General features: G+C 47.0%; 1 protein-coding gene and 1 pseudogene across 1 annotated transcript; one reads left to right on the forward strand and one right to left on the reverse strand.

Annotated features, from left to right (window-relative positions):
- Window positions 1-26,045: 26,045 nt before the first annotated feature.
- PRKX (protein kinase cAMP-dependent X-linked catalytic subunit) lies at window positions 26,046-115,466 on the reverse strand. Its single transcript, XM_064277993.1, has 11 exons — window positions 115,391-115,466; window positions 109,295-109,876; window positions 69,574-69,742; window positions 58,179-58,442; window positions 50,869-50,901; window positions 50,048-50,167; window positions 43,876-43,971; window positions 41,539-41,596; window positions 36,586-36,663; window positions 34,085-34,233; window positions 26,046-32,199 (listed from the first exon to the last, which is right to left on the reverse strand). Exons 1-10 carry the CDS (start codon window positions 115,464-115,466, stop codon window positions 34,108-34,110), a joined length of 1,602 nt encoding a protein of 533 aa, XP_064134063.1. The 3' UTR covers window positions 26,046-32,199; window positions 34,085-34,107.
- Window positions 45,831-45,937, forward strand: LOC111748945 (U6atac minor spliceosomal RNA; annotated as a pseudogene).
- Window positions 115,467-121,896: the final 6,430 nt, after the last annotated feature.

The following is a 121,896-nucleotide window of genomic DNA, read 5'->3' on the forward strand; positions in this document are numbered from 1 at the left end:
AGGGATGCTGCTCAACACCCTACAGTGCACAGGACGGCCCCCACCTCAGAGAGTGACTAGTGGGTGGAGACCAGGGATGCTGCTCAACACCCTACAGTGCACAGGACGGCCCCACTACAGAGAATGACTAGGGGGTGGAGACCAGGGATGCTGCTAACACCCTACAGTGCACAGGACGGCCCCACCACAGAGAGTGACTAGGGGGTGGGGACCAGGGATGCTGGTCAACACCCTACAGTGCACAGGACGGCCCCACCACAGAGAGTGACTAGGGGGTGGGGACCAGGGATGCTGCTCAACACCCTACAGTGCACAGGACGGCCCCCACCACAGAGAATGACTAATGGATGGAGACCAAGGATGCTGGTCAACACCCTACAGTGCACAGGACGGCCCCACCACAGAGAGTGACTAGGGGGTGGGGACCAGGGATGCTGCTCAACACCCTACAGTGCACAGGATGGCCCCCACCACAGAGAATGACTAATGGATGGAGACCAGGGATGCTGGTCAACACCCTACAGTGCACAGGACGGCCCCACCACAGAGAGTGACTAGGGGGTGGGGACCAGGGATGCTGCTCAACACCCTACAGTGCACAGGACGGCCCCCACCACAGAGAATGACTAGGGGGTGGGGACCAGGGATGCTGCTCAACACCCTACAGTGCACAGGACGGCCCCACCACAGAGAGTGACTAGGGGGTGGGGACCAGGGATGCTGCTCAACACCCTACAGTGCACAGGACGGCCCCACCACAGAGAGTGACTAGGGGGTGGGGACCAGGGATGCTGCTCAACACCCTACAGTGCACAGGACGGCCCCACCACAGAGAGTGACTAGGGGGTGGGGACTAGGGATGCTGCTCAACACCCTACAGTGCACAGGATGGCCCCACCACAGAGAATGACTAGGGGGTGGGGACCAGGGATGCTGCTCAACACCCTACAGTGCACAGGATGGCCCCCACCACAGAGAATGACTAGGGGGTGGAGACCAGGGATGCTGCTAACACCCTACAGTGCACAGGATGGCCCCACCACAGAGAATGACTAGGGGATGGAGACCAGGGATGCTGCTCAACACCCTACAGTGCACAGGACGGCCCCACCACAGAGAGTGACTAGGGGGTGGGGACCAGGGATGCTGCTCAACACCCTACAGGTCACAGGACGGCCCCACCACAGAGAGTGACTAGGGGGTGGGGACCAGGGATGCTGCTCAACACCCTACAGTGCACAGGATGGCCCCACCACAGAGAATGACTAGGGGATGGAGACCAGGGATGCTGCTCAACACCCTACAGTGCACAGGACGGCCCCACCACAGAGAGTGACTAGGGGGTGGGGACCAGGGATGCTGCTCAACACCCTACAGTGCACAGGACGGCCCCACCACAGAGAGTGACTAGGGGGTGGGGACCAGGGATGCTGCTCAACACCCTACAGGTCACAGGACGGCCCCACCACAGAGAGTGACTAGGGGGTGGGGACCAGGGATGCTGCTCAACACCCGACAGTGCACAGGATGGCCCCACCACAGAGAATGACTAGGGGATGGAGACCAGGGATGCTGCTCAACACCCTACAGTGCACAGGATGGCCCCACCACAGAGAGTGACTAGGGGGTGGGGACCAGGGATGCTGCTCAACACCCTACAGGTCACAGGACGGCCCCACCACAGAGAGTGACTAGGGGGTGGATACCAGGGATGCTGCTCAACACCCGACAGTGCGCAGGACGGCCCCCACCACAGAGAATGACTAGGGGTTGGGGACCAGGGATGCTGCTCAACACCCGACAGAGCACAGGACGGCCCCCACCACAGAGAATGACTAGGGGGTGGGGACCAGGGATGCTGCTCAACACCCTACAGTGCACAGGACGGCCCCCACCACAGAGAATGACTAGGGGGTGGGGACCAGGGATGCTGCTCAACACCCTACAGTGCACAGGACGGCCCCCACCACAGAGAATGACTAGGGGGTGGGGACCAGGGATGCTGCTCAACACCCGACAGAGCACAGGACGGCCCCCACCACAGAGAATGACTAGGGGGTGGGGACCAGGGATGCTGCTCAACACCCGACAGAGCACAGGACGGCCCCCACCACAGAGAATGACTAGGGGGTGGGGACCAGGGATGCTGCTCAACACCCTACAGTGCACAGGACGGCCCCCACCACAGAGAATGACTAGGGGGTGGGGACCAGGGATGCTGCTCAACACCCTACAGTGCACAGGAAGGCCCCACCACAGAGAATGACCAGGGGGTGGGGACCAGGGATGGTGCTCAACACCCTACGGTGCACAGGACGGCCCCACCACAGAGAATGACTAGGGGGTGGGGACCAGGGATGCTGCTCAACACCCTACAGTGCACAGGACGGCCCCCACCACAGAGAATGACTAGGGGGTGGGGACCAGGGATGCTGCTCAACACCCTACAGTGCACAGGAAGGCCCCACCACAGAGAATGACCAGGGGGTGGGGACCAGGGATGCTGCTAACACCCTACAGTGCACAGGACGGCCCCCACCACAGAGGATGATTCAGTCCAGGTGTCAACATGCCATGGTTGAGAAACCCTGCTCCAAACACAACATGTTGTCTTAACCTCTGATGTTTGCTTGGTTTGGCCTTCCTTCCCCAGCCCTGTTTGTGTCCCTGGCTAAATTCTAGTTATTCATCTATTTTTGTTGTTCTTATGCAGGCATCAGTACCCAGGATTGAGGCCAGTGTGCTTCTTACTGACAACCACCCATGGCAAGACTCTTCTCGTTAATTTCTTTCCTTCCTGTCATGGATTGAATCGTGTCCCCCCAAAAATACATGTCAAATTGGTTAGACCCTGATTCCCAGTATTGTATGGTTGTCCTCCATTTTGTGATTGTAATTTTATGCTGAGAGGATTAGGGTGGGATTGTAACACCACCCTTGCTCAAGTCACCTCCCTGATCCAAGGTAAAGGCCGTATCCCTGGGGTATGGCCTGCACCACCTTTTATCTCTCAAGAGATAAAAGGAAAGGGAAGCAAGCAGAGAGTTGGGGACTCATACCACCACCAAGAAAGTAGCACCAGGAGCAGAGCGTGTCCTTTGGACCCAGGGTTCCTGCTCGGACAAGCTCCTCGACCAGGGGAAGATTGATGACAAGGACCTTCTTCCAGAGCCAACAGAGGAAGAAAGTCTTCCCCTGGAGGTGACACCCTGAATTTGGACTTGTAACCTACTAGACTGTTAGAGAATAAACTTCTCTTTGTTAAATCCGTCCACTTGTGGTATTTCTGTTAGGGCGGCACTAGATAAGGAAGACACTCCCCCTTCACCCCATCCCCTACTCTCATTCCAAACAACCCCACAACCCCACAGTGCCATCTGCTGGACACGTGTTGTTCAGTAGGCCTGTAGCTCGTAAAATATGTCCTGCTGCTTTGTGTGTGTTTTATATAAATACCCTTGTGCTAGAAATAGCATTCTGTTACTTAATTTTTTTTTTTTTTCACTCAACAAGATGTTTTTAAGACCGAATCACATTGCTGGAGATCTAGTTATGTGGCTCACTGTAAGGTTGTATGTCTGTACACAGTGTATATCCACCACGTTCTGTCATCGTTGTTAGGTGCTGTCCAGTGGGTTCCAACTCATAGCAACCCCACGTACAACGGAAGGAAACACTGCCTGGTCCTGCGTCATCCTCACAATCGTTGTTATGCTTGAGCCCATTGTCCCAGCCACTGTGTCCAGCCCATCTTGTTGAGGATGAGCGTACATAGTGATGGCTGTTGACCTTATTTGACCCAAAGCTATGAAGAACGTCCTGTATGTATCTCCTTCACTTACCCTTCTGTGGGACTTTCTCTGGAATTTCTCCGTTACATGTTTCAAAAAATGGTAGAGATATAATATTATCCTATTTTTTCTGCAAAAGAGGCTTTTGGTAGGCATATATTAGAGAGGGAAACCCTGGTGGCATAGTAGTTAAGTGCTACGGCTGCTAACTAAAGGCTCAACGGTTCGAATCCACCAGGCGCTCTTTGGAAACTATGGGGCAGTTCTACTCTGTTCTATAGGGTCGCCATGAGTAGGAATTGACTTGATGGCACTGGGTTTGGTTTTGGTTTTTGGTATATTTGAGATAGGGCCTGAAATCCAATGGAGCCATCTAAGATCAAAACAAGGAGCTTGGCTGCTATCTGAAAGGCTGGCAATTCAAGCTCGCTCAGCAGCTCCATGGAAGAAAGGGCTGGCGATCTGCTCCGGTAAAGATTATAGGCTAGGAAACCCTATGGGGCAATTCTACTCTGTCACGTGGGGTCACTATGAGTTGGAATTGACTCGAAGGTATCTAGCAACAACAAGATCAGAACAAGAGAAGAAAGAAAAAGATCACAGTAGGAGGTGGAATCCAGCAAATTTTTGTAAGTCAACCCTGGAACACGTATACCTCATGTGGTCCCCGTTTTGTGACTAGCTCCTTCTGCCTATTTTTTCTTGTGCTTGTATCCCATCTCCAACACAAAGCCCTCCCTTTCTCTGTAATTGTTACCTGCCGCAAATTCAGCCCCCGATTCCTGGCAACCCCATGCACAATTGAGCAAAACACTGCCTGGTCCTGCATCATCCCCATGACGGGCTGGGGCTCAGACCGTTGTGATCCATAAGGTTTTCATTGGCTGATTTTCAGAAGTGGATCACCAGGCCTTTTTTCCTAGTCTCTCTTAGAGAAACTCCGTTGAAACCTGTTCACCATCACAGCAATACACAGGCCTCTGCTGATAGATGGGTGGTGGCTGCGTGTGAGATGCGTTAGCTGGGAATCGAACCGGGGGCTCCAGCATCGAAGGCAAGAGCATCACCACTGAACCACCATGACCCCTATGCACTAGATTAAACCAAACCCACTGCTGTTGAGTCAATTCCAATTCATAGTCAGGCCCCATGTGACAGAGTAAAACTACCCCCATAGGTTTTCCAAAGCTGTAATCTTTTTTTTTTCTATTCTTTTTGTGTATGTGTGTGTGTGCTTTAAGTGAAAGTTTACAAATCAAATCAGTCTCTCATACAAAAATTTGTATACACCTTGCTATGTCCTCCTAGCTGCTCTCCCCCTAGTGAGACAGCACACTCCTCCTCTCCACCCTGTATCCCTGTGTCCATTCACCCAGCTCCTGTCCCCCTCTGCCTTCTCATCTCCCCTCCAGACAGGAGCTGCCCACACAGTCTCATGTGTCTACTTGATCCAAGAAGCTCGCTCCTCACCAGTATCATTTTCTATCCCATAGTCCAGTCCAAATCCTGTCTGAAAAGTTGGCTTTGGGAATGGGTCCAGTCTTGGGCTAACAGACAATCCAGGGGCGATGGCCAGTCTCAGTCAGACCATTAAGTCTGGTCTCTTTATGAGAATTTGCCGCCTGTGTCCCACTGTTCTCCTGCTCCCTCAGGGGTTCTCTGTTGTGTTCCCTGTCAGGGCAGTCATCGGTTGTAGCCAGGTACCATCTAGTTCTTCTGGTCCCAGGCTGATGGAGTCTCTGGTTTATGTGGCCCTTCCTGTCACTTGGGCTCATATTTACCTTATGTCTTTGGTGTTCCTCATTCTCCTTTGCTCCAGGTGGCTAGAGACCAATTGATGTAACTTAGATGGCCTCTTGGAAGGCTGTAGTGTTTATGGGAGCAGATGGGCAGGTCTTTCTCCCATGGAGCTACTGGGTGGGTTCAAACTATGATCTCTCGGTTAGCAGCCGAGTGTATAACGGGTATGGCACACTGGCTATGTAAATTATAGCTCCTATGCCGCTGGGCACCTATTCATTTCTCCACTGATTTTTTTGCCTCAATGTTTTAAAGAGCTTTTACATTCAGGATTCTGCCTTTTACACAGACTACATAGATTCCATTCAAATTTCGTGGATTAAGAAATAGCAAGAGTTAAAAAAAATAAATAAAAGATTTTCAGATTAGCATCCCATTTCTCTCTCTTAGGAAGTATTTGCTCTGGTGAACTGTCTGACCTTTCATTTACTCCTGGGGCCTGGCCCTTTGAGTCTGAGATTAGAAAATTAACAGAAAAAAAAAAATGTGAATTGTATCCAATCAGAAAGGTCTATTTTGCACACATTTTCTAATTTGTTGTTCCCTGGAGTGAGTCCCTATTCACAGAAATCCCATGTACAACAAGATCGGACTGTTGTGATGCCCAGGTTTCCATTGGCTGAATTTTGGACATCAGTTGCCAGGGCTTTCTTCCTAGTCTCTCAGCCTGGAAGCGCCACTGAAACCCGTTCAGCATCACAGCAACATGCAAGCTTCCACTGACAGACAGGTGGTGCCTGCGCGTGAGGTGCGTTGGCCGGGAATCGAAGCCGGGTCTCTTGCATGGAAGGTGAGGATTCTACCACTGAAGGACCCTCACCCTGTCTCTAATGCCCCTAAGCCATCTGATCTTCCTTCCTTCCATCTCCTTCCTCCCTCCCTCCCTTCCTTCCTTTCTTCCCTCCTTCCTTTTCTTCTTTCCTTCCTTCTTGACCCATGTTGACTGACCCCATAACATCCTCTGCCTCTGTGGTTCATTGCCAGGCTTGTAAATAAAACATTGTAACATAAATATTCTAAAACTTGCTGTTCTCTGGCCCAGAAAGAGCTTAAGTCTAAGGCAGCCAGAAAGAGGATTCATGCTGTTATCGTGACTTCAAACTTCCTCTTATTTAATTAAAACCATTTCTGTGTGTCAGAGCTTGAATGCCAGATGTCTTGACGGTACAGGGCCTACATCATGTAAGACACAGAAAGGACAGATTCATTCAACCCCACATTCACCACACCAACAGGGGATAAGGGTGTGCCAATCACCACAGAAAATTAACACAGGGTTATCACCCAGTGAAAGCAGGTCTCCAGGCCTTTCTTCCTAGTCTATCGATATAATCCAGAAGCTCTGCTGAAACCTGTCCACTAAGGGTGACCCTGCTGGTATTTGACATCCTGGTGGCATAGCTTCCAGCATCCCAGTAACACACAAGCTACCACGGTACGACAAACTGACCAAGATGTTACTTTGAGGACTATGGTGCGCCTGACCCAAGCCATGATCTTTTCAGTCACCTCATTCATCGAAAGCTGAACGATAAAATAGGAAGACCAAAGAATTGAGGCCTTTGAATTGTGGTGTTGGAGAAGAATATCGAATATACTGTGGACTGCCCGAAGAACAAATCTGTCTCGGAAGAAATACAGCCAAAATGTTCCTCAGAAGCGAGGATGGTCAGACTCCAGCTCCCTTTGGACGGGTCATCAGGAAACACCAATTGGTAGAGAAGGACATCATGCTTGGTGAAGTAGAGGCTCAGCGAAAAACACTCAGACCTCCATGAGATGAATTGGCACAGTCGCCGTTAACAACAGACTCAAACATATCAGGGGTGGTGACGATGGCACACGACTGGGCAACGTTTCGCTCTGTTGTGCGTAAGTTCTCCAAGAGTCGGAGCGGACTCAGCTACAGCTGACAGAGGCAATGAGCGTCATCGAGGCTACTGTGCTACGCATTCATTTCTGGGAATAAATGTTACTGAAATCTTTTATACCTTCCTCGTATGGCTACGCGTCTAAATTTAGGACTTTGCTTTCTAGTTCATTTTTCTCCCAGAATAAAATGTTCCCCCAGAAAACTGAAAGCCACTGAATTTATTACTTCAAAATGCTTTCCTCTGCCCAGAGAAATAAACTCCACCTGAATAAATATTAGATTAGCAGGAAAGAACAATTTACTTATTATGACCAAGCCTAGAAGACCCAGGGAAATGAATTTTGTGCTTATTTTTCAAAGCAAAATGACATTTAAAGCCACTGCAGCTGCAAGATGAGATACGAAAATCTCAATTAATAGGAATATAGACGTTTTCTAAAGTTGCACAGCCATGCTTTCCAGTGGGAACTCTATATATTACTGAAACTACCTTGGATCTCATGCATAGTATTATATATTTGTAGTGAATGGGCTCAAAGAAAAAAAAAGTATTCAATTTGTACTCAGCAATTATTTGGTGCCTGGTGTTTGCAGGATTCTATACTAATGTGAGAATCCCTGGGTGGAACAAATGGTGAACAAGCTCAGCCGCTCACCCAAAGGTTGGAGGTTTGAGCCGAACCAGAGGTGCCTTGGAAGAAAGGCCTGGCGATCTGCTTCTGAAAAATCAGCCATTGAAAACCCTGCAGAGCACAGCTCTTCTCCGACACACACGAGGTCGCCGTGAGTCGGAGTTGACCCCATGGCAACTTGTTACTCTAATCTAGGTGGAAAAAAAATGAAGACATCATTGCAACCTCATTCACTTTGAATTCATACAGCCCTAAAACAAATAGTCGTAGGATGTATTTTTTGTGCGTCCAACACGAAGACTTTTGCCAACTCTGGGATAAAGTCCAACCTAGAGAAGAATATCACATTGTTAGCAGAGAACCACTTGTGGAATGACTTACGTTGTCCTTGGTCGGGCTATTTTTAAATATATTTTCTCTTTCTGACTATAGCCCTCTTTAATGAACAGGATGCTTGTCCTCTTGTGGGTTAAGGTTTGTTCTCTTTAAGCCGATCCTACTTAGACTTCCTTTTTAGTAAAAACATATCGAACACTAGGCGACGCTTCCTCTGTCGTGAACAATTTACAGCACTGAGTTTTAGGTGCCAATGTCAACTTGGCAAATAAAAGTCCAGGATGTCCACTGGTATAGTATATCCCAATTCTGCACGGGATATACTCACACCAAGAAAAATCGTCTGTTGCCTATCCGAAATTGAAGTTCAACTGTATCTCATCTGGTAGCCCTGCCTTCAAGAGCTGAAACTTTGGCCGTTCTCCTGACTTTCTGAAGAAGTAGCCTAGCGTATTCTGATAACGCCATCCATTTTTGCCTCGGGGAAATATTTAATCCTTGGCAACCTGGAGGCACTTTCAGAAGTTTGATACTATATTGCTTTCTGTTGGTATAGAATTCTAGCAGATCGCTGGTGGTACAAGTGGTTTGCTGTCAGGCTAAAGGTTGGTGATTCTAACCTACCCAGCAGTGTGGCAAAAGAAAGGTGTAGAGATCTGCTTCTATAAAGATTACAGCCAAGAAAACCCTACAATGCATAGTTCTACACTGTAACACACAGGGTCACTGTGAGTTGGACTAGGCTTGATGGCAACTATCAACAACAACACTAACTTAAACATTGGAGCTTCAAACCCACCCACCGGCACCATGGAAGAAAGGCCTGGCAATCTTCTTGCAAGATTACAGCAAAAAAAACCCTATGGGACACAATTCTGTTCTCTAACGTGTGGGGTCACCATGAGTTGGAATCAACTCAACAACAATAGGCTTGGTTTGTTTTTTAGAGTTCTATATCCACTTGCCAACATAATCGTATGATACTGGGGCACCTGCTGTATTAAAAATCGTGCTCAGACTTGCTGGCCTGACGGAGACTGGAGAAACCCCAAGAGTATGGCCCCCGGATACCCCTTCAGCTCAGGAATGAAGTCACTCCTGAGGTTCACCCTTCACCCAAAGATTGAACAGGCCCATGGAACAAAACAAGACTAAAGGGGCACACCCGCCCTGGGGCAGGGACTGGAAGGCAGGAGGGAACAGGACAGCTGGTAATAGAGAATCCAGGGTTGAGAAGGGAGAGTGTTGACATGTCGTGGGGTTGTTAACCAATGTCCTAGAACAATGTGTGTACTAACTGTTTGATGAGAAACTAGTTTGTTCTGTAAACCTTCATCTAAAGTACAATAAATATACATATTTCTTATGGGGAAGAAAAAAAAAATCCACGCTGATCCTGAATGGGACCAAACTGACAACAGCAACTTGAAAGGTTAGATAGGAACCTTAGGGAGCAGTGGGTTGATGTGAATGGGGGAAAACAACTCACAAAAGGAGGGTGAGAATGGCTGCACAACTTGAAGGATGTCATCAAGGTCACTGAATTTTCCACATAGAAACTGTTGAATGGTGTATGCTCTGCTGTGTATATTCTCAGCAACAACAAAAATAACATAATTTTTTTTTTTAAGTCCATGCCAATTACTTGCTACTAAACATCCGACCTTCCCGTTTTGAAATATGTCTTTCAGCAATTTACATCCCCAGCCATAGAATCGACATAAAGAGAACAAGCGACAAGATCATATTCCAAGGCCTGGAATGGCCATTCCAGGGGTCTGCGTTGACTTCATTCCATGGGTTTGCATGGATGGCATGCCCTCCACACCTCACACCTTCCTTGTCAAGATAACCACTGTTTCCAAGTCAGCCTGTGACATTTCAGCTCTTCTAAGCTGGTGGAGCCCTGGTGGTGCAGTGGCTAAGAGCACAGCTGCTAACCAAAAGGTCAGCAGTTCAAATCCACCAGCCGCTTCTTGGAAACCCTGTGGGGCCATTGTACTGTGTCCTCTAGGGTCACTAGGAGTCTGGATCAACTCAATGGCAATGGGTTTGTTTTTTGTTTTGTTTTCTAGGCTGGCGCCCAGGCAAGAGCGGGCTTAAAGCACCACCATGTTCTATCCTATAATCATAACATGACATTGGGATCCAACGTTCTTCAAGTAAGTCGGTGAAGACCTGCTGTGGAATTTAAATGCAATTCTAGCCATAAAAGTTATCTTCAACTGCCAGGACTCTCTGAAATAAATTAAAACCTTTAAATTTGCCAAATGCCACAGGAAACACTTTACAACACTAAAGCAGATTCTAAAACACCCCTGACCCGAGGCATTAAAGAAATAACAAACAGAACTGACATCTAAGAAGTCCTATTAAAAAAGAAAAGAAATCCCAGAGACACGGTAATGATTGCGCCTTCAGTGAGCTAAAGCTCGGTGTAACTGCCCTGTAGACCTATAATCAGTTCATTATAGAACAAAAGGCGTCAAATCGTGCTTTCTTCTTCAACGTGGAATCCATAATGACTTGATATCAATTCCTCAAATGATGATATTTTGATATTCTGATTCAAGAAGAACCCAGTGCTTATTTCAAAGCATTGTGTAATCTGTCCTGTTCTCACTCATTTCCTCTAGCAAACGTGAGGACCGTGCCTGGCGCTGTTTCAATGTGTCCAGCGACTGTTAATGGACCATAAAAAGTAGGTATTCAGACTAATTCTGCGATAATTGGATAAAATGAATCACCAAAGTGAATTCGTATGTGAGATACCCATCCACAGATGAATGGATAAACAAACTGTGGTGTATATAAACACACAAAGGAATAACAGAGCCAAAAAGAGAAATGAAGGACCCCTGGTGGTGCAAACAGTTAAGCGCTCAGCTGCTAACTGAGAGGCTGGTAGTTTGAACCCACACCCAGTGGTTCCATGGGAAAAAGACCTGGAGATCTGCTTCCATAAAGATTACAGCTTAGAAAACCTATGGGGCAGTTCTGCTCTGTTACAAGGGGTGGCTATGAGTTGAAATTGACTGAACAGCACCCAGCAACAACCCAGAGAAATGAAGTCCTGATGCTTGCCAGAACGTGCATGAACCTTGAAAACATCATGCTGAGTGAAATAAGTTAGTCACGAAAGGACACATGCTGTATGATCTCACTTATATGAAATAAGGAAATATATAGAAGCCAAAAGGACCCCTGGGGTGCGGTGGTTAACTGTTAACTGAAAGGTGGGCAGTGCGTCCCCAACAGCTGCTCCGCAGGAGAAAGATGTGGCAGCCTGGGAACCCTATGGGTCATTTCTACTCTGTCCTACAGGGTCCCTTTGAGTTGGTATAGAAGCCAAAGATCACTAGAGGTTACTGGGGTTGCAGGGAGGGGGAAAAGGAGAGTTTTTGCTTAAGGGACGTTGTCGTCTTTATGTTAATGAAAGTGGAAAGATTTAGAAAAAGATGGCAAGAATGGTTGCACAGCCTAAAGAATGTGATTAATGTCACTGAACTGTACGTGACAAACGGGTGAGATGGCATAGGTTGTCTTGTGTATGTTTTCACCAGAATTTTTAACAAAAAAAGAGGAATTCATACAATATTTATAGAACTCACGATTGTACTAAGTAGGGACCACAAAGCTTTGAAAAGCCTCCACATCTTGCCTCAAGGAGTTTTCAGTCTAACAAGGGAAGACGATAAAGACACATTTGACCCCGTCGTGAGGGAGCCAGGGAAGAGGGTAGCAAGGCTGGTGCTGTTATGAGGTGAATTGTGTCCCCCAGAAAGGTGTATTGATGTCCTACCCTTTACCTGTGGGTGTGAACTTGTGAATAGGGTTTGTTTTTGTTATCAGTTGGGTCAAACAAGGTCATACCAGAGTAGGGTGGGTCCTTGTCCTAATCCCTTGAGAGGGTATTTTATAAAAAAAGGAGCCCAAACCCATTGCCATCAAGTTAATTCTAACTCATAGTGACCCTATAGGATGGAGTAGCACTGCCCCATAGAGTTTCCAAGGAGTGCCTGGTAGATTCGAACTGCTGGCCTTTTGGTTAGCAGCCATAGCTCTTAACCATTATGCCACCAGGGTTTCCATAAAAAGTAGGAATCTGGTCTAATTCTGCTATAGGTGAATAAATGAACCCTTAACGTTAATTCATATGAAATGTCCATCAGCAGATGAACAGATAAACACAACGTGGTGGCTTGATTATTTTCACCTTTGGAGCTCTGGTGTCCTGTCCCCAGCTGGCTAGAGCTGTTATCAGGTATATCAGTCTAGGAGTCCAGTCAGTTTTCTTGTATGAATTCAGCTCAGGTTTCCAGGTAGCTGATATCAAGTGTGTGGTACAGGCTCTGTCCTACAGACTTAGAGGGGCAGGGGTGATTGGCGTATATACCAGTATCTGATTGCAGCAGGGGGTCACGCTCTGAACAAGGCAGAGGGCTGAGAACCGACCCCCAAGTGTCTCTGAGGAAAACGTGTCTCTGTTCCCTAGAGCGTGCTGGTGGGTGGGTTCTGCAGAGGGACCATGGGCACCCAAAGTTTTTGTTGTAAGGACTGGGAGGTACCAGTTATCCCTGGACCCCTGTCGAGAGTGGCTGGGCGACCTGAGTGGAGCCACCAGTCCTTAGGTCCCTGTTGTGGGTAGGTGAGGACCTTGTTTAATAGGCAAAGCAATGTCAAACGTCAAACACCCACCTCTCCACCGCACCGCTGAAATGGTTGGAGTCTGCCAACAAGGGCCTATTCTCCCGAAATAGGCCCACTCAGGTCCATGCAGAAGGGAAAGGTGCTCAAGGTCCACGGACGGTTTATGCCTGGACAGGAGCCGCTTCTGTCCTGAGCCCCCCCAGTTAACGGAGCTGGCAAATTATCTTTTCCCCCCAGTTGCAAGTTTTTTCCTTCCCCAAGGCCGGGAGGACGGCTCCAGGTGCTCACCAGGGTCCATCTCAGGCCAGGGGATTCAGCCGCTGAAGCCGGCTTGGGGGTGGGGGGGGGCACACAGTAAAATATGGGCAAGGACTTAGCTTTTGCCGAGAGCGCCCTTCTGCTCGGGTCCCGGAGGTGTGAGCAGGCTGTGGGGCTGCTGCTTCTCCCCCAGGACTCTGAGTTCTCCTCAGGTCCGGGAGGTGTGAGCAGGCTGTGGGGCTGCTGCTTCTCCCCCAGGAAGCTGCGTTCTCCTCAGGTCCGGGAGGTGTGAGTGGGCTGTGGGGCTGCTGCTTCTCCCCCAGGAAGCTGAGTTCTCCTCAGGTCCGGGAGGTGTGAGTGGGCTGTGGGGCTGCTGCTTCTCCCCCAGGAAGCTGAGTTCTCCTCAGGTCCGGGAGGTGTGAGTGGGCTGTGGGGCTGCGGCTTCTCCCCCAGGAAGCTGCGTTCTCCTCAGGTCCGGGAGGTGTGAGTGGGCTGTGGGGCTGCTGCTTCTCCCCCAGGAAGCTGCGTTCTCCTCAGGTCCGGGAGGTGTGAGTGGGCTGTGGGGCTGCTGCTTCTCCCCCAGGAAGCTGAGTTCTCCTCAGGTCCGGGAGGTGTGAGTGGGCTGTGGGGCTGCGGCTTCTCCCTGAGGAAACTGCGGCCCGGCGCTAGGACCAGCCTGCTGCTGCCGCTCCAGGAATGGGGCCTGAGGGCTCCCTGCGATTCAGGTCCGGCAACTCCTCTCCGCTTCTGACGGCCTCCTCCTTCCCCTGCCCCTCAGTTCAATGTCTAAGCTTGCCTTTGGCGCTCAGGGCTCCCAGCTGGTCACAAATATACTCATTTCCCTTGTTTTCCCAGGTCTTTGTTGTAAATAGCGGCTGTCCATTCCGCCATCTCGGCCCCGCCCCCACGATGCGGTGTCTACAACAATGGAATCCTGCTCAGCCACAAAGACGGGGCAGATAGACGCCACGTGAAGACGGAACCAGATGTATCTACAAGCAGCAAAGTAACTCCAAGGAACCCCGCAATCACCAGAAACTAGGAGAGATGCTCCGACTTAGTCACCTACTGCTGGCTATAACAGAAATACCACAGCGGATGGTGTCTCGGTCACCTAGTGCTGCTATAACAGAAATACCACAGTGGATGGTGTCTCAGTCACCTGGTGCTGCTGTAACAGAAATACCACAGTGGATGGTGTCTCAGTCACCTAGTGCTGCCGTAACAGAAATACCACAGTGGATGGTGTCTTAGTCACCTAGTGCTGCTGTAACAGAAATACCACAGTGGATGGTGTCTCACTCACCTAGTGCTGCTGTAACAGAAATACCACAGTGGATGGTGTCTCAGTCACCTGGTGCTGCTGTAACAGAAATACCACAGTGGATGGTGTCTCAGTCACCTAGTGCTGCTGTAACAGAAATACCACAGTGGATGGTGTCTCAGTCACCTGGTGCTGCCGTAACAGAAATACCACAGTGGATGGTGTCTCAGTCACCTGGTGCTGCCGTAACAGAAATACCACAGTGGATGGTGTCTCAGTCACCTGGTGCTGCCGTAACAGAAATACCACAGTGGATGGTGTCTCAGTCACCTAGTGCTGCTGTAACAGAAATACCACAGTGGATGGTGTCTCAGTCACCTAGTGCTGCTGTAACAGAAATACCACAGTGGATGGTGCCTCAGTCACCTAGTGCTGCTGTAACAGAAATACCACAGTGGATGGTGCCTCAGTCACCTAGTGCTGCTGTAACAGAAATACCACAGTGGATGGTGTCTCAGTCACCTAGTGCTGCTGTAACAGAAACACCACAGTGGATGGTGTCTCAGTCACCTAGTGCTGCTGTAACAGAAACACCACAGTGGATGGTGTCTCAGTCACCTAGTGCTGCTGTAACAGAAACACCACAGCGGATGGTGTCTCAGTCACCTAGTGCTGCTGTAACAGAAACACCACAGCGGATGGTGTCTCAGTCACCTAGTGCTGCTGTAACAGAAACACCACAGCGGATGGTGTCTCAGTCACCTAGTGCTGCTGTAACAGAAATACCACAGCGGATGGTGTCTCAGTCACCTAGTGCTGCTGTAACAGAAATACCACAGCGGATGGTGTCTCAGACACCTAGTGCTGCTGTAACAGAAATACCACAGCGGATGGTGTCTCACTCACCTAGTGCTGCTGTAACAGAAATACCACAGCGGATGGTGTCTCACTCACCTAGTGCTGCCGTAACAGAAATACCACAGTGGATGGTGTCTCAGTCACCTAGTGCTGCCGTAACAGAAATACCACAGTGGATGGTGCCTCAGTCACCTAGTGCTGCCGTAACAGAAATACCACAGTGGATGGTGCCTCAGTCACCTAGTGCTGCTGTAACAGAAATACCACAGTGGATGGTGTCTCAGTCACCTGGTGCTGCTGTAACAGAAATACCACAGTGGATGGTGTCTCAGTCACCTGGTGCTGCTGTAACAGAAATACCACAGTGGATGGTGTCTCAGTCACCTGGTGCTGCTGTAACAGAAATACCACAGTGGATGGTGTCTCAGTCACCTGGTGCTGCTGTAACAGAAATAGCACAGTGGATGGTGTCTCAGTCACCTGGTGCTGCTGTAACAGAAATAGCACAGTGGATGGTGTCTCAGTCACCTGGTGCTGCTGTAACAGAAATAGCACAGTGGATGGTGTCTCAGTCACCTGGTGCTGCTGTAACAGAAATAGCACAGTGGATGGTGTCTCAGTCACCTGGTGCTGCTGTAACAGAAATAGCACAGTGGATGGTGTCTCAGTCACCTGGTGCTGCTGTAACAGAAATAGCACAGTGGATGGTGTCTCAGTCACCTGGTGCTGCTGTAACAGAAATAGCACAGTGGATGGTGTCTCAGTCACCTGGTGCTGCTGTAACAGAAATAGCACAGTGGATGGTGTCTCAGTCACCTGGTGCTGCTGTAACAGAAATAGCACAGTGGATGGTGTCTCAGTCACCTGGTGCTGCTGTAACAGAAATAGCACAGTGGATGGTGTCTCAGTCACCTGGTGCTGCTGTAACAGAAATAGCACAGTGGATGGTGTCTCAGTCACCTGGTGCTGCTGTAACAGAAATAGCACAGTGGATGGTGTCTCAGTCACCTGGTGCTGCTGTAACAGAAATACCACAGTGGATGGTGTCTCAGTCACCTGGTGCTGCTGTAACAGAAATACCACAGTGGATGGTGTCTCAGTCACCTGGTGCTGCTGTAACAGAAATAGCACAGTGGATGGTGTCTCAGTCACCTGGTGCTGCTGTAACAGAAATACCACAGTGGATGGTGTCTCAGTCACCTGGTGCTGCTGTAACAGAAATAGCACAGTGGATGGTGTCTCAGTCACCTGGTGCTGCTGTAACAGAAATAGCACAGTGGATGGTGTCTCAGTCACCTGGTGCTGCTGTAACAGAAATACCACAGTGGATGGTGTCTCAGTCACCTGGTGCTGCTGTAACAGAAATACCACAGTGGATGGTGTCTCAGTCACCTGGTGCTGCTGTAACAGAAATACCACAGTGGATGGTGTCTCAGTCACCTGGTGCTGCTGTAACAGAAATACCACAGTAGATGGTGTCTTAGTCACCTAGTGCTGCTATAACAGAAGGACCCCATGTGGATGGTGTCTTAGTCACCTAGTGCTGCTATAACAGAAGGACCACATGTGGATGGCTTTAACAAAGAGACGTTTATTCTCTCACAGTCTAGCAGGCTACAAGTCCAAATTCAGGGCAGCAGCTCTTGGCGAAGGCTCTCTCTCTCTGTTGGCTCTGGGGCAATGTCCTTGTCATCAATCTTCCCCTGGTCTAGGAGCTTCTCAGTGCAGGGACCTCAGGTCCAAAGGATCCGCTCTACTCCCAGCTCTTCTTTCTTGGTGGTAGAAGGTCCCTGCTTCTCTGTTTGCTTCTTTCTCCTTTTATCTCTTATAAGAGGTGATGTAGGCCACACCCCAGGGAAACTCCCCTTAAATCAGATCAGGGCTGTGACCTGGGTAAGGGTGTTGCATCCTACCCTAATATTCTTTAACATAACCTAAACTTACCTCATTAACCACAGGCAGAGATTAGGATTTACAACACAGAGGACAATCATAGCAGATCACAAAATGGAGGACGACCACACAAGACTTGGAATTATGACCTAGCCAAGCTGACGCACATTTTGGGGGACACAAGTCAATTCATGACAGGCTCACAGAAGGAATCCACATGGCCAAGCTCCGGATGTCAACTTCTAGTCTCCAGAAACTACAAGAAAATACATTTCTGCTCTTCAAAGCCCCCAACTTGTGGTCTAGAAAACTAAGACAGGCGCTTAGCTCCAGCTGGCCACGTATGGGCAGAGCCACAAGTAGGATTCCTAGATACTTAGTAAAAGAGGAAGGCACATGGTAAAACATTTAAAAAATCAAACCCACTGCCGTCGAGTCAATTCCCACTCATAGTGACCCTGTAGGACACAGTAGAGCTTCCCCACAGGGTTTTCAAGGCTGTAATCAACTCGACAGCACTGGTTTGGTTTTTGTTCTTGTTTTTTTTTTTTGAATCTTTACAGAAGCAGACTGCCACATCTTTCTCCCATAGAGCATCTGCTGGGTTCAGACTACAGACCTTGTGGTTAGCAGCCGAGTGCTTAACCACTGCGCCCCCAGGGCTCCTAAGCACTACCAATATGGGCTCAAATTGACCATGGCGGCTCGACAGATTAGGTAGGAAAGTCGGGGGCGGTGAGTTTATGTTAACGGGGGAGGAACAGCTCAGGAAAGAGGGTTAGGATGGTTGTAAAACTAGAAGAATGTCATCAAGGTCGCTGATTGCTCTTGTAGAAGTTGTTGAATTACTGCACGTTCTGCTGTGCCTACTCTCAATAAGAAAAGCAATATATATATATGTATTTAAAAAAGAGATGTATACAATATTTTTCATCATGCAATATCTTTGTCAACTTGGCTGGGCTATGAGGCCCATTCGTTTGGTCAAATACTTGTCTAGATGTTGTCCTGAAGGTGTTTTATGGATGTGGCTGACATTTATAATCAGTTGACTGTCACGTGCTCAGTTGCTCACTGAAAGTTTGGAGGTTCGAGTCCACCCAGACGCGCCTTGAAAGAAAGACCTGATGATCTACTTCCCCAAAATCATCCATTGAAACCCCTGTGGAGCACGGTTCTACTCTGACGCACACAGGGTCACCACCTGTCGGAATTGACTTTACAGAAACTGAGTTTAGTGGTTACATTTTTTAAGTTGCAAGATGGCTTTTAAGGAGCAGGAGGGTATCCGCGATGGTGGTGCTAGTGATTCCGATGGTGGATCAAAAAGTAAACATGGAGAGAAAGTGCAGAACGTCTCTAGGAAAAACCTTGAGCTGCTGAAATTTTCTGAAAGTAGAGGACTCAGTAGCCTAAGTATAAACTTTTAAAATATTTTATTATATTTTTGGTGAAAGTATACACAAAAGAGGAGCCCTGGTGGCACACTGGTTAAGCCCTCGGCTGCTAACCAAAAGGTTGACAGTTTGAATCCACTGGCCACTCCTTGGAAACCCTATGGGGCAGTCTACTCTGTCCTGTAGGGTTGTTATGAGTCGGAATCGACTTGACGGTGGTGGGTCATTCTCAATAACAACAATAAATAAATAAATTATGTTAAAAAACAAACAATAGTTTGGCTGAACCAGGAAAGAATGTCTGCCCTGAGCATTTTACTCTGCTAAAAACTATCTATATGGAATCAAATTGACACAACAACTTGAAAGATCAGATAGGAAGCTCAGGGGGCAGTGAGTTTAGGTTAACGGAAGAGGAGCAATTTGGAAAAGGAGGGTGAGAAGGGCTGCACAACTCAAAGACTGTCATCAATCGTACTTGTAGACACTGTTCAATCTGTGTGTGTTCTGCTGTGTATATTCTAAACAACAACAAAATAAGTCATTTAAAAAATACAACATTCAGATGTGAAAGAGTTAAGTTACGTGCATGGAATCCCATCTGCATCTCTTTCCCCTCTGAAAAGAGAACAGAAAAACCTCTCAAGAACTCCGATTTCTATCCAAACCGCCCCCACCGGAGTTGCAAAAGGCTTCCACGGTTCGGGGTGGTTGCAGGCTCTGTGTGCCAGCAGCTGACACAGATATTCCACAACTGTTGGGAAGGAGAAATCCATCCAAATGGCATCCCGAAGTCGGTTGTAAAAAATAATGGCAGCGTACAATGGCAATTTTGACGCAAGAGTTATAAAAAAAAAGAAAGAAAGAAATAGCTGGACCACCTTTTTGTCAAAGTACAAATTTACAGAGTCTGGGAACAGCAGCTGGAGAGAAGAAAATATTACTCTCTTGACGGCAGTGGGTTTGGTTTGTTTTTTTTTTTTTAATGAAGGAACATTAATAAAGTGTACTGTAAAAGGTGTAGACTGGCCAGCGGGTTGGGCTGTGCTTGGCTGAGCAGTACGGAGCCAGGAAAGAAAACAAGGGCTGTTGCAGGAGACAGAGCAGCAGGTTACTCCGAGACCCCAGCTGGCGTTTTCTTCCTTGTTAAAACACCAATATGGGTCTCAGATTTAATATGGAAAAGCCAAGGAACTTGGATCAGTCGGCTACAAGTTTTTAGATAACTGTTTTTTGAACACTAAGAAGACCCAATAGTGGGCCATGCGTTCGACTTTGTATTTAAAAAACGAGTTGAAATCAAACAGTGCTGTGTTTAAATGTTACTAAACACATTGGGGAAACCCTAGTGGTGCAGTAGTAAGGTCAGCAGTTCAAATCCACCAGGCACTCCTTGGAAACTCTATGGGGATGTTCTACTCTGACCTATAGGGTCACTATAAGTTGGAATCGACTCGATGGCAACGGGTTTTTTTTTTTTTCTTCCAGTTTAGAGGCATTGGAAGGAGCCCTGGTGGTGCAGCGGTTAAGAGCTCAGCTGCTAATCAAAAGGTCGGCAGTACGAATCCACCAGCCACTCCTTAGAAACCCTATGGGGCAGTCTTACTCTGTCCAATAGGGTCGGCATGAGTCGGAATGAACTTGATGGCAGTGAAAAAAAAAAAGTAATTGGAAGGAGCTCTGCTGGTGCAGTGGTTAAGCACTTGGCTGCTAACCAGTAGGTTGGGGTTAGGATCTACAAGCCGTCCCGTGGGAGAAAGATGTTGTACTCTGCTTGCGTGAAGGTTACAGCCTTGGAAGCCATATGGGACAATTCTACTCTGTCTTACAGGGTCACTGTCAGAATCAACCAACTCAACATCAAGGGGCTAGAGGCGTTGGTGGTTCAGTGGTGGAGCTCTTGCCTTCCATGTACCCGTCTGTCAGTGGGGGCCTGCATGTTGCTGTGATGCTAAACAGGTTTCAGTGGAGCTTTCAGACTAAGATGAGGAAGAAAGGCCTGGTGATCTGCTTCCAATCATCAGCCAACGAAATCCTATGGATCCCAACGGTCCAATCCCCAACCAATCACGGGAATGGTGTAGGACTGGGCAGTGTTTCTTTCCATTGTATGTGGGGTCATCATGAGTTGTGGCCAACTCAATGGCAGTTAACAACAACAGCAAAGACATGTTTGCTAACAGCTGTATTTCTACACTATCAGTATTGCAAGGCTGGGATCGCCTTGTTAAACTTTGGTTTCAGTGTGTGTGTGTGTGTGTATGTGTGTCTGTGTACAGGGCTACAGGTTTCTCTTTATATTTGGACTTTTTGGCCCTGGGTTTGTAGATCTGCCAAGATGATTTACTAAGACACAATCTTGCAAAAGGATTGGGCAGTTTACTATGCAAATAAGGTGTGCAAAACCCTTCCAGGGATTGGCCAGTTACTGTGCAGACTAGGTGCCTGTGGTCTTCCAAAGGGATTGGTTAGTTTTGCCATCCTGGAAGGACCTCACTACCACCAAGAAGAACTGGGAGTGGAGCCCGTCCTTTGGACTGAAGGTCCCTGTGCTGAGAACCTCCTAGACGCAGGAGACAGGGCGTACTGTAACACCTAATTGTTGGTATGGTCTGTGAGTTCATGTGGCCATTGCAACGGATTCGCGAACCCAGCAGAGAAGTGGAGAGAGCCGTGGGAGGGACAGCTGGTGTTAGAATTAGTGAAAGGGTTGGAGGGTCATGAGGCATGTTCGACCTCCGCCTCGTAGGAATCAACTTTGGCCTAATGTTGATGGTGATTCTTAGTCCCCCTGAAGTTAGGAGGCTTCTGATGCATTGCGGTGTGTTATGAAGTCTCAATTATATGTATTAAATATATTTCCCATCATGACCACAATAAGAGTTTCCAAAACACTGGCTGATAGCATCTCTCGTTAAATCCCGATTATGTTTAAGAAGATTGTCTTCTGAAATAGAAATCGCTCATAGTGGAATAAATTTCCAATTTATGTTAGATCATCCCTGGCTACTTCTCTTTAGAAAAAGGGGCAGACATGGGGTTTGGCGGGAAAGAGAAAGGTCCACCAGAGAAAGAACAAGCTTCTATCTAATCTGTCCACAACGAGATAGATCGTTGTACGGCATGAGTTGACCTTCACAAATCATGCGCCCTATCTCCTTTTTCCTTGGACTTCCAATAACGACTTTTCACCAGCCTTTCTGGCCCTTTGGCCATCATTCACCATGAAATAAAAGCAAGCAATGCATATGTACACCAACGTCCATTGCAGCACTCTTCACAATAACCACAAGGTGGGAACGACCCAAGTGTCCACTAACAGATGAATGGCTAAACACAATGTGGTCCCTCCATAAAATGGAGTATTGTTGTTGTTGTTGTTAGGTGTCTTTGAGAGTCAGTTCTGACTCATAGCAACCCCATATATACAGAACAGAATGAAACACTGCCCGGTCCTGTACCATCCTCACAATCATTGTTATGCTTGAGCCCATTGTTGCAACCACTGTGTCAACCCATCTCATTAAGGGTCTTCCTCTCTTTCACTGGCCCTCTACTTTACCAAGCATGATGCCCTTCTCCAGCGACTCATCCCTCCTGACAATATGTCCAAAGCAATTGAGATGATATACGTAGATAGATACATTCAGTCCAGAAGAGAAACAAAGTCCTGATGCGTGCCACAACGTGGACGAGCCTTGAGAATGTGCTGGTGAGTGAAATAAGTCAGTCGCAAAAGGACAAATACCATATGATCTCACTTATATGAAATAAGTAAGTACATGGAAACCAAGATTACTAGTGGGTAGCAGTGGGTGGGAAGGAGAAGAAAAGGGGGAGTTTTTACCTGGGGAACGTTGAGTTTATGTTACCTGGTGCTGGAATGGTTTGGTAAAGGATCGTGATCATGGCAGCAGAACCTGGAAAACGTAATCCACGTCATTGGGTTGTGAATATGGAAATGGTGCTGGCGAGTGTTTCGGTGAGTATGTTTTCACAATAAAAAAAAAAAGCAAAAAAAAAAATCCAAAGCATGGCCAAAAATCTTGCTAGACCAAATTACTCACTGATTAAAGGACTGATACCACTTTCTCAGTACTGCTTCTGGTGAGTTTTCTTTTTTCCAAGGAGCTGGTTTTAAGAGGCCTCCACACAGACCCCGATTCATCACGAAGCACTGTTTTTTGGCGGGTGGATTTCCGAGACATTGCTCCAGAGGGACCGGCATGCCGAGCGTGCAGCCGGCAGGCTGGGCGCCAGGCGTGTATAACGAGATATGAAGTCAGGAGCCTATTCTTCACCACATCCTTGAGAACAAAAACGTCTTGGATGAAATTCAAGACACGGGGCGGGTGGACTCCTGTCTTCTGTGATTTCTGGCGTGGGGGCCAAACCTCGAAAATTCTATCTGTCTTTGTAGCTGCATGTTTTTAGAAAGGTGTCTTTTCCATCTGCTTCTGGGATGCAACTTGCCTGTTAATTTGACGCTCCCTGAATCTATTGCCCTAAGATAATCTTTTTTTTTTTTTTTTTTAATTTTTGTGCTTCAAGTGAAGGTTTACAAATCAAGTCAGCCTCTCACACAAACTTATATACACTTTGCTACATACTCCCAATTGCTCTCCCCGTAACAAGACAACCCGCTTCCTCCCTCCACTCTCTTTTCGTGTCCATTCCGCCAGCTTCTAACCCCCTCTACCCTCTCATCTCCCCTCCAGGCAGAAGATGCCAACATAGTCTCAAGTGTCCACCTGATCCAAGCAGCTCACTCCTCACCAGCATCCCTCTCCAACCCATTGTTCAGTCCAATCCATGTCTGAAGCGTTGGCTTATGGAATGGTTCCTTCCTGGGCTAACAGAAGGTCTGGGGGCCATGACCACTGGGGTCCTTCCAGTCTTAGTCAGACCATAAAGTCTGGTCTTTTTACGAGAATTTGGGGTCTGCATCCTGCTGCTCTCCTGCTCCCTCAGGGGTTCTCTGTTGCGTTCTCTGTCAGGGCAGTCATTGGTTGTAGCCGGGCACCATCTAGTTCTTCTGGTCTCAGGATGATGTGGTCTCTGGTTTACGTGGCCCTTTCTGTCTCTTGGGCTCGTAATTACCTTGTGTCCTTGGTGTTCTTCATTCTCCTTTGGTCCAGGTGGGTTGAGACAAATTGATGCATCTTAGATGAACGCTTGGTGGCGTTTAAGACCGCAGACGAGGTTTGGGACCCTTCGTGTCTGCCTGCGGTGAGGTCCCTTCCCAGAGTTCCATGAGGGAAGACAGAAGACCCCACTTGCCTAGTACACCCTGTACGGCAGAGCAGAACTGCCCCCATGGCATTCCCAAGGAGTAGCTGGTGGATTTGGACTGCCGACCTTTTGGTTAGCAGCCGAGATCTTAACCACTGTGCCACCAGGGCTCCCACCTAGTACGTGGTCTCCTTTAAGACCTCATTGTGGTGTGGTACCCTAGTAATAGCAAAGGTAAAAGAGTGTTAAAAATCACAAATACGTGGGTTTGCTTACAGTGATGAAGGCAGGGTGTTTTTTGGAGGCTGCAAAGACAACAACTTGGAAAGCCAGTAGGCAGCAAGGTCTGTGAGGACTCAGAATAAGGAATAAAACATTTATCTATAATGACGGAGGCACATCTCTGACAAGTTGCAAAGTCAGTCTGCCAAGCACTAGAATGTTGTTGGTGTTGTTTGCCGCCACCGAGTCGGCCCCCGACTCTTGGTGACCCCGTGCACAACAGTACTTAACACCACCCAGTCCTGCGCCATCCCCATGATGGGTTGTGGATTGGACTGTTGTGATCACGTTGCCAGAATAAGGTTCTTGCCCCTCACTGGTCAAGAATGAGCAGGTAAGGCACGTAGTTTTCCACACGAGCAAAGCTTTATTGAGGAGGCTTGCAAGCGGAGATGAGGAGGGCCTAGGCGACACACACCCTTGTCTCAAGGAACAAACGACTAGCCTGGGCTTTAAAAAGTTCTTGGTTGGGAAGAGATTCACGTTTATTCATAGGCACAGGCTGGGGTATGTTAACTAAGGTGCACACGCAGCAGCTTTCTAAGACAGCTCCTGTCTCGGAGGCCTCTGGGATTCGTAGCAGGACTTATTATGGGGTGTCACGCCTGCACCATCTCCCGGCTGCTGTTGCAGCCCCTCACTGCCCCTGGTGGAAGGTCACACAGCGGTCACAGGTGGATGTTCTGCGCATGTCCCTGAGGCTGGTTTTCTCCAGCTGCTTCTGAAAGACAACTTTGAAGAAGTTTGCGGGCTATTTTCTGACACCCTGCGCCACTGTTCTGGGGAATGGCTTTGTTTCTGCACCCTGGCCCATTTCTTGTTACTTTGTTTGTAGATTTGGTGGTGGGGGGGCTCTGTTTCCTATCTTGAACAGTAGGGTTTTCATTTACAGATTTTCACACATAGATCACCAGTCTTTCTTCCTAGTCCATCTTAGTCTGGAAGCTCCACTGAAATCCGTTCAGCATCACAGCAATGAACAAGCCTCCGCTGACAGACAGGTGGTGGCCACACACGAGGTGCCTTGGCTGGGAATCAAACATGGGTCTCCCCCATGAAAGGCGAGGATTCTACCACTGAACTTCCACTGCCCCCCCATACACACACACACACACACACAGAGTAAATTAGAACCAAATCCATTGCCACTGAGTCCATTCTGACTCATACCAATGCTATAGGACAGAGTAGAACTGCGCCATAGGGTTTCCAAGGTCTTAATCTTTACTGGGAAACCCTGGTGGCATAGTGGTTAGCCGCTATGGCTGCTAACCAAAAGGTCAGCAGGTCAAATCTATCAGGCGCTTCTTGGAAACTCTATGGGGCAGTTCTACTCTGTCCTATAGGATCGCTATGAGTTGGAATTGACTCGACGGCAACGGGATCTTTATGGAAGCAGATCACCTGGTCTTTCTCCTTTGGAGCCGCTGCTGGGTTTGAACAGCCAACCTTTTGGTTAGCAGCTGAGTGCCTAACCACTGCACCACAAAGGCTTCTTATGCACTAGATTAAGGGTTGGAAAGCCACAGCTCAAGAGCCAAGCCTGCCCCTTGTTTGTGTAAATAAAGTTTTATTGGCACACAGCCATGCCCATTCTACAATGTATCATCTGTTTCAACTGATACTGGATGGCCCCCAAAGCAGACAGTATTTTCACCCGGCCCTTTACAAAAACACTCTGCTCCCAACCCGCCCACCCCTCACCCCCCACCCGGAGTAGATGAAATCAGAAAAGCCATAGCTCATCCAGCGGCAAAAAGGAGCAGACCAGAATCAGGCTCCTTAAAAGATACAAAGTTTTATTAAACAAACCCGGAATGAACAGTCTCATTACATAAATTAGACAGCAGTAAAATTACTCTAGGGTGTATTTACAAATCACAGTGGTTTTCATTGTGCAAGGAAATCATGGGATTTTGAACATACTTGTCCTCTGAGTATCTGAGATGGCTTTGCTTTGCAGGTTTCCTAGCTCCAGTCCACCAGGGGGCACACCGATCAAACGTCAAGGCACCCCACTTCTGGTACGAGGTCCGCATTTCGGACAGCAGCCACATGGGCCCTGGAAGCGCATGGACAACGTGCAAGACAGGGCCTGGTCCAGTGCAAAAACAGAACGAAGCTACTGAAGTTCTTAAGAAAGCTACGCCCTATGCCTCAAAAGGCTTCAAATCCCATCCATCAGAACACATTTCACAATGTTTACTTAAATTAACAGCTGTGTCCACCCACCGTGGAAGAAGAAATTAAAGCTAAAGAAGACTTCTTAAAACACAATAATTTAAAGAAAACCGTGGCAGCACTGTTTCCCCTTTACTATGGAGCACCATTCCACGGGTTACAAGGCCATCGTGTTTGCAAAGCAAACGTGACATTAAAACATTATGCTTGGTTAAGACACCCGCCCGCCCCCACCAACACACACGCACCCCAAAGTATGCAAATACATTAAGACAACTGTTCATGTGCTTTTGTTTTTGTTGAGTGGATATCGTTCACTCAGGTTGAAAGAAGTCCTCTCACCTCTGCCAAAAACAGGAATAGACAGTTCAGAGAAGGTACCCAACGTGTATAAAATGCATGCTAGACTGACTGACCAAATAAGGAGAAAAACTGAGGAGTCACATTTCAAATCTCTACAGCTCGGGCAATCAAGTTCTTCTAGGATGATGTTAACATAATGCAAAACCCAACTGGCTTGGGGAGAAAACAATCCAACCACAAATTTTCCCAACACTACATAAACAAAGTTGCTGGACCAATGATTTCAAGGTTCTGTTGGGATGTTGGCACAGCCTCCAGTGTGCAGACCCATGCCTGGGGGTCTTTGGTTAACAGTATTACGCCATATGTTCACAGTAGAAGGGTCCAAGTCATAGAGGCAACTTAGGCTCAACACAGAAGTGGTAAATGCATCCCAAATCGCAGCACTACTCAGCCCCACTGGTGGTGTTTTCATTGGCAGAAACATCGCATAATTCAGCTTTTAAGTAGAGAGTTACAGAGTGAAACAAAATGGGCTAGAAGTGTATAACCAAACGATTGTGCAGTTGCTACCCAGAGGTGGATCGCACGTGGGGTTTTACAGCCTTGGGAAGGTATGGAATTCCCTGATCTTTCTTTTGCACGTTCTGCCATGTTGATGTCAGAATTCATGATTCGCCCATTGCCAGCAATAGGTCTGTTTCCACTGAGCAGGAATCGGACTTCTGCTGTGAGGGCATCAGAAGTCTGCCAGTGCAGGTGTACTACATTCTGTATAACTGGTTGTAGCTTTATTTCCTTCTCGGGTTTATAAATGCATTATTGAAGCAGGCCAGTGACATTCCCACTTACGAAAACAAGACCCGCCGCAATGTACTCCCTGTTGTGATACGTGCATTTCTTAAATCCATTCTTTTATAGTATTCATATTTAAGAAAACGCTGTCAACTCATATGTAGTTACCTAAAACAAAATAAATCTATTGCTCAATCTGATACATATTGGTTGATTGTTTTCATGAATTTCCGTCTAAATTTTGCACAGTGATGACATTGGAGAATATACACGAAAATGTCAAAACACCTCCACAGAGTAAACTATTTTTTAATTACAGTAAAACTGGTGAAAGCCAGGAACTGTGTAAGGCAGGAACCTATCAGAGAAGGAAAGCTCAAATATTTTCCATGATAAAGAGCAATAGGAAAGTGGTAAGACTGTACCCTGTCAAAGGCCGAAAACCCTTGAGATCCGGAAAAGCGAGGCAGTTTCATGGACTTTCAGTTCTCACACGTTTCACTGTACGTGCAATGACTGTTGATTCCTCATTTTGATTAAACCAGTAGCAACATTACATCACACTGTGAGATTAACGGCCAGTTCACAGACAGTCACCATTTAGCATGTGGCACTGTGGATATTAAAACGTGCGAGACCACTGAAGGTGGGTTTAACACCATCAAATGTTCTTGGAATTCCTTTTAATTCTGAATTTGCTTTGTATGGCTGCAGGCTGATGACAGTGCTTTCAGAGAATAATGTAATTGACATGTTCACACATTCTCATTTTCTGCATATTTGTTCATAAATAAGGCCGTGCATTTCAGGTATTCTCAATGCTATTTTTACCTCGATATTAAATCTGGAGAGTAAGAATCAAACCTAAAAAAACAGGCATCTGGTTTAACGTATCTGTGTACAATTTTTTCATTATATTCAAAGAAGGTCCTTAATTATTTTTTTAAGCAGAAAGCTCCAACAATAATTTAAACATTTTATTTTTAGAGTCAGATAATGAGACTTATGTTTTCTTAACTCTAGGTTCTTATCTCATGGCGCAAAGCCACTGTGCTGACTTAAGCATCTCATAGTCAACGATTGAGTATTTCAGAAATTGCATGCTAAGCTCCTGGCTGACCTTGGCCCTTATTCTAATCCAAACAAAATGGTGACTGAGAAAAATCATTCTGTAGGGGGTTTTACTGAGCTCAACATTTTAAACTAATTCTTGTTGAGTTACTCAGTTAAAACAGTTTATTTGACTAAACCTTAAGCTTTGCGGTTGCTGTTTATTGCCGTCAACTCCAACTCACAACGCCATGTGTGCAGAGTAGAGCTGGGCTCCATAGCGTTTTCAATGGCTGATTTTTGGGAGGAAAGTCACCAGGCGTTTCTTCCAAAGTGCCTCTGGGCGGGTTCGAGCTGCCAACTTTTTGGTTAGTAGTCCAGTGCAAAGCATTCAGGCCACCCAGGACTCCCTATATCACCTATTGCATTGATTACTACTGGAAGCATAGGCCATTTAGAAGGTTAGACGAGAAGGTCTGAGGGCAGTGAGTTTACCCTAACGGGGAAGGAAGAACTGAAAAGGAGGGTGAGAACAGTTGCACAACTTGAAGAACACAATCTCCAACACTCAATTATACATGCAGAAACTGTTAAATTGGTGCACGTTTTGCCGTTTATTTTTGGAAAATGGAATAATTTTTTTTTTTAAAGTATGGGTCATTTATGACTGGAAACCTGTTAACCCGTTGCCGTCGAGTCGATTCCAACTTATAACAAGCCTTTAGGACAAAGTAGAAGTGTCCCCATAGGATTTCCAAGGAGTGGATGGCAGACTCGAACTGCTGACCTTTTGATTAGCAGCCAAGCTCTTACCCACTACGCCACCAGGGCTCCTTACGACTGGTAAGAGGGGGAAAAATGTTTTGTATCTTAAATTTCACTCTCTTAAACCCTTTTAAGGTGGAAGTTCTCTTCACGCCGCCTTTAAATACACAAAGCCACGGTCTTCTCATTGACGAATAAGATTTGGGATGGATTGAACAAGACAAGGAAGAGATTTGTGAATCTGGCCAATTCTGACAACCCAAACAAACCCACTGCAGTTGAGCCGATTCTGACTCATGGCACCCCCACATGCATCACCGTGGAGCTGTGTCCCATAGGATTTTCTTGGCTGTGACCTTTGGGAAGCACATCACCTGGCCTTTCTTCCACCGTGCCTCAGATGGACTCGAACCTCCAACCTTTGGGTTAGTCGTCAAACGCTTAGCCTGAGTGTCGCCCAGGGTCCTCCAAATCTGATAGGCAACTGAGTTTCCTTTGGAATTTTGCTACCCTAAAAGATGTACGACCTTCACAAAAAGTTCTTGGCATCACAAGATTTGTGAGCAGAAGAGAGAGGCAGCAAGTCCCACAGAGAAGAAATGTCTTCCCAGGTATGACATGGAAAAGCAACACCAATGGCCAAGAATCCACCAGGTGACTCAAGAGACCCTGAGCTATGAAGGTGGTCTCCGTGGTGCTGTATCCCTTGAAGTCCCCGGAAGGTTCCGGAACCTACATCTTGAATGCTGTGGCCCCCTCCTTTGGGAAGGTCTCAGTTGGGCCGTTGGACCAGATAAACCGATCTTAACAATTTAATTTCTGAGCTGAGTCTGAGTGAACAGAGAAAGTCCAATCTGTGTGGGTTTGTACAGTAAAGCCTAGAATCAGGAATGGAGAGAGGAAGAACAAGAAGGAAAATAAATCATGCTTGCTACAGGCTCCAAGGACACCGAAAATGGTCAGTTTCTGGGAAGACCCATATTTAGGGACACAGTCATTGGGACTATGGAACATATGGCTCTGAGTGAGTCAGTCCTGACGAAAAACATTTGCCGGGTGCTCCTGAAAGCCCTCGGCTGCTAACTGAAACGTGGTCGGTGAGCAGCCACCAGCCACTCCACAGAAGGATGTGGCAGTCTGCTCCAGGAAAGGTTACAGCCTGGGACACCCTCTGGGGCAATTCTGTTCTATCCTGTAGGGTTGCTCTGAGTCAGAATTCAACTTCACAGCAGTGGGCCTTGGGTAACTATCGTCTGTTCGAAAGAGATAAATTCTACCCACTGATAATTCTATAAAAGCCTCTGTGACCTTGGAGAGGGGATTGTGTATTAAATGAACTTAAATTTAACCTTTCGCTGGAAACCAGCAGGACCAAGCAGGGCTCATTGTTCCATGTCGAACGCTGACGTTCTGTAGATGATTCATGTCTCCGCTCTTCCCAAAACTAAACCAGTTGCCGTCAACTCGATCCTGACTCCTGGTGACCCGAAGAGTGTCACAGTAGAAATGTGCTCCACGGGGTTTTCAATGGCTGATTTTTCCCAGAAGTAAATCACCAGGCCTTTTCTTCCGAGGCACCTCTGGGTGGACTCGAACCTCTAACCTTTCAGCTAGCAGCCAAACATGTTCATTGTTTGCACCCTCCAGGGACTCCAAAACCAATTTCCATCGAGCCGACTCTGACTTATGGCGATCCCACGTGTGTGTAGAGTAGAACTGTGCTCCAGAGGGTTTTCAAGGCTATGACCTTTCAGAACTAGATCACCGGGATTTTTTCCCAAGGTACCTCTGGGTGGGCTTGAACCTTCAACCTTTCAGCTAGCAGCTGAGCACGATAACTGTCTGCACTACCCAGGTCCATGCCATGCCATGGAATTGATGTTAAAAGTTCTTTGTTAGCTTGGGAACTATATTTTGTCCAACGGATTTAAACTGGGATTTTAACAGGAAGCCACACCACGATGCTGTGTGACGTTTTTGAATGTAACACAGAAAATTCCTGGAGTGACTCAACATGGTCAATGGTTGCTCTGGGACAAAAGTTGCCCTCTCAGCCTCCACAAGCTGGAGCCCTGGTGGCGGTTAAATGCTACAGCTGCTAACCAAAAGGTCAGCAGTCCAAATCCACCAGCCGCTCCTTGGAAACCCTATGGGGTAGTTCTATTCTGTCCTATAGGGTCACTATGAGCCAGAATCGACTCGCCGGCAGTGGGTTTGATTTGGTTTATATAGAAGCAACAGATGTAAACCTCACATAATCTTTTTTTTCCCCACCACAAAAAACTATAAAAGGCAGATGAGATGATTAAAAAAAAAAATTGCAAAAATCATACTTTTGAGATTTTTGTCCCCTGAAGAACAGTTTCTTGGGGATGGAAGGAAATAAAACACATTTGAAAATAAAAATTATAGGCGCTGAAAAGTATTCCACATTGACATCCATGCACGATTCCTGTGAGTACGTCACAAGCTCTTCTTTACACACACACGCGCACACACACACACGCACACACTTGGTGGCGACCATGGAACACGTTTTGTCCAAACTTGTAAAGTTGAAGTCTATGAGGAAAAGGCAGACATCGCAGGAGGAACCCAACAGGAGATGGTAACTTGAAATCTACAACCGAACCGCTTTTGTTTTTTTTTCCCCAAAAAACTTCCTACGGTGCAGGACATTGCTTAAATAATGCTAGGGCTGTGGATTGCAACTGCTCTGGAGTCTCTGAGTCCACATGGATGGACAGCAACATGGAAGCGTCCTCCTGCACACCACGAAGGCAGTTCTTTAGCTTTGCAGAGGTGTGCACATCTTTGTCCCAGGGACGCTTGAGTCTGGCTGTTTTAACATGAAATAAGACAGACTTCGTTAGTTTTTGTTACAGACTGAATTGTGTCCCCCTGAAATATGTGTTGTAAATCCTAACCCCTATAAACTAGAGGGACACCCCTGGTGGTGTAGTGGTTAAGAGCTAAGGCTGCTAACCAAAAGGTGGACAGTTTGAATCCACCAGGCAGTCCTATGAGGCAGTTCTACTCTGCCCTTCAGGCAACAAGTTTGGTTTTTGGTTTGGTTTATAAACCAAAAAAAAAAAAAAAAAAAATCCATTGCTGTCGAGTCAATTCCAACTCATAGTGACCCTATGGGACAGAGTCAAAATGCCCCATAGCGTTTCCAAGGCTGTAATCTTCACAGAAGCCGACTGCCTCATCTTTCTCCCGAGGACCCGCTGGTAGGTTTCAATCACCAATCTTTTGGTTATCAATGGAGTGCTTAACAAGTGAGCAGCCAGGGCTCCTCTCTGACCCTATACCAAAACCAAACAACCCATCACTGTTGAGTGGATTCCGACTGATGGTGACCCTATAGGACAGAGCAGAACTGTCCCGTAGAGTTTCCAAGGAGCACCTGGTGGCTTCAAACTGCTGACCTTTTTGGTTAGCAGCCGTAGCTTTTTACCACTGTGCCACCAGAGCTCCAACCCCTATATACCTGTGGGTTATAATCTCATTTGGAAAAAAGGTTTTCTTTGTTATGTTAATGTGGCAGTGTAGGGTGTATCTTAAATCAACCCTTTTTGAGATACAAAAGGAACACATAAAGCAAGCAAGCGAGCAAACAAGCAGAGATGGAGGAAGATAGATGCCACACCACATGAAGTTCACCAAGGAACCAAGAAACAGAAGCTCAGAAGAGACAAGGACCTTCCTCCAGAACCAACAGAAGGAGAGCCTTCCCTAGAGCCTGCGCCCTGAGTTTAGACATCTAGCCTCCTGAATGGTGAGAAAATAAAACCTGGTTCATTAAAGCTGTCCACTTGTGGAATTTCCGTTATAGCAGCACTAGGAGACTCAGGCAGTGGGGTAGCAGCACCCTCACTATGTCTTAATGATGGTCATGGATGGAATTATATCCCCCAAAAAGGTGTGTCAACTTGGCTAGACCACGATTCCCAGTACTGTGTGGTTGTCCTCCATTTTGTAATCTGATGTAATTATCCTCCATTTTGTGATGTGTTGTAAATCCTAACCTCTACATGTTAATGAGAGCCCTGTGTGGCGCAGTGGTTAAGAGCTTGACTGCTAACCAAAATGTTGGCAGTTTGAATCCACCTGCTGCCCCTTGGAAATCCTGTGGGGCAGCTCTATTCTGTCCTATATGGTAGTCATAAGTCAGAATCGAGGAATGAACTCAAAGGTAACAAGTTTTTTGTTTTTTGTTTTTTTATATGTTGGTGAGGTAGTCTCAATGTGGGGTGTATCTTGAGTCACAGTCTTATAAGATGGTGTGACTCAAGTAACACCCTTGCTTGAGACACACCTTTTTTATCTCTTGTAAGAGATAAAAAGAGAAAGAAGCAGGCAGAGAGGGGAGGGACCTCACTACCACCAAGAAAGAAAAGCCAGGAGCAGAGTACATCCTCTGGACCCAGGATCCCTGTGCTGACAACCTCCTAGGCCTAAAGGAAGACTGACACCAAGACACATGGAGATTTCCAAGGAACACCGGGCCCACAGGTGTTGAAAGGAGACAAGGACCTTCCCTCAGAACCAACAGAGAGAGGAAACCTTCCCCTAGAGCTGGCGCCCTGAATTCGGATTTCTAGCCTCCTAGGTTGTGAGGAATAAATTTCGCTTTGTGGTATTTCTGCTTCCACTTGTGGTATTTCTGCTATAGCAGCGTCACTAGATGACTAAGACAACGACTGAAAATAAAGACATACCTTCCGCGTGGGAATTCCTGTCCTCAGAAATTCTTGAAGATCTCCAAGTCCTCTGGAGACACGGGGTGGGCCTTGTTCCAGTCATTCTCCGGGTACGTATCAAAGTTGGAGGTGTCGCCATCGCAAGTCACTTTGGGCACGATGGGGGGCTGGGTGGGGACCGGCCGAGACAAACCCACAGTTAGAACAAACAGGTGGACCCACTTGCATGCTATGTCTATCACTTTGCTTTGGTTACTTTGGGTAAACACGGGAAGGATTTTAAACATCAAAGGTCTGCTTTCCTTTGCTTACAAAGACGGAAAGCTTGAAATGAAGGACTTGCTAGTAAGTTAGGTTATCAATCATGGTTCAGATGAATGCACGTGATGTTTCGAAGGTTTAAGTCGACAGTGTTTACTACTTCTAGGATGAGAACGACTGGGTTGCTTGTTAAATGCAGATTCTCAGGCCTGCCCAGGTACAGGGGAAGGTGGCCCAGTGGCCAGACTCTGGAAAATACCAGTAAGATGGGAAAAGTACCCACTAAGGTTTTAGTAGCTGGTACCATACCTGAAAACTTGTTGCCAACACTAACTAGACAGTAGATAAGTGGTAACTTTGGTGACAGGTAAGACAGTATACAATACTAGGGAAGCCTGCACGACTTGACCAAGGCGAAGTCATGGAAGCCTCATAGACACATCCAAACTTCCTGAGAGATCAAGTTATTGGGCTGAGGGTTGTGGGGACCATGGTCTCGGGGGATACCTAGCTCAGATGGCATAACATAATTTATAAAGAAAATGTTCTATACTCTACTTTGGTAAGTAGTATCTGGAGTCTTAAAAGCTTGTGCATAGCTATCTAAGATATTCCACTGGTCCCACCCCATCTCAACCAAGGGAGAATGAAGAAAACCAAAGACACAAGAGAAAGATTAATCCAAAGGACTATGGGACCACAACTACCACAGCCTCCACCAGGTGGAGTCCAGCACAGCTAGATGGTATCCAGCTATCACCACTAACTGCTCTGAGAGGGATCACAGTAGAGGGTCCTAGACAGAGCTGGTGAAAATGTAGAACGGAATTCTAACTCACAAAAAAAGACCAGACTTACTGGTCTGACAGAGACTAGAGAAACCCTGAGAGTATGGCCCCCGGATACCCTTTCAGCTCAGTAATGAAGTCACTCTTGAGGTTCACCCTTCAGCCAAAGATTAGACAGGCCCATAAACAAAAGGAGACTAAAGGGGCACATCAGCCCAGGGGCAAGGACTAGGAGGCAGGAGGGGACAGGAGAGCTGGTAAAAGGAAACCCAAGGGCGAGAAGAGGAGAGTGTTGCTATGTCATGGAGTTGGCAACCAATGTCAACAAAACAGTATGTGTATTAACTGCTTAATGAGAAGCTAGTTTATTCTGTAAACCTTCACCTAAAGTTCAGTAAAAAAAAAATAATAAAGTACAATAAAAAAATTCTCTAAATGTAAAAGTGAAAAAAAAAAAAGATTTATTGCAAAAAGCAATAAAAGAGAGACTACTTAAGAAGACTATGGGAAAAAATACCTTGACTGGAATTTTACAAAGAGGGTTTTCAAATGGCCAAAAGAATTCATGAAAAGATGTTCAATTTCATTAATCATCAGTGTGCTGTAAATTAAAACAGCAATAAGATACAGCTAAACACCCATCAGGCTGGCTAAAAGGAAAATGACAGACAATGCCAAGTGCTGGCATGAATGTGTTGAGCAGTTAGAACATTCATATATTGCTGATGGAGATGTAAATAGGTACAGGACTTGGGATGATTCTTTGGCACTAGCTATATCTCACATGCTCTGGACATGTTATCAGGAGGGATCAAACCCTGGAGAAGGACATCATGCTGGGTAAGGTACAGGGTCATTGAGAAAGAGGCAGACCCTCCACGAGATGGATTGACACAGTGGCTGCAACAATGGGCTCAAACATAACAATGATTGTGAGGATGGTGCAGGACCGGGCAGTGTTGCGTTCTGTTCTACACAGGGTTGCTATGAGTTGGAAGTAACTCGATAGCCCCTAATAACAACAACAACAAAATAGTGTCTGGCTAATGAGAAGTTCACAACAAACACTGCTTAAAAAAATCATAGTCATAATCTGGGCTCCTAACTATTACTCTAGTCTAGGAGTTTCTTTAGTTCTGAAGTACCCAACTCATTGAATAGGAAACCTGGCTTACTGATGACTTGAGGTGATTGGTTGTATTGTACAATTATGTACGAACCACAAAAATGAGACATTGTTGGATGCCATTGAGTTGATTCCAACTCAGAGAAACTACACGTGACAGGGAAGAACTGCCCCATAGGGTTTCCTAGGCTGTAATCTTTATGGGAGCAGATGGCCAGGTCTTTCTCCCTCAGAGCTGTTGGTTGGGTTGGAACTGCAAACTTTTTAGTAGCCGAGCGCTTCACCATTGTTGAGGAGAGCTAACCCACGCTAAGTAAGGAGTCGCCAGTTTACATCTGTTGTACCTTCAATCTTCTGTTTGGGACACCTTCCCAGTCCACAGTTCGGAACCACCGATGCCGTTTCACGTCATTTGCTCCATTCTGCAAAAGAGGTGTGCTTCATCAGTTTTAGGGACAAATATGTGCTGTAAATCCTAACCCCTAGACCAGCCAAGGAAACCCTCGTGGTGTAGTGGTTAAGTGCCACCGCTATTAACCAAAAGGTCGGTAGTTCGAATCCACCAGGTGCTCCCTGAAAACTCTACGGGGCAGTTCTGCTCTGTCCCATAGGCTCGCTATGAGTCGGGATTGACTCGACGGCAACGGGTTTTTGTTTTATACCAGTTGATGTAATCACATTGGGGAACAGCGTTTTCTTTGTTACGTTAATGGGGTCATCAGTTAGGTTGTTCTTAAGCCAATCATTTCTGAGATTATAAAAAGAACAGTTCAGGCAAAGAAGCAAGCAAGCAGAGATGGAGGAAGACAGATGCCATGTGGAGATCACCAAGGAACCGAGGCATAGAAGCTGAAAGAGACAAGGACCTTCCCCCAGAGCCGACGGAGAGAGAGACTTCTTTTAGAGTCGACGCCCTGAATTCTGATTTCTAGCCTCCAGGACTGTGAGAAAATAAATCCCTGTTCTTTAAAGCCACCCCCTTGTGATATTTCTGTTACAGCACCACCAGGTAACTAAAAAATCAGAATACAAGTTTTTGAAATGGTAGGAGGAAAAATGTTCCAAAGAATCTCTTAAAATTATGTGGTATAGAAACAATCCAAGGAAAGGTTTGTTTTATTGTAAAGACTGTGCCTGCAGTGTGAGCCTTTAATGAAGTATAAATGAAGTCATTTACATTCTATCTGTTTCCCTTCTTTGTAGAAACAAATCCAGTGGCTACGCTCATGGACACACGGCTCTGGATCAAAGAATAAAGTCTATATACAGTGGAAGCTGTGAGAGCTGGAATTCGACGGGGCTGTTTTGTTTTTCAGGGTCCTGCAAGCGTAACCACAGAGTTAAACTGTTCTGCCTCCTCCCATGATACCCAGGGTCTGTGAGTTCCTGATAAGACATTCTGTGTAGCAGCCCAAGGCCATCCTACTGCTCCTCTGCTCAAGGCCATTTCACTAACTAGCCCCCTCCATTCGGACAGGAGCAATAAGGTGGAAAGCTGTCCTCAGATGAACTTCGTGCATCATAAAAAAGTAAATTTTTTTTTTAAAAAACATCCCCCAGCTGCCGTACTGCACCCCCACTGCACTCCATGCATGTTAATTAGTTCCTAAAATTGCCTGCTTATTCCCAGAAAGTTCATAAATTATGTATAAGCTCCCTATACCAAACCCTACAACTGTCCTAGAATCCTCAGCTTCAGGAAGCTTGATCTGAGACTTAGTCTCCAAGCTCCTTGCCTTGGCCAGCTTGCAATAAGCTCTACTTTCTCTTTCTCAAAGGCCTGGTGTCTCTCAATTCACTCGAGAGGTGGCACCAGGCAGGACCCACTCTTATTGGGTTACACAAGTTTTCTGCCATTGACAGGGTGCAGTCTTACCACTTTTCTATCGCTCCTTTTAGTAGAAAATATTTGAGTTCTCCTGCTCTGACAGGCTTCTGCCTTACATGGGTTCTGACTTTCACAGGTTTAACTGTAGTATGATATCTTCTATGATTATGGGCTGTTTGGACATCACTGCATTTGGTAGAATTCACGGACTTTTTTTTTTTTTTTTTTACCTATTTCTGGTTTCAGGACATCCATGGAGAGACTTACTCATGGACCTGGGATTGGCCCTGGGAAGCAGAATCCTTAGAGACACCATATACCAGGGGTTTACTGGGGGCTAGTCCTCGGGTAATGCAAACTGTTAAGGCACTAGGCTGCTACCTGAGTGGTTGGAGGTCCAAGTCCACCCAGAGGTACCTCGGAAGAAAGGCCTGGAGATCTACTTTCCAAAAGTCAGCCATTGAAAACTCTATGCAGTGATGCCTGGCTACCATTACTGAACACTTTGATCAAAGATTCTATAGAAAAATTCTGATCAAAAGGGGGAAAAATACAAAGCAGAATGTCAAATTCTCATGGACTCCAGATTTTCTAGAGCCATGGAGGCTGGATGAACCTCTAAAACTATTGCCCTGAGATAATCTTTAAACTTTAAACCAAAAATAACCCTTGAATTCTTCTTAAAACAAATAACAGTTGAGCTTTCCCAGTAAAGGATGTCTGCTTTGAGCATTGTGCTCTTTTAAGAATTGCATATATGGGATCAAAGTGATGACAGCAACTTAAAAGATTAGTTAGGAAGTTTAGGGAGTAGTGAGTTTATGTTAATGGGGGAGAAACAACTCAGAAAAGGAGGGTGAGAATGGTCGCACAACTCCAAGAATGTAGTCAATGTCACTGAAGGGTACACATAGAAACAGTCGAATGGGTGTATGTTCTGCTGTGTATAGTCTCAACAACAACCACAGAATCATTTTTAAAAACTTCATGGAGCACAGTTCTACTCTGACACACACAGAGTCGCCATGAGTCAAGGTCAACTCAGCAGTGACTGGTTTGGTTTTAGTTTTTCATTCACACATTCTCTCTCTAAAACCAAAAACAAACCCCCCCAAAAAAACCCGTTGCCATCAAGTAGCTTCTGACCAGAACTGCACACTAGGGTTTCCAAGGAGCAGCTGGTGGATTCGAACTGCTGACCTTTTGGTTAGCAGCCGAGCTCCTAACCACTCCACCAACAGGGCTCCGTTCTCTCTCTCACACCTATTAAAATCCCAGACTTTCAAAAAGAAAACAAGTGTTCAGCATAAACCACTTTATTTAAGCAGTCTGGCACAATGAGTCATTTCTATCAGTTCTCGGAAATGCCGGGGATCCTCCTGAAATACAAATTTCTAGACAGCAACCAAGGGCAAGCTGGCATTCCTATGGGTGATAGTACCTGCTCTGCTATGCAAACTGTTTTCTGCACAGTATCACTGAAAAAATTGCCTTTCTTTGGGGAATCAGAGCTTCTACATCTATAAAATGACGGTAATAAAACCAAATTAGGTTGTAGAGATGAAACAGCTGAGAGATTCAGAAATTCTGAAACACCAAACCCGTTGCCAGCGAGTCAGTTCTGACATACGGCACCGCCATGTGAGAAGACAGAATTGCCCCATAGGGTTTCTTAGGCTGTCATCTTTAGAGAAAGCCAGGTCTTTTCTCCCATGGAGCCGCTGATGGGTTCAAACCGCTGACCTTTTGGTTTGCAGCTGAGCACTAAACCACTGCACCACCAGGCAATTACCACATGTCTAATTTCATACCCAAAGGCATGGGTTTCACTGTATATAAGGAACGGTCAGTTTTTAAATTGTATAAGTCACAAATGAAATAAAATAATGACCAACCGCCCTGACTGGGATCACAACAGAGGGTCCCAGACAGAGCGGGAGAAAATCCGTAGAACAAAAAAAATCAAATTCACAAAAAAGAGCAGACTTATGGCCTGGCAGAGACTGGAGGAATCCCCAAGACTCTGGCCCTAAGACACCCTTCTGAACTGGAACTGAAGCCATTCCTGGAGACCACCTTTCAGCCAAACCACAGACAGGCCCATAAAATAAACCATAACACCCGAGATGAACGTACCCCTTGGAATAATCAGTTATACAAGGTCAAAGTGACAACATTTGCCCAAAAGCAAAGATGAGAAGGCAGGAAAGGGTAAAAAATCAGGACGGAAGGAAAACGGGGAACCCAGGATGGAAACGGGGAGAGCACTGACACATCGTCGGGAACGAAACCAAGTCATGGACGCTTCATGTACAAACTATCAGATGGGAAACTAATTTTCTCTGTAAACTTGCACATAATGCAAAATAAAAAAAAATTAAAAAATGACTGATCCACGTACACACTTGTACACGGATGTTCACAGCAATCTTATTCAGAAGCGCCAAAAGGTGGAAGCCACCCAAATGCCTATCAACGTGCGAGGGATAAACAAAATGGGGTATATTCACTGGATGGAAGCTTACTCAGACATAAAAAGAGGTTTATATAATCGAAAACATTAAGCTGAGGGAAAGAAGCCAGACAAGGATAGGCAAATCTATCTAAACAGAAAATAATTACCAGGGCTGGGGGGGCTGAATGGATATGGGGGTGACAGCTGAAGGGTCAGGGTTTCTCTCTGACGTGGTGAAATTGTTCTAACGGTGAATAAGCTGATGGTTAAACAACTCTGTGAATTCACTGAGAATCGTTGCCTTGTACTCTTTCAAGGGGAGAGTCGTATGCTACGTGAATTACATCTCAACAAAGCTGTTTGAAAAAAAAACAGCAACAGATTGCTTGTAAATGGCTACGGAGTCACGTGCTTGTTTGGAGGAAAGAGATGGGATGGAGACGCTCTTTGATTTTGTGGACGTGCAGAAATCCAGGTTTGCAATCTGGCTGACAACTGAACACCAGCACTGTGCCGCCGTTTATGTGTATAAATCTATGGCGTCAAATGACACAAATTTATAATGAATCTTGCTTACTACGTAAACCTCAGCAACAGCCAAAAATAAGTAAGTAAACCAGTAACTGCTAAGATGATTCCGACTCATGGTGACCCTGTGTGTGTCAGAGTAGAACTGTGCACCTTAGGGTTCTCAACGACTGGTTTTCCAGAAGTAGACTGCCAGGCCTTTCTCCCGAGGCACCTCCAGGTGGATCTGAACCACCAACCTTTTGGTTATCAGCTGAGCGTTTACCAGTTTGCACCACCCAGGGATTTCCAAACCAGTCAAGTCAGTCTGGACTTATGGCGCCTCCATGTGTGTCAGAGTAAAACTGCTCCACGGGGTTTTCAATGGCTGCTTTTTAGGAAGCTGACTGCCAGGCCTTTCTTCCTAGGTGCCTCTGGGTGGACTTGAACCTCCAACTTCTTGGTTAATAGCCAAGCGTCTAACGATACGTGGCGTTCAATACTGACCTTCATGTTTCCAAGTCGTCTTGTTCTGTCCACAACAAGCAGCTTCCTGATGAGGTCTCTGTTTGTGGGAAGGAGACAAAAGCATGTACATCTTGACATCAACGTCACACATTGATACAATGTAACAACAGAGAGCAAAAAGCTACCCTCTCCAGGAGATGGTACCTGCCTACCACCACCAATGGCTCTGACAAGGATCAAATAGTGGGTCCCGCATAGAGCTGGAGAAAAAAGTAGAACAAAGTTTTAACTCACAAAAAAAGATCAGACTTGCTGGCCTGACAGACTGGAGAAAACCGGAGAGTATGGCCCCTGGACACCCTTTTTAGCTCAGTACTGAAGTCACTCCTGAGGTTCACCCTTCAGCCAAAGATTAGACAGACCCACAGAACAAAATGAGACTAAAGGGGCACACCAGCCCAGGGGCAAGGACTAGAAGGCAGGCGGGGACAGGAAAGCTGGTAACAGGGAGCCCAAGGTCAAGAAGAGGAAAGTATTCACATGTCGTGGGGTTGGCAACCACTGTCACAAAAGAATACGTGTATTAATTGTTTAATGAGAAACTAGTTTGGTCTGTAAACCATCTAAAGTACAATTAAAAAAAATAAAACAAAAAATCTACCCACTCCAAAAACAAACAAACCTACCCACTCCTCAAATTCCTAAAAAAAAAAAAAACCAGACCTACTGGACTGGTTGACACTAGAGAATCCCCTGAGCCTATTGCCCTGAGGTACTCTTCAAATTCTGAATCAAATTTAACCCCTGGGGACACCTTGTAGCTTAAAAACAAATTGGCTCAAAAAATAATGAAGACGACTCATGAGTCCTGTGCTTCCATGAAAAAAATCATCTATTTGAGACCAAATGATCAACAATGACTTTAAAACAAAGAAAAGAAGGTAAGGGGGCAGGGAAACTGCGGGAGAAAGATGTGGCAGTCTGCTTCTGCAAAGATTACAGCCTTAGAAACCCTATGGGGCAGTTCTACCCTGTCCTATAGGACTGCTATGAGTCAGAATCGACTCAACAGCAATGGGCTTTATACAAGATAAATAGGAGGCCTGGTGGCACAATGGTTAAGTGCTTGGCTGCTAACCAAAAGGTTGCCAGTTCCAACCCACCAACAGCTCCTAAGGAGAAAGATGTGGCAGTCTGCTTCTGTAAGGGTTACAGTCTTGGAAACCCTATGGAGCAGTTCTCTGTCCTACAGGGTCGCTATGAGTTGGAATGGACTGGATGGCAGTGGGTCTGGGTGAGCAGCATAAACATTGACACGGGCCACGCCCCAGGTTCTGGTGATCAGTTGGGAAGGCGCAGACGAGTTGGACACCGAAATGCACATTCCACACCTAGAGACCATGATCCCCCTGGTTCCCACTGATCTGAAACTTGGACATCAGATAGCTAAAACCCTAGAGTCTTCTAACACGACACAACCGAAGCATGGCGGGGGGCCTCTGACGGCGAACCACCTCTTTGTCTCTCAGTGAAAAAGAGAAAGTGTCAGTTCATCTACCTCGACGATTCTGTATCCACCTGAGGAAGAAGGAAACGCTTTCAGGCAGAGTTGGCAACGCAAGGAGTCCCTGGCTGGTGTGAACAGTGAATGTGCTCGGCTGCTAACCTAAAGGTTGGAGGTTCAAGTCCACCCAGACATGCCTCAGAAGAAAGGCCTGGTGATCAGCTTCTGAAAATCAGTCATTGAAAACCCTGTGGAGCACAGCTCAACTCTAATACACACGGGGTCGTCATTAAATAAAAAATAAAACACCATTTCCATCAAATCGATTCCGACACATAGCAACCCTACAGGACAGGGCAGAACTGCCCCACAGAGTTTCCGAGGCTGTAATCTTTACAGAAGCAGACTGCCACATCTTTCTCCCCGGGAGTGGACGGTAGGTTCAAACCACCAACCTTTGGTTAGCAGCTGAACACTTAATCACCGTGTAACCACGGCTCCTCTCTAACCCCTATACCAAAACCAAAAAACTTATTGTGGTTGAGTCGATTCCAACTCACAGCGACCCTCTAGGACAGAGTAGAACTGCCCCATAGGGTTTCCAAGGAGTGGCTGGTGGATTCATACTATCAACCTTTTCGGTTAGCAGCTGAGCTCTTAACCACTGTGCTACCAAGGTTCCAACTATCATGAAAGGAGAATAATTAAAACCATTTCGCTTTTTACAGGAAAGATTACTGTCCAGAATAGCTTAAACGCATCCGCATTCAATAAGAAAAATGTAGCATTATGCTTGGTGAATGCCTTCCCTGTGACTTTAGACATCTTCAGAATAAACACACGGTCAACGACAGGAGACACGGTTTACTTACTTGACATAGAAATCCAAATGTCTGGGAAAATCTATTTTGGCTGCAAGAATTTTTTGATAAATTCCAAATGGGTTGTCATCGAAAAATGGAGGGAACCTGTTAGAAAAATAAGCATTTATTCTTAGTGGAGAACAGAATGGAAAATCCCGATGATTAAGTCATGACGACGATTCTTGCTATTTAAAGAAAATCACCACTGTCTTAGGACCCACTGCAGACGGAAGGTACTAAACAGCAGAGAGCCAAGCCTGCACCCCACAGACATCTGAAGGGGAAGGTAAGATTCCCAGAGCGGAGGTGCAAGCCTTTCTGTGGAGGTGTGAGCTGAACAGGGGGCAAACACTAAGGAAACACTGAACAGCATCTTATTTGATCACACTCCCATCAAGTACCCATTCCACAACCAGAGCGGCAGTGCAAGCCTTCTGTGGAGGTGTGCGCTGAGCAGGGGACAGGCACTAACGAAACCCTGAACAGCATCTTACTTGATCACACTCCCATCAAGTAAGCATGCAGTGGGTCCTAAGACAGTGGTGATTTTCTTTAAATGCTTTCTCAGTTTTACTGTGGTTAATGTGCCTCGGTGACCACAAATTACACGTTTGAGTCCCCCAAATATGTTGAAGCCCTCACCTGAGCACAGGTACGTGTGGCCTTGTTTGGAGAAATAGGGTGTTATGGATTGAACTGTGTCCACTAAAAATACTGTGTTGTAAATCCTAACCTCTACGCCTGTGGTTGGAGCCCTGGTGACGCTGTGGTTAAGAGCTTGGCTGCTCACCAAAGGGTCAGCAGTTCGAATCCACCAGCCGCTCGTTGGAAACCCTATGGGGCTGTTCTACTCTGTCCTACAGGGTCGCTGTGAGTCAGAATCGACTCAAAGGCAACGGATTTAGTTTTTTTGTTTTTTTTTTTTAAATGTCTGTGGTTATAATCCCATTTGGAAATGGGTTCTCCTTGTTACGTTACTGAGGCAGTATTAGCACACCGTGTCTGTTCAGTCAATTTGGGTTTTTGTTTTGTTTTTCACGTTGTTGTTGTTGTTGAGAATATACACAGGAATACATACACCAATTCAACAATTTCTCCATGTGCAATGCAGTGACGTTAATTACATTCTTCGAGTTGTACAACCATCCTCACCCTCCTTTTCTGGGTTGTTCCTCCCCCATTCACATAAACTCACTGCCTCTTAAGGTTCCTGTCTAACCCTTTCAAGTTGCTGTTGTCAGTCTGACCCCATACAGATAGATCTCCAAAAAGCACAACGCTCAAGGCAGACATTCTTTACTAGCTAAGCTAAACTGTGGTTTAAAGAAGACTTCAGAGTATATTTTTGGTTTAAGGTTTAAAGATTATCTCGGTGGGCTTCCAGGCTCATGAGCTGTGAGAAATTAACTTCTCTTTGTTAAAGCCACCAACTCGTGGTGTTTCTGTTATAGCAGCACTACATCACTAAGGAGAGCCCTAGTGGCACACTGGTTAAGCACAGCTGCTATCTGAAAGGTCGGTGTTTCAAACCCACCAGCTGCTCCGAGGGAGAAAGACGTGGCAGTCAGCTTCAGCAAACCTTTGAAACCGTATGGGGCGGTTCTACTCTGACCCGTTTTACTTTGTCCTGTAGGGTCACTCTGAATCAGAATGGACTCAATGGCAATAGGTTAGGTAACTTAGACATAGGGTTTTTCTTTACAGGTGTTATCAGTTAACTCATTCAGGGGGAGTAGGGTGGGTCCTAACCCTAATCCCGGAACCCTGCTGGCACAGTGGTTAAGAGCTTGTCTGCTAATCAAAAGGTTAGCAGTTCAAATCCACCAGCCACTCCTTGGAAACCCTATGGGGCAATTCTACTCTGTCCTATAGGGTCACTATGAGTTGGAATCCACTCGACAGCAAGGGGTTTGGTTTGTTTACTTTTTAAAAAAATACTAATTCCTTCTGAGTAGGGTGTTAGGGTGTAATAAAAAAGGAGAGATAAGGCAAGAGAGTCCCCCACACAAGGAGAAACCAACTACAAACCAAGAAATGCCATCGACTCCATGGCAATGGTTTTTTTTTTTTTTTTTTAATAGAAGATGAAAGAGATAAGAAGAATAAGAAAAAGCTGGAAGAGGTAAAGAAAGAAGCCTCTTAAAACCACAGAGAGCCCTGCCCATGCCTGTAATTCCAACTCCGAGCGTCCAGGGCTGGGAGACAGTTTCTGTTCATTGAAGGCATCCACTTTGTGGTATTCCGTTGTGGCAAACACAAGTAGCCTAGACTCACTGTGACCCCATGTGGCGGAGAACTGCCCCAGAGAGTTTCCACAGGCTGTAATCTTTATGGAGACAGATCACCAGGTCTTTCTCCCATAGAGCCTCTGGTGGGTTTGAACCCCCAACCTTTCCGTTAGCAGCTAAGCGCTTAACTGCTGCACCACCAGAGCTCCCTGTAATACTTCAGAATTGTCTCTAACAGAGAGCTCATTGCAGAGTGAGTGTTAAAGATGTCTCCCCCGCTAGCCGATGAGTGTCCGCATACTCTTAGCACAAGTGGCAAGCTGTGGCACACAGTAGGTGCTCAATAAGTGTGTACAGGCTGAATGAAACAGCATGGGTCACACTTCATTATATTGTTTTGGTTCAAGGAGCCAATCATGGCTTCAATTCAAATATTATTGATTTGCATTAAGGAAGCCGGTATCAACATCGCCATGACAGATTAATTCATTTAGGTCATACTTAACCAGTTACTGTCAAGTTGACCCCGACTCATGGCGCCCCCAAGTGTGTCAGGGTAGAACTGTGCTCCATAGGGTTTTCAATGGCTGATTTTTCGGAAGTAGATCGCGAGGCCTTCCTTCCGAGGTACCTCTGGGTGGACTCAGACTATTAACTCTTTAGTTAGCAGCCGAGTGCATTACTGGTTTGAATTACCCTATGGAGCCTTCTAAGGAGCCCTGGAGGTGCAACAGCCAAGCACTCAACTGCTAACCAAAAGGTCGATGGTTTGAATCCACGCAATAGCTTCGAGGGAGAAAATACCTGGTCACCTGCTCCTGTAAAGGTTGCAGCCTAGAAAACCCTATAGGGCAGTTCTCCTCTGTCACACGGGGTCACTAGGAGTTGGACTCGACTCGACTGCACCCACCGTGAACAACAACAGAAATTATTCTTTTAATGTAAGTAGCTAACATTTATCGAAAAATTAGCCCAGGTGCTGAAGCAGAGATTTGTACATACTCCCTCCACTAAATCTCGCCAACCGTGAACACCTCAGAAACGAACCACCCTGAGTCTACACTTCCTTACTGGCCAGATCTTTTCTCTCCAAGTGGTTGTCGGAATCATTCCTTTTTGGTCTGGGCTTGGGCAGTGGCTCTATCTGAATACGTTGGGCTGTATGATTTCATCGTGGAAACGTACAAGCTCAGACACAGAACATTAAACTCCAGGAGTAAATGTGTCATCTGTACCTAGAAACATTTCTGGAGAATATTAAACAACACGCTGTCGGGAAGCAGGCGTTACATGACGAGATCATGGGCAAGACATTTTAGAAAGAGTTTAGTAAGTAACTGGGTGGAGGGGGGGGGACCAATGCAGAGTGACTGATCCTGCCTAAAGGAAAACCAAGTGTTGTTGCTGGGTGCCCCGGAGTCAGTTCTGACTCTAGGAACTCCACGTAACGGTAGAACTGCCCACAGGGTTTTCTCAGCTGTAGTCTTTACAGGAGCAGAGCTCCAGGGCTTCCCCTGTGGAGCCGCTAGTGAACCACCAACCTTTTGGTTAACAACCCAGTGTTGAACCATTTCACCACCATACCCATTGCCATCAAGTCCATTCCAACTCATAGTGACCCTATAGGCAGAGCAGAACTGCCTCATGGCGTTTCCAAGGAGCTGCTGGTGGATTCAAGCTGCCAACCTTTTGCTTAGCAGCCAAGCTCTTAACCACTGCACCACCAGGGCTGTATAGATGTTACTCATTGACTCGGAGAATGTTAAATAAATATGCCTTGTGTGTTATATCATACTATGTGGTTGTCGTATATAGGTATTTGTTGTTGTGTGCCACAGAGTCGATTCCAACTCAGTGACTCCATGTGACAGAGCAGACCACCCACAGAGTTTTTAGGCTGTAATCTTCAGGGGAGCAGACAGCCAGGTCTTCCCCGTTCAGAGCCACTGCACAACTGCCAACTGAACTGTCGACCTTTCAGTTAGCAGCCGAGTATTTAACCATTTACCACAAGGCCTTCTTAATGTGTGCACACACCCCAAACTGAGTCAATACCAACTCACAGCCACCCTGTAGGACAGAGTAGAACTGCCCCACAGGGTTTCCAAGGAGCGGCTGGTGAATCTGAACCGCTGGCCTTTTGGTTAGCAGCTGTAGCTTTTAACCACCTCATCACCAGGGCGCCTAACGTGTGTGTATAAACCAAAAACCAAACCCACTGCCGTCAAGTCGATTCTGACTCATAGCAACCCTATAGGACAGGGAAGAACTGCTCCATAGGGTCTCCAAGAAGCAGCTGGCGAATTGTAACTGCCAACCTTTTGGTTAGCAGCTAAACGCTTAACCACTGAATTTGGAGGATTTTAAATAAATATGCACTGTGTATTATATCATAAAATATGGATATCATATATCGGTATTTGTTGCTGTGTGCCACTGGGTCAATTTCAACTCATAGCGACCCCATATGACAGAGTAGAACTGCCCCATAACGTTTTCTAGGCTGTAATCTTTATGAGAGCAGATGATCAGGTCTTTCTCATGCAGAGCCACTAGGTAGGTTCAAACCTCCAACCTTCTGGTTAGCAGTTAGTACTTAACCGTTGTGCCACCAGGGTTCCTTAAAAGCAATCGCAGACAGCAGGTACCTGAGAAGCAGCATTTCCCTGGCCCCTGGGAAAAAGAGTGCTCTAAAAAATCCTTGCATTTCTGTCCCCAGGCTACAGATGGCTCTGGATTCAGGGTCCACTGACACTCAGAGATGCTGCCCCCCTGTGGCAACAATATCACCGAGGGCGAAGGAGAGTATGCAGCTGGAAGCAGAATGGAAGTGGGACAGGGTGCGTCATTTATTTTAAGCTTTTGCTTTGCTTGTTACTTCATGGACCAGGGTGTATATTAAGAAATCTGGTCCTATGTGATGCCCTAGACATAAATGAGTAAAGAAGAGCAGACATTTCAAAAGACTGAAGGATGGATGGATGGACAGATGGATGGACCAATAGGTGGACGGAGGATGGGCAGATAGACAGATAGATGGAGAGGTGATAGAAAGACAGACAGACCAACAGACAGATGGATAGATAGGTGGGACGGATGGATGGATGGATAATCGGTGGGATGGATGGATGGATGAAAGGATGGACTGATGGACAGGCAGACGATAGAGAGAGAGCAAGTAGACAGACAGGATACAGAGAGAAAGCACATAAAATAAATATACTTTGTCATAGATTCCACTTCCCTTGCCCAGGATCACATCTACAGGTACGAGAGTATCTTAGTCATCTAGTGCTGCTGTAACAGAAATACCACACGTGGGCGGCTTTAACAAATAGAAATTTATCCTCTCACAGTCTAGAAGCCTAGAAGTCTGAATTCAGTGCACCAGCTCCAGGGGAAGGCTTTCTCTCTCTGTTGGCTCTTGGGGAAGAAGGTCTTGTCATCAATCTTCCCCTGGTCTAGGAGCTTCTCAGCACAGGGAGCTGTGTTCTGCTCCTGGCACTAATTTCTTGGTGGTATGAGGTCCCCCTGTCTCTCTGCTTGCTTCACTCTTTTATATCTCAAAAGAGATTGACTCAAGACACAACCTAATCCTGTAGCTTGAGTCCTACCTCATTAACATAACTGCCTCTAGTCCTGGCTCATTAATATCACAGAGGCAGGATTTACAATGCTTAGGGAAATCACATCAGAAATGGTGGACCATCACACAATACTGAGACTCATGGCTCAGCCAAATTGATAACACGTTTTTGGGGGACACAATTCAATCATAACCTCCTTAAAACAGACTTGACCGGGAATTCACATCACAGCAGCGGGAAACAGGCTTGCGGCCACCTGAGGCGAATTTGCAACCTGGATGTGCATGTTTTAGGGCTGTCAGAATGAGTGGGTGGAGACAGGCTGGTGTGCCAGTTGCTACTTCATCCCTGTGGAAGGCTACTCACCCCGACAGCATCTCAAAGATGAGGATGCCGAGTGCCCACCAGTCCACAGCCCTCCCATGCCCTTTGCTCTGGATGACTTCAGGGGCGAGGTACTCAGGGGTCCCGCAGAGGGTCCATGTCCTGTGGAGAAGACAGAGGCAGTCCACAAAGTCAGCGGTGCTTTCTAGTACAGCCACGTCAGCTGCTCTCACTGTGACAATCATTTAGTAGATCAAAGTGATGGCTTATCTTTCTTTTTTCCTGTAGATACACTTTACGGGAACAGAGATAATAACAAGGTCTCAAGAACCAGTTACCATCTAGTCAACCCCGACTCATGGTGAGCGCAGGTGTGTCAGAGCAGAACTGTGCTCCATAGGGTTTTTTAATGACTTTTTTTTTTGCATTAGATTGCCAGATCTTTCTTCCAAGGCACCTCTGGATGGACTCAAACCTTCAACCTTTTGGTTAGCAGCCAAGTGCGCTGACTGTCTGCACCACCCGGGGACTGAAAAGCCAAACCCGTTGACGTCAAGACAATTCTGACACCTGCCAACCCCCATGTGCCAGGGTAGAAGTATGTCCCACAGAGTTTGCAATGGCTGGTTTTTTGGAAGTAGATCGTCAGGCTTTTCCCACCCTTTGCACCACCCTGGGACTTCTAATGTGCTCTTAGCTGACCATTTTTCTTCCGAACTTGTATTAACTGAGGTAGAATACATGTAACCGTCTGCTGCTGTTGTTACTACTGACATCCCTATTGTTGCTCAGAAGCAAGAAATTCCACAGGACCTGTCTTAGAATACAGTAACATAAAAAGAACAGTTGAAGAATTAACTCACATTTTCAGGGCAGTGAAACTTCTCTGTGTGATACTGTAACGAGGGACACGAGACATTATATGATTGTCGAAATCCAGAGGACTGTACAATACAGAGTACCCGCTAATGTGAACTGTGGGCTTTAGTTATAACAATGTATCAGTGAAGGTCCATCAGTGATAACAAGCATAGCACAGGAATGGAAGACTTTTGTAACAGGAGACAGGTGTGTGGGGAGGAGCAGGCAGGTGGGAATGCTCCGTACTTTCAGCTCAATTTTTCTGTAAACCAAAGATTGCTCTAAAACATAAAGGCTATTAATTTACAAAAAATAAAAATGAAGCATTCATTCACTCATTGACAAGTATGACCCGATGCGTCCCTCAAGAATCTACAGGTTCACCGATGTCCTCCGATAAGCAAATCCTGCCACACAAGAGAGGAAATTCAAAGCTACTGATGAGTTTCTTTCTACCTGCCTTTCACAAGCTTTTAGTGTTTCTTGCGGTCTTACTAGTTTAATGCCATTTTAAGTTCATTGGGCAGCTTTCAGCAACTGCTAGGCTACAGGCACCGGCATTCTGGGTTGAAGCTGAGTGTTTGGTTAAAAAGGATTTTCTCAGAAGGTGGTGAGTAAGACCTGTGCAAATGTAGCTTCTGGCGCCACCTACAGGAGACTGAGAGCAGGAGCGCTGAGTGGGTGGGTAGGTGGGTAGGTAGGTACGCAGACAGACAGACATAGAGAGATACAGTAGGTAGACAGAGTCTAGTTACTACCTCTGTGTCCCTATAGAAATGGAACCATTGATGGCATCCAATCTTGTTTGTTTGTTTCTTTTCCTTTTTTTTTTAGGAAGGGAAAGTTGTGTGTGTGTTTTTATATATATATATATATATTTAACATAAACTTGCCATTTTAACCACTTTTAAGTGTACCATTCAGTGACATTAATTGCATTCACCGTGTGTGACCATCATCACTATTTCCAAAACCTTCTTAGCATCCTCAAACAGGAACCTGTGCCCCTGAAACCCTAACTTGTCATTCCTCCGTCCCCCGAGTCCACGTTCATGGCAATATTGTTCTGTAGACGGAGGTTCAAACTGTTATCTCCCTGGATGCTTGAGCTCGTTGGAAGGGAAGAAAAAATGACGACTTTACTCAACAACTCTTAGGGAAAACAAATACCTCTACTCACCTTAACAAGACACCCACCAGCTGCCAGCGAGTCGATCCTGACTCACGGAAGCTCCAAGTGTGTCAGAGTAGAACTGTGCCCCAGGGGTTTTTTAATGGCTGAGTTTTCAGAAGTAGACTGCCAGGCCTGTCTTCCAAGGCACTCTGAGTGGACTCGAACCTCCAACCTTTCACTTAGCAGCTGAGCATGTTAATCATTTGCACCACCCAGGGACTAAAGACGAAGATAACCCACTATGATAATTTTCAAGTCTTATATTTTAGATCAGTGGTTGGGAGGAGCTTCGCATGGGACAAAGTAAGTATCCACAGCCAGAAAACTGACAGTTTTCTAACACTTATCTCTTAGCAAAATGTGATAATGGTGACTACATTTTTAAGAAGATAAGCCAGAATCTGCATAAGGCGGAAGCCTGTCAAGAAGGAAAACTCAAAATTTTCCACTGAAACAAGCAGAAAAAAGGTGGTAAGATTGCACCCTGTCAAAGGTGGGAAACTTCCGAGACCGGGAAAAACAAAGCAGTCCCCTTGAGTTCCAGCTCTCACAAGCTTTACTGTACTACGTATTAAAAACCCATCGTGTTGAGTCAATTGCGACTCATAGTGACCCTATGGGACAGAACAGAACTGCCCCACAGAGTTTCCAAGGAGCACCTGGTGGATTCGAACTGCTGACCTTTTGGTTAGCAGCCGTAGCACTTAACCGTTACGCCACCAGGGTTTCCATACTACGTATTATGCATTTCAAATCGCTTTGAAATGTGCGTGCCATCACCACAGGGGAGACAAAACATTTTGAAAATACAATTTCAGAGATCAGGAGATTTGTCACAACGAAGTCCACATTTTTTTTTTATCTCCTTAAAAACTCTGACCACTGGCTCGTCCGCTAAGACCTTGAGAGATGATACCGAGTCACCAGCCGGGCAGAGAGAGTTCAGAGAGAGAGTGTGGCTGGTTTGGCAGGACTAAGAATTTCAGGAATCCTGGAACTCTGACCCTGGATTGCAAATTTGGTTATCTGGTGGCCTGAGCACAAAAACAAGGGATCCCATCTCCTGCTGGCAGATGTTCTCCTTGCTTGAGCCCTTTGCCTCTTGGAGCCTGTCTTTTAGAGTCTGAAAAATGAAGCATTCAATGTGCAAAGGTAGGGCCAGAGGACACCTCTTAAGCCATTGATTCTCCTCATCTCGTTGTAAAGATGAGGCAACCAAAGCCTAAGGAGCAGGAGGGACCTGAAGTCCCAGATCTCAAGACAACTGGGAAGACGTGTCAACTATGGACCAGCAAGAGAAGGATGCAAATGACAGAACTATATGCTTCAAGTTTAATGTTAAGAGAACAAAGAGCAAGTTCATTGGAATCCACTGATGGATACAGTTTTCCACTCTCTATTTCTTAGGGCACTAAAGCATGGACTGCGTGTATTTTTCATCACTCGTCTGTCTGTCTTTTGTACTGTGGTGGCTTGCTGTGATGCTGGAAGCTGTGTTACTGGTATTCCAAATGCCACCAGGGTCACCCACGGTGGACGGGTTTCAGTGTAGCTTCCAGACTAACAGACTAGCAAGAAAGGCCTGGTGAGCTACTTCTGCAAACAAGTCAATGAAAACCCTATGGAGCACAACAGAACACTGATACAGTACTGGAAGATGAGCCCCCCTAGGTTGGAGCCGAAAAAATAATACCCATTGCCATTGAGTCAATTCCAACTCACAGAGACCCTATAGGACAGTAGAAGTACCCCACAAAGTTTCCAAGGAGCACCTGGTGGATTCAAACTGCAGACCTTTTGGTCTTAACCATCATGAAGGCACTCAAAATACACAGTGGCCACAGCAATGGACACAAGCAGACCAACGGTCATGAAGATGGCACAAGACCAGGCAACATTTCGTTCTGTTGTACATGAGGTCGCCATGAGTCAGAGCCAGCTCACTGACAAACAGCTAACTAACTGAGTAAGCATCGCCAAAGTTGGATGAATCTAGCTAGAAGCGGAGATCTTTTTTTTGTTTTTGTGCTTTAAGTGAAAGTTTACAAATCAAGTCAGTCTCTCGTATAAAAATTTATACACACCTTGCTATGTCCTCCTAGCTGCTCTCCCCCTAATGAGACAGCACGCTCCTCCTCTCCACCTGTATTCCCCATGTCCACTCAGCCAGCTCCTGTCCCCCTCTGCCTTCTCATCTCCCCTCCAGACAGAAGCTGCCCACAAAGTCTCAAGTGTCTACTTGAGCCAAGAAAGCTCACTCCTCGTCAGTATCATTTAGAAGTGGAGATCTTAACTGATATTAAAAGACCAGGTGAGGGCAGGTAATGGTAAACGCATTAGATAAAGTCTCCACTTGACTTTGGAAAGGTGAGTCTCTTTCGGCTCCATTGTCCAGTGAGAAGCACATACCTACGGCTGTATGAGTTTCCAGTTTCTAACCTGTCTCAGGTAGCCTTACACCTTGTTACAGTAACTCTGTCCTGAAAAAAGTCCCAACACCTTCTTGGATGTACCAAGAGACATATCAGTTGCTATCGAGTTGACGTCGACTCCTGGCCACCCCATGAGTATAGACTAGAACTGCGCTTCACAGGGTTTTCAGGGGCAGAATTTTTGGAAGTAGATTGCCAGGCCTTTCTTCTGAGGCACCCCGGGTGGACTGGAACCTCCAACCTTTCAGTTAGCAGCCAAGCACATTCACTGTTTGTACCACCCAAGAACTAACCGGTTGCCATCAAGCTAACTCCGACTCACAGCGATCCCATAGGGTTTTCAATGGCTGATTTTTTGGAATTAGATTGCCAAGCTTTTCTTCTGAAAGAACTCCATGGTGTATCTAAATTAGATAGACCATGGAATATAGACCGTCAGGAGCCTCCTTGTATGGTTTACGGGAAATACCACAAGTGGGTGGCTTTAAAGAACAGAAATTTATTTTCTCACAGTCCAGGAGGCTAGAAGTTCAAATTCAGGGCACCGGCTCTAGGGAGAGGCCCTTCTTTATTTATTTTAGCTTCTAGTAGCTGCAGTCAATTCTCGAAGTTCCTTGGGAGCTAAAGTACACATTCAGAAAACAGTATTTAAGGTGAAGTCTCTCTTGTTTGTTTCTTCTACTTTGTAAGGATGCCCCCAAGTATTCTGGCGAATGTCTCTCAATTTTTTATTCAAAAATCACTTCTGTTGTCTAAACCCAGAGACAGAGGGGGTGCCAGGCACCTGGGCATGGGAACACCACCTCACCCCAGCTGAGCCAGGGAGAGACACTTCATCAGAGAAACCCAGTTGGTCAAAAAAAATGGAAAAACAAAACAAACAAAAAAATTCACATGCTACAATACTCATGACTCGTAAAATGAAGCTCTTTGTAGAAGCGATATTTCAAGACAGTAATGAGACCTTTTTTCTTTTTTTTTTTTCAAGATTTCTCATATTAATTGAGTAAATAAATTTCTTGATGTTATAGATTAAATTTTCTCCATCCATTTATTCATTTTATCTCTGATTCCTTGGATTCAGACTTCCAAATGAGCTGACTTTAAAAAATAAAGGGTAGAAGAGAAATGAAGTCCTGATACACGCTGTCATAGATGGAATTGTGTCCCCCCAAAATATCTGTCAGCTTGGCTAGGTCACATTTCCTAGTGTTGTATGATGTCTACCATTTTGTCATCTGATGTGATTTCCCTCTGTGTTGTAAATCCTATCTTTATGATGTAATAAAATGGATTAGCGGCAGTTATATTGATGAAATCTACGAGATTAGATAGTGTCTTAAGCCAATCTCTTTTGAGATATAAAAGAGAGAAGCGAGCAGAGAGACATGGGGACCTCATACCACCAAAAAATCAGTGGCGGGAGCAGAGAGTACCCTTTGGACCTGGGGTCCCTGCGCTGAGATGCTCCCAGACCAAGGGAAGACTGATGACAAGGACCTTCCTCCAGAGGTGACAGAGAGAAGAAAGCTTTCCCCTGGAGCTGACGCACTGAATTCAGACTTCTAGCCTTCTGGACTTTGAGAGAATAAACTCCTCTTTGTTAAAGCCACCCGCTTGTGGTATTTTTGTTATGGCTGTGCTACATGACTAAGACACATGCCATGACATGGATGAACCTTGAACATATGACGCTGAGTGAAATAAGTCAGACAGGAAAGAATAACTACTGTATCAGCAACCGATACAAAGTATCTAGAAGGGGCAAATTCCTAGAGAATGAAGTTTACTGCTGGTGACCAGAAGCTGGGGCCGGAAGGAATGGGAGTTATTAATGAAAGGGAATGGAGCTTCCGTTGCGGGTGATGAAAAATTTTTGGAAATGGATAGGGCGATGATCACGCCACATGGTGAATGTATTTAATGTCACCGAATTGGACATGTTAAAATGGCAAATGTTTCACTATATATATTTTGTCGCTGTTGTTGTTCAGTGCCCTTTCGTCAATTCCAACTCCTAGCGACCCCATGTGGTTAAGTGCTACGGCAGCTAACCCAAGGGTCGGCAGTTCGAATCCACCAGGCGCTCCTTGGAAACTCTATGGGGCAGTTCTACTCTGTCCTATAGGGTCGCTAAAAGTCAGAATCGACTCGATGGCACTGGGTTTGGTTTTTTGGTTTAGCGACCCATGTGACAGAGTAGAACTGCCCCAGGGGGGTTTCTAGGCTGCGGTCTTTACAGCAGATCACCAAGTCTTCCTTCCACAGAGTGGCTGGGTGGGTTGGAATCACAGACCCTTCAGTCAGCAGCCGAGCACTTAACGATTGCACCACCAAGGCTCCTTATATATCTCACCACAATTAAAAAAACAAAAATAAATAAAAAGGTACAGTAACATACTTTGTGCTGTCAACAGGGGGAGCACCAACATTATAAAAGCAATTTTGTTTTTGATTGTTGAAACTCCCTTCACTCATCTAGATAAAACAATATCCCATTTTTCTGTGCTTTATTAATAGAATTACAATTGATACAATCCTACAGAGGAAAATCGATTGAACTGAAGAGAAAACTGCATCATACAATGGTCAGAAGACACCATCTGGAGCCAAGGAGAGTGAAGAAAACCAAAGACATAAAGGAAAGATGAGTCCAAAGGACTAAAGGACCACAGCTACCACGGCCATCATCAGGCTGAGTCCAGAGCAAAGAGATGGTGCCGGCTACCACCACTGACTGTTCTGACAGGGATCACAATAGAGGGTCCCAGACAGAGCTGAAGAAAAATGGAGAACAAAATTCTAACTCATGCACGCCAAAAAAAAAGACCAGGCTTACTGCTCTGACAGAGATCGGAGAAGGCCCAAGAGTATGGCCCCCAGACACCCTTTTAACTCAGCACTGAAGTCACTCCTGAGGGTCACCCTTCAGCCAAAGACTAGACAGGCCCATAAAACAAACAATAATACACGTAGCTCAGCCATGTATACGAGACGAAACGGGCACAGCAGCCCAGGGACAAGGACGAGAAGGCAGGATGGGGCAGGAAAGGTGGACACACGGAAATGGGGAACCCAAGGTCAAGAAGAGGGAAGTATTCACGTCGTGGGGTCAGCAACCAATGTTACAAAACAATATGTGTATTAATTGTTTAATGAGGAACTAATTTCTTTGTTAAACCTTCATCTAAAGCACAATAAAAAAAAATAAAATGGTCACAAGACTGCCACTTTCTAAAAATAATCACGAAAAATAGAAATAAAAAGAGTTATGCCCAAAATAAAGTGTCTCATCGATGCAGATGTTTTTACAATGTTAGGAACTAAGTTATCCACTTATCCAACCCCAACTCATGAAGGAATGAGGTATATTTGCTACCCCAAAGTTTGGTGGTTCAAATCCACCAGCCATTCTGCAGGAGAAAGAAAGGCCTGGCAATCTGCTCCTGTAAAGATCACAGCCTAGGAAACCCTACGGGGCAGCTCTACTCTGTCACATGGGTCGCCACGTGTTGAAAACTGATTCAAAAGCACGCAACAACAAGCTTGACCCCAGGGAGTCATCACTTAGGTTTTCTTCTTCCTACGACTCCTCTTCTCATGGGTGCAAGGGTGACACTGGTTAGAAACCACTCTGTGTCTTACATGGCACGGCCTTGACGGCTTTCACCCACTGTCACATAAACCACGTGGTGGTCTTTCTCACCTATCCACCAGCTTCTTGGCGAACCCGAAGTCGGTGAGCTTGATGTGGCCCTCCTTGTCCAGCAGGATGTTCTCTGGCTTCAGGTCGCGGTACACGATCTCCTTGGAGTGCAGGTACTCGATGGCGCATACGATCTCGGCGGAGTAGAAGAGCCCTGTGCTGCTGCTGAAGTGCCCCCGATTCCGCAGGTAGCTAAACAGCTCCCCGCCCGGCACGAACTCCATCAGCATGTACAGGAAACGCTCGTCGTGGTAGGTCCAGAACCTGCGAGGGCAACAATCGGACACTGCAGGGCCACGCCACAGACAAGCCAGAACCAAACCCTCTGCTGTTGAGCCAATTCCAACTCATGGTGTCCCCGTGTGTGTCAGAATAGAACTGGGCTCCACAGGGATCTCAATCGCTAATGTTTCAGAGGCAGATTGCCAAGCCTTTCTTCCGAGGCACCTCTAGGTGGACTTGAACCTTGATCTTTCAGTTAGTAATCAATAGCTTAATGGTTTACAGATCTCCCTCTGCCCATACAAAATATACGTTCTCTACAGACATAAAACCAGTTACATATATATAAATATGTACATACATATATTCTCACACACACACACAGCCAGAATGCTCCTTAAAAGGATGGCCAGACCTCGTCTCACATACTTTGGACGTGTTCTCAGGAGGGACCAGCCTCTGGAGAAGGACATCATGCTTGGTGAAGTAGAGGGTCAGTGAAAAAGAGGAAGACCCTCAATGAAATGGACTGACACAGTGGCTGCAACAATGGGCTCAAGCAAAACAATGATTGTGAGGATGGCTCGGGACCAAGCAGTGTTTTGTTTCGTTGCACATAGGGTCGCTATGAGTCGGAGCTAACTTGATGGCACCTAACAGCAACATATATAGAGAAATACATATAGATGCGTATAGCTGTATATATGTATACGTGTACCCCAAAAAACCAAACCTGCTGCTGTCGAGTCAATTCTGACTCATACCGACCCAACAGGACAGAGTAGAACTGCCCCATAGGGTTTCCAGGGAGCAGCTGGTGGATCTGAAAGGCTAACCTTTTGGTTAGTAGCTGAGCTCTTAACCAGTGCGCCACCAGGGCTCCGTAGATATATACATATAGCTATATCAGGTATATAAATGTATATGTGCATATATATATATATATATATATATATATATACGTCCAGAAAAAAAAATTTGCATTGAGTCAGTTCCAACTCATGACAACCCCGTGTGTTAGTGAAAGTACTCCATACGGTCTTCTTGGCTGCAATCTTCATGGGAGCAGGTCGCCAGGACTTTCTTGTGCACTGCTGCTGGGTGGCTTTGAACCACCAACCTGTAGGCTAGTAGTCAAGCATATACCATTTGCACAACTCAGGAATGTTCACCATGATTAAAGGTTGAGATATAGGCATATGGTTTAAAACGGTGTTGTGGGTTGAACTGTGCCCTTCGAGTGATATGTTCAAGTCCTGACCCCTGTGTACCCATGAACGTGACCTTGTTTGGAAACAAGGTCTTCACAGATGTTTTCAGTTAACATGAGGTGACACTGGAACAGGCAGACCCTAATCCCATCTGAGTGGTGTCTTTATGAAAGACGAGAAGAGACACAGAGACGGCCGTGTGAAGACATTGGAGTGATGCGGCCACAAACCCAGGAACACCTGGGACCACCAGAAGCTGGGAGAGACAAGGAGGAATGGTCCCCTCAAGCCTCAGGAGGGACAGCAGCCCTGCAGACACCTAGATTTCAGACTTCTGACCTCCAGAACTGAGAGACAATGAATGTCTGTGGTTTTAAGCCCCCCTGTGTGCAGTACTCTGCCACAGCAGCCCAGGAAAGTTATACAGATGGACAGTATCTCCATTACCTTGGGCTGCCTGAAAAGTGAACACCAGGTGTGTATGACACTCAGGTGAACAGCACAGAGCATCTTTAGGGACTGAATCTGAGTCAGCACCTAGCGCTGCAAATGTGCAATAAATCAAGGCTGCAAACGTACAATAAACTATCAGACAGCACCCCAAACACCTGCTAGGAAAAGTCAGCAATTAAAAAGCCCGAAGTCGGGTATTTCCAAGCAACTACTCAGAGGAGATTGCCCGGGAGAGTCGGGAGAGATTGCTACTCCTTGCCAAAGGAGCTGATTAGCCAGTTAATGGAGGGAGAGACGGGGTCAGGGATTTCAGGGAAAGAAGACAGGGAAACAAAAGAAAGGAGAAGATGCTGAGAACGATCTCTAATTTAAGGAGCCCTGGTGGAGTGGCGGTTAAGTGCTTGGCTGCTAACCGAAAGGTCGGCGGTTCAGGCCCACCAGCTGCTCCACACAAGAAAAGACCTGGTGATCTGCTCCCATAAAGTTTACAGCCTAGGAAACCAAATGGGGCAGTTCTACTCTGCCAGATGGGGTCTCCATGAGTAGAAATTGACTCGACAGCACACAACAAAACAACAACATTATAACATTAGGAGTCCCCGGGCATTGTAAACGGTTAACATGCTCAGCTGCTAATCAAAAGGTTGGAGGTTCCAGTCTACCCACAGGCACCTTGGAAGAAAGACCTGGCAATCCACTTCTGAAAAGTCAGTCATTGAAGACCCCATGGTGCACAGTTCTACTCTGACACACATGGGGTCGCCATGAGTCGGAATCAATTTGATGGCACCACCACCAACAACGACAACACCTCTAATTCAGAAGTTTTAGCAGAAGGAAAAGAAACGAATACGTCCTTCTGAGGTGACAGCTGAGGGTGAAAGAATGTTTCATATAAAGGAGACAGGGAGGAGAAAGGATTGAGAAGCAACAGCAAGTGTTGCAGAAGGTAAGATACGAGCACGTCTATGATCCAATAGAAGTCCCTGGGTGCTGCAAACCATTAACAGGTTCAGCTGCTGACCAAAAGAATGGAGGTTCGAGACCACCCAGAGGTGCCTCAGAAGAAAGGCCTGGCAATCTGCTTCTGAAAAACCAGCCACTGAAAATCCTATGGAGCGCAGTTGTACTCTGACACACAGGGGGCCGCCATGAGTTGGACTGGACTCGACAGCAACTTGTATGGTTTTTTGTTTGTTTGTTGTTTTTTTTTTTTTTTTGGTTTCCTAGTCTGTGGAGTCCTTGGGTTGTGCAAACAGTGAACAAGCTCGGCTCCTAACTGAAAGGTGCCTCGGAAGAAAGGCCTGGTGACCTGCTTCTGAAAAATCGGCCACTGAAAACAAAATGGAGCACAGTCCTACTCTGACAAACACGGGGTGTCATGAATCAGGGTGGACTCCATAACAACTGGTGTGACCCCAGATGTACATGGTAGAGTCAACAAATAAAGCACCCCCACAGGACTGGGGACACCAGGGGTTGTCACATGAAAATGTGACCCAAGATCAGAACACGGATGTCAACGCTGCTAGGACCCTTGTAGTTTCTCTCATCATGACGACATGGCTGAGGCTTCCCTCCAAAGCTCATCCCAACGAGCTGCAGCCAGCCGGCAAACAAAGAAAACAAGAGAACACCCAGGACATCGGCCATCCTCAGGCATGGGGTGACGGGCCGTAGTATCATTAAAATCAAAAAACCGAACCAGTTGCCATCTCAGTGATGCTGACTCATAGCAACCCCACGGACAGAGAACTGTCCCATAGGGTTTCCAAGGAGCGGCTGGTGGAGTCAAACTGCCAACCTTTTGGTTAGCAGCCGAGCACTTAACCACTGCGCCACCAGGGCTCCATCGTATCATTAAGGTGAGCCTTAGTAATCACCAGAAGCTGCCATCAAGTCGATTCTGACTCGTAGTGACCCAACAGGACAGAGCAGGACTGTCCCACGGGGTGTCCAAAGAGCAGCTGGTGGATTCGAACTGCCGACTTTTTGGTTGGCAGCCCAGCACTTAACCACTGAGCCACCAGGGCTCCCCACTCGGGTTCTATTCCCAGCCTGTGTACTTCATGTACAGCTACCGCCCATCCGTCAGCGGAAGCTCGCGTGTTGCTGTGATGCTGAACAGGTTTCGGTGGTGCTTCCAGACTGACAGGCTAGGAAGAAAGGCCTGGCAATCCACTTCCAAAAACCATCTAATGGAAGCCCTACGGGTCACAATGGTCAGACCCGCAAATGTTCATGGGAGTGGTGCAGGACTGGGCAGCGGTTCATTCCGCCGTGTGTGGGGTCCCCACGAGTCAGGGGCTGACCCCACAGCAACCAACTACCACAATAATCCGTCAGACATAAGCATTGTGCACTGACCAGGAAGTATGAGAGAATGGGAACACAAAGACGTATTTTTTCCTATTCCTCTAGGCAAGAAGAGCGTTCAATCTTACAAGGTGATAAACTTTATGAAAGCCAAACAAGAGCTCTAGTTTAAAAAGATAAGCAAGCAACTCACCACTGTGCTGAAATTTGAACTCCAAATACATGCTTATTTTTCTAATTTCAATATTTACACATATCAGCAAAACATCATTCTTACCTATAAAAGGGTTTAACTAAGGAACGTTTAAATTTGAAGACCCTCTGCAATAACCATGCACTGGGAACCTACTAGTTGATTCCGACTCATAGAGACCCCATGTGTGTCAGGGTATAACTGCTCCACAGGGTTTTCAATGGCTGATTTTTTGGCAGTAGGACACCACGCAGTTCTTCCAAGGTGCCTTTGGGTGGTGGTATGAATTGAATTGTGTCCCCCGAAAATGGGAGTCAACATGGCTTGGCCATGGTTCTCAGTATTGTGTGGCTGTCCACAACTTTGTGATCTGATGTGATTAACTTAAGTGCTACAAATCCTAACGTGTATGAAGTTAATGAGGCAGGGTTAGAGGCAATTATGTTAATGAGGCACGACTCAGTCTATAGGATTAGGTTGTATCTTGAGTCAATCTCTCTTGAGATACAAAAGAGAGATGTGAGCAGAGAGACAGAGGGACGTCCTACCACCAAGAATAAAGAACCAGGAGGGGAGTGTGTCCTTGGGGGTCCCTGTGCTGAGAAGGTCCTAGGCCTGGGGCAGATTGATGACAAGGACCTTCTTCCAGAGCCGGCAGAGACAGAAAGCCTTCCCCTGGAGCTGGTGCCCTGAATTCAGACTTCTAGCCTCTCAGACTGTGAGAGAATAAACTTTTCTTTTTAAAGCCATCCACTTGTGGTATTTCTGTTACCGCAGTAACAGACTAAGACTAGAACCACCAACCTTTTGTTAGCAGTCTAGCACTTAACTGTCTGTGCTGTACTGCCATAGAGTCGATTCCAACTTATGGCAGCCCCATGTTTTTCAGAGCAGAACTAGGCTCCGTAGGGTTTTCAGTGACTGTCACATTATGGAAGGGAGCCCTAGTGGAACCACGGCTAAGCGCTTGGCTTGGCTGCTAACTGATAGGTCAGCGGTTCCAACTCACCCAGCTGCTCCAGGGGAGAAAGACTTGGTGGTCTGCTCCGGTGAAGATTACCCCCTAGAAAACCCTATGGGCAGTTCCACTGTGTTGCATGAAGTCACTATGAATCGCAATCAACTCAACCGCACCCAACCACCACCTCACAAAAGTACATTGCTGTTTGAGTCACCAATACAGGCTTGCTATGGGTTGAATTGTGTCCCCCAAAAATATGTGTTATAAATTATACTATACCGGGGGTTATGTTCCTGTTTGGGAATGGGTTCTCTTTGTTATGTTAATAAATCAGTAGGAATGCCGGGTGTGTCTTGAGTCAATTGCTTTCCAGACCTACAAGGAGATTAGATACAGAAGGAAGCACAGACGGGGAAGACAGATGCCAGGAGGAGATGGCCAAGGAACCAAGGAACAGAAGCTGAAAGAGGCAAGGACCTTCTCCCAGAGCCCAAAGACAGAGCCTTCCCCTAGAGCCGACGCCCTGCATTGAGACTTGTAGCCTCCTGAGCTGTGAGGAAATAAATTTCTATTCTTTAAAACTACCCCCCTTGCTCTGACAGGGATCACAATAGAGGGTCATGGACAGAGCTGGAGAAAAATGTAGAACAAAACTCTAACTCAAAAAGAAAGACCAGACTTGCTGGCCTGACAGAGACTGGAGAAACCCTGACAGTACAGCCCCTAACACCCTTTCAGCTCAGCAATGAGGCCACTCCTGAGGTTTACCCTTCAGCCAAAGATTGAACAGGCCCATAAAACAAAACGAGACTAAAGGGGCACACCAGCCCAGGGGCAGGGACTGGAAGGCAGGAGGGGACAGGAAAGCTCGTAATAGGGAACCCAGGGTTGAGAAGGGAGAATGTTGACATGCCGTGGGGTTGTTAACCAAAGTCATAGAACAATGTGTGTACTAACTGTTTGATGAGAAGCTAGTTTGTTCTGTAAACCTTCATCTAAAGTACAACTAAGAAAAAAATCAAAACAATAACACCACCCCCCCGTGGCGATGGCGTTAAAGCAGCTCTAGATGTCTGAGGTAAGACTGCAGGACCACCTCCCTGCGCCACCCTGCTGCCGTCTTCCTGCTCTGCAGACCAGGCGCCCAGGGGCCCTGACCGGGTACCTGCTGCTGTATTCCTTCCTGGTGTGGACTCTCTCAGCTCCCTGAAGGCTGTCCCTCCGTCTCCCCCACTTGTTTCCTACAGCTCTGCAAGCTCAGAATTTGTGGCGTCAAAGCTTAAAGCACTGCAGAGTGCAGGCAGGAAGAACGTTCTTTTCGTTGCAGTTGTTTTCTGGAGAAACGTTCTCCAGTTATACTACCCAGATACTGACATTCCCTCTACCATGATCTCTGAGTTGAGCCGAGAGTCCCTGCACTGAGGCCAAATGCCCTGTGTTTCTGCTTTGAGTGATAAGAAGTATGGAAAGGTATTTGTTCCTGGAATCTCCCACTCTAAATGCAGAGCAGAGGCACTCCCTGACTTGCCACGGGGTTTCGTTCTGAAGGCTCTGTCCTCGGTCTGCTCTGACATAAATCCAATACCTCATTTCAAATTAACTGATGCTTCCTGCTGTACAAAATGCTGAATACGATCACCCTCTAGGTATGGTCTGCGGCCTCGGTGGTAATGGTGGTTAAGGGCCCGGCTGCTAACCAAAAGGTCAGCAGTTGGAATCCACCAGCCGCTCCTGGGAAACCCTGTGGGGTAGTAGCTCTGCTCTGTCCTACAGGGTCACTATGAGTCAGAATTGACTCAGAGGCAACGGGTTTGGTTTTGGTTTATAGGTCTGGGGTACAACGAAGTCAGCATCACCATCCTAACAGTGAAGTTGGAGTTGTAACTTCTGCCGAGCACAGATGCCGGTCCACTGTCCTGTGTCGTTAGGGCCGAATGTTGTCCAACTTTCCATCCATCACGACCCCTGACACGGACTTCCTTGTAAACCAGGACATAGCCTGCTAGACAGCAGAGTTTTGAATAGTCAGTTATAAGATTGAACACCTGAGAGTGAACATCTGAGAACGATAACATGAGCAAATTACACGCCGCAATGCTGCTTGTTGTACGTATGACTAACGATAAGATGTATCAATAAAAAAAAAAGGATGGTCGTAAGCAAGTTTGGTCATAACTTGAATACATCGTAAGTCAGGGACTATTTGTATTTCCGAGGCGTAACAGTCAAGCTGTGCTTCTGTGGATGACCTTAGGGACCCAGTAACCACTCCATCGTTGTGCTAGAAAAACATGTTCTAAGCCCCGAGTCATAACGTAGTGATGAACTTTTACAATATACCTCTGTGTAGGGTGTTGACATTCTAGATTTCTGCAGAGCCAAGGTGGATGGACAATTTAGCAAGTGCTCATCAGAAAAGGCCTGGTGTTCTGGGATTTGGGGACAGCCCTGCACTCTCAAAAAGACCCCAAATGGCTAGAGCTGTGTCCGGGCAACAGCACTGCTGTTTTCTCGAGCTGAGAATTTGGTTGGAAAGACAGGGCAATGGGCACAGCCCTATCTCCCTTCGGGGACTCCCTGGGAATTGCAAATGGTTAACGTGCTCGGCCGCTAATGGAAAGCTTGGAAGTTCCAGTCCACCCAGAGATGCCTCAGAAGAAAGGCCTGGCTGTCTACTTCTGGATAATCAGCCACTGAAAACCCGATGGACGAGACCCAAAAGCAACTTCAGAAGGACGGTAGGGGCAGGTAAGCTGGGTGAACGGTCACAGGGAACCCAGGGAGGAAGAGGGGAGAGTGTTGACACATTCAGGGGTTTGCGCCAAAGTCCAGAAACGCGCTGTGTATAAACTATCGAACAGAAACTAATTTGCTCCGTAAACTTTCACCTAAACCACAGTAAAGTGTTCAAAAGAGAAAGAAAGAAACCCCGATGGAGCACACGTATGGGGTCACTATGAGTCAGACTCGACTCCACGGCAACCATTTTGGAGTTCCCTGCAGCTTAAATACACATGTCCGTGCACACATGCACACACACACCCACACACAGTCCTAATCAAGTAGTGTGCAATCCAGTCCACAGACAAATCTCATAGCTGCCTCCATAGACCGCTGCCATGGAGTTGATTCCAGTGCATGACCACCCCATCTGTTACGGGGTAGAATTCCTCCATAGGGCTTCCTAGGTCGTAGTCTTTACAGAAGCAGATTGCCCTGCCTTTCTTCCCTGGCTCGACTCTGCGGATTCGAACCACCAACCTTCAGGTTAGTACCCAGAACCAAACCAAACCCAGTGCCGTTGAGTCGATTCCGACTCACAGGGACCCTAGAGGACAGAGTAGAACTGCCCCGTAGAGTTTCCAAGGAGCGCCTGGCGGGTTTGAACTGCCAACCCTTTGGTTAGCAGCTGTAGCAACTCGTTTGCAGCCCCAGGTTTAGTAGTCAATGGTAAACCATTTGCCCCACCCAGGGACCTTATCACAGACCCAAGACCAGGATAATAATCTGTGGAGATCCTTCCTAAGCACTTGAAAGAGATGTATCACCAAAACGTTCCTGTGAAACAATGTATCACCTTGTTATAACGCTGCATAACTTCACCCTTCAGGGGCACCAAGACAATTAACAATTGTGGGAGATTAGAAGAGGGATGGGACAGGGTGGGGGTCATTGTGTACCATCTAGTCAATTCCAACTCATAGCCACCCCATGTGACACAGTAGACCTGCCCCACTGAGTTTCCTAGGCTGTTATCTTTATGGGAGCAGACTGCCAGGTCTTTCTCCCAGAGTGGCCGGTGGGTGCAAACTGTCCCCCTTTTGGTTAGCAGTCGAGCAGTTAACCATTGCTCCCCCAGGGCTCTTTAGACAGTGAATGGAGTAGGTAAGTTCCTCACAAGGGTGGAGACCAGGTGAGTCTTAGACAGCATCAAGAGGTCAGAGACATCAGTTCTTGTCACGTGGTTTCCAGGTAAAGTTGCGATTCCATCCATGGGTGGTTGGATAAATCTAAGAGGCAGTGCTTAGAGACCAATGTTGCAAAAAAGTTATCAAAAAGGGAGAACAACATAACCCATAGGGTTTTCAATGGCTGAGTTTTGGAAGTCGATCTCCAGGCCCTTCTTCCTAGTCTTAGTCTGGAAGCTCCACCGAAACCTGTTCAGCATCACAGCAACATGCAAGCCTCCACTGACAGACAGGTGGGGGCTGCACACGAGGTGCACTGGCCGGGAATCGAACCCGGGTCTCCCACAGGGAAGGCGAGAATTCCACTTCTCCTACCCTGGCGGGGGAGGGGTAGAATGCAAAGAGCCGGAAGTCCTCTCTCGAGATTCAGCTTCCGTGCCACCCACACCCAACAACCTCACCCCAACGAGACCCAAGGCACGCCTCCGCAGCCTCGAAAAGATGTGCAAGGCGAAGTTGGACTAGGAAGTGCCCCTGCCAACCACAGTCCTGGAAAGGACCCCTTGCTTCTTATCCTTTCTGGAAGCTTTTTCCTTCTCAAGAACAGTGTTGCAGGGCTTTGTTTTCAGCACCAATTGTGTCTGGTTCTCTTTTGTGTTCTCCTGATTTCACTCCAGGAGCCCTGGTGGAGCAATGGTTAAGCTCTTGGGTGCCATCTGAAAGGTTGGATACCCAGTGGCACCACGCAAGAAAGGCCTATCTGGTCCCGTAAAGATTACAGCCTAGAAAACCCTATGACGGCACAGTTCTACCCTGTCCTGTAGGGTCACTATGCGTCAGAATCAACTCAAAGACACACAACAACAACGTGTGATAGCTACACCGCTTGGTTTTTGGGGACCAAAAGGGATCTACTGCTCAGCCCATTGTGCTTCTATGGGAAAATTAACTTAAAAAACACCGTTTAGGACACACCCTGTTTTCTTAAGTTTGGGACTTCCAGTATTTGGTAAAAGCAAGACTTTGCACCTAAATCATGTGAGAACATGATGGCAATACTACAAAGGAGTCCACATCTGCTTAAGAAAAAAAAAAAAATTTAAACCTTAGTGAGATCAATTCCTCTCTCCAAATTGCTATTTCACTTTACACAACAGGACTAACTAGAGCGGTGGTTCGGTGGTAGAATTCTCGCCTCCCGTGCAGCAGATCTGGGTTCAATTCCCGGCCAGTACACCTCCTGTGCAGCCAACACCCGCCTGTCAGTGGAGGCTTGGATGCTGCCGTGATGCTGAACAGGCTTCAACCGAGCTTACAGACTAAGACTAGGAAGAAAGGCCTGGTGATCTACTTCTGAACATCAGCCAACGAAAACCCTGTGGATCACAACAGTCCCATCTTTTTTAGCTCCTAATAATGAGCAATCATTGGAGTTCCATCTTCGGGTGGTGTCTGTCTTCCCCTGTGTGTCTCTGCCCTTTTTATATCTCAAAAGTGATTAGGTTTAGGACCCACCCTACACTGACAGGATTTCACTAACTTAACAAACCCGATTCCCAAACAAGATCACATCCACAGGTCCTGTGGTGCTGGATGTTGTTAGGCGCCTTGGAGTCAACTCCTATCCACGGCGACCCCACACATGCAGAGTGGACCTGCGCTCCATCGGGTTTTCATGGTTGTCATCTCTGGGAAGCAGATCATCGGGACCTTCTTCTTGAGGCACTTCTGGGTGGCCCCAGATCACCAGCCTTTCAGTTAGCAGGCTAGCACAGTAACTGTTTGAACTACCCACTAGTTGCCATCAAGTCAGTTCCGACTCATGGGGACCCTATGTGTGTCACAGTAGAACTGGGCTCCCTAGGGTTTTCATGGCTATGACCTTTGGGGAGCAGCCTGCCAGGCCTTTCTTCTGAGGCACTTCTGGGGAGACTTGAATTGCCAACCTTTTGGTCAGCAGTGGTGGCATTCACCATTTGTGCTTCCCAGGGATTGTGCACAGGTACAGGGGTTAGGGCTCCAACACCCATTTTGGAGGACACAATTCAACCCACAACACTGCCATGGAGGAGGAGGAGGCGGACAGAGGGGAGGGGGAAGGAGAGGAGGCAGGGGACCCTGGGGGACTCACAGCCTGACGAGGAAGGGGTGGTTGACCTCCTCCAGGACCGACTTCTCGTTCTGCACATGCTGCTCCTGCTTCAGGCGGATGACATCAGGGATACTCATCACCTTGAGCGCGAAGAAACGCTTGGCCGTCTTCTCCCGCACCAGGTGCACCCGCCCAAAGGTGCCTGTGCCTGTGGGGAGCAAGGATAGCCATCAGGACGGGGACAGGGCAGTGAGGTCAGGACGGGGCTGTGGGGAACGGCAGCTCAGGGTCACAGCCAGTGTGCGCAGGGGACTATTCACAGACCGGCGGATGCCAACGTGGAGGCTTCAACTGGACGCACCTCTCACACAAACACACTACATTCACACCCAGTGTGCACAGGGGTTGTGTTCATGGAACAATGGACACTCACATGGAGGCTTCAACTGGACGGATGTCTCACACAAACACACAGTCACATACACACACACACCACACTCATATACACCCCCTACACACACATAAACTCACATCACACACCACATACTCTCATACACTCTGACACACACTCACAAACTCACCAAACACACACTCACATACACACCACCACACACTCAAACACACTCATATACAATCACACCCACACCCCACAGGCACACACATATTACATCCAAATGTTACACACATCAAATATACACACACCACAAACACACACTCCACACACCACAAACACAAACCACACAACATATGCACACACAGACTACACACATATTACATGCACACACTACACACACACCACATATACACACACCACACACATACACACACAGCACACACCACAAACACACTCACACACACGCCACAGACACACGACGAATGGTCAAGAGTTGAAAGGAGCTGATGTTTACATCAAGGTGTTCACGAGTTTGTATGTGTGTTGAACACATTCCTTACTCGGCTTGAACAACAAAGCTGAAGCATTTTCTCACACATCTCCAAAGAGAAGAGGCAGCTTGAAAACACAACTTTGGCAGTTGCTCAAAAACTTAAACAAAGAACTACAATATAACCCAGCAATCCCACTCTCGGTACACGCCCAAGGGAAATGAAAGCTGGGGCATAAACAGACACACGTACAAAAATGTCCACTGCAGAACTTTTCAAAACAGCCAAAAGGTGGGAGCAACCCAAATGTCCACCAACAGGTGAATGGATAAACAAGATGTGCAAATACCTACAAGGGAATATTATTCAGTCAAAAAGAGAATCGAAGTCCTAAAACATGCCATGACATGGATGAACCTGGCAAACGTGATGGGAAGTCAGACACTAAAGAACAAAGACTGCATGATCCCACTTACATGAAGTGTCTGGAATAAGCAAATGCACGGCGTCTTAGTCACCTAGTCCGGCTGTAACTGAAATAACTGAAGTATCACAAGCTGATGGCTTTAACAAACAGAAGTTTATTCTCTCACAATTTAAGAGGCTAGAAGTCCAAAGTCAGGGCGCCAGCTCCAGGAGGAGGCTTTCTCTCCCTGGCGGCTCTGGGGAAAGGTCCTTGTCGTCAATCTTTCCCTGGTCTAGGAGCTTCTCAGCACAGGGACCCAGGATCCAATGGATGCGTTCTGCTCCTGGTGCTTCTTTCTTGGTGGTATGAGGTCCCCACGTCTCTCTGCTCGCTTCTCTCCTTTATATCTCAAAAGAGATTGGCTTAAGACACAATCTAATCTTGTAGATCTCATCAGCATAAGTGCTGCCAATCTCACCTCATTAACATCACAGAGGTTAGGATTTACAAGACACAGAAAAATCAGGACAGATGACAAAATGGTGGACAATCACACAACACTGGGAATCATGGCCTAGCCAGATTGATACACATATTTTTAGGGGACACAATTCAATCCATGACACACAGACGTCAAAGTTTATTCGTGGTTACCAGGGGCTGGGGGAGGGGGAATGGAAGTTACTGCCGAGGGTACAGAGCTTCTCTTTGGGGTGATGAAAGACATTTGAAAATGGATAGTGGTGATGGCTACATGCCATGGAGTCCCTGGACGGTACAAATGGTTAACACACTTGGCTGCTAACTGAAAGGCTGGAGGTTCGAGTCCGCTCAGAGGCACCTCAGAAGAAAGGCCTGGCAATCTACTTCAGAAAGATTGGCCACTGAAAACTCTTATGGAGCACAGTTCTGCTCTGACCCACATGGAGGTGCCATGAATCAGGGTCAACTAATGGCAAATGGTTTGGTTTGCTATTCTCCGTTTGGCTCCCTATCCACAGCCTGGTACAGATGTGTGGCTCCTCACACCTTCACCACATCCCGAGCTGCTCAACATGAAGCTCAGGACTGCACACGCCTGGTCACTTGCAGAGAACACACACACTCACAGCTTCACTACTTGGCGATCAGTCACCCACAGGCATCATCTGGCTCCTGCATTTCAGAACCTTCGGTGCAGGCAGGACGTGCCGTATGAACAGAGAGGAAAGGGAACAGGCTTCCCAGTGGGGTGATGAGGATCAAGGACGGAGCTTTATCCGGAATCTGAAGGGTGTGCAAGATTAAAGTAACAATAGAGAAAACAACGCAGAAATAATGACCTTCAACAAAGTTAGTATTTCCCGTCCTTCTTGAAAATTTGGGCTATTTTTGATCCCTGTGTTCTAGAAAGGTCCCTGAGTGATGCAATCAGTTTGCAGTCGACTACTAACCTAAAAGGCTGGTGGTCAGGAAAGAAGAACCAGGAGCAGTGAGCATCCTTTGGTCCTGGGGTCCCTGTGCTGAGAAGCTCCTAGGCCAGGGGAAGATTGATGACAAGGACCCTCCTCCAGAGCCAAAAGAGACAGAAAGCCTTCCTTGGAGCCGGAGCCCTGAATTCGGACTTGTAGTCTCCCAGACTGTGAGAGAATAAATGTCTGTTTGATAAAGCCAAAAAAAAAAAGGTTGGCAGTTTGAACCCACCCAGCAGTACCACAAAAGAAAAGGGCCTGGCAATATGCTTCCATAAAAATTACAGCCAAGAAGACCCTATGGAGCAGTTCTATGCTGTCACACATGAGGTCGCTATGAGTCTGAACTGACTTGATGGCAACGTGTTTTTAGGTGTTCTAGAAAAGAAATATCTTGATCAATTTGCATCTGAATGGTTCATTCTCCCCCGCCCCCAGACCTACAAAGTTGATTCTAACTATTTTGAAACATCAGGGGTTCTCTTCTCTCCCATGAAAGTGCTCTTAGTACCTGAAAAGTGGAGACCTGGGAATACAATTCTAGTATTCTGTCATTATTTGAAGCCTCAAATTCCACCTGAAAACTTTCTATGTGAATTTTGCAATCTACATTACTAAAAAAAAAAAAAAGATTAGCAGATGTGGTTTCCAAGTAGATTAAAATTGTTGCTAAAGGAAGATGTTTTGCTTTTATCCTGTGGCTTTGGATCCTTTAGCCCAATGACCTATCAGCCCCACCTGGAGAAAGAGAAGAATAAAATCTAACCCCAAAAAGTTATAAAGGGTCAAAAGAGTTCTTTTATATAAGGGTACCACCGCAAAATGGTCTACAGAATAGCAAAATATATACATATGTGTAAGTGATCTGGGTCTCTGGGTGAGGTAAATGGTCTTCACTCAAATACTAATGTAAAAGTTGGTGGTCTGAACCCACCCAGTAGTACTGCAGAAGCAAGGCCTGGCAATCTGCTCCCATAAAGAGTAAACCAAAAATCAAACCCAGTGCCATTGAGTTGATTCAGTACAGCCTAGAAAACCCTATGGGAAAGTTCTACTTTGTCACATGGTGTTCTGAATTGAATTGTGTGCACCAAAAATGTTTGTCAGCTTGACTAGCCATGATTCCCAGTATTGTGTGCTTGCCCACCATTTTGTAGTCTGATGTGATTTTCCCATACATTCTAAATCCTGCTTCTACAATGTTAATGAGGCAGGATTAGAGACAGTTTTGTTAATGAGGCAGAACTCAATCTACAAGATTTGGTTGTATCTTAAATCAATCTCTTTTGAGACACAAAAGAGAGAAGCAAGCAGAGAGACAGGGGGACCTCGTTACCACCAAGAAAGAAGAGCCAGGAGCAGAGCATGTCCTTTGGACCCAGGTTCCTTGTGCTGAGAAGCTCCTAGACCAGGGGAAGATTAATGACAAGGACCTTCCCCCATAGCTGACAGAGAAAGAAAGCCTTCCCCTGAATCTGGCGCCCTGAATTCGGACTTCTAGCCTCCTAAACTGTGAGAGAACAAAATACAACAACAACAACAAAAAAAAAAGAAACAAGTTTACAGGACAAATAGTCTACATGAACTGCAGCCTCGTCTATACTGACACCAAAAGAACTAGATAGTGCCCGACTACCACTACCAACCATTCTGATCTCAAGGCCACAAAAGATAGACCCTGACAGATGGAGAAAAAAATCTCAAATTTAAAAAAAAAAAAAAAGACCTGCTGGGTTGTTTGAGACTGGAGATCTCGGCAAGGCTATTGCCTTGAGATACTCTTCAAATCTTGACTGAAACTATTCCCTGAGGTCACCTTGTAGCTAAATTACAAATTGGCTCAAAAAATAATGAATATTACCCATAAGTACTTTGGTCCTTTAAAAAACCACCTGTATGAGACCAAATGGTCAACAATTACTTTAAAATAAAGATGAGAAGTAAGAAGGCAGGGAAACTTGATTAATGGAAACGGAACACCCAAACGGAATTGAGAACATTTGCACATTGTGAAGGATGTAACCAATGTCGCTGAACAATTTGCGTAGAAATTGTTGAATGGGGAACCTAAACTGCTGTGTAAACCTTCACCGAAAGCACAATAAAATATTGTTTAAAAAAAAAAAAATACACGAGTATAAAAAATAAAGCATTCACTCGGTTTTTGCTCATACCCAAGCAGAGCTGCAACGTACGTACACAGCACAACGCATTTTATCCCCTCTATCTGCATCCTGGAAGTCCCTGCGTGATGCAAATGGTTAACACGTTCGCCTACTAACCGAAAGGCTGGAGGTTCGAGTTCACCCAGAGGGGACTCAGAATAAAGGCCAGGTGATCTACTTCCAAAAAATCAGCCATTGAAAACCCTGTGGAGTGCAGTTCTACTCTGACATGGCCTGGGGTCGCCATGTGCTGGGGTCAATGTGATGGCAACTATCTTTTTGTTTTTTTACTTCTACTCTATATGACCCCCCTCCTTTACTACTGTATGTGGATAAAGTTGCCTCTCACCCACCTACCCTAGGTGGGATTAAATTAGAGTAACAGTCCTGGACTCTAGAAGGTGGCGGGCTATTCAAAGTATCCCTGTAATCTCTGTTTTTACTACTCCTCCAAACTCTTGCCTCCCCCAAAAACCAAACCCGTTGCCAGTGAGTAGATTCTGACTCATATCGACTCTATAGTAGAACTGCCCTATAAGGTTTCCAGGGAGTGGCTGGTGGATTCAAACTACTGACCTTTCAGTTTGCAGCCCAGCTCTTAACCACTGTGTCACCAGGGCTCTTGTCCTCATCCCCCAAATATAACTCAAAAGACCCAAATGGAAAGGTCAAGTGAGAGCTGGAAAAAAAGTCTGTACGTTTGAGAGCCTGGATGTTCGGCACACAGGCAGCTTAAAAAATGGCCATTGTCACAGGGTAATTATGAGCTCAAGAGACAGAAAGGGCCCCATAAACCAGAGACTACATCATCCTGAGACGAGAAGAACTAGATGGTGCCCAGCCACAACCAATGACGGCCCTGACAATGAACACAACAGAGAAGCCCTGAGGGAGCAGGAGAGCAGTGGGATGCAGACCCCAAATTCTCATAAACAGACCAGACTTAATGGTCTGACTGAGACTGGAAGGACCCCGGTGGTCATAGCTCTCAGACCTTCTGTTAGCCCAGGACAGGAACCATTCCCGAAGCCAACTCTTCAGACAGGGATTGGACTGGACAATGGGATGGAGAGGGATGGTGGTGAGGAGTGAGCTTCTTGGATCAGGTGGACACTTGAGACTGTGTTGGCATCTCCTGCCTGGAGGGGAGATGAGAGGGTGGAGGGGGTTAGAAGCTGGTGGAATGGGCAGGAAAAGAGATAGTGGAGGGAAGGACTGTGCTGTCTGATTAGGGGGAGAGCAGTTAGGAGTATATACCAAGGTGTTTATAAGATTTTTATATGAGGGTGTTTATAAATTTTTTATACCGACTTGACTTGTAAACTTTCACTTAAAGCACAATAATAAAAAAAAAAAAAAAATGGTTGTTGTCTCTTCCATCACTGCCTGCTCAAGGGATAACGCTGACAAGGGAGGAGGAAAGACGGCCAACTAGTAGGGGTCCCTGGATGCAGGAATAGCATTTTCCCTAAGGGAAAAAGCCTGCTGTTGTCGAGTCCATTCCCACTCACAGGGCACCCGTACGCTACAGAGTACAACTGTGCTCCATGGGGTTTTCTTGGCTGTGACCTTTATAGAAGGAGGTCACCAGGCCTTTCTTCTGAGGCACCTCCGGGTGGACTGAAACCTCCAACCTTTCGAATAGCAGCCGAGTGCAAACCTTTTGCACCACCCAGGAATCAAAAGAAAGAGGAAATCAAAGATGGCTTGAGGAAAGAAAAGATGTCCGGAAGACCACAACACGATGGACTTCCTTTTCTTTCCTATCCTTTGGTAGACTTTGGAACACCATTGATGGCACAAGGCAACATGAAAAACAAAGTTATGTCTGAGCAATCCATTCTTGCTATCATTTTCTGTAAATTAAAATTCCCACACTGTCAAGAAAATAAACAAATCTACTAGTTTCCTGGGGAGAAGGTGGGGAGGTGATAAACAACTTTGGCTTTTAACTGAAAGTTTCCAATTGTGAATATTTTAGTAGGTCAGGAGTAGAAAGTGATCTACGGAATGAAGAAAAGAAGCTGTTGTTCAAGAAGCGATGAGGCAAACGTTGAGCCATAGTAAATTTTTAAAGTATGTTCTCATCAAACTTTCATTGGTGGTGTAAGCTGTTACATGCTCAGCTGCTAACCAAAAGGTTGACGGTTAGAACGCACCCAGTGGTACCTCGAAAGAAAGAGCTGGCTATCTGCTTTCATAAAGGTTACACCCAGAAAACCCTATGGGGCAGTTCTATTCTGTCACTTGGGGTCACCAAGAGTCAAAATCTACTTGACAGCACCCAACAACAACACAACAAGGCTGTATCATGTTAGTAAAATTATGAGAAATCATCCCAAACAGAGAAAAAGCAGGAAAAGGCTTTTGAGGAGAGTGAGCTAACAGGTGTTTTTATCCAACAATTGATGTTGCAACTGGGTAACATGTATTCCATCAGGGACAACAGCATCTAGGCAGAGCTTTGCCTCGGATTTTTTTTTTCACTGTGCTTTAGATAAAGGTTTACAGAAGAAATTAGTTAGGTTTAGGGTTAGGGTTAGGGTTACATTTAGGGCTATTAGGTTTAGGAGTTAGGGATAGGTTTACAACTCTGGTGGTGTAGTGGTTAAGTGCTACAGCTGCTAACCAAGAGGTCGACAGTTCAAATCCACCAGCCACTCCTTGGAAACTCTACGGGGCAGCTGTCCTCTGTCTTATAGAGTCACAATGAGTCGGAATCGACTCAACAACAATGGGTTTTTACTATTAGACTTAGGGTTAGCATTAGGTTTGTATTAGTTTTAGAGTTAGATTGAGGATTAGGTTTAGGGTTAAAATCAAATCACCACAGAATGGTGTATTCTGACTGTCCCAACGAACTGGACGGTCACGTCAGACATGGGAGCCAAAGGTTGTGTTTGAAACAGTCTGGTGGTTCCTCAAAAAGTGCAACTTGGAATTGCCACATGAGCAGCCAGTCTTCTTCTAGGTACATACCCAAAAAAACTGAAAGCAGGGGCTCAAACAGATATCTGTACACCAATGTTCACAGGAAAACTATTCACAGCAGCCAAAAGGTAGACCACCCAGGGGTTCATGAACAGATGAGTGGATAGACAACACGTGGTCCATCCATACAATGGAATATTACGTGGCCATCAAGAGAAACCCTGGCGGCGTAGTGGTTAAGTGCTATGGCTGCTAACCAAACGGTCAGCAGTTTGAATCCGCCAGGCACTCCTTGGAAACTCTGTGGGTCAGTTCTACTCTGTCCTATAGGGACGCTATGAGTTGGAATTGACTCGACGGCACTGGGTTTTTTGTTGGTATTTATCGAGAGAAGTGAAGTCCTGACGTATGATGAACCTTGGAAACATGACACTGAGTGAACTAAGTCAGATTCAAAAAGGAAAAATACTGAAGGGCCTCAGCTGTTGAAAAAAATCTAAAATAAACAAAACCATCGAGATGGCACAGTGGTTAAGAGCTCAGCCGCTAAACTAAAGGTCGGCAGTTCGAATCTACCTGCTGTTCCTTGGAAACCCTACTGGGCAGTTCTACTCTGTCTTATAGGGTCACTATGAGTTGGAATTGACTCAAAGGCAACAGGTTTGGTTATGTTTGGGGGCTGGGGGTGGGGAGGAAATGGAAGTTACTGCTGAAGGGGTATTTGGTTTCTGCTTGGGGGGGATAAAAAATTTTGGAAATGGTCAGTGGTGGTAGAACAATATACTCACCACCATCGAGTCGATACCAACTCATAGCGACCCTGTAGGACAGAGTAGAACTGCCCCATTGGGCTTCTAACCGTTTACTGAAGCAGACTGCCTCATCTTTCTCCCGCAGAGCTACTGGTGGTTTGAACCGCCGACCTTTCGGCTAGCAGCCAAGCACTTAACCACTGCCTCACAGAGCTCCTTGTTGTACAACATAGTGAATGTAATAAATGTCACTGAGTTGTACGCTTCTTTGCCGTGAGATCATTACTGAACATTTCAAAGATTCTATAGCAGAATTCTGACCAAAAGGGGGGAAAATGTAGAACAGAATTTCAAATTCAAATGGAATTCATACTTTCTGGAGCCACTGAGTCTGGATAAACCCCTGAAACTACTACCCTGGGATAATCTTTAAATCTTATAATTTCAATCAAAAATATCTCCTAAAGTTTTCTTTAAACCAAACGATAGTTTAGCTTAACTAGTAAAGAATGTCTGCCTTGAGCACTGTGCTCTTTTAAGCTCTGTCCACGTGATCAAACTGACAAAACAAAGTGAAAAGATTAGATAGGAAATTTAGGGGGGCAGTGAAGTTACGTTAGCAGCAAAAGAACAATTTGGAAAATGAGGGTGAGGATAGTTGTACAACTTGAAAAATGTAAGCAATGTCACCGAACTGTACATGTAGAAACTGTTGAACTGGTGCATGTTAGGCTATGTATATTCTCAACAACAAAAAAAAGAAGAAAATAAATTATTTTTTAATGGTTAAAATGGCAAAAATTTTGTTATATATACTTTCGTGCAGTGATATTTTTAAAAAATTTAAAAAGTTAAGGGAAGGAATGTGCTGTTTCATTAGGGGGAGAGCAATTAGGAGTATATCACAAGGTGTTTATGAATTTTTGTATGAGAATCCGACTTGATTTGTAAACTTTCGCTTAAAGTACAACAAAAATTAAAAAGTCAATTTCCTCTGATTTTTTTCTAATACATTGTTGTTGTTGTTGTCGCTGTTGTTAAGGATATACACAGCAAAACATATACCAATTCGACAGTTTCCACACGTATCGTTTAGTGACACTGATTACATTCTTGGAGTTGTGCAGCCATTCTTACCCTCCTTTTCTGAGTTGTTCCTCCTCCATTAACATAAACTCACTGCCCCCTAAGGTTCCTACCTGACCTTTTGAGTTGCTATTGTCAATTTGTTCCCATATAGTTCTTAAAAGAGCGTAATGCTCAAGGCAGACACTCACTGCCTGTTTTCGTATTTCCTTCCAAACGAAGAAAGGAAGTTTGGGGTACCACGAAGAAGTCGAATTAAAGAGGGTATCAGGGTTGGGGGCGGGGAAGGCAGGTTCTGAGTAGATGGGGGTCAAAACTAGGGATGTGTTTTATTGCATAACTTTTTTATTCGTAAATAAGGCAATGTTTTATCTATTCAAAAATTGTTTATATTAAATTGATAAGCTAAAAAATTATCTCAAAATAATTATATCATAATCTATGAATACATCGTTGCTAAATTCAGTTCTTTTCCTTGATGTTTCCCCTCTCGTGTACGTGGAAGCATCAGAGAAAAGATTGTAACTACAGTATATGAAACTTTAACCCTTGTCTAAAACAGGCAGTTCTACTTCGAAAAGTCAGTTATTTAAAACTATTGCTGCAAACCAGCATAATGAGCCTTCTGTTTACAGGGGAAAAAAAAAAAAACTTTAAAATGCTTTTTTGCTTAATGTGTGCTAACTTTGTGAATATACTGTAAACCACGCAATTGAATAGTTTTAAAAGCATGACCCTTGCAGTACATAAATACAACTGAACAAAATTACAGAAGAACATGGGCTTTGGGTCATCTTACAAAGGCTGTTTAAAAAAAAAAAAAAAAAAAAACTTGGAATATTTGCTTTAAAAATAAGCTGAGTAGTGGGAATGGATACACAACCTGAAGAATGTACCCAGTCACTGAATACCACATGTACAAAATTGATCTGGTATATGTTTTTGCTGTGTATATTTTCAACAACAAAAAATAATAATAGAATAAGTTATTAAAAAAAAAAAAAAAAAGAAGCTGAGTAAACTGGACCCAGCTCAGCGAAGCACTGTTGGTACAGGATAAGGCCAGTGAGTTCACTAGTCTAGGCAGCTTTTTTTTTTTTTTTTTCCTTTTTGAAAAATAGCTCCCTTAGTAGTGTCTGGGGCCTTAAAAGCCTGTGAGCGGCCATCTAAGATACCCTCCTGGTCTCATCCCATCTGGAGCAAGGTAAAATGAAGAAAACCAAAGACACAAGGGAAAAATGAGTCCAAAGGACTGATGACCACACTGCCATGGCCTCTACCAGACTGAGTCCCGCACACCACTGACTGCTCTGACAGGGATCACAATAGTGGGTTGTACACAGAGCTAGAGAAAAACAGAGTAAAATTCTAACTCACACGCACAAAAAAAGACCAGACTTACTGGTTTGACAGAGACTGGAGAAACCCTGAGAGTATGGCCCCCAGACACTCTTATAGCTCAGTAATGAGGTCACGCCTGAGGTTCACCCTTCAACCAAAGATTAGACAGGCCCATAAAACAAAAACGAGACTAAAGGGGCACACCAGCCCTGGGGCAAGGACGAGAAGGCAGGAGGGGACAGGAAAGCTGGTAATGGGGAGCCTAAGGTCAAGAAGGGGCGAGTGTTGACAAGTCATGGGGTTGTTAATCAATGTCACAAAACAATAAGTGTATTAATTGTTTAATGGGAAGCTAGTTTGCTCTGTAAACCTTCATATAAGGTACATAAAAAGTTAAGAAAAAAAATCTCCTTTAAAGTTTTGCTGAGTCATACAACATTCGATCTTATTTCATTTAATTTTGAAGCATAAAAATAGAACCACTATTTTCGAACTATAGCGCCCCCTATTTGCAGTGTTTTGAATTATACTATCCCATATTCAAAAAATAATAATAATAATTTTTATTATTTTTCATATTCAAAAACAAAAATTAAAAAAACACAAGCAAAGACGGGAAGGCAAGGAGAGGCAGGGAAGCTAGTTCAGTGGAAACAGAACATACAATGGAAATAAGGAGAATGCTGACAGGCTGTAACAACTGTAACGGAACACTTTGGATAAAAATTATGAAAGGGGGACTTAATTTGCTGTGTAAACTTTCCCCTAAAACACAATAAAATATTAAATATATACATGTTATTTTTCACATTAAAAAAAAACCACAGAAAAGGTATAAGCACAAAAGAAAAAGAAAACCAGAGGAAATTCCCACCACTTCCTCCTCCCCGACAGTAACAGACCTGATACAAGTGAAACCCTTGAAATTTCTGGCTCCCTTTCAGTACTCATATAAGCACAAGATCTGTACTTTAGGATCCCACCTGGGTGGGTCTTCCCCAAGAAAAACAAACGCTGCCCTCAAATGTTCATAACACAAACCAGGTTAAAAACCCAGCCCAATACTTCCCCAACCGCTATCTTGCCACATCCCCCCTCAAAAAAAACTTACAAAAATGTATTCCCCTTTACACGCGCTGCCAAAGAGTCAATGCCAACTCATAGCGACCCCACGTGACAGAACAGAAGTGCCCCACACAGTTTCCAAGGCTGTAATCCTTAGGGAAGCAGACAGCCAGGTCTCTCTCCATTGGAGCCGCTGGTGGATTCAGACAGCTGACCTTTACCTGAGCAGCCTAGTGCTTGACCCTTTAGAAGAGGGTTTCTTAACTTGGGCACTATTAACATTTGGGGCAGGGTCATCCTCTGTGATGGGGCCGTCCTGTGCATTTACGGTGTTGAGCAGGATCCCTGGTCTCCACCCCCTGGTCATTCTCTGTGGTGGGGGCCATCCTGTGCATTTAGGGTGTTGAGCAGCATCCCTGGTCTCCACATCCTGGTCACTCTCTGTGGTGGGGCCGTCCTGTGCACTGTAGGGTATTGAGCAGCATCCCTGGTCTCCACCCCCTAGTCATTCTCTGTGGTGGGGGCCATCATGTGACCTGTAGGGTGTTGAGCAGCATCCCTGGTCTCCACCCACTAGTCATTCTCTGTGGTGGGGCCGTCCTGTGCACTGTAGGGCACTGAGCAGCATCCCTGGTCTCCACCCCCTGGTCATTCTCTGTGGTGAGGGCCATCCTGTGCACTGTAGGGTGTGGATCAGCATCCCTGGTCTCCACCCCCTAGTCATTCTCTGCTGTGGGGCCGTCCTGTGCACTGTAGGGTGTTGAGCAGCATCCCTGGTCTCCACCCCCTGGTCATTCTCTGTGGTGGGGCTGTCCTGTGCACTGTAGGGTGTTGAGCAGCATCCCTGGTCTCCACCCACTAGTCATTCTCTGTGGTGGGCCGTCCTGTGCAGTGTAGGGTATTGAGCAGCATCCCTGGTCTCCACCCCCTGGTCATTCTCTGTGGTGGGCCGTCCTGTGCACTGTAGGGTGTGGAGCAGCATCCCTGGTCTCCACCCCCTGGTCATTCTCTGTGGTGAGGGCCGTCCTGTGCACTGTAGGGTGTGGATCAGCATCCCTGGTCTCCACCCCCTAGTCATTCTCTGCTGTGGGGCCGTCCTGTGCACTGTAGGGTGTTGAGCAGCATCCCTGGTCTCCACCCCCTGGTCATTCTCTGTGGTGGGGCGTCCTGTGCACTGTAGGGTGTTGAGCAGCATCCCTGGTCTCCACCCACTAGTCATTCTCTGTGGTGGGCCGTCCTGTGCAGTGTAGGGTGTTGAGCAGCATCCCTGGTCTCCACATCCTGGTCACTCTCTGTGGTGGGGCCGTCCTGTGCACTGTAGGGTGTTGAGCAGCATCCCAGGTCTCCACATCCTGGTCACTCTCTGTGGTGGGGCTGTCCTGTGCACTATAGGGTGTTGAGCAGCATCCCTGGTCTCTACCCCCTGGTCATCCTCTGTGGTGGGGCTGTCCTGTGCACTGTAGGGTGTTAGCAGCATCCCTGGTCTCCACCCCCTAGTCATTCTCTGTGGTAGGGGCCATCATGTGACCTGTAGGGTGTTGAGCAGCATCCCTGGTCTCCACCCCCTGGTCATTCTCTGTGGTGGGGGCCGTCCTGTGCACTGTAGGGTGTTAGCAGCATCCCTGGTCTCCACCCCCTAGTCATTCTCTGTGGTAGGGGCCATCATGTGACCTGTAGGGTGTTGAGCAGCATCCCTGGTCTCCACCCCCTAGTCATTCTCTGTGGTGGGGGCCATCCTGTGCACTGTAGGGTGTTAGCAGCATCCCTGGTCTCCACCCACTAGATGCCAGTAGCACCTCAACCCTGTTATGACAACCAGAAACATCTCCAAAACAAAAAAACCAAATCCACTGCTATCGAGTCAATTTCAACTCACTGTGACCCCATGTGTTAGAGAGCAGAACTGCCCCATACGGTTTTCTTGGATGTGATCTTTACGGAAGCAGATGGCCAGGCCTTTGTTCCGTGGTACTACTGGGTGAACTGAAACTCCACCACCCTTTAGGCCTTTAGGTTTGTAGTCAGCACAAATGGTGTAAGCCGCCCAGGGATGGCCCATTCGATCCAGTGGTGCTTTCATTAAATTTGGCAAAACAGCACTCCTGCCCTGTCCTATAGGGTTACTATGTGTCGAAGTCAGCTCAACAGCTATGGGTAAAGGGCGTTCAAGCAATGACGAATAGAGACTAGATATTGGAGCTGTGGTCACAGAAACTTGGTTCTACTCCTGTTATTTTTTTTTGGCGGGGGGGCATTGGGAGTCTCTGTCAGTGTTTCTGGGTTTCTGGCTTACCAGCTGTCTTAGTTCACTAGCCCTGGCGGGTCAATGGTTAAGCATTTGGCTGCTAACCGAAAAGTCTGCAGTTACAACCCACCCAGCAGCTCCAAGGGAGAAAGACCTGGCAATCTGCTCCCATAAAGATTACAGCCAATGGAGACCATGGTCTCTGGGAACATCTAGCTCAATTGGCATAACATAGTTTATATGTTCTACATTCTACTGTGGTGAGTAGCGTCTGGGGTCTCAAAAGCCTGTGAGCGGCCATCTAGGATACTCCACTGGTCTCACCCCTTCAGGAGCAAGGGAGAATGAAGAAAACCAAAGATACAAGGGAACGATTACCCCAAAGGACTAAGAGACCACATCTACCACGGCCCCTACCAGACTGAGTCCAGTACAACTAGATGGTGGCCGGCTACCACCACTGACTGCGCTGACAAGGATCACAATAGTGGGTCCTGGACAGAGCTGGAGAAAAACGTAGAACAAAATTCTAATTCCAAAAGAAAGACCAGACTTGCTGGGCTGACAGAGACTGGAGAAAGCCCAGGAGTATGGCCCCTGGACACCCTTTTAATTCAGTACTAAAGTCACTCCTGAGGTTCACCCTTCAGCCAAAGATGATTAAAAAATAATAATAATAAAAATAAAAAAATTCAGCCAGAGATGATACAGACCCATAAAACAAAATGAGACCAAATAGACACACCAACCCAGGGTCAAGGACAAGCAGGCAGGAGGGGACAGGAAAGCTGGTAATAGGGAACCCAAAGTCAAGAAGGGAGAGTGCTGACATGTTGTGGGGTTGTTAACCAAGGTCATAGAACAGTATGTGTACTAACCGTTTAACGGGAAACTAGTTTGCTGTGAAAACCTTCATCTAAAGTACAATAAAAAAAAATAAATAAAAATAGAATGTCTTACATTGGTCAGGGCATCAGGAAAGACCAATTCCTAAAAAAGGAAATCACGTTTGGAAAATGAGGGAAATCCTTAATGAGATGGATTGAAACAACAGACACAAGAACGGACTCAAGCGTACCCAATGACTGTGAAGATGGTACAGGATCAGGCAACGTTTTGTTGTAAAACATACGGTCTCCACGAGTCAGAACTAGCTCAACAGCAACTAACAACAAGACCTGAAAAGATACGAAGCATAAAAACACTTGAAGTGTACAGAAATACCTAAGATCCTATTACTGACCCAAGGCTACTTATTAGGGGGAAAAAGAAAAAAGTCCAGAGCTGGACTGTTTGTGTCTTACTCACTCCTGAGGGGTCTGTCCCCTACTTCTACTCTCCTCTGACACACACAGTCACTTTGGAAACGAAACTTTTTGAAGAAGTACAACCTTTACAAGGTAAGGAAGGAAATTACCTGTCTATCTAGATGAGGTTGTTTTCATGTTATTAAAAATGATGACCCTCCTTGCAGAATGCTAATTCAATCTACAGAATAATAAAGGTTTATTAAATCTAAAAAAAATAAAGATTACAGCCAAGAAAACCCTACGGAGCAGTTCTCCCCTGTCTTATAGGGCTGCGATGAGTCAGAATTGACTCAACGGCACCCAAAACAACAATTTTAACAGCGGTTGATTGCCAGGCCTTACTTCCACAGCACCAATGAGTGGGTTTGAACCACCAATCTTTCGGTTAGTAGTCGAGTACCAACCACTGGCAACACCCTTAAAAATGTCTCCAGGTAGCCCCCACTGTCCCCTCGGGGGAGGTGAAAACCACTGCATTCTATACTTTTCTTTTTTCTTTATTGTGCTTTAAGAGAAAATTTACAATTCAAGTCAGTTTCTCATACAAAAACTTATACACACACTGTTATGTGACCCTAGTTGCTCTCCCTACAATGTGACCGCACACGCCTTCTCTCCACCCTGTATTTCCCGTGTCCATTCCGCAAGCTCCTGTCCCCCTCTGCCTTCTCATCTAGTTTCCAGACAGGACCTGCCCACATAGTCTCGTGTGTCTGCTTGAGCCAAGAAGCTCACTCCCTACCAGTATCATTTTCTGTCTTATAGTCCACTCCAATCCCTGTCTGAAGAGTTGGCTTCGAGAATGGTTTTAGTCGTAGGCTAACAGAGAGTCCTGGACCGTGGCCTCTGGGGTCCCTCCAGTCTCACTGAGACCATTAAGTCTGGTCTTTTTACTAGAATTTGAGGTCTGCATCTCACTGCTCTCCTGCTCCCTCAGGGATTCTCTGTCGTGTTCCCGGTCAGGGCAGTCATGGGTTCTAGCCGGGCACCATCTAGTTGTCCTGGTCTCAGGCTGAAGGAGTCTCTGGTTTATGTGGCCCTTTCTGTCTCCTGGGTTCATAATTACCTTGTGTGTTTGGTGTTCTTCATTCTCCTTTACTCCAGCTGGATTGAGACTTATTGATGCATCTTAGATGGCCACTTGCTAACTTTTAAGACCCCAGATGCCACTCACCAAAGTGGGATGTAAAACGGAAAACCACTGCTTTTAATGCAGCATGTCCACTAGAACCTTCCAGGATGACAGAAATGCTCGCCCTCTGTGTATTCAATACGCTAACCTCAAGCTACACCCATCTACCGACAATTTGAAATGCAGCTACTGAAACTAAGCAACTGATTTTATTTCATGTGGTCGGCGGTTACCATAAGAAGCCCTGATGGTGCGACGGTTAAGTGCTAGGCTGCTAAACAAGAGGACGTTGTTGGTTGTCAACCCATGGCACCATAGAAAGACCTGGACTTGTGTTCTGTATAGATTACAGCCTAGAAAACTCTATGGGGCAGTTCTACTCTGTAACACTTGGGTTTGCTATGAGTCAGAATTGACTCCGTAGCACACAACAACAAGTGGCTTACCGTATTGGATAACACAGCTTTCGAGTTCTACCACCCACTCTTGGAAGAAATACATCCAGGATGTTCCTTAAAATTGAGAATGATTGGACTTTGTCTCACATACTTTGGACATGTCATCAGGAGGGACCAGTCCCTGGAAAAGGACATCATGCTTGGTAAAGTAGAGGGTCAGCAAAAGAGAGGAAGACCCTCAACGAGATGGACTGACACAGTGGCTGCAACAATGGGCTGAAGCATAACAACGATTTCATTCTGTTATCCATAGGGTTGCTATGAGTCACCAACAACAACAGGTGATAAGTCCTGAAGATAGAGTTCAGGTGCAGAAAATTTGGCCGAAGCTTGCTCTTAAAGCCCCTGTAGAGCAGTACTACTCTTCACACGTGGGGTCACCGTGAGTCAGAATCAACTCGATGGCCGACGGTAAGTGGTTTTTCGGTTAACTGAAGCCATCTCTCCTAGTACCCTACGGGTAGTCAGAGACAGTTTACAATCGAAGCTTACATGCACTTTGGTAAAAAAAAAAAAAAAAGTGGAATATGGTCTCCCTAATCTTATATAGCAGCCCCGGTGGCGGAGTGGTTACGAGCTTGGCTGCTAACCAAAAGGTCGACAGTTTGAATCTACCAGGCGCTCCTTGGAAACCCTACGGAGCAGTTCTACTCTGTCTTATACTGTCGCCATGAGTTGGAATCGACTCGACTGCACCGCGGTTAATGCTATGCAGGAGTCCCTGGGTGGTGCTGCTAACCGAAAGGTTGGAGGTTTGAGTTCACTTAGAAGTGCCTTGGAAGAGAGGCCTGGCAATCTGCTTCCAAAAACTCAGCCACCGAAAACCCTATGGAGCACAGTTCTACTCTGACACACACACGGGGGTTGCCATGGGTCGGCGCTGACTTGATGGCAACTAGCACCAACTGCAGCCCAGAGCCATGCCAGGGATTGGTGGCGGGGAGTTTCACGGAGAGAGGAGACCTCCTTTCCAACAGTATCTGTCCACTTAGCCCCCACGCTGAGCCCCGCAGCTGTCTTTCACGCAGCTGCCAAGAGACTCCCTCTTTTGCTAAGGAATTCAGACTCCTGTTCCCTGAGACCGAAGAAGCTCCCCTCCCCACCATGCATCCTACACCATGCTCACTGCTCACAGCGTTTTGTCATCGAGTCCATTCCGACTCGTGGCACCCCCATGTGACCGAGTACAGCGGCCCCATAGGGCTTCCTAGGCTGGGATCTTTACAGCAGCACATTGCCAGGTCTTCCCCCCACAGAGCCACCGGGTGGGTTCAAACCACCAACCTTTCATTTAGCAGCCAAGCAGCATGGTGGCAGGTCTAGCCTGTAACACACGGCGATGCCATGAGTGAAAACCAACTAGACAGCAACTGGTTTGTCTGTTTCTTTCTCAGTACCTATATTCAGCCTCTTGGAAGAAGTACAGCAAGATTGTTCCTTGGAAGCAAGGATGACGAGACATCATCTCACGTACTTCCCCGGAGAAGGACATCGTGCCTGGTAAAGTAGAGCATCAGCGGAAAAGAGGAAGAGCTTCAATGAGGTGGACTGACACAGTGGCTGCAACAATGGGCTCAAGCATAGCAACGAGTGCGAGGATGGCGCAGGACCGGGCAGTGTTTCGTTCTGTTGTACATGGGGTCGCTATGAGTCGGAACCGACTTGACAGCACCTAACAACGACGACAGTATTCAGCCTGTTCTTACAGTTACCTCTATGACTAACCTCAGTGAAAATACAAACTATGTTCTGTGTATCTTTTTATTGCCCTCAAATCATTGGCACAGGGCCCTGGACCATGGTATGTGTTAACTATTTGTGGCCTAGAATAACTAGTGCCTTCGGAAAGTTACTCCAAACCTAGGTTGTGATGTGACTTTCCATGTTTGAGAGAAAAAAATGCAAACTGCAAACGAACTGACAACTTCAGGGATGAGTGATAGAGAGTAAGATTAAAAACAAAGCAAAACAACATAAAAACAACTGAGACTGACTCGTGTAAAGTAAAACCGTGCTTCCTTTTTTTGAAGACTCACTGGAGACAGGAAGCACCCTTAAGCAATCATGAGCAGCTCAGATATGAAATCAGGATCGTCTTAGGCATGAGCGTTTTACTGAAAACCAAACCAGTTGCCTTGGGGTCAACTCCCAACTCACAGTGACCCCATGTGTGTGTAGGGTGGAACTGTACTCCATAGGGTTTTCAACGGGGGATTTTTCAGAAGTAGATCACCTGGCCTTTCTTCCGAGGCACCTCTGGGTGGACCTGAACCTCCAACCTTTTGGTTAGCAGCCGGAAAACATTACCTGTTTACATCACCCATGTTATTCCAATTCAATCCCCACGCCAATAAATACCAAGTCCTAAGTGACCCTTTGGCACTCAAAACAAGCAGCTTTGATTTTGCCATTCCTTTTCTTTTCCCTTAAAGGAAGCAGAGCCCCCAGCTCTCACGACGCTGCTGCCGCCGTTAAATCTGCTGCATCTAAGGGCTCATTTCTGGGGCAGGTGGTGCCGTCTGGTTTTCTGTGCTTGCATTTCTGAGGCTTGTTCTCTAGAGAACCCAGACCAGCTGAGGGTGTTGATTACAGGGAGGAGGACCTGGAGCTGAAACAACACCAGCTGTGTGGATGAAACTTAAAACAACAAGGCGCAGCTCGGCAAAAGTGTGAAAAAGTCACAGATGACAGAACACGCCAGCCTATTAAACCAAAAAAAAAAAAAACCAAACCCACTGCTGTTGAGTCGAGATTCCAACTCATAGCTACCCTATAGGACAGAGTAGAACTGCCCCATAGAGTTTCCAAGAGGCGCCTGGAGGATTTGAACTGCCAGCCTCTTGGTTGGCAGCCTTAGCACTTAACCACTACACCACCAGGGTTTCCACCAGCCTATTAGACAGCAAAATTGTTGTGGTCAGCTACCATCCAGTCACTCCGACTCATGGCGACACCACGCACAATGAACAAAACCCTGCCAGGTCCTATGCCATCCCCATGATCGGTTTTGGATGGAACCGTTGTGATCCATAGCGTTTTCACTGGCTGATTTTCAGAAGGAGATTGCCAGGCCTTTCTTCCTAGCCCATCTTAGTCTGGAAGCTACGCTGAAACCTGTTCAGCAACACAGCAACACATAAACCTCCACGGACAGACGGGTGGTGGCTGCACGTGAGGGGCACTAGCCGGGGCTCGAACCCAGGTCTCTAGAATGGAAGGGGAGAATTTTACGACTGAGCCACCAATTAAAAAAAAAAATTTTTTTTTCAATGCTCCCTATAAAATAGTTGGTCATAAATAATAAATAAATATGTTGCCTTCAGGTTGACTCCAACTCCTGGCGACCCCACGTGTGTCAGAGTAGAACTGCACTCCGTAGGGTTTTCACTGGCTGATTTTTGGAAGTGGATTGCCAGGCCTTTCTTCCTAGTCTTAGTCTAGAAGTTCCACTGAAACCTGTTCAGCATCACAGCAACACACAATCCTCGACTGACAGAAGGATGGTGACTGCCCATGAAGTGCACTGGCTGGGAATTGAACCAGGGTCTCCTGCGTGGAGGGTGAGAATTCTACCACTGAGCCACCACTGCCCCAGGAATTCACAAAGTTAGGCGGTGCTAACTGTGCATGCTATAGGTTGAATACAGAAAAGATCAGGGTTTCTTAACAGCTCTGCCCAAGTCATGAATCTAGTTCTTCCATACCTCTCTGCTCTGAGCCCCGGCACTCCAGAACAACACCCTACAATCTGCATCGAAATGAAATGTTTCAAAGGAGCCCCAGTGGCGTAATGGTTAAGCGAAACATTGGCCCTTGAAACCCACCTAGAGGCTCTGCAGGAGAAAGACCTGGCAATCTGCTCCCATCAAGATTAAAAAAAAAAAAAAAAACCACTGCCGTCAACTCGATCCCGACTCACAGCGACCCTATAGGATAGACTAGAACTGCCCCATAGTTTCCAAGGAGTGCCTGGCGGATTTGAACTGCCGACCCTTCGGTCAGCAGCCATAGCACTTAACCACTACGCCACCAGGGCTTCCCCATAAAGATTACAGCCTAGGAAACCCTGTGGCGCAGTTCTACTCTGTCACAAGGGGTCACCATGAGTCAAAAACTGGCTCTCGGCGAGAACACAGTATGATTGCTCCTTAGTGACAGAAAAATATCCAAAATTTTGGTGTTTAAGTGGAAAAAAAAAAAAAAAAACAGTTTTAACCAGGCTATGATTCCTGGGAAATCATCAAGCCAACTCAGAAATGCTTACTAAGAAAATCTAGCCTACAAACTATTTTCACATATAATGAAATTCCTATGAGCTCAGTTCTACTCTGACACAAACCTGGTCGCTGTGAGGCAGGGTCAACTCAAGGACAATTGGTTTTACTTTAGAGTCCCACCCAAGCTAACCAAAAGGTTGGAGGTTCGAGTCCACCCAGAGGTGCCTCAGAAGAAAAGCCTGGCGATTGACTTCTGAAAAATCACCCTTGAAAACCCCATGGAGTGCAGTTCTATTCTGACACACTTTGGGGCGCCATGAGTTGGAGTCGACTCAACGGCGACTGGTTTAGCAGGTAATACTCTGAGTCAACTGACTGATGGCATTATTTACAAAATTCAAATCCCTCCCTGAGGTGTAACTATAAATGGAATCCACCACCCAAGAAAAGGTTCATCGTGACGGTTCGCCTTCACCATCCTCTTGCCATGTCTGGACTTTCAACTGACCTGGACTTCTCATGCCGGGAGAATTCATTTCTGCTGACATTGGCTCCAAACATAAGCTGGCTCAGTGGTCTCCTCTTCTGGCCCCGCCCGCAAGCCCCCAACACAAGCACAAACATGCAAGTGTGCACACGTGTCCGCACAGAGCCCCGCTTCTGTTTGCCATCCAAACTAAGACCAGAGGTGCCCTGCACATCACAAAGGATTTCTCTCTGCAGCGCCCAAGCTCCTGGGGGCCACATCTAGCCCCACACCTGCTCAGCCCCTTTGTTCTCTACAGATAATGATCTTAACAAGATGAAATCACCCACCCAATTCATCCTTGACGACTTTAAAAGCACCCTGCAGAGGCTGCCCTCTGAATCTCATTGAAAGACTGCTTCGTCAATAAAAATGTCCAAAATAACTACCTCCCGGAATTAATGGAATGCTGGCACTGGACACCTGCTCAGGATACGGTAGCATTTGTTGCAATTATCTGCAGGGATCTGAGCATTTCAGCAAGGGTTTAGGAGCCCTGGTGCTGCAGTGGTTAAAGTGCTCGGCTGCTAATTGAAAGGTCTGTGGTTCAAACCCACCAGCCACTCTGCCGGAGAAAGATGTGGCAGTCTGCTTCTGTAAAGACTGTTGTTGCTAGGTGCCTTCGAGTCGGTTCTGACTCATAGCGACCCTATAGGACAGAGTAGAACTGCCCATAGGGTGTTCAAGGAGAAGCTGGTGGATTCAAACTGCTGACCTTTTACTTAGCAGCGGAGTTCTTCACCACTACGCCACCAGGGCTCTTCTGTAAAGATTCAAAAAAAAAAAAAAAAAACCAATGCCGTCGAATTGATTCCAATTCATAGCAAACCTATAGGACAGAGTAGAACTGCCCAATAAAGTTTTCAAGGAGCGCCTGGTGGATTTGAACTGCCAACCCTTTGGTTAGCAGTTGTAGCACTTAACCACTACACCACCAGGGTTTCACTGTAAAGACTACAGCCTTGGAAATCCTATGGGGCAGTTCTGCTCTGTCCCTATAGAGTCGCTATGAGTTGGAATCCACTTGGCAGCACTCAGCAACCACAGCAGGGGTTTTATGAGACAAGGTTTTTCTCTACAACCTGGTGGAAATTCTAGCATGGGTTTCCTAATGGGTAAGAGAAGTGAGTACCCAACCCCCCCACTTCCCCTGGTCTGTCAGCGTGTTGTAGTGTGGTGGCCTGTGTGTTGCTGTGATGCTGGAAGCTATGCCACCGATATTTCAAGTACCAGCAGGGTCACCACGATGGACAGGTTTCAGCAGAACTTCCAGGCTGAGATAGACTAGGAAGAAAGACCTGTTGATCTACTTCAGAAAATCAGCCAATGGAAACCCTATGGATCATAACAGAATATTGCCCAATATAGTACTAGAAGATGAGCCCCTTAGATTGGAAGGGGCTCAAAATACACAGTGATGATTGCAACAGTGGACTCGAGCATACCAACGATCGTGAAGATGGCGCAGGACCGGGAACTGTTTGGTTCTCTTGTGTTCGAGGTGGCCGTGAGTCAGTGCCAACTCGATGACAACCAACACTAACAAGAGGGGTACCGAGCTAGGAGAAAGCAGCAGGGAAGACATGGGGTCAAAGTGGGGTCTTCCTCAAACACAGAATTACCCAGTGGCCGTGGGCCCTGGCAGCCCGGGGTTGAGCCTGGACCCCACTCCTGGGATGACTCAAGTGGAAAGACCCAGCAGGTCACAAAAGAAAAAAAAAACAAGCAAACAACTTGCTGTCCAGTAGATTCTGACTCAAGGTGACCCACGTGTGTCAGAGTAGAACTGCGTTCCACAGGGTCTTCTTGGCTGTAATCCTTGCAGAAGAGATCAACAGGCCTTTCTTCTGTGGAGCGGCTGGGTAGGTTGAAACCCTCAGCCTTTAGGTTAGTGTTGTTTTTGCGGTCAGTTGTCATCGAATCGATCCCAACTCACGGTAACCCCGTGTGCGTCCGAGTAGATCCCAACTCACGGTAACCCCGTGTGCGTCGGAGCAGATCCCAACTCACGGTAACCCCGTGTGCATCGGAGTAGATCCCAACTCACGGTAACCCCGTGTGCGTCGGAGCAGATCCCAACTCACGGTAACCCCATGTGCGTGGGAGCAGATCCCAACTCACGGTAACCCCGTGTGCGTCGGAGCAGATCCCAACTCATGGTAACCCCGTGTGCGTCGGAGCAGAACCGTGCTCCATACAGTTTTCAGAGGCCGTGAGTTTAATGACAGCAGATCGCAAGGCCTGTCTTCTGTGGTGCTGCTGAGTGGGTCTGAATCTCCAATCTTTAGGTTAGCAGTCAAGTGCAAACCGTTTGCACCACCCAGGGACACAGGGCAGCCCCATACTCTCCCTCCTCTCTTCTCTGCACCTGATCAGAGAAACTGACCCCCTTACCTGGCCTGGGCAGCACCTGACCTGTTAGATTAGAAAAAAAAAAACTAACCTGTCGAGTCGATTCAACTCTCCAGGACAGAGGAGAACTGCCCCATAGGGCTTCCAAGGAATGGCTGGTGGATTTGAACTGCCAACCTTTTTTTCCGGCAGCTGAGCTCTTAATCACTGTGCGACCAGGGCCTGGACTTTTTGCAGGACGGCCCTGAAACTTCCTCTAGAAAATTCCTACCCGGGGACGCAGCTGACCATGGACTGGTAACAGCCTCTCACAGGAAGAACCCCCCCTCCCTTCACTTTAGCCCACAGGGAGCGGCCCCATCTCAGTGGAGGAGGAATTCACATCCTGGAACCTACCCAAAACACCCACTGCTGATGAGTCGATTCCGACTCACAGTAACCTTATAGGACAGAGTAGACCTGCCCCATAGGGTTTCCAAGGCGGTCATCTTCACAGAAGCAGAGTGCCACATCTTTCTCCTGCCGAGCGGCTGGTGGGTTCAAACCAACGACTTTTTGGTTAGCAGCCGAGTGCTTAACCACTGTACCACCAGGCCACCTTCCTGGAATCTACGGCTCCTCCCAAATCCATTTCCATCACTGATTAAGGGCGTTCCTGGAGGATGAGCCCCAGAAAGCTTTCTATGCTTTCTCCGAGGACTCTCTGGACAGCCACAGCACATCTCACAGCTATTTAGAATTATTTTCGTAATGAAATGTAATCCAAATGCCAACTGCAACTCCAACTCCACTTAGTGCCCTAACGGTACGGCTGAGATGTAACACCCTCCCTACCCCAGACGGTGCCCACATGAGAAATTCCAGGAAAAAATGCCCACTCCCGCAACACATGCAAAAAATGTGCCTGTGAACTAACCCACTAAACCAGTAGCCCTGGAGTCGACACTGACTCACCGCGACCCCATGTGTGTCAGAATAGAACGCATTCCATGGGGTTTTCCACAGCTGTTTTGCAACTAGAATGCCAGGCCTTTCTTCCGCTGCACCTCTGGGTGGACTCCAACCTTTTGGTTAGCCGCAGAGGGCATTCACCATTTGGACCACCCATGGGCCCCCCAACCTTATTACACATATGTAGAAAAAAAACAAAACTAGTTTTTGTTGAGTCGAATCCAACTCATAGCGACTCTTTAGGCCAGAGCAGAACTGCCCCCATAGGGTTTCCAAGGAGAAGCTGGTGGATTTGAACTGCTGGCGTTTTGGTTAGCAGCTGAGCTCTTAACCATTGCACCACCAGGGCTCCCACTTAGGTATAAAACCCAGCTGCCTTCCAGTCAACTCCAGCTCCTGGGGATCCCATGTGTCGGAGTACAACTGTGTTCCACGGAGTTTTTTCAATTGCTAAACTTTTCAGAAGTCGGTTGCTAGGTCTTTCTTCTGAGGCATCTCCGGGCGGACTCAAAACTCCAAACTTTCAGTTAGCGACTGAACAAGCACACCCTTTACACCAGCCAGGGGCTCCTTCTGGAAAACTGTTCTTTGTTGTCGTTAGTTGCCAGGGAGCTGACTCTGCGTCATGGCAACGCCACATGTACAGACTAGAACTGTGCCCTATAGCGTTTCCAAGGCTGTGACCTTTTGGAAGTACATTGCCAGGCCTGTCTTCAGAGTTGCTGCTGGGTGGGTTCGAACCACCGATCTTTCAGCTAGTAGTTGAGCGCTTAACTGTCTGCACCAACGAGGGACTCCCTGGCAACTCTCGTTAGGTGCTGTCAAGTCAATTCTAACCCATAGCGACCCTACAGGACAGAGTGGAACCGCCCCACAGCGTTCTTAAAAGCATTTCTAATATTGGTTCTAGGATACCTGGGTGATCAGAATGGTTAAGCACTCGGCTGCTAACCGAAAGGCTGGCCATTTGAATCCACCCAGACGTGCCTCAGAAGAAAGGCCTGGCGGTCTGCTTCTGAAAGTTCACGGCCTTGAAAGCCCTACGGAGCTCCGTTCTACTCGGACACACATGGGGTCACCGTGAGTCGGGGTCGACAGTAATGTGTCTTAGTGTTGGTTCTATTTTTCCAAAGTTAATCTTCATCACACACACACAAAAAAAGACCAGACTTACTGGTCTGACAGTGACTGGTGGAACTCCCGAGACCGTGGTCCCCCTGGACACCCTGCTAACTCGGAACTAAAGACATTTCCAAAGTCCACCTTCCAGCCAAAGATAAGACAGGCCTATAAAACAAACAGTAACACACCTGAGAGAATCTGCTTCTTAGTACAATCAAGTATCCGAGACCAAATGGGAAGCTCCTGCCCAAAGGTAAGATGAGAAGGCAGGAGGGGACAGGAAACCTAGGCAAAGGGACATGGGGAACCCGGGGTGGAGAGAGAGAGAGGTATTGCAGGAATTGCAACCAATGTCAAAACAATATGTGTATAAATTTTTGAATGAGGGGGAGAAAAAAAAAAAGGTAACCTTCAAAAAAAGGGCCTGCCATGTTTATTTTTGAAAACTACCTGTGTTATCAAATTCATCAATGCACTCCTTTCCTTGCTCACGACTCAGACTCTGAGTAAACAGTCCTTCCTTTGTTCCTTATCGCCTCTGTCCTCCACAAGCTTGGCTTCTGTGGTTCCAAAGTCCCAGGTGGCTACCTCCCAGGAGCTGGTCTCAGGCCTCCTCGCAGAGCTGTGTGCTGGGAAGGCCAGCCCCAAACCAGACTCAGATTCCTGGAAGGGAGGCCTGTGCCAAGTCATCTTGGCACAAGCCCATCACTGGGGGGCAGAGGGAGGGGTCTACTGTAATTTTACACCTGGGTTTACCTGCCAACAGGGAGGGCTCTATAATGTAGCCGTAGGGAGGAGCATAAATGTCCAGGCAGGTAGAAAGAAGAGTGCGTGGCCATGAAAGCCTCAGTTAACGCAGTCAGCTCCTCCTTCAGCAAACATGGGGGGCAGGGGTGGTTCGGTGGTAGGATTCTCAGCTTCCACGTGCGAGATCTGGGCTCGATTCCCAGCCCATGGGCCTCAATATGCAGCCACCACCCATCTGTCAGTGGAGGCTTGCAGGTTGCTAGGATGCTGGACAGGTTTCAGCGGGGAGCTAAGAGGGACTAGGAAGAAAGGCCTAGAGAGCTACTTCTGAAAACGAGCCAATAAAAACCCTATAAATCACAATCAGATTCCGTTGAGTATGGGGTCATCATGACTCTGAGCCGGCTCGATGGCAGCAACAACTTGTCCTTGTAACCACCACTCAAACCAATAAACAGAACATTTATAACACAAATGACTAGGTAGGTAAGCAGACAGATACAGACAGGCTCAACCTGTTGCCATTGAGTCGATTCCAACTCATAGCGACCCTTCAAGACAGAGAAGAACTGCCCCACGGGGTTTCCAAGGAGCGGCTGGTGGATTTGAACTGCTGACCTTTTGGTTATCAGCCGAGCTCTTAACCACTGCACCACCAGGGCTCCATACATATATACAAAAACCAAAAAAACCAAACCCGTTGCTGTCTAGTGAATTCCAACTCATAGTGACCTGATAGGACAGAGTAGAACTGCCCCCAGAGGGTTTCCAAGGAGCAGCTGGTAGATTCGAACTGCTGACCTTTTGATTAGCAGCCGAGCTCTTAACCACTGCATCACCAGGGCTCCCGATAGATAGATATAGGTAAATAATTATATAGTTAGCAATATAAATAAATAAGCTAAATATAAATATATTTCTAATCTATACTTAGGGACAGAGGAAGTTCAATGGTAGGATTCTCGTCTTCCACGCGAGAGACCCGGGTTCGATTCCCGGCCAGTGCACCTCATGTGCAGCTGCTACCCGTCTGTCAGTAGAGGCTTGTGTGTTGCTGTGATGCTGAACTGTATTCAGCAGAGCTTCCAGACTAAGACAGACTAGGAAGAAAGGTCTGGCGATCTCCTTCTAAAAATCAGCCAGGAAAATTCCATGGATCACAGCCGGCCAATCCACAACCGATCGTGGGGATGGCACTGGACCAGGCAGCGTTTCACTGGGTTGTGCATGGGGTCGACACGAGTGGGGACCCGACTGGACGACAGTACCTCCCACCATTCTCTTTCTTCTGCTTGTGTACCTCTCTCCCCCAACCTGACTGGCCCCCGAACACTGTAACCCTGTTTTGTTTTGTTTTGTTTTTTAACTTTCCCATAGTTCTTAGGATGCCTAGTAATTCACCCGACTGACGTGTCATGCCCAGCCCCCACTGTGTGTCTGTCTCCCCGACTGGAACGTAAACCCAAAGAGGGTGGGCACCTGTGTCCACTGGGGTCCCCTTACACCCCAAGTCCGTGACCAGGCCTGGCACTCAGTGGCTGTCCAACAGCATGTGTTATACAATCAGCGCGGCCAACCTTCCCGGTTTGCCATGGCCCAAGGGGCTTCCCGAGACATGAGACTTTCAAAGCTATGCAGGAAAGTCCCGGGCAAGCAGGGACACACTGGTCCCCTTAAGTACCAGCGAATAAATGAGGAGCTGATGGTGTTGGGGCAGCTGCCCTTTATCGTACACACATTAAGCCAAGCATCACGCTGGCACAATGTGGTTGCTGTCATTAGCCGCCATCAGGTCATCCTACCACTCATGGTGACCCCATGGACAACTGAACAAAAGGGTGCCCGGTTCTGTGCCATCTGCTTTATGATCAACTATCTGACATTCTCAGGAGCCCTGGTGGCTCAACGTTTAAGCACTCAGCTGCTAACCTAAAGGCAGTTGGCTCAAACCCACCCAGAGGCACTGCGGAAGAAAGGCCTGGCAATCTACTTCTGTGGAGATTACAGCCAAGAAAATCCTATGGATTCCTGAAGCCAACTCTTCAGACAAAGATTAGACAGGGCTATAAGACATAAAATGATACTGGTGAGGAGTGTGCTTCTTAGCTCAAGTAGACACATGAGACTATGTGGGCAGCTCCTGTCTGGAGGCGAGATGAGAAGGCAGAGGGGACAGGAGTTAGTTGAATGGACACGGGGACTCCAGGGTGGAGAGGAGGAGTGTGCTTTCACGTTGTAGGGGGAGCAACTAGGGTCACATAGCAATGTGTGTATAAGTTTCTGTATCAGAAACTGACTTGAATTGTAAACTTTCACTTAAAGCACAATTTAAAAAAAAGAGAGAGAGCAGAAGAAAGAAAACCCTACGGAGCACAGTACTACTCTATACCTGGTGAGGTCTCCACGAGTCAGAAATCGAGTTAACAGCACCCAACAACAACTGCAGCATGACATTGGGGACAAAGCGGAACTGTGTATAAACACCAGTGGTCGCCAGGGGAAGGGGGAAGGGGAAGGATGACTAGGTGGACCACAGGGCAGTTTTAGGGCAGTGAAACTACATGGAACTGTGATGGTGGACATGTGACATGCATTTGTGAAAACCCACAGGATTGTAGGAAGCAAAGAATGAACACCGCAGACTATGGACTTTGTTGCTGTGCACCGTCCAGTCAATTCTGTGTACTACCGCCCCACAGGGTTTCTAGGCTGTTATCCTTTTGGAAGCAGATTACCGGGTCTTTCTCCCGTGTAGCTGGGTAGGTGGGTTCAAACTGTCACCTTTGAGTTAGCACCTGGCCAATGCACCACCGTGGGTCCTAAAGTATGGACTTAGCTAAAAATCATATATCAAACGATTTTGCAGTGGTTAAGAACTGGGCTGCTAACCAAAATGTCCACAGTTTGAATCCTCCAGCCTCTCTCCCTTATAGGGAAATCCTCCGGGGCATTTCTACTCTGTCCTATAGGGTTGCTATGAGTCAGAATCGACTCAGCCACAAAGGGTTTGGTTTTTCAGTTTCGTAAAGAATGTCTGCCTTGAGCATTGTGCTCTTTGAAAGAACTCTGCGGGATCAAACTGACAACAGCAACTCAAAAGGTTAGGGAGGAACCTTAGGGGGCAGTGAGTTTATGTTACCGGGGGAGGAACAACTCAGAAAAGGAGAGTAAGAATGGCTGCACCACTCCAAGAATGTCATCAAGGTCACTGAATTGTACATGTAGAAACTACTGAACTGATGTGCCTTCTGCTACAGATATTCTCAACAACAACAAATTAATTATTTTTTGAAAAGATAAATACTAATATATTACCATTGGTCTTTCCATTGTAACAAATGTACCCCAGAGATGCAATATGTTACTAACAGGAGAAACCTAGCAGGGTAGGCGTGTATGGGAACTCTGTGTCCTTTCTGAGCAAGTTTTCTGTCAAACTGCACTAACAAGTACTCCAAAAAGGGGGGAAGAGGGGGGTAGAAGAGAAGGCGGTAGTACAGTGTTTGTTTGAAACAATTTGGGGAAGCTACAAAGAAAGCCCCAGGGCATTGTTCCAAAAGATACTGGAAGCGCTTTACTTAGAATTCTGAGCAGGCTTCTCCCAGAAAGGGCACTGTGGTCAGAAGATTCTAGGGATTGTCTGGGTGGGGACAGTGTCGAGTGTGTCCTCTGCCCCTTGCTCCCTGTGAGAGCTACCTCCCTCCGGTCAGCAGCTGTGGATGAGTGGCCAGTCCGGTGACCATGTCTGTGACCACAATCATGACACCATGAACTGTCCACATGGGTTACCCATGGGTTACCCAAAAGGAGCCAGGCACTGTTGTCCCCAGGCACGTTGCCCCTGGGCATTCCTGAATGGGATGAAGTAAGCCTACTGCGTGGGGACCTGCCTTCCTTCACCCACACGTGAGAAGGAACAAGGGGGCCGAGAGCAGAAAGCAGGGAAGAGAGAACCCAGGTGGGGACAGATCCAAGATGGCGCTCACTGGAGTTGGTGGGGCCATGTGGGAGCTAGCTGCAGCACTGGGTCTTAGCAGGGGCATGACCACAGGGCCATTTGCTGGCTGGGGGTGGATGGATGGTGCAGATGAAGCAAAGGGCTCAGACACGAGAGAAGGCAAAAAATTACAAAAATGTATCACCCTTGTTATGGACTGAATTGTGTCCCCCAGAGATGTGTATCAACTCGACTAGGCCATGATTCCCAGTATTGTGTGGTTGTCCACCATTTTGTGATCTGATGTAATTATTCTATGCGTTGTAAATTCTAACTTCCAGGACACAGTGGTTAAGCATTCGGTGCTAACTAAAAGGTCGGCAGTTTGAATCCACCAGTTGCTCCTTGGAAACTTTATGGGGCAGTTCTGCTCTGTCCTGTAAGGTTGCTATGAGCCAGAATCAACTTGATGGCAATGGGTTTGGGGTTTTGTTTTGTTTTTTTTGGTATGACGTTAATGAGGCAGGATTAGAGGCAGTTATGTTAATGAGGCAGGACTCAATCTACAGGATTAGGATGTATCTCAAGTCAGTCTCTTTTGAGATGTAAACGAGACAAGTGAACAGAAAGGAGAAGGACCTCATACCACCAAGAAAGAAGAGCCAGGAGCAGAGCCCATTCCTTTGGGCCCAGGGTCCCTGTGATGAGAAGCTCCTAGACCAGGAGAAGATTGATGACAAGGACCTTCCTCAAGAGCCAATATAGAAAGCCTTCCCCTGGAGCTGGTGCCTTGAATTCAGACTTCTAGCCTCCTAGGCTGTGAGAGAATAAATTTCTGTTTATTAAAGCCATCTACTTGCAGTATTTCTGTTATAGCAGCACTAGGTAACTAAGACATGCTCCACAGGATTTTCATGGCTGTGACCTTTTGGAAGCAAATTGCCAGGCCTTTCTTCTGAGGTGCCTCTGGGTAGACTAGAAGCACGAACCTTTTAGGCAGTAGACGACTACTTAACTGTTCCTGCCATCCAGGGACTTCATTCTGGCTCTTACTCCTTGCATTTTCTAACCCTCCTCTCCAACAGGCCCATTCTCCTTTTCTAAGCAGGAACTTTGGACCCTGGATCTCCTCAAGCTCTTCTCATGCCCTTGGAAATGCAGAAGAAAGAGGGAAAAGAGAGTTTTCAAGAAGAGGAGAACACAGGATGAGTAAATCCACAGGGACAAAGCAGATTAGTGGTTGCTAGGGGCTAGGGGCCAGGGGAATTGGGCGTGACTGCTAATGGGTACGGGGTTTCCTTTGTTATTGTTGTTGTTGGGTGTTGTCCAGTCGCTTCCAAACCACAGTGACCCCATGTGACAGAGTAGAAATGTCCCTCAGGGTTTACCAAGCTGAAATCTATAAGGAAGCAGACGGCCAGGTCTTTCTTCCATGGAGCTGCTGGGTGGATTCGAACCACCAACCTTTTGGTTAGCAGCTGAGCCACCAGGTATCCTGGGGTCTCCATCAGGGGTGATGAAAATGTGCTGGAAGTAGACGGAGGTGATGGTCATTGAATGTGGTTATGTACTAAATGCCACTGAATGGCACCCTTTAAAATGGTTAACACTACGCTTCGGGTATTTTGCCTCAGTTTTAAGAAGGTAAGAGGACAGTTCGTGGAAACTCTCCCTTCTGTCTAATATTTTATCTCCATTCTCAATTTCCCTCTGACGCAATTAAACTGGAACTGTCATTCACGTGGGCAAGCCTGTTCAAATGAGACGAGAGGTCTGGACACCATCTTCTGTGTATTGTGAAGTAATAAACAACACTCCCTCCCGATGCCTTATGTAAACACCACCTTTGTTATGAATTGAATTGTGTCCTCCAAAAATGTGTGTCAACGTAGCTAGGCCAGGATTCCCAGTATTGTGTGGCTGTCCACCATTTTGTCATCTGACGTGATTTCCCTACGTGTTGTAAATCCTACATCTATGATGCTAATGAGGCAGGATGAGAGGCAGTTATGTTAATTAGGCAGGACTCAATCTACAGGATGGGATTGTATCTTCAGTCAGTCTCTATTGAGATATAAAAGACAGAAGTAAACAGAGAGATGGGGGACCTCCTACCACCAAGCAAGAAGAGTCAGGAGCAGAACGTGTCATTTGGAGCCAGGGTCCCTGAGCTGAGAAGCTCCTAGACCAGGGGAAGATTGAGGACAAGGACTTTCTCCCAGAGCTGACAGAGAAAGCCTTGCCCTGGAGCTGGCGCCCTGAATTCTGACTTCTAGCCTCCTAGACCGTGACAGAATGTTTTTTTGTTGTTGTTGTTGTTGAAGCCACCCACTTGTGGTATTTCTGTTATAGCGGCACTAGATGACTAAGACAGACTCTAAGACTACATGCACAGTAAAATCTCTACAGTCTTGATGGCACTCATTTGGAAGTTGGGCAAAAGGAACAGTGGGGGGTGAACGTCTCCAAGGATTGGGGCGGGAAGGCTCCCCTCCCCAGTGAAGAGGAGCCAAGAGCTCAAGGGAGAAAACTCACCTCCAGGTAGGAAAATAAGTGTAAGCCCTTTAGAGAGAACCATCTGTCATTAATTATTCATTAAGGAAGGTCTCCTGGAGCTTAAGAAAGTCAGACTTTCCGATAGTAGGATGCGTGACAATTTCCTTGTTGTGCTGGAAAAGTTCTGAATCTCGGCGGTGGAGTGATTGAAGATGGCTCCCCCTTTGAATGCCAATCTGGGCACTGGGAATCATGGGATAAAACCGCACGGAGCTACACACACACCTAAATACACACTCACACCCACAAATTAAAAAACGAAAGCCAAGCCCGTTGCCATCAAGTTGATTCCAATTCATAGTGACCCCACAGGACAGAGTAGAACTGCCCCATGAGGTTTCCAAGGAGCAGCTGGTGGATTCAAACTACCCACCTTTTGGATAGCAGCCAAATGCTTAACCACTGTGCCACACCCACAAATGGGGACGTGCAAAACATGGAGAAAATGGATGAAATTGTGTAGCCGTCTCACCAACATGAATGGACCTGCGTCGGCATCCTGGGTCTGGTATTGTGCTGCGGCTCTGTAGGAGTCCCTGTGTGGTGCAAAGAGTGAAGCACTCACCTACTTATGGATAGTCTGGTGGTTCCAGTCCACCCAGAGGTGCCTTGGAGAAAGGCCTGGCAACCTGCTCCCAAAAAATCAGCAACTGAAAGCCCTGCAGAACACAGTTCTACTCTGGCACACAAAAGGTCACCATCACTTAGGACTGACTTGGTGGCAACTGTTTGTTTACAGCTACAGAAGATATCTGAGCCCTGGTGGTACAGTGGTTAAGGGCTACTGCTGCTAACCAAAAGGTCGGCAATTCTAATCCACCAGGCGCTTCTTGCAAACTCTATAGGGCAGTTGTACTCTGTCCTATAAGGCCACTCGCTGTGAGTCAGAATCCACTCAACAGCAACGGGTTTGGTTTAGAGAAGACGTCACCACGGGTGGAAGCTGGGTGAAGGGTTCTCCTCGACCTACCCCTTCTCTCCTCATCCCACCTTGAGAAATGGTCAAAAGTTGATGGAGACCATGGTTCAGAGACACAATCACGACGGTTCTAAAGGCTTGAGAGTTTGTAAACTCATTCTTCTAGGCAAACTGTGCTGGGCCTTCATCTTTAACCAGCATTAAAGGAGGTGGCCCTGGTGGTGCAGTGGTTAAGCGCTCAGCTGCTAACTGAAAGGTCGGAGGTTCAAACCCACTAGCCACTCCTCTGGAGAAAGATGTGGCAGTCTGCTCCCGTAAAGAGGACAGCCGTGGAAACCCTCGGAGCAGTTCTACTCTCTCCTAGAGGGTCGCTGTGAGTCAGAATCGACTTGATGGCACCTAAAAATAGCAAGCATTGAAGAAAGGGGCCCAGGTCAAAGGCTGCGGATGATGTCACCAAAGCTGGGAACATGTCAAGAGGGAGTACACATACGCACATAGGCACACACCACATGTTCACATACACAGTGTGCATGCACACACGTGTACACACACATGCACATATGCCACGTGAACACATGCACACAGGTGCACACGCACCAAACATGATGCATATACATGCACCCAGGGAACACACAGGCACATGTGAATACATGCGTGTACGCTATACATACGCCCACACACGCGTACACACACATGCACATATGCCACGTGTACACATGCACACACGCACCAAACATGACGCATATACATGCACCCAGGGACCACACAGGCACATGTGAATACACATGTGTACACTACACATACGCCTGCACACGTGCACATACGCACACACACACATGCACATATGCCATGTGTACACATGCACACAGGCGCACACACACCACACATGCATGCAGACTAGTACATACACACACATCCTACACACATATAAGCCTGACCCCACCTCCTGGCTCCTGCTAGCCCCATGGCCGGAGCACAACACGCCAACTCTCAGCCTCCACCCTCAGCGCCTACGTGAAACCAGCCTTGAGGAACAACCCTTGTCTTCATCAAGACACACAAACCCGGCAGAAGGGCTCCTCTCATGCAACACAGCTCTCCTCTGGTCCCCTGGGGCGGTGACACTCTATTTTTAAGGACGAGATTACTCACCAGACACCCTTGCCCACTTGGCGTCCTCCAGGGCCCCCACGTGACTGCAGACACACAAGTCACCCGGCAGCCCGGCCTGGCCACCAGCCCCGGCATTTCACAACAGACCCACCCAAGTGCCCAAAGGAAGACAATCGCTGGCACTGGGTGCCCTGGCTCTGCCATTGTTCACTCCGATTTCCACCTCTGTTGTAACTGCACGGTCCCTGCTCCTGCCCCGCCCAGCAACCCTAAACACACCCAGATTTGAAAGGCACTCAGCCCAGCTTCTGGGGAGCCCACTGCTCATAGGCAGGAAGAGAAAGCGGGGCAGGGAGGCAGATGTGGGGAGACCCTCAGTGGACCTCAGATGTGGGTGTTCCTCTGAGTCTCCCAGCAGGGCTGTAACAGAAATACCACAGGTGGGTGGCTTGAACAAACAGAAATCTGTTTTCTCACAGTTGAGGAGGCTAGATCTGAATTCAGGGCTCCTGCTCTAGGCAGGAAACCCTGGTGGCATAGTGGTTAAGTGCTATGGGCTGGCAGCTTGAATCCACCAGGTGCTACTTGGAAACTCAGTTCTACTCTGTCCTATAGGATCACTATAAGTTGCAACTGACTCAACGGCAAAGGGTTTTTTGGTTTTATTCTAGGGAAATAGGAACCCTGGTGGCGCAGTGGTCAAAGTGTTCTGCTAACAGAAAGGTCTGAGGTTTGAATCCATCAGCCGTTCTCAGGGAGAAAGGTGTGGCAGTTGGCTTCTGTAAAGATTCCAGCCTTGGAAACCCTGTGGGGCAGTTCTACTCTGTCCTACAGCGTAGCTATGAGTCAGAATCAATCTGACGGCAGCAGGTTTGGTTTCGGATTCTGGTTGGCTCTAGGCAAAGGTCCTTGTTCTTGGGATTCTTGGTGATCTTCATGGGGTGTCCACCTTCCCTCACCTATGCTTCCTGATCTGCTCGTTTTATATCTCAAAAGTGATCGTCTTAAAACACACTCTACAATGAGATGACCTCATTAACCCTATTCCCCAATGGGATCACATCCACAGGTATCCCCCATTGCCATGGACTCGATTCCAACTAAGAGCCACCCTATAGGACACAGTAGAACTGCCCCATAGGGTTTCTAAGGAGCACCTGGTGGATCCAAACTGCCGACATTTTGTTTAGCAGCCGTAGCACTTAACCACTGCACCACCAGGGTTTCCCAACTATTCAAAGCCCCTGCGTTTTCTCCATACAGTGGGAAACCAAACCAAATCACACCAGCTGCTGTACAACTGCCCCACAGGGTTTTCAAGGAGCAGCTGGTGGATTTGAACTGCCAACCTTTTGATAAGCTGCTATAGCTTTAACCTGCAGGTATAACCCATTGCTATTACCATTGAGTCGATTCTGACTCACAGCAACCCTACAGGACAGAGTAGAACTGCCCCATAGGGTTTCCAAGGAATGGCTGGTGAATTCAAACTGCCAGCCTTTCGGTTAGCAGCCATAGCACTTAACCGCTATGCCACCATGGTTTCCATCCACAGGTATAGGGGTTAGGATTTACAACACGTAATTTTGGGGAACACAACTGAGTCCGTAATAGCACTTTTTCCACAACTTCGCCACTGCCACGGCCAGCATAACCCAGCCCTGCTGACCTCTCCATCCTTTCCTCCTCCCCACAGGGACCCCCCCCCCGCCCCACCCCGAGACCTGTCTGCCCACTGCAGGCCAGGTTCGCTTGTCTCCAGCCGGGCCTCCACGCCCAGGAGCTGAGTGGCTCTTGCCACGGCCACTGGCAAGTTGTACATGACAAAGGTGGCCTCCACATATCTGTTGCTGTTAGCTGCCTGTCAGTTGGCTCCAGCTCATGGCAACCCCGTGTGTGCAGAGTGGAACTGTGCTCTATAGGGTTTTCAAGGCTGTGACCTTTCAGAACTAGATCTCCAGGCCTGTTTTCAGAGACTTCTCTGATGCCCGCCTATAAAACCCAAACCCATTGCCATCGACTCAATTGTGACTCATAGCAACCCTATAGGCAAAGCAGAACTGCCCCATTGGGTTTCCAACGCTGCAAACCTTTACGAAAGGAGGCCGCCTAGTCTTTCTCTGGCAGTGCAGCTGGTGGGTTCGAACTTCCGACTTTTCGGTTAGCACTCCAGTGCTTAACCACTGTGCTATCAGGGCTCCTTAGTGCAATGTTCCAAACCACCTATGACATTGACTTTGAAGTCATTGCCTTCCTCCCACCCCCATTTCCAAACTCAGGCTTGCTTGGTGACCCCTTCCTCATCACCAACTACATATTAGCGAAGAGGCCTCTTTTTTTTCCCCTCCGTGGTTTTGATGCACGCCTGCTATGGCTTTGAGTGCTGCTAAGTCATAAGTTGACCTTGGGTGGTACAAAAGGTGAATGCCCTCAACTGGAAGTTTGGAGGTTCGAGTCCACCCAGAGGTGCCTTGAAAGAAAGGCCTGGTGATCTACGTCTAAAAATCAGCCCTTGAAACCCCTGTGAGGGAGCACAGCTCTACGCTGACGCGCTAGGGAGCGCCATCAGTCAGAATCAACGGGGGTGCAAGCGGAAAGTAGTGAACCATAAGCTCTGACCTTGACTCTTTGATTCCCCCGGGTGCCTGATCTCCCTATTTCCAAAAGGAGGGAGTGAACCTGAGAAAAAGAACCCCAGAAACACACACACAAGATCGTTGTTGCTGTTGTTGGGTGCCATCAAGTAGATTCCACCTCATTGTGAGGGGGTAGATTGGCTCCCCAGGGTTTTCTTGGCTGTAATCTTTACGGGAGTAGATGCTCAGGTATTTTCTCCCTCAGAGCCTCTGAGAGGGTTCAAACCACCAACCTTTATGCTACTAAAAAAAGTTATGTTACTAGTCAGCTCTTAATCACTTAAACTTTGCACCACCAGGACCTCTTATACACAAGGTACAACAACAATAACAACTTGTTGCCACAGAGTCGATTCTGACTCATAATCCACTGCCCTCGAGTCAATTCCAGTCATAGTGACCCTAGAGAACAGAGAAGAACTGCCCCATAGTTTCCAAGGAGCACCTGGTGGATTTGAACTGCCAACCTTTTGGTTAGCAGCCGTAGCTCTTAACCACTAGGCCACCAGGATTTCCTTCTGACTCATAAATAGGACCCTATAATACAAAGCAGAGCTGCCCCATAGGGTTTCCGAGGAGTGGCTGGTGGATTCGAACTGCCCAGCTTTTGGCTAGCAGCCGAGCTCTTAGCCACTGAGGGCTCCCTACACAAGATATCCCTCTTTATTTTCCTAATAAGCAACACGTTGGTTCAACCTTCTAGCAACAAAGGGTTGCTAAGAAGCTACAGACTCCCTGGTGCCCATAGTTTAAATACGGCGCAGGTTAGGGTATCCTGACCCACTCCCGTACGTTTAAGGTTCCAAACGCCCAGAGAGAACTTGAAATCGACTTTTCAAGCTGGCCAGTTGGGTCAAGTTCACGGCTAGGGCACAAAAGAAATGGAAATTGTCTAATAAAAGAATTCCAAGCCTCAGAGAAACAAGATCGAAAGTGCAGACGTGTCGGGAAATGCATAATTCATCTCAACAGCGACCACCCCCCAAAACTCCACGGGACCTCTGGCCCCTTCCAAGCTCTAGGGCTCTTCCACTCCCCGCTCCGGCTGCAAATTCCACGGGAGGGCGAGGGAGGCCGGGGTCAGGTCCGCAGGTCGCTGGGGGTCGCTGCCTGGGAGGGTCACATGTGGTTACCCAGGAAGTTCTGTGACGTCAGGTGGCCCGGACACCGGGGTAGTGGTGCTGGTAAGGGGGTGTGTGAACCGGGATCCATGCGAGCCCGGAGCAGGGCGGCCGGCAGGTCCGGTAAGCTCACCGGGGGGCGCCCTCCGACTCTCGCGACTCGCCGAAGGCCAGGGGCTCCCCGCGAGGGGACCCTGGGAGACAGGGCGGGACAAGGAGCCTACCCGTGAGACGGCGGCGGTGACACCGGAGCCTTTGTCTAACGCCGCGTCCGGCAGAGCGCGCGCCCCGGCCCGTCCCCGCGCGCCCTGGTCGGTCCCCGCGCGCACTCACCCACGGTGGAAAGCGTGTCGAAGTCCTGCAGCCGGTAGGTGGGCGCCTCGGGGCGCAGCGCCCCTTGAGGAGATCCCCCAGCGCTCTCGGCGTCGTGGACCCCGGGGCCAGTGCCCGCCGCGGCCGCCTCGGCCGGCCCGGGCGCCTCCATGGGGTCCGGGCTTCCCGGGACGCAGCCTCGGAGGGCGGCGCGGCGGTGGCGGCGTGGGGCGGCGGCATCAGCGGCGCCCCATGCGCCCCGCTCCCGCGCGCCCGGCGGGGACAAAGGCGGGGCGCGGCCGAGGGTCACTGCAGGAGCAGCAGCAGCAGCAGCGGGTCGTGGCGGCCGCTCGCGGCAGGGGCCGAGCTCTGGGCGCCGGGCGCCGGGGGAGGCGGGGGCGGCGGGGGCGGAGGGGGCGCGGCGTGGACAGGCGGCGGCAAGGCGGGGTCCAGACCGCTGGTGCCCGGCTCGCTGTTCATCCCCGGCGCCTCCGCGACCCGAGCGCGCTGCGTGCGCGTTGATGGGGGGCCGGGCGGAAGCCGGGGCGGGGCGCGGGGACCGCGAGTTGGGGGCGTCGCCCGCCTCCGCGCTCCGCCCCGCCGCTCCCGGGAGTCAGCGACAGCGGGGACAGGGCGGGGACTGGGCCCGCGTGGAGCGCGCGGGGCGGGGGCCCCGAGCTCCCCAAGGGACCCGCGCCCGGGCCCGGAAGGAAGGTCAGAAGGAGCTGGGGACAGGGAGGGTGTGGTTAGAGCAAAGTTTAAAAGGGTCAGGAAATGAGGTTGAGAGCTGATCAGAGTCAGGGTACACCGACCGTGTCCGCCCGCGCGCCCCCGCGAACCCCGGGGGCGTCAGTTCAGCGAATAGAAACGCCCCTGAGGTCCTGTTCCTGGTTCCGACGGGGGACGGTGGGGGCGCACGGGACCTCCTGGGCTGTCCTCTGCGGCCGCCTGTGAATCTATGGGTATTCCCAAGTAAACATTTCTTTGCAACAATGGAACGACCGAACGCAGTCACCGGAACTTCTTGACTCCAGCTTGCAAAGGACCGGGGACAACAGAAAAGAAAAATGCAAGGCTCGCAGATAAATTTGAGTTTCAGATACACAACCGGTGATATATTTTTTTTAAGTGTAAGTATATATATCCCATGGAATATTTGGGATGTATATATACACGTAGAAGAGGAGCCCTGGTGACGCATGGGTTAAAACGCTCCGCGGCTAACCGAGAGGTGGGCGTTTCCAACCCGCCGGCCACTCTGCTGGAGGAAGGTGTGGCAGTCGGCTAGCTTCCATGAAGATTACGCGTAACTTCTCCTAGGAGTCCTACTCATAGTTCGCTATGAGTCGAAATCTACTCCAGGGCAGTGGGTTTTTATGCTAAGAAGTGATTCCTTGTTTATCTGAAATTCAAATATAACCGGACATCCAGAGTTTTTTATCCAGCAACCCTTTCCCCGGGAGTCTGGTTAAGGTGCAGATTGGCCTCAAGCCTCGGCTGCAGAGATGTAGCCTGCTCCCCCCTCCCCGGCTGACACTGCAGGTCCGTCGGCGGACCACACTTTGAGTAGCAAGAGGGAAACCGTCTTGATAGTGATTTTGAGGAGCGTTAGCGATTCCGGGATGAGAAGGCAAGGTGCTGGGGTTGGGAGCCTCATGGAAACGGAGGATAAGGCTTTGGCATCTTTGGGGGCGACAGGAAGTCAGAACCCAGTTCTGCTTTTGGCTTGCTAGCTCTCGCCCCGCCTTCACCAGCGCTTGGTGTGTGGCAATGTTACCCCCTGGCCTGAGGCCTCCTGGCTATTCTCCGCCAAATCTTGAGCTGCAGTGCAAACAATGGGCTCCTTCAGCTCCTCTCGAGCTCTGCGCCTGGTTAAGACTAGGACGCGTTGTGACGCTTCAGCCACTGGGGCTCTGCCTGCCCCACGCCACCAACGTGGGAGGTTCCCGGTGTCCGCGCTGTGCGGATGGCTTCTCCACGTGGGTTGGACCTTGAAAATGCTGACAGCTAAAAAGGTCATCCCCCATCTCGCTGAACAACAGGTGTAGAAAATGTTCAGTGGGAGCACGCCTTGATGTATTTTCACCAAAAAATAATTTTTTTAAAAAAAAGCTCATTTAAAAAAAAAAGCTAAGGTCGTCAAGGATAAGGTTTTACACCCACTTAAGCAGTTATCATAGTACAGGGCCAACAAAAAAAGAGCAAGACCCTCAGCGAGATGGATTGACGCAGTGGCTGCGACAATGGGCTCAAGCATAACAGCTATTGTGAGCATGGGGCAGGACTGGGCAGTGTTTCCTTCTGTAGTACATGGGGCAGGACTGGGCAGTGTTTCCTTCTGTAGTGCATGGGGTCCCTATGAGTTCCAACCGACTGGAGGGCACCTAACAACAACATAGGCTCTCGATGGCAAAATTGGTTAAGCAGTGTGTTACTAAGTGCTAGACTGTTAAAAATAATCAAAATTCACCAAATTTGAAAATAGTTTACTCTGAGCAGTTATTCTAAGTGCATTAAAACAAACAAACAAACCCATTGCTCTCCAGTCCATTCCCACTCAGCAACTCTACAGGACAGAATAGAACTGCCCCCACAAGGTTTTCGAGGAGTGTATTCAAACTGCTGACCTAACAGTCCTAGCTCTTAACCACTATGCCACCAGGGTTTCCATGTGCATATAGAGAGACCATTTTGATTCCAGAAAAAGCAAATGGCTGGAAGAAGCTAGGTACAGTGGGGCTTATAAAGGGAAGAGGAGGGAAAAGAATAGATCAACTACTGGCCAATCTTCAGGACGTTGACTGAACTCTGCCTCCACCCTTCACTGAGATCCACTGCTAACAGGCAGGACTTCTAACTGGTTGTTCCTTTCTTTGAACCCTGTGGAGAATTTGCATTTCTAACTAGTTGCCAGGCGATGCTAATGCTGCAGGTTAGGGACCAATTCTGAGAAGCACTAGTAGAGCAGTGGGTCTCCAAATTAATTATACCTAAGAATCACCTGGGGGTCTTGTTACATTGTAGCTTCTGATTCAGTGTATCTGGGGTGGAAATGCAAATTCTCAGCAGGGGTTCTAAGCAGACTGAACCTGTTGGAAGCCCTGATGCCATCTCACCAGAGGCGGATGTACCAAAAATAGTGCAAACAGCAAGCGCTGAAATTGCCCTGATCAGGGTTGTAACACGCACCCAGGGGCAATCTCTAAGTTGCAGGGGAGGTTGCGGGAGTCACCCCATTTCTAGAGGAATAGATGTCGATAGCAGCAACGAGTTGGCAGAAACATCTCCTGGCTTTTGTCCGGCTGCCTTCACCAGGTGCCTTTTATATTTGTGGAGCCTCAGCATGTCATTCTGTGCCTCGTCTGGCGCCCCTTGGACTTGTGCCCTGGGGCAGGTGCCCCATTTGGAGCCACCACCCCCCCCCAACACACGCACACACCTCTGTGTCTACTATCCTTGAGGAAGGATGTCGGGTCATACCTGCTTACTAAAAATTGCTCAGCAGTGACCCCGCCCCCCACCCCCGCCTTCAAGGGGCGCCCAGGGTGTGTGCCACCTTCATACCTGCCATACCTTAGACAGGCCTCTGCTTCTGGCCTGGCTGCTGCTAATTTGTCCCTCCACCCACCTGCAGCCAGGAGGCTTTTGGAGATTTAAATTACAACTACCCTTTTCTAGCGGGGTGGGAAAAATCGACATTGCTATACAGCAGCTTCTGGCAGGCTTTTGCAATTTGGGTCAGGCTTTTTATGGTTAAAATTTCGCTTTGTGGATAAGAAAAACCTTGAATCAAAGTAAGATGTCTTATTAATTTTCCTCTTCAACACTGGCATAGTGGTTAAGAGCTACAGCCAGCTATAGCTGCTAACCAAAAGGTCGGCAGTTGAAATGCATCAGGTGCTCCTTGGGAACTGTATGGGGGCAGTTCTGCTCCGTCCTGCAGGGTCGGTATGAGTCGGAATTGACTTGACGGCAAGGGTTTTTCTTCAACATTACCAACCTTGAAAACCCCGTGGAGCAGTTCTACTCTGATACCTGGAGTTCCCATGAACCAGAATTGACTCTACAGTAGCTATTCTTTTCTAGCAGGGTGAGAAAAATTGGCCTTGCTATAAAGCAGCTTCTGGCAGGCTTTTTCAGTTTGGGTCAGGCTTTTTATGGTTAATATTTGGTTTTGTGGTTAAGAAACACCTTAAAATCAAAGTAAGACATCTCTTAGTAATTTTCCTCCTGAACACTACCAACCAAAGGTTGGCGGTTCAAATACAACCAGTGATACCTTGAAAGAAAGGCCTGGTGAACTGCTACCAGAAGGTCACCACCTTGAAAACCCTACGGACTGTACTTCTACTCTACACATGGGGTCACCATGAGTCAGGGTCGACTTGAGGGCAAGTAAGAACAACAAAAACAAGCTGATCCTGGAATCTGGGTGACGTATATAGTTAAGCACTGTACTACTCACTCAAAGGTTGGCAGCTAAAACCCTGCCCAGAAGAGCCTCAGAAGAAAGGCCTGGCAATCTTCTTCCGAGAGGTCAAATCCTTGAAAACTCTGTGGAGCACATTTCTCCTCTGTGCACATGGGGACACCATGAGTCAGAATCCACTCGACAGAAGCTACCAACAAGCGGACATCTGCCTTTGCCTTCCAGTTGCACCCTGGAAGAAACACTTGAGGGCCTGTCAGATTGAAACTCTGATTGTGGACACAGGTGATCCGACCATCTCTCTCCCACCCACACACCTATCTCTTCAGGCTCCCTGGATGACCCTATTTCACAACAGTTTGCTTTACAAGGCAGCTTTTATCTGTAAAGATCATAAAAATTCTTTAGAAACCACATCATGTTCCTTTGAATACAGAAAAAAAAAAAAAAAAACTTCTAAGCTAGTCTTGAAAGAGCCATCGCCACCTCTATGATATGACATTATTTGTTGTGAAGAAATACCGGACTCTGTTATGCTAAAGGAATAATACCTGCCCCTAGCAAGAATTAGCTGTAAATTCCACACAATGCCTGTATTGTTGGATGTCTTCAAGTCTATTTCCACTCCTAGCAATCCCATGTGACAGAGTAGAACTGCCCCCATGTGGTTTTCTAGGCTGGAATCTTTATGGAAACAGATTGCCAGGTCTTTCTCCCTCGGGGTGGGTTCCAATCACCAGCCTTTCTCATAGCAGCTGAGCGCTTCACCACTGCACCACCAGGGCTCCTTAACAATAGGTGCAAATCAAAACCCAAACCCATTCCTGGGAAGTTGATTCCAACTCACAGCGACCCTACAGAAGCAGAAGTGCCCCGCAGGGGTTTCTAGGCTGTAATCTTTACAGAAGCAGATTGCCACATTTTTCTCCCGTAGAGCGGCTGGTGGATTTGAACCAGTGAAGTGTTGGTTAGCAGCTAAAGTGCTTAACTGTTTGTGCCACCAGGGCTCTGTAACCAGGTGCAGATATTGTTAAATATAAGAGAATCAAAATCCTTAAGTCTATGAAACAAAAAAAAACCCAGTGCCGTCGAGTCGATTCCGACTCATAGCGACCCCATAGGGCAGAGTAGAACTGCCCCCATAGAGTTTCCAAGGAGCGCCTGGCGGATTTGAACTGCCGACCCTTTGGTTAGCAGCTGTAGCACTTATCCACTACGCCATCAGGGTTTCCAAAGTCTATGAAGGCAGCTTTTATACACTTCTTTTAGATTCTCTCTCTCTCTCTCTATAAACCAAACCTGTTTCTGTTGGTTCCATTCTGACCCATAGTGACCCTGTAAGACAGAGTAGAACTGCCCCCACAGGATTTCCAAGGCTGTAAATCTTTACAGAAGCAGACTGTCACATCTCTCTCACAAGGAGCAGCTGATGGGTTCCAGCTGCCCACCTTTTGGTCAGCAGCCGAGTGCTTAACCATTGCCCTACCAGGGCTACTTTCATATATATGTTGTTGTCATTAGGTGCCCTTGAGTCTGTTCTGACTCATAGTGACCCTATGTACAGCAGAATGAAACACTGCCCTGTGCCATCGTCACAATCGTTGTTATGCTTGAGTCCATTGTTGCAGCCACTGTGCCAGCCCATCTTGTTGAGGGTTGTCCTCTTTTTCGCTGACCCTCTACCTTACCAAGCATGCTGTCCATCTTCAGGGGCTGGCCCCTCCTGAGAACATGTCCAAAGTACTTGAGACTAAGTCTCACCATCCTCGCTTCTAAGGAGCATTCTGACTGTACTTCTTCCAAGACAGATTTGTTCACTTTTCTGGCAGTCTCTTGTACATTTAATATTCTTCATCAACACTGAAATTCAAAGAAATCAATTCTTATTTGGCCTTCTTTGGTCATCGTCCAGCTTTCACATGCATACGCGGTGATTGAAAATACCACAGCTTGGGTCAGGCTCACCTTAGTTCTTAAATGACGTCTTTGCTTTTTAACACTTTAAAGAGGTCTTTTGCAGCAGATTTGCCCAATGCAATATGTCCTTTGATTTCTCTTCTTCTTTTTTTTTTTTTTAATTGTGCTTTAGGTGAAAGTTTACAGCTCAAGTTAATTTCTCATTCAAAAATGTATACGTATTTTGTTTCATGACATTGGTTGCAATCCCCACAATGTGACAGCACACTCCCCCTTTCCAGTTTCTACCCCCGGTTCCTTGTGTCCGTTCATCCACTTCCTATCCCTTCCTGCCTTCTCGTTCTTTGCTTTTGGACAGGAGTTGCCCATTTGGTCTCGTATATTTGTTTGAACTAAGAAGCACGTTCTGCACCTGTGTTCTTTTTTGTTTTATAGGTCTTTCTAGTCGTTGGGCTTCAGCAATGGTTTTAGTTCTGAGTCGGCAGAGTGTTCAGGGTACATAGTCCCGGGGGTTCCTCCAGTCTCTGTCAGACCAGTAAGTCTGGTCTTTTTTCATAAATTTGAATTCTGTTCTACATTTTTCTCCCTTTCTGTCCGGACAGTCTGCTATGATCATTGTCAGAGCAGTTGGTGGTAGAAGCAGCCAGACACCATCTAGTTCTTCTGGTCTCAGCTGATGGAGTCTCTGGTTCATTAGTCCTTTGGGCTAATATTTTCCTTGTGTCTCTGGTTTTCTTCATTCTCCTTTGTTCTAGATGTGATGGGACCAATAGATGTGTCTTAGATGGCCATTCTCAAGCTTTTAAGACCTCAGATGCTACTTACCAAAGTGGAATATAGAGCATTTTCTTTACGGACTATGGTATGCCAATTGACCTAGATGCCCCCCAAGACTATGGTCCCCAGCCCCCAGCCCCAGCCACTTGGTCCCTCAAAGTGTTTGGATGTGTCTAGGAAACTTCTATGCTTTTGTTTTGGTCCAGTTGTGCTGACTTCCCTTATATTGTGTATTATTTTTGTCTTCACTGAAGCTGATACTAGGCTACTATCTAGATAGTGATTTCCCCTTCCTGCCCCTCCCCACACTTGTAATCATCAAAGAATATTTTTTTCTACGTGTAAACCTATTCTTGAGGTCTTATAATGGTGGTCTTATACAATATTTGTCCTTTTATGAGTGACGTTTTTCACTCAGCATAATGCCCTCCAGATTTATCCATGTTGTGAGATGTTCTGCTCATTTATCAATGTGTATCGCTGTGTAGTATTCCATTGTGTGTATGTACCATAATTTGCTTATCCCTTCATCTGCTAATGAGAATATCTTTTTGCTATTGTGAATAGTGCTGCAGTGAACATGGGTGTGTGTCTGTCTATTCATATCATGGCTCTTACTTCTCTAGGGTATATTCCAAGGAGTGGAATTGCTGGATCGTGTAGTAGTTCTATATTTCTAGCCTTTTAAAGAAGTGCCGTATCGTTTTCCAAAGTGGTTGTATCATTTTGCATTCCCAAGAGCAGTGCATAAGAGTTCCAATCTCCCTGCAGCTTCTCCAACATTGGTTATTTTGTGTCTTTTGGATTAATGCCAGTATTGTTGGGGGTGAGATGTCATTTGATTTCTTGACTGCTGCTTCCGTGGGCATTGATTGTGGATCCAAGTAAAATGAAATTTTTGACAACTTTAATCTTTTCTCTGTTTATCATGATGTTGCTTATTGGTTCAGTTGTGAGGATTTTTATTTTCTTTATATTGAGATGTAACCCATACTGAAGACCGTGGTCTTTGATCTTCATCAATACGTGCTTCAAGTTCTCTTCACTTTCAGCGAGCAAGATTTTATATATATAAATATCCCAAAAAACCCATTGCCGTCGAGTCGATTCCGACTGATAGTGACCCTGTAGGACAGAGTAGAACTGCCCATATAGAGTTTCCAAGGAGCACCTGGTGGATTTGAACTGCCAACCCTTTGGTTAGCAACCATAGCACTTAACCACTACACCACCAGGGTTTCCATATATATATATATACGTATATATATATACTTATATATATATATATACACATCTTGGAAATATAGGTGGCATGCTTCAATATTTGGTTAGTTGACCAAGTTTCCAATCATCTGATTAAATCTCCTAATTTCAGTAAAGGCTACCTCAGAGTTCTCCAAACAATATAGTGACCCATTCAAATCTGAATGGATTGAAATTCAATGTCCATGGCAGAATAAAGACTTCTTATCATTTCCTGGAAAACGTCATTGTCCTGCCTGCCTGCTACACCTGCCTAAGATTTGGTCTTAGAAGACAGCAGGAAATTCCAGCTGGTGTTTAGTTACAGTAACATGGTGTCAGAATTTGGATATTACCATAATTCAGATAAAGCCTGTTATTGAGTGCCTACTATGTACTGTGAATAGAATAGGTCATTTCATATGTGTTGCGGTTTGCTTCCATCTAGTAGACTCCCAGCTCATTGTTGCCAGGAACTCCGGGTTCTGCTTGGTGTAACTTCATCAGGGCCACAATGACAGAGACCGAGTTGGGGAGAACAAAACTCAACTTTATAGGCTGGCCAAGCAAGGAGACAGTCGGGGCTCCGTGCCTTCGCAGGGAGCTTCCTGAGGCTGTTTCACAGAGGCAGGATCAGTTTCAGAATTCAAAATGGCGCACGGGCAGGTGTGGAGCGTCTTAGAGTAAGTAAGCATTTTCTAAGGCCCGGGTTCGATTCTCCACAAGAGGAACTTAGTCATTTTTGTTCATTAGCATGTCAGCTCTCCACATGAAGCAGTTAACGAGCTAAAGGTCATCTGGAGTGCCAGGATGGAGGGCAGGAACTATTTCAGCAGATTCAAGCAAGCCCATGGCTGTTTCTCCTTAAGGAGATTCTGAGGAGGAAAAGAAAGAACTCTAGGAAATGGGCTTGGTGAGAGGCTATCTTGAGGTTAAGAAAAATGGCGCTATGGCTCCAGCCCTATCTTATCATGGCCACCCTGTTACCGTGTGCAAACCCCAGGTTTGACTTGTATTGGCCAAAAAATGAGAGACTGAGGTGGGAGAATAGGAAAGGCACCTTTATTTTGTTATACAAGGAAATGGAGTCAGTGGGAGCTGCTGCTGCCAACCCTGCTCGCTAAGGGCGGGCAGGTAAGTTACTTTTAAAGCGGTTTACAAGTAGGGAGTTCATACGTGTTCCGTCGGCTATATGCTTAATCGTACTATGCAGGTGCAATGGGGTTTACACATAACCTCCAAGCGAAGCTGGATTCAAATGCAAAGTTGAGGTGGGGAGCCCAGCAAAGGAAAGGATTTTGCCAAGCACAACACTGCAGGGGAGGAAGCCAGGTAAAGAATATAGCACTGTGGGGGTTATGTCCCAACCCCATGCACAACGGGATGAAACACAGCCCAGCTCTGTGCCATCCCCCTGATCGGTTGTGGATTGGACTGTGCGATTCATAGGGTTTTCACTGACTGATTTTTGCAAGGCAATTTCCAGGCCATTCTGCCTAGTCTGTCAGAGTCAGAAGCTCCGCTGAAACCTGTTGAGCACCACAGCAACACGCATGTGCGTGAGGTACATCAGGTAGGAATCGAACCCAGGTCTCCCACATGGAAGGTGAGAATTCTACCACTGAGCCACTACTGCCCCTCACATGTATTAGCTCAGTGTTTTCTCAGAACAGCTCTTTAAAGCCATTTATAAGGAAGGGCTTGGGTGCGCTCATCTAGCAGTGAATCACTTCCAGCCAAACGTTTACCTCATAAGGTGTGATTCACATATTTATGGGTACTCGTTCTTTGTAACTTTCCAATCTTTTGCTTCCCATTTCTGCCTTGTCACAGGACGGTACCATCTTGGGTATGTTCTTGTTTAATGTGTTAGTAACTCATGATAACTTTATAGCTTGTTGTTGTTGTTGTTAGCTGCCGTTAAATCGGCTTTGACGCATAGTGACCCCATGTACAACAGAAGGAAACGATGCCCAGTCCTGGGCCATTCCCGTTATCGTTGGTATATGCAAGTCCACGGTTTTGGCTATTGAGTCAATCCATCCATGGATGGTTTCCCTTGTTTTCACTGACCCTCCATTTTACCAAACGATTGGTCTTTCCCAGCGACATGTCCAAAGTAAGTGAGCCAAAGTCTGACCATTTTCGCTTCTAAGGAGCATTCTGGTTGTATTTCTTCTAAGACTGGTTTGCTCATTCTTTTGGTGTCCATGGTATAAGCCTGTAGTTGGCAATGTCCTCTTATGTCGCGGCACTTCTGTTGGTGAAGACCTCGGTTCCCCATTACCCATCTGGAATGATGAAGCTTCATTTACAATTGACCTTAAATACAACCGTGGTAATCAGAGCCTGGCCCAACCCAAGCCCAGCTGAATCACCATCATTCACAGTCTTTGCAGGTGCCCAGCCAGCCAGGGTTCCTACAGACGTCACATGCAAACGGGACACCCTTTTAAAACAGCTCATCCTTACATGTAAAGAAGGGACCTGGCCCAACATATATGTTCAAGCTGGACATTATCTCCAGGGTTAAGCTGATTTAAAATTTTTTTTTTTTCTCTTGTCACTGAAAGGAATTTTCACCATATAGATGCCATATACTGTGGCCAGTTAGGGGAGGTCCTGAATTCTAAGTGGGCTTATAACAATGAATTCATCCAGGGTAGTGTTAAAGAGGAAAATTGATAACAGACATCTGACTTTGATTTTAAGGTTTTTCCTAACCACAAAACCAAATATTAACCATAAAAAACCTGACCTAACTAGATCATAGACAAAGATCAACTTTGGTGAAAGGACGAACAACACACAATAAAAGGAAAGAAAAGAAAAAAAGCCTGACCCAGACTGCAGAAGCCTGCCAAAAGCTGTTCTACAGCAATGTAAATGTGCTCTATCCAATTAGAAAAGGAGGGTTGTAGAACCACTGCCTCTGAATTTAAATCTCAAAAAGCCTCATGGTTGCAGGTGGGAGGAAGGACATATTACAAGCAGCCAGGCAAGAAATAAACCTCATTATCAGTGGATCTCAGTAAAGGGGGAGGCAGGGCTCAATCAGTCACGTTAAGATTTTAGCCAATGGAGCAAAGGAGAATGAAGAACACCAAAGACACACGGAAAATTAGCCCAAGAAACAAAAAGGGCCACATAAACCAGAGACTCCATCAGCCTGAGACCAGAAGAACTAGATGGTGCCCGCCTACCACCAATGACTACCCTGACAGGGAGCACAACAGAGTCCCTGACGAAGCAGGAGAAAAGTGGGGTGCAGAATTCAAGTTTACATAAAAAGACCAGACTTAATGGTCTCACTGGGACCTGAGGAACCCCAGAAGTCATGGCCCCTGGACTCTCCATTAACCTAGAACTAAAACCATTCTCAAAGCCAACTCTTCAGGCAAAAAGATTAGACTGGACGATAAGACATAAGGAGACCCTGGTGGTGTAGTGGTTAAGAGCTACTGCTGCTAACCAAAAGGTCGGCAGTTCAAATCCACCAGGCGCTCCTTGGGAACCCTATGGAGCAGTTCTACTCTGTCCCATAGGTTGCTATGAGTCAGAATCGACTTGATGGCAATGGGTTTTGGGTTTATAAGGCATAAAATGATACTCGTGAAGAGTGTGCTTCTTAGTTCAAGTAGATACATGAGACTAAATGGGCCACTTTTGTCAGGAGTTGGGATGAGAAGGCAGAAAGGGACAGGAGCTGGTTGAATGGACATGAGAAATCCGGGGCAGAAAGGGGGAGTGTGCTGTCACATTATAGGGAGAGCAACTACGGTCACATAACAATGTGTGTATAAATTTTTGTATGAGAAACTAACTTGAGCTGAAACTTTCACCTAAAGCACAATTAAAAAAAAAAAAAGATTAGCCAATGGTTAGTTGTCTCTATTTCCCCCTCCTTTTCTACCTGTAAGCCCCATTGTACCTGCTTCTCTGAGCCATTTGCTTTTTCTGGAATCCAAACGGCCTCCCTATATGCATGCAGAATAACTGCTCAGAATAAACCTTATGCTCAAATTTGGTTGAGTTTTTTTTTTTTTTTTTTTTTAAACAGTAGAAATATGGGCAACCAAACAAGTGGATGAAGGAGTTGGAGTCTAAAATGCTCATAAATACATCATTTGTCTCCCAAATAAAACAATAATAAACACATACACACACACGCACATACACTAAGCCACTCTACAAATTGAATTTTAAAAATACGCGAGAGTAGAAGGGTAGTAGACTATGACAATCAACAGTTTCTTAA

This window comes from Loxodonta africana, chromosome X, assembly GCF_030014295.1.
Source record: "Loxodonta africana isolate mLoxAfr1 chromosome X, mLoxAfr1.hap2, whole genome shotgun sequence".
NCBI lineage: Eukaryota > Metazoa > Chordata > Mammalia > Proboscidea > Elephantidae > Loxodonta > Loxodonta africana.

What these genes read in the sequence shown, in the direction of transcription:
- PRKX (XM_064277993.1), bottom strand. Translation starts at nt 115,466, where the DNA reads ATGGTGAGACTTAGTCTCAAGTACTTTGGACATGTTCTCAGGAGGGGC. An exon ending in AGTTTCACTGCCCTGAAAAT is followed by an intron (nt 50,168 to 50,868) that starts GTGAGTTAATTC and finishes TCTTCTCCACAG; the next exon opens with GACATGGACCCTCTGCGGGA. An exon ending in TCCCAAACAGAAGATTGAAG is followed by an intron (nt 34,234 to 36,585) that starts GTACAACAGATG and finishes GTCCCCACCCAG; the next exon opens with CCCCCCATCGTGCCCAAAGT.